General features: G+C 32.7%; 10 protein-coding genes, 1 long non-coding RNA gene and 4 pseudogenes across 11 annotated transcripts; 5 read left to right on the top strand and 10 right to left on the bottom strand.

Annotated features, from left to right (window-relative positions):
* Window positions 1–16,687: 16,687 nt before the first annotated feature.
* On the top strand, window positions 16,688–17,858 carry LOC132932567 (uncharacterized; annotated as a pseudogene).
* Window positions 17,859–35,011: 17,153 nt separating this feature from the next.
* LOC132936784 (uncharacterized) lies at window positions 35,012–37,834 on the top strand. Its single transcript, XR_009663542.1, has 5 exons — window positions 35,012–35,130; window positions 35,243–35,346; window positions 36,043–36,378; window positions 37,128–37,337; window positions 37,438–37,834. It is a non-coding gene; the product is annotated as an uncharacterized LOC132936784 (long non-coding RNA).
* Window positions 37,835–42,375: 4,541 nt separating this feature from the next.
* Window positions 42,376–42,876, top strand: LOC132932566 (uncharacterized). The gene is made up of 2 exons (XM_060998950.1): window positions 42,376–42,534; window positions 42,652–42,876. Exons 1-2 carry the CDS (start codon window positions 42,376–42,378, stop codon window positions 42,874–42,876), a joined length of 384 nt encoding a protein of 127 aa, XP_060854933.1.
* A 677-nt stretch (window positions 42,877–43,553) lies between these two features.
* On the bottom strand, window positions 43,554–44,300 carry LOC132932564 (uncharacterized). Its single transcript, XM_060998949.1, has 2 exons — window positions 44,117–44,300; window positions 43,554–43,921 (listed from the first exon to the last, which is right to left on the bottom strand). The coding sequence occupies exons 1-2, from the start codon at window positions 44,298–44,300 to the stop codon at window positions 43,554–43,556; spliced, it is 552 nt and encodes a 183-aa protein (XP_060854932.1).
* Window positions 44,301–56,115: 11,815 nt separating this feature from the next.
* LOC132934460 (uncharacterized) lies at window positions 56,116–58,525 on the bottom strand (annotated as a pseudogene).
* Window positions 57,078–57,906, bottom strand: LOC132936667 (uncharacterized). The gene is made up of 2 exons (XM_061003432.1): window positions 57,838–57,906; window positions 57,078–57,785 (listed from the first exon to the last, which is right to left on the bottom strand). Exons 1-2 carry the CDS (start codon window positions 57,904–57,906, stop codon window positions 57,078–57,080), a joined length of 777 nt encoding a protein of 258 aa, XP_060859415.1.
* A 348-nt stretch (window positions 58,526–58,873) lies between the features above and the next one.
* Window positions 58,874–59,654, top strand: LOC132932563 (uncharacterized; annotated as a pseudogene).
* A 16,652-nt stretch (window positions 59,655–76,306) lies between these two features.
* Window positions 76,307–78,593, bottom strand: LOC132932562 (zinc finger MYM-type protein 1-like). The gene is made up of 5 exons (XM_060998948.1): window positions 78,566–78,593; window positions 77,332–77,513; window positions 77,148–77,268; window positions 76,844–77,081; window positions 76,307–76,775 (listed from the first exon to the last, which is right to left on the bottom strand). The coding sequence occupies exons 1-5, from the start codon at window positions 78,591–78,593 to the stop codon at window positions 76,307–76,309; spliced, it is 1,038 nt and encodes a 345-aa protein (XP_060854931.1).
* A 1,368-nt stretch (window positions 78,594–79,961) lies between these two features.
* On the bottom strand, window positions 79,962–83,009 carry LOC132932561 (uncharacterized). Its single transcript, XM_060998947.1, has 4 exons — window positions 82,772–83,009; window positions 82,107–82,198; window positions 80,212–80,298; window positions 79,962–80,138 (listed from the first exon to the last, which is right to left on the bottom strand). Exons 1-4 carry the CDS (start codon window positions 83,007–83,009, stop codon window positions 79,962–79,964), a joined length of 594 nt encoding a protein of 197 aa, XP_060854930.1.
* Window positions 83,010–96,317: 13,308 nt separating this feature from the next.
* On the bottom strand, window positions 96,318–97,337 carry LOC132932560 (uncharacterized). Its single transcript, XM_060998946.1, has one exon. The coding sequence runs from the start codon at window positions 97,335–97,337 to the stop codon at window positions 96,318–96,320; it is 1,020 nt and encodes a 339-aa protein (XP_060854929.1).
* A 10,119-nt stretch (window positions 97,338–107,456) lies between these two features.
* LOC132932559 (ATP-dependent DNA helicase PIF1-like) lies at window positions 107,457–108,406 on the bottom strand (annotated as a pseudogene).
* Window positions 108,407–110,028: 1,622 nt separating this feature from the next.
* LOC132934634 (uncharacterized) lies at window positions 110,029–110,382 on the bottom strand. The gene has a single exon (XM_061000962.1). It carries the CDS (start codon window positions 110,380–110,382, stop codon window positions 110,029–110,031), a length of 354 nt encoding a protein of 117 aa, XP_060856945.1.
* A 23,033-nt stretch (window positions 110,383–133,415) lies between these two features.
* LOC132932558 (zinc finger MYM-type protein 1-like) lies at window positions 133,416–135,061 on the bottom strand. Its single transcript, XM_060998945.1, has 2 exons — window positions 135,028–135,061; window positions 133,416–134,653 (listed from the first exon to the last, which is right to left on the bottom strand). The coding sequence occupies exons 1-2, from the start codon at window positions 135,059–135,061 to the stop codon at window positions 133,416–133,418; spliced, it is 1,272 nt and encodes a 423-aa protein (XP_060854928.1).
* A 4,839-nt stretch (window positions 135,062–139,900) lies between these two features.
* Window positions 139,901–143,566, top strand: LOC132937040 (uncharacterized). The gene is made up of 2 exons (XM_061003870.1): window positions 139,901–140,621; window positions 142,081–143,566. The coding sequence occupies exons 1-2, from the start codon at window positions 140,175–140,177 to the stop codon at window positions 142,891–142,893; spliced, it is 1,260 nt and encodes a 419-aa protein (XP_060859853.1). The 5' UTR covers window positions 139,901–140,174; the 3' UTR covers window positions 142,894–143,566.
* Window positions 140,690–143,673, bottom strand: LOC132937041 (uncharacterized). The gene is made up of 2 exons (XM_061003871.1): window positions 143,338–143,673; window positions 140,690–141,721 (listed from the first exon to the last, which is right to left on the bottom strand). Exons 1-2 carry the CDS (start codon window positions 143,671–143,673, stop codon window positions 141,026–141,028), a joined length of 1,032 nt encoding a protein of 343 aa, XP_060859854.1. The 3' UTR covers window positions 140,690–141,025.
* Window positions 143,674–144,179: the final 506 nt, after the last annotated feature.

The raw sequence follows: 144,179 nt of genomic DNA, 5'->3' as shown, positions 1-144,179 counted from the left end.
TTCAGGTTTGTTTTGCCGTCAATGGCCTGAATAATTATAGTCTCAAGAGCTTTGCCCAGCACAGGCAGAAGGCTGATTGGTCTATAAGACTTGACCCTGTCCTTATCGCCATTGCCAGGCTTGGGTATTATGGCCAAGATGGCCGTTTTCCAGTTGTCAGGGAATTTTCCTTCTGAGATGCACTTACTGAATAAGTTGGTGATTGGTGCACTCAATGCTTGCCATGCTTTCCTAATCATGCCCGAGGAAATGCCATCGGCGCCCGGAGCGCTGGTAGAAGGCTTGATCCTCCAGATGGCAGCCTTGACAATGGTTGGCTCAAGCTCCTTTGACTTATCTAACGGGCCATTGTATACCCAGTCGCCCTGTATCGGATCAGAGGGAACAAATGTGTCGAGATAGGGATAGATGAGATTCTCGTTAATCCATTCATGCGCGTCACTAATTAGATGACGCGGCATTTGGCTAAGTATCAGTTTATGGACACCCCGCTAAGGAAGGTTATCAGTCCAATACGTGTGGAGTGACCTGACTTACCCCGAAGCCGGATGAGAATATATGCAGACAAACGGGGTAAGCCGTTCGACATCATTTACCGCCTACCAAAGATAAATGAAAATTACTTTTCAGAGGGAGGTGAGTGGTCTTTAATTGGAATAAGTTCAAGGAACGAGGGTCGAGGAGGCCCTCAGTTGCTGCGGCTTTTCCGGAGCTTTCTACCCGACTCCAGCCCACGCCTGAACTGCCAAATTTCTGCAGTTGAACGTGATCCAATTGAGCTGGGTTCACTTGAGGACTCGCGTGACGAGACCCTCAAGCAGCCCTCTGCTCAAACCAAGCGACCTGAGATCCCGAAAGCGTTGATACTTTTGCGAAACGTGGGCAAGCGTCTCATCAACGAGGCCACAGGCCCGACATCTAGTCAGACCAGCTTTCCCACGGTTGACACGCTTGCGAGTCGGGAGTGCGTTGATTCTAATCCACGCGTAGTCTTTGAAGTCCGACGACGGAATGCCGAACGGACGACGAAGCCACGCGACGGACCCCCGGCTCCTCAGAACATAGCTTCAGTTCTGAGCCGTCAACGCTAGCACACAGGTCCTGCATATGACTCAGCTTGAGACGGTGAGCCTCTAGCACCCGACGAGCGCCTGCTAGTGCGGACTTCCCGTGCAGCCCGAAGTCCTCACGGACCGCCGGTACCCCAGAGTTCTCAAGCCTGACGAGTTTTTTTACACGATTTTTCGGTATGAACCGAACAAAGTCAGGAACACCCAAGCCCCCCGCCGATAATGGCGCGTTCGGGCACGAGGTGGGTAAGTTCAACCAACGCCTGACCGCGCGTCGCGTCTCGTGAGCGAGACACCGTAACCTTCGTCCGCTGGTTACCGCGAACGTCAGTCCGTGAACGAACTTCGGTACGAGGTAATCCCGTGCGATCTGCGCTTTCATCGGTTCCGAAGAGATCCCATTGAGCGCCGTTACGTACGCCGCGATTTCAAATACATCGATCTAACTACCTGCGAACGATACACCTAGATACGCCCAGAGCGATGTAACATCAAGTGTCGGCAACACCGTACCCCCGAGGGAGTAGGTCTCGTCGACGGTCTTGACCTTACGGTCTCTCCCGGAGGGAATCAAGGTAAGCGTTGCACACTTCGCCGGGTTCACCCTGAGACCGGCTATCTCCAACCGCTTGGTGAATGCTTCGCACACCTGTCGTAATCCTGCCGGCGTTTCCGCCATCAGAATCACGTCATCCGCAAAAGCAATTATATTCACTACCGGTTCGACCTAGAGTGCTTCTGGTATAGCTCGCAGACCGTTGTCTACTACCAGATTAAATAAAAGCGGGGACAGAGGGTCCCCCTGCCTAACGCCACATCGTGGCTGGATGCCCTTTGAACACTGGCCGCTTACCTGAATCACTGTCTCCGAACGACGGTACGTTCCGCGAATGTACTCCACGAATCGGGGGTCGAGACCCACGCCTCGCATCGCGGCCGCTATGGACAGGTGGGACACTGTGTCGAACGCCTTCGACAGGTCGAGAGACGCTAAACACAGGTCCTGCACGGATTTCCGGGCGTCCTTCAGTACCGAGTCGAGGAGGTAAAGATTCTCCACCACGCCATCGGCACGTCGGAACGCTCGCTGCCGTGAGTCCACTAGAGACAACTTTTCCAGGCGCTTGGCCAGTATTCTGTGGTAATGTCGGATGGCTACCGACGCGATGGATATCGGCCGGTAGTTGCCCGGACATTTGGAGTCACCCTTCTTAGCCACAAAGTTGGTCCTTGAGCTAACCAGTTGTTCTGGTAACGACCTGGTGGCGTTAAACATGTTGAATATTCCAGCTATCAGGTTACAGGGGAGACGTCGCTATAACCGGGCCGGGAACCCGTCCGGCCCTGGAGCGGTTTATACGCTCGGGAGGCACTCCGTTATCTCCTCTGGAGAGATCGGCTCCAGCACCGTCACAATCCGTTCGGTGTCCTCGCTAGCCTGTGGCTGATGGACCGGGGACTGGGGCTGAGAGTCGTCTTTGCCCTCGATAATTGGCACCCAGTATTTAAAAATGTCTCTGGCCCGAGGCATTGATGCCTTCGGGTCCAATCCCGTAAGAACTCGGTCTGCGACGGTACTTGGATCCTTCCTCCATTCCGTGACGTTCCGCCTGTAACTCGCCGCTTTCAACGCTTTTGTGGTCGCGGGCCTGCGCCTAACGCTATGACCAGCGGCGGGGATGGTTCCCGCCGCGGATCGCCCTCCCGGCATTCGAACTCTACTGGCTCGGGAGTTTTTGCTGTATTCAATATACCACGCCGCTATCGCGTGGTTGGGATCGAGAGACTGCTCGACTAGGCGCTGCGCTGCGGTAAGAAGCTTAAGGGCTCCATGACCGGACACGGTAGATAGCAAGTCCACCGCCTTTTGCGCTCCGCTCTGCGCCACGCTCAAGTGATGTAATGCTATCACTCGGTCATCCGCTGCCTCGACGCCGTCATCGCTGTCATACTGCGTCTCCACCTCGTTGATCTCCGGTGCCACCTCTACCCTTTCAGCTATGGGTGCTACCAGGGTTCCCCGTAATCCTGCTAGAAACGACGCGACATGGTCGCGGTGCTCTTACAGTTTCTTCGCCCTTTGATCGCGTCAGAGGTGCGGCCCTGGTGCTTGAGGCTGAGCTCGCAGTTGATTCCGCTTGGTGGCACACCATCGAAGACCAGCTTGGCTACTAACAAAGCAAACAGTCTCTTTTCCTCATCGGGCCAGCGGGACTTTTTCCGCTCAACCACGATCTGGTCATTGGCTCCTGTCCTGTGGGCACTAATAACGTGAACACCGACACCTATCTTGGTGGAAAACGTTCTTTCGCAGAATTGGCAGACAAACATGGGAGTAGCCGGATCATCGACTCCAGCAATTCCGCTCCAACACGGTTGCCCCCGCTGTTCGGAATCCGGGAGCTATCCTAGGCTCTTTATTAGACATCATTGTGTTGGATTCAGATAGGCTCCGTGGCGCATGGCGGCCCCGCGGAGCCCGGAAGCATCTTGGCCTGTACCGCCTTAGCGGCCCCGCTGCTTATAGCCGGCCTAAGCTTAGACGAGCGGGTACTCGTCAATTACGCGGGCTTCCCCGGGTACGGAGCTTGATTCATGTACTTTCGACCCGAGTTGGCGAGGTTGGCACCGAGCTGGTTCCACTTGAACCAGCACTCACCCCCCAACGGTGGCGCGGCTGGACTCCGAGGCAGTAGGACGACGCTATTGTACGTTTAAGCTGACCTTGTACCGTCGCCTCAAGCTTCTCGGCACCGTGGACAGCTTTAGCACTTTGCCCCACGGTACGCCTCCAGACGTCGCCTCTCACAATTGGGGCCCTAAATTTTAACACACATACCAAAAGCGCTTTATACAAAGTCATCATTAGTATTTCAATTATGTGCTGCATTAGTAAATTTCCAAAATCCAATAATAAAAGAAATTGAGCATCTGTTTGTAAATAATGACAACACATAAAATATAAATTCCAATATTCAGTTTATTTGTTAAAAAAATTATAATATAATGATAATTATTTACTATGTATACAAATATTAATACAAATAAAATTTTTTTAAATTATATTATGTAATTATTTATTATATATATTTTATAAAGGATATAAATTTTATAATCAAAATGTAAGTTTTATTAATCCATTTTTTATAATTATATTATGAAATTAACCCAAGTATATTTTTTTTTTATTATTTTTATAAGGAATTCCTAGAGTATAGGCTATCTATTTCAAGTATATAAAATGTAGTATATAGAAGGATATAAATTTTGTTACTTATAAAAATTAATTGTCTGTTAAAATATAAGGTATGAATTTATTGGTAAAAATTTAATAAAATATCAATATTTGATGACCAATTTGGATCTTTATACATTTTGAAAGCAACTAAAGATTTAGTAGTCCATATAATAAGAATTGCAGATGACATTTTTGTCATGTGCATTTGACCTTGTATTTGGTCATAATATTCATGGTTGGAATTTAAAACGAAATCATTTTTATTTATATCAAAGTTAATGAAGTAATCTTTTGAATCTGAAAGCGCAATTTTTAAGTCTTCATTCTGAAATTTATAAGGACACTTAACTTCAATGCTATAAGAAGAGTTGTCATCGAAAAGCAAACTATCTGGACTGACTCCCAAAAATCCAGATTCATGTAACCAAATGCCAGTTTTAGTCACAATAGAATTGTTAGCCTTCTCAAACTCTTTAATTGCAATACTTTCATGTGTTTTCCCCTATTCAATCGATTTAACTCCATCCTGTTACTCTCAATTTATAGTACGGTACGCAAAACAATATCGCCGGTGTCGGCTAAATATTTTTATATTTAAAGGCAAATGGACATGATTTTTGGTCCTCAAATTATTTAGAGGAAAATGGTTTCTAACCTTTTTTGTGGTTTAAAATGAACAGTGGAGAAAAACGGTATCTTATTTCTGGAAGAAAATAAACCCGTACGAAAATTTTTTAAATTTAAGATAACTATAGGGCCGGGGATTTACATGCATTTGTATGTTTTTTTAATAGTTTAAAAATTAGCTAGATAAGCTACAAGTTTGAATTATAGTCATTATAGATCTGGAATACCTACAAAGTTTTATTTTGCATATCATGTCTTTTTTTTATCTGTAGGTACTGTATATGTCTGTGTTATACAATTTTTCATTGCATATAGATCATTTCAAAATTTATTTATTTGCATATATTGTAATTTTTTTTCTATCTGTACCCATATGTTTTACTATGGTTCGTTTGTTTTTCCGGACTATTCCCGACGAGTCAACAAGGGAAAACTATTTATCCGATGTATATGAATATACCATTGCCGAAATTAGCGATTAGTTTCAAATCAAAAAATATGGATACAAATTGTGTAATATAATACAACTATTATAACTAGGTACACCTATGTCCACGTATTAATTATTAATTAAAATGCATTTTTGTTTGCAAATGTTTTCATATTTGAATGATAGTCTGTGCATAAATGCATGCATATTTCGTACGTTTTTAGTGCATATAATTACGGGCCCTATTGGTAACTAATGAAAGCCCAATTTATATAAACGAAAAATTATATTTGTAGAATATTTTTGTTGATCAGATGATATAGTAGTTATAATACTTATTTATTATACTCGCAAGTCGCAGTTATAAACGAAACTTAAATTGTCTAAAAATATTTTTGACACGATAACATTTTGTTCGAAAATTCAAAATCTTAAAACAACTAATATTACCAAATAATTTGTCAAGAATATTTGATTTATATAAAACTATAATTTCTGTTCAATGTCCAATGTCTGTTCAATGAAAAATATAGGAATCAATTTATATCGACAATGTATCCTAAAACAAATTTTAATTTTTAAAATCTTTATCTTATTATGTATTTTATTACCCTGATTATTGATCTAAGGTCACATTTGGGAAAACCGTTTATACCTAGAAGTATACCATTTAATTTATTTTGATATTACCTATTCGAAACTATAAAAATATGATATTTTTTTCTTATATTATAATACTATATATTTTTAAAATATCTAAAAAAAACATCGAAATATGCACTAAAAGATTCAATATGCTATTAAAATTGTAAAATAAGCCCTTAAAATAGAAAAATGTCAAAATAAAATTTGCGCTAAAAAGTTTCTTTTTTTAAAGCCGCGTACACACTAGCGTAACAAAACGGCGAACTTGTAACATGTAACAGTGTTCGTGTGTCATATGCGTGTAACAAATCGTCGAACTTTTACCATACTTCTGTAACAAACTGCCGATCCGCGGATTGTCGGTATTTTGGCGAAACATCAAAGGGTGATACGCGTTCACGTTACAACATGTATATGACGAGATGACGAACATAACCGTGTAACATCATACGAATAATAATATACTATATTATTTATATTATTATATTATAGTATACCGTATATACTTAAACGAAGTTCGAGAGAGAACTTATTTCGTATCAACAATTAATAAAGGATGCTTCTTATATGCAGCTATGCCTATCGATTGTCAAAATAACTATTTATAACTGGACTTGTCATATGATATTATTATTATAATGTAAATCAATATATTTTTATACAAAATCACAGCGTACATTTTATTTTACCATTTTACAATATACATTTAGTTGCCGATTAACCTCCGAGCACACACTATATAGTCGTTTGATTTCGTTAACTTATACATTTTGTCACGATGGCTCACTGGACAAATGAAAATGTATTAAAACTTATAGAAATATATCGTAGTAAGGAAATTATATGGGATCCTACAAACAAAAATCATTATAATAAGATTTTAAAAAATGACGCTTGGAATGGAATAGCAAGTGAATTTTCCGATCACATTTCAACTGCTATCACGCCGGATGAGTGTAGAAATAAAATGGTGTCGCTACAAGCCGCACATAGAAGAGAAAAAATGAAAATAAGGAAAAGTGTAGGAACCGGTTCCGGTAAGTAAATATTACCTAAACTAAATTATTTAATGGTTAAACATTAAATTTGTTCACTCAGGTACTCATGGTTCGCATTTGAAAGCCTCGAGTTTTTAATGAACAAAGATAATCCTCGTCTGAGAAGATGCACGGTAAATTTAGAAGTTATTATACAGATATAAATAATTTAAAAAATATTGAAATATTTTTATTTCATGTTTATTTTCAGTAAAAATTAGTAAAATAAAAAACCAAACCTATAAAAATAACAAATAATTACATTTTTTTTAAATATTTAGATCATGCATATTCTTCTTGCCAAATAACATTCCCTTCATTAATACAGTATTGCATTACTTCTTCTCGTATTTGCATCGCATTTGTTGTAGATTTACGTGGTACTCTTCTTATTGGTCTGAGGGATGATATTTCTTCATTGTTGGTCTCCCGCCATGTTCCTTTAATAAAGTTTCCATTTACTTCAGAGTCGAATATTCCATTGGGGGTATAAACAGCAGCTGAGGTATTATTGTGTCTTAAAAAATTATGAAGGTGTGCTATTGTCATAACAATTAGTTCTGATTTTTCTGGGTTCAACAACAGTGGCTTTCGGAGAACTCTAAATACAGATGAAATAATACCGAAAACATTTTCCACCACCCGACGGGCTCGAGAAAGTCTATAGTTAAATATTCGTTCTGGCGTGCCTTTAGAAAATAAGCCAGGAAAAGGTTTCATTATGTTGTCTGTTAAAGGAAATGCCCCATCTCCAATAAAAAAAAATGGTATTTCTTTACGTCTGCCGGTAGTGGTTGTAATAATGGTAAATCTAGTGAATTCGATTTTAATTTTTTATTAAGTTGACAATCCTGAAATACACCTCCATCCGAAATTCTTCCTTGGCAACCTGCATCGACGAATATGAAATTATAGTTCGCGTCATGGTCATGAAGTTAGCCCCCCCACTTTGTCCGATCCGTTCCAAACCAACGCCAATATTTAGCAAATTAATTGCAAATAATTGCAAATTGGTTTTTAGAATTTGCAAATCAAAATTGGAATTTTGGCGAATTTTTTTGCAAATTTTGTCAGCCCCCCCACTTCGTCCGATCCGTTCCAAACCAACGCTAATATTTAGCAAATTAATTGCAAATAATTGCAAATTGGTTTTTAGAATTTGCAAATCAAAATTGGAATTTTGGTGAATTTTTTTAAAAATCGATAATAGTCGCATTTTTTTATAAAGTACGAATTTTTTATCAAAAATCGATTTTTTTTTTTATTAATTTTCCTTGAAATACAGATTTTTATTGATTTTTATCCAACACAGTGGCGGATTTTCAAAATTTTTCTGGGGGGGGGGGTCCTAAAAAATAATATGCATTTCAAATGTGTTATTTTTATTTTTATAAAAACAAATGTGTTATATTATATTGTGCTTATGTATATAATATATATACTATATTGTCTATATTCATAAAATTTACAAAATAAAATCTTATCTTCTTTTGGTTTTGCCTAGTTCTGCCAAGACTGCGTCAACTGTTAAGCATTGCTCATCCCTATTAATCGACATCATTGCCAAGCCGTTTAGTCTAGCCTGAAATCAAAATATTTTTTATTGATGTATTTTGCATAATATTTGATTATTTATTCTTACCTCGTTCATAGAATTCCGTAGATATGTTTTGATTCTTTTCAAATTTGAAAAGGAGCGCTCATTTGATGCAGTAGAAACTGGTATAGTAGCAAGGATCTGAAGGAGTTTGAAGACACTTGGGTACATTTCTTTATTGCAAAATGTCATTGCTTGGAGTGCAAAATGTTGTATGATAAAACATTTTTTCGTTTGGGATGTATGAAAAAATCTCGAATTTCGCCAATCAAGCTTAAACAATTCATGATTGGTCGCACACCACATGATTTAGAGACAACAAGGTTTAAAATATGTGCAGAGCAATGAACATACATCGCAGAAGGATATATTTGTCTTATGTGAGATTGAACGCCGTTATAGATTCCCGACATAGAAGCAGCACCGTCATAACCTTGTCCACGAAGAAATTTAAGCTCTACACCGAATTGCTTAAGAGTTTCTAATATTAAATTTGCTAAACCTTTACCTGTTGTATCATGTGCTGGTACAAATTGTAAAAACTCTTCACAAAGCACAAGTTTATTTAAATCAACAAATCTGACACAGAGAGACATTTGTTCCACGCCCGATATATCAGCTGTTTCGTCAGCGAGTATTGAGAAACATTTTGCAAAATTTACACGTGCTACAATATTTTTGAGTAAAACTGAATTACAGGCTTCAATAATAGAATTTTGACTTGTTTTACTCGTATATTTAATTGTACCATCACTTTCTAAACACATTTTCAAATTTAAATCTCCTTGAGCTCTATAACGAAGAATTTCTCTAAAGTTTCCTTCATTATTTTTTAAGTCATTGTCATCAGATTTAGTGATAACTAAACGACCATCATCACGATGCCCTCGTAGAGAAATGTTCTGACGCCCACATAAAATAATAGCTTCAATTATTGGTTTAATTTTGTTTCTATTTTCTGTAATCTGTTTAACTCTCTCGGTATCTAATTGTTGTTCAATAGACATTTTTGGATTTTTTAAAACGTTTGAAAAATTAGTAGCATCAAGAAAACATTTTTGGTGATATTCTAGAGATGAGTGTTTGGTAAATATTTCAACCGCGTGTTTCCAGTTATTAAATTTTTTTACTACAATACTACCTAACAATTGAGAATTGTGTCCACCATGAGATTTCGAAAACGCTACACAAAATTTACAAAATGCACCGTCTTGTATTCCTGAATACGACAACCAAGGAAATCGCAGTAACCATGCATATTGAAATTTAAGATTTCTTACTTTTTGGTCTTTTCCAGAAGTAATTGATGTTATCGGAAATTTATAATTTATTTCTGGTGTCCAAACTTTATTTAATATGTCATAAATTTCATTTTGTGAAAGTATTTTGTTGCAGAATAAACTGATATCATAATTATTATGAGTTAAGGACGAAAACGGAGTTGCTAAATCATAAATAGATTTTTTTGTACTAATATCAGTAACATTAGGTGAAAGTGGTCTTTTAGTTGATACATTTTCTCTTAAGGTACAAGTTTGATTAACATTTGAAGTTTGAATAGGTTTTAAAAAAAAATTTTTAATGGATGTTTGGTTTTTAGACGACATTTTATTGAAAAATAAGTTCGTACTCACTTATGATTTTCTGTAAATCGACTATTGCGTTATTACAGTGTGTCAGTGTTAGTTTCAATTGGCGACGGTCAACTAATCTATACATTTTAATAGTAGGTATAAAATTACAGAAATAGTGTGATAATAATATTGTTCTCTATAGTGGAAAAATACGCAGATAAACTCACTTTCGCTATACAAAAGAATATCGGGAATTAACGTTACGACGGACGATTTTATCAAAACTATTAAAATACGATTGTAAAATATTTTATTATATTATTATTATTTCAGTAGATTCTTGATAACCAACCTACTTATATTTGAAATATATATATATATTATTATGTTATACGGTATACCTACTGCAGGGTCAGACTCTGTGTATGTATTATTTAATTATAAATGTATTATATCAGTGTCTGGGAGGGGTCCAGACCCCATGGACCCCCCCCCCCCCCGTAAATCCGCCACTGATCCAACAGATACATTTTTTCAGACTAGATTTTTTAAATTATGAATTTTCCATCAAACAGATTTGTATTCAATTTATATTTTTTACAAAAACCTAAATTGAATTAAATTCTAAAAAAAAACTGTTAGATAAAAAAGCAATAAAAAAACTAATAAAAATGAAAAATCAATAAAAAAACCATATTTGATAAAAAAAAAATTTGGGTAAAAAATTCACTTTAAAAATATTAATTAAAATATGTTTGATAAAATAATCTTATTGTATAAAAATTCTTAGTAAAATTAAAATCTTAAATGATTAAAAAATATTTAAAACAGAGATTTATCATTTTGAATCATTATAATTATTATATTTAATATATTATATCTTTAGTCACTTTAATTTTTAGTTTTTATTAGCATTGATCATTTTATTAAATACAGATTTTTATTAAACATAGATTCTTTTAACAGATATATATTTTATATCGATTTTTTTATCAAATATAGATTTTTATTAAATATATATTTTTTAATTAAATACTGATTTTTTTTTTTTGAATTTTAATGGTTTTATCAAATATAGATTTTTTATTTAATACACACAGCCCCCCACTTTTCCGATTCGTTTCAAACCAGCGTTAATATAAAATTTAGCAAATTAATTGCAAATAGTTGCAAATTGGTAAAAATATATTTGTATTATTGTTATAATGTTTATGAATGTTTATGAATTTTTTTAAATTTAAAAATAATGATCAAAAAGATTTCTAAAAATAATTAATTAAAATAATGTAGGTTTACTAGGTATAGGTATCTAAAAGTTATAAGAATAATTAATAACAATGATTTATACATAAATAATTAATACATTTAATTCAAAGTAAAATTAAAGTATTGAATTAATTTTAAATAAAAACAATAAATTGAATATACTAATTATGGATTATAAATACAAAATATCAAAACGCTAAAAGTAATTAGTAAAAATTATGTTTATTGAAAATTATTAAAAGTAAAATATTTATAAATAGTGCATAAATAATGTATATTACAGAAGCTCAAGACTGTTTAGTAGCATGGTGTAATAAATAAGAGAAACAAAATACAAATAATAAATCATATAATCATATAATCGTATTCTAAAAACCAATTTGCAATTATTTGCAATTAATTTGCTAAATATTGGAGTTTGTTTGGATCGGATCGCAAGAAGTGTTAGTTTTTGTGTTAGTTTTAGTGTTCGTAAAATTCATAGACATTCATAAACATTATAACAATAATACAAATATATTTTCACCAATTTACAATTAATTTTCTAAATATTGCTGTTGGTTTGGAACGGATCGGACGAAGTGGGGGGGCTGACCAAATTTGCAAAAAGATTCGCCAAAATTCCAATTTTGATTTGCAAATTTTAATGGTCTTATCAAATATAGATTTTGTATTGATTTTTTTTCAAATATACCTAAATCTTTTTATCAAGTACATATTTTTTTATTTAATACAAAATTTTTATTGATTTTTTATTAAATATAGATTTTTTATCAAACGGATTTTTTTAAGATTTTAATTTTACTAAGAATTTTTATACAATAAAATTATTTTATCAAATAAATATTAATTAATATTTTTAAAGTGAATTTTTTACCCAAATTTTTTTTTTTTATCAAATATGGTTTTTTTATTGATTTTACATTTTTTATTAGTTTTTTTTATTGCTTTTTTATCTAACAGATTTTATTTAGAATTTAATTCAATTTAGGTTTTTGTAAAAAATATAAATTGAATACAAATCTGTTTGATGGAAAATTCATAATTTAAAAAATCTAGTCTGAAAAAATGTATCTGTAGGATAAAAATCAATAAAAATCTGTATTTCAAGGAAAATTAATAAAAAAAAAAATCGATTTTTGATAAAAAAATTCGTACTTAATAAAAAAAATGTGACTTTTATCGATTTTTAAAAAAATTCATCGAAATTCCAATTTTGATTTGCAAATTCTAAAAACCAATTTGCAATTATTTGCAATTAATTTGCTAAATATTAGCGTTGGTTTGTAACGGATCGGACGAAATGGGGGGGCTGACAAAATTTGCAAAAAATTTCGCCAAAATTCCAATTTTGATTTGCAAATTATAAAAACCAATTTGCAATTATTTGCAATTAATTTGCTAAATATTGGTGTTGGTTTGGAACGGATCGGACAAAGTGGGGGGCTGACCAAATTTGCAAAAAAATTCGCCAAAATTCCAATTTTGATTTGCAAATTCTAAAAACCAATTTGCAATTATTTGCAATTAATTTGCTAAATATTGGCGTTGGTTTGGAACGGATCGGACAAAGTGGGGGGCTGCATGAAGTTAGCCCCCCCAAATCATTTTTTTAGTTTGCCAGCGTGCACTAAATCTGCATTTTTATTTTATAGCATAAATATTATATGAAAAGTTTAATTAACATAGTAAAAAAATCATCTATATTTATTGAAAACTACTAACCTCGTAGGATAACATAATATGTACCTACTTAATAATAATAATGTAGAACATAAATAAAATGTTGATTACACAAAAATATAAAATAATAATTATTAATTATAAAAAAAAAAGGTGGATAAGTGGATGTCGCATCTGCTGTACAGTAGGTTACAAGTGGGTCACTGTAATGGATGGTGTTAAATTTGAATTCAATGATATAATAATATCATTGTATAAGAAAAACGATTCTGAGCGAAAACGGTCAGTCAGCCTATGATTTTACCAAGTATATTTGATGATATTATTGTGAATAAAGTAATTTATATATAACTTATTTACGTGGAACCTTGTTTTAAATTTTCAATCTTTAGCCATAAAAGTTAAAAATTTATAAATTTTTAAATTTTAACCACAAAATAATTAATAAATTATAAATTTGATAAATGTTGTCAAAATTTGAACTTTAAATGCTAATAAAAAAAAATTGTGCCTATGTATTTTAAATATTTTTCAACTGCTATTAGAACGATATATAAGGAGCCTCATATTACATTTTCACGCTTTTTTACCAAACAAATAAAAATTTATTGATATTTATAGAAAAAAAAACTAAAAAAAATGGAAATTGACATTGTCCGTAAACAGCTCAAAATAAGTCAAAATATTTGGAACATATTATGGTATATAGGAAATGCTAATATAAACATTCAGTCAAAATTTCATGTCCCTACGGTCATTTGTTTTAGAGTTACACCGATCGAAAACAGATTTTGCGTAAAAATTCCCGTTTTTCCTTAATTTTTCTTTTGTTTTTCACGTCGCTTTTGAAAACTATTGTGAAATTTTTACTTTTGACCCCCCAAAGTACCAACTAGATTCACTTTCCTATCAGAAAAGTTACTATTGAAGAAAATCCAAGCACTTTTACTGTCCTAAAAGGTGATGACAGACACAAAAATAAAAAAAAAAATAAAAAAAAAACACACATCATTGTAAAATCAATACATTCATCGCTTCGCTCAGAATCTAAAATTGTGCGTTTATGTATTTTCAATATTTTTCAACTGCTATTTAAGCAATTTATCAAGAGTCTTGTATTAAATTTTCACACTTTTTTACCCAACAAAATGTGAATGATTCGCCAGTTGCTAGAAATCTCAGGGTTACTGCTAGCCTTTCCTGCACTGAAATCGGTTTTCTTAAAATTGTTTCACTTTTAACAATTTTAGGCCCAATCAAATTTATAAGAAAATCAAAATCTGTTGATGTCATTCTCATAACATTTTGAAATTGTCCATTTATTTCTTGTGTCCTAAAATCTTGTAATAAAGTGTTTCCTCCTGTCTCTTCACGTCGAGTATATAAATGCGTTAGCCACCATCGTCTTCGTTTTTTACTCTTTTTCTTCAGAGCGAGATGAATATAAATGTACGCAACAGCAGCTATTTGGAGCGACATGATTAGTGTCTGTACTCAAACACTGTATAAGTAACACTGACGTTTTTAATGGAAAAATTGAAATGTTACATGTTACAGGTACATGTTTCAACTTTAATTTCTGTTGTAACATTTTGTCAAACTGTTACATGTTACATGTTCGACGTTTTGTTACGCTAGTGTGTACGCGCCTTAAGGTATCCGGCCAAAATAGCGAAACAATTACCGCGAATGTAAAAATCGCGAATTAATAATAGCGAAAAGAGAAACATCTGTCTGCCGGGTTGCTTAATTACACAGTGTAAAAATCAAACATATTTCTTACAATAAAAAATGGATAAAAATTGTTTATAAATGAGATTAATAAATTTAAAAAAGTAAAGCATACAATAAAATATGGAGTGATCATGGAATATAAATGAAAAATCATTATATTTAGTGTTTATTTGTCTCTTATATATTTTTTGAATACACTCATTATAATTATAATATCGTTAAGTTCTAATAATAAGTATTTATAGTAGTAATAATAATAATTTTAAATAAAATAATTATATTTAATTTAAATATAATTATATTTAGACATTCAGTGACAAATTATATGCTATACCTTTTATGAAGTTCTTATTCTCATTAGTATTATAATTTGTAACTAATTCATGGATTCTTTTATTACAGTCCTTGTACTTTTTTTTCTGTAGTTGTTCTCCAGCAATATACTGCTCTCGTTTCAATTCTTCTATATTTTGAACTTTCTTAATTCCATCAATGAATTTCCATTTATTATGGTGGCCTACTCCTAAATAATATGTATTCTATTACTAAAGATACTAATTATTAATAAAATGATACGAACCAATAACAGATGTAAATCCTCTGTGCCACCCTTCAACAGCGTTGTTGGAAGACCATTTTTGGCTGAATAAAGACAATTCCAAATATCAATAGGATGTCTTGGTTGTCGTCGAGTTTTTCGTCTTCCTGTTATTTTTCCTACCCAGGTATCCTCGAAATAATCCAAGAATGGCATTAACAGGTCTTCATTTTCAACATAAAATTGTGTTTCTAAAATTTCTTCGTATGCATTAATAACGTTATCTGGTGGAACATAGGCCAAAGCAGCTAACATACGAATATGATATTTTGAATTTGTCGCCACATACATTTAGAAAAATGAAAAAAACAACCTCGTTGTTCAGCATGTGGAAAAACAGTTTTGAATGCATTGATTGAGGCATGTTCAAAGTCCATTATAACCGATGTAGGATTTAAAGATGGTTTTATTTCTAATAAATATTTAAGAAAACGTGTATATGTTAATTAGATTTATCGGTTAATAATGCATAAATGGTAGGACTAACTGTTTGGTCACCTTGTTGAATAAGTACATATATAGTGAACAACTGATAAAAAAGTGAAGGTACAGTTTTAAAAGTTCCATCGACTAACCAATTAGTTGATTGATCCATTAATTTTAAATTATTTTCGGTCGAAAATATTAAAATTCGATCTTGTGATGCTCCACTGTCAAATATTAAAAATTGTTCTCCTTTCATCGTTTTAGTATACTCATAGGCAATTTTAAGGTCACTCACTGTTTTCGGAATAGGTGGTGCGCATTGGTTACGTGTCCGAACTCTTCGTATGGTGTGTTTTAAATGATGAACTGAAGGCATTGCACCGGCTACTCCAGGTACTATTTGAACAGTACTGATTATATCATGTGGAGTATTTTGTGTATGAACAGCAGCTTCTTTTATCTTATTCACAGCCATTTTGTATTGATCATTATAGTATGGCTGTCCATCTGTTATCATAATTACGTTATCACTTATTGATGGTACAAACATTTTGATTTGTATTATTGTATGGTACGGGCGAGTGTAGTTTTTAATTTTTACGTTGTTGTTTAAGGTTTTGATTGTGCCTACTGTTTGTGCAGTTTATGGTTGTACAAATAAAACGACCAATACAAATGTATCCTTTTACCGTTCCCCCCCCCCTTCCCCCAAAAAAAAGTGCAGCAACAGATCTTCAAAAACTACTTGAGGACCAACGAAATATGTGGCTGAAATCCCTTCACAGACTTGATTTGGAGAATAAGCAGGTTGATGCTATGCGTATATGTTCTTTTCATTTTAAAAGTGGTAAGGGTTTGTACAATTTATAAGGTAAATGTATTTTTGTAATACTTGTTATTTAGGTAAACCAGCTTGCTATACCAATAACAAACAACCTGACTGGTGTCCATCAATAAACATGGGCTACAATACTAATAAGGGTAATTAATCATTTTATGTTTTATATTAGGAAGTATGAGTTTTATATTTTTAATAGAAATATAATCATGCCCCATTCGATAGTTTACAATAAACAGTTCAATAACAAAAAATTATTATTTTTTTTTTAGGTTTGTAAAGCTTTGTCTAATGAAAGTTTGATTTTATTTAAAACTTATATAGGTGCTGCGACTACACCAGATATCAATCGATACCATAGGGCTACTAAACGAATAGCACTGACACCAACCATTTTGTTTCCAAATGACTTGGAAGATGATACTGTTGTCACTGTTCCTAATTTTAGTGATGTAGAAAATATGGATATAAGCATGGAAACAGGGACGTCAGCTTCAACAACTATGACCATGGCAAATATACAAACACTAGAACAAGAAGTAGTTAGGAAAGATTTTGTAATCAACAAACTTACTTCAGAAGTAAATTAGGTATTTAAATTTAAGTGAAGAGACATTTAATGGTCGTCCTAAAATGTTAGCATTTTATACTGGCCTAGAGAGTATGGATCTTTTTTTATTAATTTTAGAGGAAATTAAACCTGCACTAACTTCTAGTAACCAAAGGTTAACTGAATTTCAAAAACTATTGTTATGTTTTATGAAATTAAGGTTAAACATGCCATTTGTTGATTTAGGCTACAGGTTTAATATCACTTGTAGTACTGCTTCAATTATTTTTCGTAAGGTTATATTTCTTTTAGAACATGCATTTAAAAAACTAATTAACTGGCCAGACAGAGAAGCATTATGTTATCTAATGCCACGCTCATTTTTTAATGCATTTGGTAACTCAGTTGCGGTTATCATTGATTGCTTTGAAATCGGAATTGAAAAACCTAGTAATTTAAGAGCTAAAGCACAAACTTGGTCTTCTTACAAAAACAAAATTACTGTTAAGTATTTGATTGCTATTACACCTCAAGGAGTAGTATAATTTATATCAGAAGGATGGGGTGGTAGGGTAAGTGACAAACATATAACTGAAAACTGTATGTTTTTGAAAAATTTATTGCCAGGGGATGTAGTACTTGCAAATAGAGGATTCACTGTTAGTGAGAGTATAGGTTTTCATTTTGATACTTTGAAAATACCTGCCTTTACAAGGGGTCTTCCTCAGTTATACCCATGTTCCATTGAAGAAACAAGGAAAATAACATCTGTTAGAATACATGTAAAGCGTATAATAGGACTTACTAGATCTAAGTATAAAATTCTTAATGGCCCTGTGCAAATTACAACTCTCAAACACCAAGATGACAACTCATGTTTGTTAGATTCAATAGTTTCAGTTTGTTGTGCTCTCATTAATATGTGCAGTTCGATTGTACCATTAGATTAAAAAATTAAAAAAAATGGTGATCAATAATATATAAATTATAAAACTGATTTCACTAATTCTATTTTTGTTGTGTTTATTATTATCAAGAAAAAGTTCTTATGAAAGACAATTTTAGAAAAACCCACCGAAAAAGTAGAAAAACTGGATGGCAAACATTTTTAAGTTTTGAACACCATATACTGAATAATAAATAACGAATTGAACAATAAAGTGAATAATAATGTAATATAATTTTAATATTTCTATTTTATTTATTATTTACAGTTTGTACATTTCCAGTTTTTAGTTGTAGGCTTGCGTTTGATTCTAATGCAAGTATAATGATACCACAAGTTTGCGCATCCTTCTTTAGTACACATAATCGTTTTCCCTCCTGTATCATTTTTGCATGTACAGTATTGATATGGACAATTTTTAATTACCACACTTTATTTTAGCTTACTTTTCTCAATGGATTGATTATTAGTATAAAACCGACCAAGCAATTGAGGCAGAATAATTTGATAAAAATACCATTTTGATTTGCTTGTAATTTCATTGCATATTTCAAAATCAATATTAACACATTCTATATAATAATTATTAGGTGACCATATAATGAAATCTCCATACTTAAAATCACCTAAAAACATTTGTATTTGTATCTGATAATGGTATTGATGTGTTTTCTTAAGTTTCCCATTTAATATACAGTCAAGGTTTTCTATTTTTTTATTTTGTGTTAGACTATATGGACATTTTATTTCCAAGACACCAGTTCCACAACAGTCACAATTTACTATACCATCCGGACTTGCACCAATGAATGGAAAACATGGATTTATAATAAGTCCACTAATTACAACAGAAAAATGTATATGGTCGTTTTTTAACTTTTCACTATAAAAAGCTTTAGTTTCATTTTCATGTGTGGTTCCCCATACAGTGGCTTGATTTTTAAGTGTTTTCTAATGGGTAACATATTGTCCTAAGAAGACTTATACTTGAGTTGCATGTTTTTGTGAAACAGACTTCTTTAACTTTTGAAGCAGTTATACGGCCACTTCTTTAATAAAACCATTTTTTACACTCTGCCTGTTGTCTAATTATAAGTTTAAAATTCTCACATTCATCTTTGGTCAAAGAAAATTCTAGTTTAGAGCCTAGGATTACAAGATCTTCCTTACTTAGTAAAGTATATTCATCTTTATACATTCCCACATAACTTCTAGGAAATAAGTCAGTTTTAAATTTTAAATTAAAGGGTGGTATAACCTTTAAAATTGCAGCATTGCTATTAACTTTCTCCAGTTTAGTTAAAAATGAATTTAAATGATGTGCATCATTAATAGACGTCATGCAGGATGGATAAAGCGCTCCTAGCGGACTATGAGTGAACTTTTATCGGGTCACCAACACTTCAAGTACATTGTACAATGTACATAAACCATAGTAGCATATTGTAGTATAACACACATGAATTCAGTGAAAAATGGCTCAGTCAAAATCAAAAAACATGTGTTGTGTAGTGAACTGTTCCAACACATATAAAACTTCAAAACACCTCAAATTCTTTTCATTTCCCAATAGACAGTATGAACAGGAATTGAAAAAAAAATGGATTAGAGCTGTAAACTTTTTAGAGTAAGTTACCAAATTTTTAGATAATAAGATAATAACTCATTAAACAAAATACAATTGTCATAACTCACTTACTCATTCTTAAGTAGGTACAAAAATATAATCTATTTAAGCAACTAGGTATAGATAATAATTCATATTATTTATAATTTAAGATTTATACAATGTCTAATGTTTGTATAAAATCTAAAATTAAATTTGAATGATGAGAAATGACAAATATGTGTTGTGTATGAGGGTATCTACTCACAAATATATTCATTAAAATTATTCTTAATTTAACAAGGAAAATGGAAAATTATGGATGCCGACTACTCGAAGTTTGATATGTTCAGATCATTTTGTAGGAAACATACGATCTAAAGATCCACAAAGTCCATCTTATATTCCATCAATTTTTCCAAAAATGTACAATAAACCTAAACCCAATACTGATCAACAAATTAATAGATACAACCGTTCTAGAAATTGGTCAGAATTAAGAAATAGTAAAGCTATGAACGATTCTACCATCAACACACTTGAGGGTCTAGGACATTTCGCCGCGAGACCGATTCGCCGCCGCACCGTTTCGCCGCGGACTTTTTCGCCGCCGGACATTTCGCCGCGGACCGTTTCGCCGCAACCGAATCGCCGCTGGACATTTCGCCGCGACCGTTTCGCCGCCGGACCATTCGCCGCGACCGTTTCGCCGCGAAGGGTTAACCTCCCCACGAAATATCAATAATACCAATGATGTACCCAGAAGCGTCATTTGGGGGGGGGGGGCTTAAATTTGCACCAACTTTTTTTTAAAACGCCTTCTTTAGCCTGCCAACAATAAATAAAAGCGCCGATATACCCAAGTGTTTTATATTACATATATTTTATATTTTTTCAGTATTAAAAAAAAAAAAATGTATTGTACTAATTTTTAATTTCCAAGAATGTTTGATGTGGCTTTCTGGTCCATCAATATTATAATTGATAAAATTATAACACAAATATTGTGAAGAAGGGTATTCATAAAATATATTTATGGTTTTATTAAGCTAGGTAGCTATATTATATTTTTTGAGTATGCAGGGAGAAAAAAATGTGTAGGTTGGGTTCGGTTAGGTATTTTATTATAAAGGTGTTTTATACCCATACATTTATTTACCGAGTGTAGAACACTGTACACTGTTATCTACAATATAAAATAAATACATTAAAAGTACCTACACAGTGCACATAGTTTTTCAAAAATAGTAACAATGGTGTGATATTTTCATACTAATATAAGTGACATATTAAATTAATTATACAAAAATTCTAGTTTTTGCCCCCCCTCCAAAAAAAAAAAAAAAATGTTTATGTGGCCTGGTAATGATTTGAATGGCCTGCCAACATTTTGGCACCAACAAAAAAAAAGTTGAAATGACGCCCCTGGATGTACCTACCTATTACCTATCATTTAATATAGGTATAGCAATAGGTATTAGGTACAAAGATTATACAATTTTTTCAAACCTCACCACCCCAATATTTCATGCGTTTATCCCCGATTATCACATTTTTGATTTTGAAACATAAATTTCGATATGTTTCTCAATTCAAATCATATATATTTAATCACCCCTCCTACTGGAATTCGCAGCTTTAATTTCAGTTTGTGCATAAATGCGCAGCCCATAGGCATGCTCACGGGGGTGGAGCCATTCGCTTTCAGTTCTTGCACTCTGTTGGGCCGGGGGCAAACGCTTTTATTTTAGAATCCATAGTAAATAATAGTGTAACAAAGTCCCACAAAACAATACTTTTTAGAAAGAAAAAATAACAACATATTTTGTAGGCTTAATGGCACGTGACAAGAATTATGAAATTATTATCTAGATTTATTATTTTTAATAAACATGCAAATGATAAATGTACCTACAATTAATACAATAATGCCTGACTGTTTAATGTAATTATTATATAGTTCGTAATATTTAGTCTATATTGCTTTGTTTGGCACTACAGATATTTGATAACCTCTTATGTACTTCGCACGGGCCACGTTCAAATCCAAAATTGAACTTTATTCATATTTGTTACATAATACATAGGTACCATGTAAGAAAAGGCACTATATTAACTATTTAAATAAGTAAGATTAAAAAAAAGTTTGTTTCAAAATAAAAATTATACAATTATTAGAAAATTATTTTATCGTGAATTGAGCTAACCCATTATATATGCTACAAAGTCAAATTAGAGGATTCAGCCGTATTAACTATTAACATATTAGAACAATTAATTAGGTCAGGATTGGTAGGTATACTCTGGAATTCTCAAAATAACATTGTTAAATCATTGATTGTTATTATTTAATATGGGTAATATTTACGTAATACAACTCGCATAACAGTGTACCTATAATAGGTACCTGCATCATATAACATAGGTAAGTGATAAGTGTATCTATGATTTATTTGGTGACCCATTCACCATTGACCATTGTATCAAATATCTAATATACATTATACAATGTTCATAATATATCACTCTGTAATGATTTTTATCTGTCTCAACAATGGAAAACAACTCAAAACATAAAAAAACGTAAAAAAATGTAAAAGTTAGTGACTAACAATAAAATAATCACATGGAAATATCGAACTATTATAATATAACAGGAACCAGTGTTTTTTTCACTTACAAAAATTTTAAGTATAATATATTATTATTCGTATAGCATAGGCGCAAATAGCCCAATATTTTGATGGGACACTAAAACCCCATGATCTTCCTATATTATTTTCTAAAAATTATATATGCTTATAGTACTAAGTACGGAACTTTGAATTGTGAGATTAAGTCCTCTCCCCCCCCCCCCTATTTGTGCCAATGATTTGTAGCTTATAAGTTATAGTCGTTATAGGTACCAATATCATGTACCTACCTACCATAATATTAAATATTGTTATTAATATTTTTAGATTTATAAATCTATTTGCTTGTAGCGGATATACATCAGACAATATAATAAATTATATACATCCTTCAAACAGAATATTAGCATATTCTAATTATTAATCATGCAGCCACGCCTAATTATTTTGTTACCATAAAAAAATTATATTTATTAACATTTATGTGAATAATTTTTGATAATGTTCAACAATTTTAACACAGTTTACTGTGTACAACTTTTTATTTTTCCCATGCAGAAGGGTGCTTAACATTTTCAAGTACCTACCTAGCTCAATTGGTCATTGGAAATCACAAATTACATTAATATTATTTTAATGTAGGTAAGTATACTATATTTTAATTTTCATTTTGTTTTTTATTTTTTATTTAAGAAGATTTACCTAATAAGATGTAATAATAATATATTATAATAGATTATTTTAATTTTGTATTCACAATTTAGATGCTGCAGTTGGTCCCAAATATTCTAATATTGTTTTGCGTTTTTAAAGAATATTTTATAATCACAATTGTATAATTTAATAAGTGTTTTTTTTAAAAAATACTTTTGTGTCTGCTATTACCTTTAAGAACAGTAAAAACGCATAGATTTCTTCAACAGTATCTTTTCTGATATGAAAGTAAATCTACTAGGTGCCTACTCGGGGGGTCAATAGTAAAGTAAGTTTTCAAAAGCGCCAGGAAAAACAAAATAAAAAGCAAGGAAAAACGGGAATTTTTATGCAAAATATGTTTTTCACAAAATTGAATTTGGTTTTTGGTGTACCTAACTCTAAAACAAATGATCGTAAATACATGACATTTTTTACTCAATGTTCATAAATTTTAAAATGTATTTGAAATTAAAAATGTATAAAATATTCTACTTTCATAGCCAAGAATTGGAAATGTAGGTAGAACAAGGGTTAAGTAGGTTATTCTTGAACAAAAAATCTCAAAAATCTCAAAAATATAAAAGCACAGTTTTTATTATAGTCATTTTATGTTCAAATTTGGTGGAGGAAATTACATATTAAATAACCAAGAATAACGATTTTAGCCATTTTGTATTGTAATATTACAATATATTGATTTAATATACCATACCTAATTTACGCTCAAAAATTCAAGTTGATGCCGTTAGCTTAAAAATTAGAGTGAATCCACCTATTATCAAACTTGATGGTAAGAACATTATCTGTGTTTTGTTGGAAGTATTTTTCGTTAATTTAGTTTTTAAGTGAGTTATGAGCGTTTTTAATTTACATTTATTATACACTCTATAACTCACTTAAAAACTGAATTATCGTAAAAAACTTCCAACAAAACATAGATAATGTTCTTACCATCGAATTTTATAATAGCTCGATTCACTCTAGCTAACGGCATAAAACTTGAATTTCTGTGCGTAAATTTGGTATGTTACTCGGAGAAAACACATGCGGGTGTGGCGTCCTCTTAATAATAACTAATAAGTAATACAAATATAAATATAATATAAAATATCCACACTGACAAACCGTCACCGCTCAGAATCGTTTTTCGTATACAATGATATTATATCATTGAATTCAAATTTAACACAATCCATTACAGTGACCCACTTGTAACCTACAGTACAGCAGAGCACCTTTTTTTCTTTTGTTTTTCCTTGCTCTTTTGAAAACTATTGAGAAACCTCCCGTTGTCAAGAATTCACCAACTAGATTCACTTTCTCATCGAACGAGATACTGTTGAAAAAAATCAAAGCAATGTTACTGCCCCAAATGGTGATGATAGACACAAACAATTTTTAAAAAAAAAAACCAAACATCATTGTAATATCAATACTGTAGTAAACCTGCGTTTCTACGAATATATTAAGTACCTTTCCGCGGTAGGACAACAACAACAAGGAGATTAACTTTCAACTATTCGATTCCAAGAATCGCGTACATGTACGTACCTAGAGTTTTACGACGTAATTAAAACTTCGACATCAAATATCTGCAAAACAAACCTACAATAATTTAAGTGCCAATAAAGAAGAGTGCCAATCGTACATTCGGGTTGTTTTGCAATAACAACGTCCAGCTCCGGTTCCCTTTCAGATATCCACCTCCTGGGCTCTACCGTGTACATTTTTTTATACATATAGATTTTATATAAATATAAGATAGAGTCTATAGCAAATTAGGATTTAGTACAGAGTCTGCACCACGCAGTCACTAACTTCTCGGGCAGATGCTTTTCGCTCTGTCCTCAAATTTATCTAATTTCTTTATAAATGTTTAATTATTATTATCTTGTCTTAACAATAAAGTACTATAAATAACTTATACAACTTGTCTCTCTCCAACCTTCTCTCCTACATTAACCATCAACGTCGACGAACTCAAAATATAAGCGAGCAGTGAGGGATCACTACACGTCTTTTGGTGTCAGGTGTGGGGTCACCTGAAGGAAGAATTTTGGTATCCAACCCAGAATCGAGTACATCAGCGGACCTCGAGTTCAACTACGTTGCTGAAACCTAGGAAGGAAGGAACGACCAAGCCAAGCCACCAACTACACTCAACATAGCCAAGCGGAGCATCAACGACGAGCCAGCAGAGCCGCCAGCACGCAGAGCAGACAGGACCAGACAAAAATCGCAATGAATTCTACATTGTAAGTTGTTATTTAAGCAAATTATTTAGTATATGTCTGAGAGTCCAAATAGGTGTTGGGAAGTAGTTAAATATAACCCGCGAACTTTACATACTACCATAATGAGTGTAACATTAGGAATAGACACCGCCTTGCGCGGCATACCTAATTTTAACGGGGGAACTGAGGCAGATTTGTCCTCATATATAACAGAATGTAACTATGTAATGGACAATATCCATGACAATATTAAACCGGTAGTATTCCAAAATATTTTAGCTAAATTAAAGGGAGACGCATATCAGGCTACACGTTACCGCAACTTCACAGACTGGACAGAGCTTAAAAACCACCTTCGTAACGTTTTTGGGGCACCACATTCAATTAATTATTTACAGTCCCAACTTAGTAACATTAGGCAACGTACCGACGAAGACGTACGTAGCTTCGCCGGACGAACCGAAAAATGCTATCACGAATTGGTAGGAGCGTTAACATTAGGACTAGAGCCAGCCTCAGCCGCCGCGGTAGCCGCATCCCATAAAACAGGAGCACTTACTGCGTTCGTTAACGGAGCAAAACCAGCAATCAGGTCATTTTTAAGGGCGCGTGACGTAGATTCTCTCGAAAAAGCAATTACTATCGCGATTGAGGAGGAACAAGACCTCCAACACATTAACCGTCGTTTTAACGCAGATAAAAATTATGTAAAAAACAATGCAAACCATAAAAAAAACATTAAATGCAATAAATGTAGTAAATTAGGACATTACGCAAATGAATGCCGCAGTAACACCGGTACTTCGTCCAACACATTTTTTAGAAATCCCATAAATAACCGCGATGACAAAACTAGTATAGTCAAACGCGAATATCAGGGTCAAGTTCGATTTTGCGCGTACTGTAAAAAAACTAACCACAACATTAAAGATTGTAGGAAGCGCATGTATAACGAAAGTAAAAAAACAAGTAGTAAGGACGGTGAAGGTCCTAGCACCAGCCGTACCGTAGCCGAAATTAATCAGAATCACGTACGAGTGGTAGCGGACTTTCAAGAGGAACACATAATATGTGGGTCTCACAATTTCGAACCGCATAACATTAAATTATTAATTGACTCCGGGGCAGAAATGAATCTTATTAAGATTTCTGCACTCAACGGGCAGGTAGTCGTAAATGAACACGAAAAACGCACAATTAAAGGTATAAACGAAATACCTATATTTACAATAGGAACTATAGTGACGACGATGCAAATTAACGCAGTAGACGTTCTCATAAAATTCGACGTCGTTTTTGGCGACTTTCCAATAACAGAATCAGGTATTATAGGACGTAACTTCTTGAAACAAAACAAGGTCATTATGGACTATAGTCGAAATTTATTGACCATACCCGAACAAACCAGTTCGAGGGAAATTATATTACCGCCTCGTAGCAACTGCGTACTATTAATTAAAAACGATGAGCACATCACGCATAAAAATATAACTATTAAAAAACAAGACGTGAACGAAAACGTTATTATAGCTAACAGCATTAGCCCAGTCAATAGTGACACAATTATAAGTAACATAATAAATATTTCAGAGGAACCTTTTGTCATTGACGAGTTAACCACTCAACATATCGAGTGGGAACCATACCTTGAAACAGCTTTAACAGCTTCTTTTGTAGACACGAAAATTAACAATCGCATAACCATATTAAAAAACGAAATTAACACGGACAATTTAAATCACGAAGAGCGCGAACGCATTCTAGAATTATGTTGTAGTTACGCGGACTTATTTTATTTACCGGGGGACTATTTGAGTGCCACCGACGTCGTGACACACGAAATTAATACACCGCGTTGCACTAAACCAATTAATATACGACCATATCGTTTACCTTGGGCTTACCAGGAAGAGATTGAAAAACAAATTAAAGAAATGAAACGAAATAATATTATACGCGATTCCAAATCACCTTTTAACTTTCCACTCGTAGTAGTCAAAAAGAAAAATTTAGACGCGACAGGGAAACCGAAATTACGAGTTTGCGTAGATTTCCGTAAACTTAATGAAGTAACGGAAAATGAAGCCTATGGACTTCCAAATATACTTGAAATACTAGAATCCCTAGGGTCATCCAAATACTTTACTACCCTAGATTTAGCAAATGGATATCATCAGTTACATGTGAATCCAGCCGATACCCACAAAACCGCCTTTTCTACAAAATCCGGTCATTACGAATATTTACGTATGCCATTTGGGCTGAGTTCAGCCCCAGCAACATTTACACGCGCTATGAAATCTGTTCTTATGGGTCTTGAGGAAATGTGCACCGCATATTTAGATGATATAGTGGTACACGGTTCCAGTTTAAATGACCATCAGAAAAAACTAGAACAGGTATTCAATAGGTTACGCGTACATAAACTAAAATTACAACCCCAAAAGTGCTCTTTCTTACGGAAAGAGGTCACATATTTGGGACATGTTATTAACGAAAACGGGGTATCGCCGGATCCTAGTAAATTAAAATGCATTCGGGAATACCCAAAACCGAAAAACGCAAAGGACATTAAATCATTTCTAGGACTTCTTAATTATTACAGACGTTTTGTCGATAACTTTGCAAAAACGGCGAAACCGCTAACTTACTTACTTAAAAAAGACGTACCATTTAACTGGACCGATAACTGTGAACATAGCTTTGAGGAACTAAAGAAAGCTTTAATGAACCCTCCATTACTAGTCTATCCGGATTGGGAAAAAGGGGAGTTTAACTTGATGACCGACGCGAGTCAATATGCAATAGGGGCCGTTTTATCACAGGGGGCAGTACCCAAAGACCAACCGATCGCATACGCAAGTAGGACATTAAATAAAGCCGAATGTAACTATAGCGTAGTTCAAAAAGAGTTATTGGCCATCGTATGGGCCGTGAAATATTTTAGACCATATCTATATGGACGTCATTTCAATATTATTACCGATCATCGACCTCTTACATACCTGTTTGGTATTAAGGACGCGTCGTCGCAACTTATGCGCTGGCGTTTACAGCTCGCGGATTACGATTACACTATTACGTATAGGGCAGGGCCCGAACACTCGAACGCCGATTGTTTATCACGTATCCGAGTAGTACAAACGAATACGACTAGCGCCGATACAGAGTTCAACGAATTCCGTGCCGCTGAGAGTAAGCCAATATTCAATTCTAAAATTCTCGAAATCGAAGGCGACGTTAACAAGGTCACGGAAAGCGAAACTATTATAGTAACGATTCCCGAAGATAAAATAATTACACATCCAGTCGTGCGCGAGATCATAAAAAAAGTTGATTTTAACGAAATACATTTTACCGACGAAAACCGGTTCTATACGCACACCAATGGATCAAAATTAATTATATTCTATGGTATCACCAAAACACATACAACACCGCTTGAAGCGGAATCCATTTATCTAGCGTTACAAAATATACGCGACTATTGTATGACAAATCGAATTAAATCTTTTTCCACGGTCAAATTAAATGGACCTACCTCATTAACAAATTTCTTGAGAATTCGTACGATGTTTCGGTACGTATTTCGACATATCGACATCGTAATAAAAATATATACAGGTGAACGTTTTACCGACGAGGAAAAACAACAAATTATTTATGAGCATCATAACTCACCTCTAGGCGGACACTCCGGTGTATCGCGTACTCTCAAACGATTAAAACTTAATCATGACTGGCATAACATTAAGAAAGACGTTAAACGTTATATTAAACACTGTGAACTATGTCAGAAAAATAAATCCCATGTTAAAACAAAGCAACCTATGATGATTACTAGTACAGTAGTCAAACCTTTCGAACGAATCTGTCTCGATATCGTAGGGCCACTACCCAAAACCGTGATGGGGAACTTATATATTTTAACACTACAAGACGAGTTATCGCGTTATGCACTCGCTATTGCACTATCATCCACTGACGCTCCAACCGTAGCACAAGCTTTCGTCGAATGTTTCGTATGCACATACGGAATTCCAAAATCAATTTTAACCGATTGCGGGACCAATTTTTTATCCGACATTTTTAAAAGCATGTGTAAGCTGTTGGACATTAAAAAGATTCAGACGACTGCATGGCACCCACAAGGAAACGGTTTTTTAGAACGGTCACATAAAACACTAAAAGCGTACTTACGCAGCTTTGTAGACAAGGACAGTAATTGGGATAAACTTTTATGTTACGCAACTTTCTGTTATAACACGACGGTTCACACGTCGACTAACTTTACACCATATGAATTAGTATTCGGAACAAAACCCACAGTTCCATCAGCTTTTCATAGAGAACCCGAAGCACAATATAATTACGATAATTACGTTTTCGACCTTAAAAGAATTATGCAAGAAACGCATAAAATAGCTCGGGAAAATCTTATTAAAAAGAAAGAAACAAATAAAACATATTACGATAAAACGTCGAACGCCATCGATTTACACGTAGGCGATAAAGTTCTACTTAAAGAACAAAATAAAAAAAATGCTCTTAGTTTCAACTGGTCAGGACCATTCGAGATACTATTAGTACATGATAATGAAAATATAACGATTCAAAAAGGCCGTCGCGAATACCGTATTCATAAAAATAACGTTAAACGCTATTATGACGACGACGATACTGAATAAATATATAACTAGTATCATAACACTATAATTTTTTTTTATTAATTCTTATTTTATTTTTTTTATTTTTATCATTATAGTAATTCTTATTAGTAGTTTCTAAGAAATGGAACGGGTATATTAAATACTATTAAGCTGAATTTTATTTTAAAATTATATTTTAACTAATAAGCTGAAACGGTTTTCAGACTTGTACTACTTATCATACCATTCACGTCAGGAACTTTTCGATACGCTGACGAACCATTAAAACAACATTCTGGTCTATACTACGAAAACAGGGGACCTTTGAAACTCATAACATCTCAATGGGATCTTACTGCATACATTAATCTTACTAAATATAACGAAGAATTCGAATACATAAACGAAGTAATAGATAAAACGAACGAATTATGTGTTGCATACATGCACGACCCAGTTACCAATAACTTTAATTGTAACAACTTACTTAAAACAGCCACCGCTATAGTTGACAATTTACACAATAAAAAGACACAAGTCTTAGATTCTATTGGTCACATAATAACTAAACGTAATGCTTTAACTAAACTCGTTACAAAAGCAGCTAAATTAATATACGGAATATGCAATTTAGAATGCATACAAAAATTTAATTTTAATATAGCAAAAAGCCAAAGCACTTCGCAATCTAAACTAATAAAAGAACAAATTAAAGTAGTACAACTACAGAATAATATAGTGTCACACAACATTATATCTTCGGTACCTTTAACATTAATGGTGAACGAAACGACAAACATTACAAGGGAACAACAAATAAAAAATTATTTGACAAAACATTTTATACACGTTAATTTATTAATTACAAAACAGATAGAAGAAACAAACACACTATTAGAGGTAATACAACAAGCTAAAATGGGAATTATTCATCCAAGTTTAATATCTCCAAAAGAGTTATTAGAACACGTTAAAGACGTTAAAGTATCATTACCTGGGGGCACCGATTTACCAACTGATTTAGACATACAAAATATTTACGAATTGATAAAGCTCTCAGACATTACTATATACTATGCAAATGACAACTTAGTGTTTATAATTTCTTTACCTTTAATTTATCAAAATGATTTTAGTTTGTATAATTTAATACCTGTGCCAGTGTGCACCGGAAACGATTGTTTTTATATAAAACCTAGTAATAAGTATCTAGCTATAAGTAAAACGAAAGAACACTATGCTCTTTATGACGAATTGTATTACACACATTGTAAACACGCTAGAGACTTCCTTTTGTGTCCTGAGGGTAATCCTTTACATCCACGTGCTAGTAGACCAGCATGCGAAGTACAATTACTCCAAGATCCTATAAAAGTTCCAACAAACTGCGAAATCATGCACGTACAAATGGGTACATCCATCTTTCACAAAAAACGATTCAAAAACGAGTGGATCTACGTCACTAACTACGATTTAGTATTCATCACCTGCGACGAAGATAAAGAATCCACCAGCCATACACTAAAAGGTGTAGGTATCTTAAAACTAAACGAAACTTGTAAAGGGTACGCCGCTAGAGACGTACTCTTACCAGGAAAAGTCGATTACAAATCAGAATATATGGATTTCAACCCAAAATCAGCTTTAGAACCCATAAGGGATATGCCGTTCACCGACAACGACAACTTAATGGAAAACTACCATGTTAAAACAAATAACATGGAGGACCTACATAAAGTGTCAGGTTCGAACAAGCAATTAGAAAAACAACAAAAAGTCGACAATAAAATCGACGAGCTACAAGACACACAGGAACGTAACGATTATATACTATATGTAATAACAAGTAGTATTTTTATGGCAGTAATCATATTAATAATAAATATGGTTAAAACAAAAACAGTAACAAACCACACGGAAGTAGCACAGTCACAGGAAGAAACAGAGGAACTTAATGCAAACCCAGTGATGTCATTAAGAGGAGTCGACATGGTCGAGTTTCCACTCGCGCCAAGAAACAGCCCTACCGGCTACCCAACACTGCGAACATTCTTGAATTAGTGGAAGTCGGGGACTTCCATCTTCGAGGGGAGGAATGTAGTAAACCTGCGTTTCTACGAATATATTAAGTACCTTTCCGCGGTAGGACAACAACAACAAGGAGATTAACTTTCAACTATTCGATTCCAAGAATCGCGTACATGTACGTACCTAGAGTTTTACGACGTAATTAAAACTTCGACATCAAATATCTGCAAAACAAACCTACAATAATTTAAGTGCCAATAAAGAAGAGTGCCAATCGTACATTCGGGTTGTTTTGCAATAACAACGTCCAGCTCCGGTTCCCTTTCAGATATCCACCTCCTGGGCTCTACCGTGTACATTTTTTTATACATATAGATTTTATATAAATATAAGATAGAGTCTATAGCAAATTAGGATTTAGTACAGAGTCTGCACCACGCAGTCACTAACTTCTCGGGCAGATGCTTTTCGCTCTGTCCTCAAATTTATCTAATTTCTTTATAAATGTTTAATTATTATTATCTTGTCTTAACAATAAAGTACTATAAATAACTTATACAACTTGTCTCTCTCCAACCTTCTCTCCTACATTAACCATCAACGTCGACGAACTCAAAATATAAGCGAGCAGTGAGGGATCACTACAATACCTACGCTCCGCTCAGAATCTAAAATTTAAGTTTTTTAATGTTTGTTATATGGACATTCAAATGACAGAACAAGTTCTGTTGATGACGGTTTAGTTATCCACGAAATATAATCCGTGTAATTACGTGAAGTGGAGAAACCGCGGTTCCATAAGGTACGTGAAATGGATGCAAACGTTGTTGTTCATTTCGTGAAACGTACAATAACACGATGCGCAACATATACATTTATTTAATATACAATTAAACAATTTAAAACAAATAAATTATGTACTGACTACTTATGACTCATTGTGTCCATCGAGATATAAATATATAAAATTAGCAAGAATTCGGATACAGGATTTACCCCACTGGGTGTATATTATAGTGTATGTCTATATGTCCTGTCGCGGCTGTCGGTATCATCAAAGGATCTTAAAGGTACCTTAATTATTATAAATAGATCACTGCGATATATTTTATTTTATTTAATGAAATAATTTCAACCTCTGAAGCCTATTGTGTTAGACCACTTGTGTTCAAGCTGTGGACTTATACGCATCTCCTGTTTTAAGCCAACGTTTCCATTTAAACAAGGCAATTTTATTTAAATTTACGTTTCGCATTGAAAATGGACGTTATTGTCACTAATAGGTCGAAAGACGTTTATGCCCATGAAGGATTTCAATATATATTCGATAGGATGAGCGCAGACAATATCACAAAATATTATAGATGTCGCAGAAGGGATATTAATTGTAAAGGACGAATTCACGTAAATAACCGACATGTTTTAGTTAAGGGAACCCACGGTGGTCATGACGAATCTCCTGTGGATGTAGAGGTAAGTTAAATTATAATCAATATTGAAAGGATAGACGTTTTATTTAATAGTTAAATTGTAATGTTGTATGCTTGATTAATTAACAGTAAATATTCATTGTCATTAAATAATTAAATACTACATTTTTTAATTTTTTTACATGTGCACGTAATGCAATTAAAAAAATTGTAAACATTTTGTTTTGTAATGATTAAAAAAATTTATATTTTCAGACTTGGGTAGTATTCCGATTACAGTATTCGGAATACTTTTTAAATACTTTTTTTTGAAAGTATTCTATACGGTATTTTGAATACTTTTTACGATTATTCTGAGTACAGTATTCGGAATACTTATCTTCTTATATATGTATACTCTAACATTTTCAAGTACCTACCTAGCTCAATTGGTCATTGGAAATCACAAATTACATTAATATTATTTTAATGTAGGTAAGTATACTATATTTTAATTTTCATTTTGTTTTTTATTTTTTATTTAAGAAGATTTACCTAATAAGATGTAATAATAATATATTATAATAGATTATTTTAATTTTGTATTCATAATTTAGATACTGTTGATCCCAAACATACAAATAATTTTGATAATTATTGGAATAATTTTTTGCTTTTTAATGAATATTTTACTATCACAATTGTATAATATAATAAGTATTTTTTTTTTAAATTTTTTTTGTGTCCTTAAAGGTAATAGCCTTTAAGGACAGTAAAAATGCATAGATTTTCTTCAACAGGACCTTTTCTGATAGGAATGTGAATCCAAGGCTTATAGATAATAATTATCTATAAACCTTGGAGTGAACTACTTGGTACTTGGGGGGTCAAAGGTAAAGTAAGTTTTCAAAAGCACCAGGAAAAACAAAATAAAAAGTAAAGAATAACGGGAATTTTTACGCAAAATCTGTTTTTCACAAAATTGAATTTGGTTTTTGGTGTAACTCTAAAACAAATGATCGTAAATACATGACATTTTTTACTCAATGTATTATATGTCTATGTAATAGATGGAACCTTAGTATAAGCAAATACTATATACGACAATACGGTACACTTACTACTGTAAAACCTGGCGATCCGTCTCATCAATTCCCCCGAGATTGCTATTAAATTGCCTAAAATTACTCCTTAAATATGATATTTATAGGTATAAACTTATTTATTTTTAAGGGGTAAATTACGGCAATCACAACTACAATCTCGGGGGGAACTGATAAGAACTGGACGCCAGTTTTTACCATAGCTGTCCCGTATAGTCGTATATAGTATTTGGTATTAGGTCTATGCTACAACCACGGTTATTATCCATAATTTATAATTGTGCCCATATCTTTGTTATCTATTCAACAGACTACCAGTATAATTGTTCTATGCTACCAGTAATCATATCAGTAATCAAATCAGTATCAGTAATCTCTTATCTCGTAGTCGTTAAAAAATTTCAAATTCGAAAATAAATACTGAGCAGTAAGTAGTTGTAATGTTATATCAAATACTATATACGATCGTATATAGTATTTGGTTATATGCACAATGCATATTATCGCTTCCAGGTATTGTATGAAAAATAACTAATTACTAATTTATTTATCTGTCATTCTATGGTCGCTGGTGGGTACTGGCGTCTGGCTGGGTAGTTAATGTTCTTACTTTTCATTTTTATAGTTGGTACTGATTACTGTTGTCTCATGTCTGTTACTACTCAGCACGCATCATCTATCTACTACCTACCTATTGATTGACGTTTTTAACTTTTCAACTTAAATAACGTGAGTATAACTTGTAAAATTGACTTATATGTTTAAATAGTTTAATATTAGTGAATCGCACGTGAAATTTAACTTTTATGACGAATAGGTAAGTGAATTAACTCAAAATTCAAGCCACATGATGTTACTTATTAATACCAATATACCATAGACATAAATAGAATATTAATTTTGAGTCATTCTAATGACCTTTTAAGCTCTCCGTACTCACCTTTAAAATTAGATTGGAACTCATAATTATTAGGTATGATAAGTAAAATATTTGATATTTCTATAATTTGTAATCGGATATTCATAATTTATGACCATGTACCATATAGTAATATACTAAAATATTATTACCTATTTACTTATGTAGTTATGTGTTGTTAAGATCTTTAAAAGAGGCTAACTTCTGATAAGTTTTTGATTGTAAGGTCTAAGGTTAGGTTAATTCATAATATCGCCTATTAGTTATTCCCACTGAATATTAAAATAGGTATCTAATATGTTTGTGACTACACTACATTAATAGGTATTTATTAAATAAGAAATTTAATATTTAGACAAATTGTTTAATGTAGATATATGTATCAACCTCATGAATCTAAATTCTCTGCAATAAAGGATATCCAATTTAGTCTATAAAATAAGTATGTTTTTATCCTTGGTTATTATTTAACTTAAATTAGGTTTGTGAATTATTATTTTTTGCAGAAATTGTGAAACAGTGAATATTATCATTTTTTATTAATGGTCCATTACAAAATTATGGGCTAAACCTCTCAAATACTCAATAATATTACGGTCCCTGAAATGTTGAACTAAATTTAAAATGCGGTCTGATGCTTCGACATATTTTTTTTTTAATGGTGGTGGTTCATGGCCTCCAACAAGAAACTCATAATACAGATCTCTTTCTGCCTGAACTTTTTTCAATTCAATTATAAACTGCCAGATCGTCGGATGATTCATGCTGAGCTGTGCTTGCAGTCGCCGATGAGAAGCTTCTGCTACGTTGTTTGTTTTCTATTTTAAACAAAACCAATTCAAGTAAATCAGCTATTTTAAAAGTATAAAAAAAATTGGTTTAATATTACTACATAAATGGAATTTTATTATTCTTATTGACTAAAATCTGTAAATTTTATAAATTGGACACTTTTAAAAAATATTATTTAACATTTGATTATAGTTGGGTCACTGACACACTATTATATTTATTTATTTTAAATTAAAAGTTAAATAATGATAATATAGCAATAGATAGAACAATTTAAATAAAATAAAATAATAAAATATTATATTAAGTATGCATAAGATTGTATATTTATTATATTATATTGTGATTGTGATTGTAATTGTGTGCCTCCCATGATACATTATTAATTAATGAAACAATCTATACTTAAACCAAAAAAGATGCTAATTTCTTAAGATTTTATATCATTTATATCTTACACAACCTATAATTGTGTATAAATTATATTATATTATATGAGTTTGAAATTTGAATATCCCATATAAATTGTATAACAAAATGAATGAGTGTATAATACAGTGCAAATGCTACACCAATACTATACATTTTGTATTGATTAATTATTGAGCTCAATTTTTTATAAAAATGTATTATAATAATTAATTAATTCCATAGTACTTTTATTTTAACATGTGTTAATTTCTTTTCCTAACTTGATCTTAATAAATAATTGTTTAATAATTACTACTATAATTTATTACTGTTGTATAGAAACATAAGATTATTTTTAAAAATGTTTTATGTCTTACCATTTGTTCAGTTAAGACTCTATTGTACAAGTTCCATGTCTCAATCGGAAATGCTGGTACCCTCCTCAAGCCTTCTCTTCTCAATATTCCGATATAATACATTTCCAGCCAATCTAAAATTGGTTGTAATGTAGGCTCTACCCGTTCCAACTCTTCACTTAATATTTCAAAGCTTTCAACAACGTTTATGGGAGGAACAAACGCCAAGGCAGTTATCATACGTGCGTATAAATTAAAATCTGCGTTATTTCTATAAGAACTAAAAAAAAAATACATAATTATAATTTGTACATAGTTTACATTTAAAATTTTATATTTCAGCTTACGCCATCAATCCCGCAGTTCCAATTTGTTTCTTCAAATTCTGAAGAAGATGGAAAAAACACCCACGAATTTCTACTTCAGGAAATTCGTTCCTAAACGCGTTGTGGATCGCTAGTTCAAAGTCCACAGAGACACTTCCTACGTTGATGCCTGGCGATAAATTTTTTATTTGTACAAGCAAATTATTGTATGTTGCTTGACTTTTATTGGGCAATATGGCATAAACACATGGATGTACACCTCCATTTCGACATCCTAATATTACGAACACTTGAGAAAATAGTATGGGAGCTATTTTGAAAGTCCCATCTACAAACCATTGTTCAGATGTTGATAATATCTAAAATGAATCCAAAAATTAGAAATTCTTAAAAATGAATTGGTTTTATTATTAAGACGGAGATAATACTATCAAAATGATTTAAGAACATACTTCTAAACCTTTTTGACGACCGAATAAAAGAATTCTATTATTCTCAGGGCCAGTATCACATAATAAAAAATTCTCAAATACTCCTGGTTCGACTTCATACTCCTTAAAACTGTCAGGGATATCTAATTCAAATAATGTTAAAGGGGCAACAGGAATTTGTGGCCCATTTTGACGTCTTACCCGTCGCACAGTTTTTTTTAGTGTGTTTATAGATGATAAGGCTCCTTTACCAGCAACAGATAACCCATATAAACAAATTAATACATTATAGTTTAAGTCATAATACATACAAATATGCAATATACATGCAAATATATTTATAATATTTATATTAAATTAATTTTACTTAAAAAATTTAATTATAAAATATTAATAACTAATAAGTACCTATCCTAATGACATAAAAAGAATAATATTCAATAATTATTCAATAATTAATTGCATTGTACATTCAACTAAAGTAAATTAATAAAATCTGAATTAACTATTGTATTCATATTTGACATAATAATATTGGCTCCAATGAAAAGTGTTTTTTATACTATGTTTTAGTGAATAAACTAATGTTTTGTAAGACGTAAGAAATATGTTATAATATTTATTTTACCTATACACTGGTTAATTGCTACGGCCGAGGCTTCCAATGTATCAGCAGCTCTTCTTTTTATCCTACATATTGTCGAAGCCATCTAATTAAAATATAGATTAGATTAATTGAACATTTTTTTAGTAAACAATCCTATCCTCTAAAAACATTTATGTTATAGAAAATAAAATACAGACTTGGGTAAAATACTTTTAAAATACTTAAAAAAAGTATTCAGAATATGTATTCGAATACTTTATGATAATAACATTCCTAAGTATTTGGAATATTTCACAAAAAGTATTCCAAATATTTTTCGAATACTTTTTTTTAGTGGATTTAGATTTCAATAGCAAAAATATTATTTTTTCAATTCTATGTTTATGAATGAACACTATTATAATCTCGATAATATACACCTATCTGGCTATTTATGAGTTATAATTTATAAATTATATTCAAATTAATATAGTTAATAAGTAATAATTAGTAATATATTAGACTATTAGAGTATACATATATAAGAAGATAAGTATTCCGAATACTGTACTCAGAATAATCGTAAAAAGTATTCAAAATACCGTATAGAATACTTTCAAAAAAAAGTATTTAAAAAGTATTCCGAATACTGTAATCGGAATACTACCCAAGTCTGAAAATATAAATTTTTTTAATCATTACAAAACAAAATGTTTACAATTTTTTTAATTGCATTACGTGCACATGTAAAAAAATTAAAAAATGTAGTATTTAATTATTTAATGACAATGAATATTTACTGTTAATTAATCAAGCATACAACATTACAATTTAACTATTAAATAAAACGTCTATCCTTTCAATATTGATTATAATTTAACTTACCTCTACATCCACAGGAGATTCGTCATGACCACCGTGGGTTCCCTTAACTAAAACATGTCGGTTATTTACGTGAATTCGTCCTTTACAATTAATATCCCTTCTGCGACATCTATAATATTTTGTGATATTGTCTGCGCTCATCCTATCGAATATATATTGAAATCCTTCATGGGCATAAACGTCTTTCGACCTATTAGTGACAATAACGTCCATTTTCAATGCGAAACGTAAATTTAAATAAAATTGCCTTGTTTAAATGGAAACGTTGGCTTAAAACAGGAGATGCGTATAAGTCCACAGCTTGAACACAAGTGGTCTAACACAATAGGCTTCAGAGGTTGAAATTATTTCATTAAATAAAATAAAATATATCGCAGTGATCTATTTATAATAATTAAGGTACCTTTAAGATCCTTTGATGATACCGACAGCCGCGACAGGACATATAGACATACACTATAATATACACCCAGTGGGGTAAATCCTGTATCCGAATTCTTGCTAATTTTATATATTTATATCTCGATGGACACAATGAGTCATAAGTAGTCAGTACATAATTTATTTGTTTTAAATTGTTTAATTGTATATTAAATAAATGTATATGTTGCGCATCGTGTTATTGTACGTTTCACGAAATGAACAACAACGTTTGCATCCATTTCACGTACCTTATGGAACCGCGGTTTCTCCACTTCACGTAATTACACGGATTATATTTCGTGGATAACTAAACCGTCATCAACAGAACTTGTTCTGTCATTTGAATGTCCATATAACAAACATTAAAAAACTGCATACAAAATAAAAACAATGTAAACACACAAGTTTCAGTTCCCAAAAGTTTTGATAATATTTTTTCTAAACCATGTTTACTTGACAAAATGTGTGGGTCGGATTCAAATGAAATCTCATATTTATCACGTGAATCATTTAAAGGGTTTGAATCAATAACAAATGAAAAACGCCTAATAAGTTTAACTGGGACTTCATTTTGTGTATTTAATCTTTTACTTTCTTTTTTAAAACCTACTTTAAACATAAATTCTGTTAAAAAAGAGAATAGATTACTTATTTTCTTAATAAAAATAAAACTGGGTATTAGCTATTCAGCAATCAGTGTGTTATTTGGAATCGATCCTTCTACAGTTTCAAGAATATTTACTGAATGTCTTAATTTTTGAAGTTCAAAGACTAAAGACTTTATTTTTTGGCCCGATAAATATTCAGTAAAACAATGTTTACCTGAAGCTTTTAAAATAAATTATCCAGATTGCAGATGTATTATTGATTGTACTGAAGTTAAGGTCGAGCAACCAAATACTGTAGAACAACGGGTTTATTTATATTCAAGATATAAAAGTAATTATACAATAAAATTTCTTGTGGCAATCAACCCAAATGGTATGATTTGTTTTGTTTCAAAATGTTATGGTGGTAGGTCAAGTGACTCATATATTACAAACGATTCAGGATTTTTAAAAAAAATTAGAACCCGGTGATCAGGTACTTGCTGACAAAGGGTTTCCTGGCATACAAACTGAAATTGAAAATAGTAACAGTATTTTAATTATGCCCCCAATATTGCATAATGGCCGTTTTTCCGAGACAGAAATACTGGAAACATATAGTATAGCTAGTGTTCGTATACACATTGAAAGAATCTTTGCACGAATGAAAATGTATGGTATCCTTAATAAATTAAAAATTAACCTTCTTCCCCATGTTGATGATATTGTACATATATGTTGCGTTTTAACCAATCTGCAATTACCTATAATTAAGTCTTAAGGTGTATTTTTTTTGTTTAATAGTTAAAAATAAGTTATGATTTGTGTACCTACCTAATTAATACTAACTGTATTAACACTGTATACTGTATATTAATAATTATTATGCCTAAAAATGTAACTTTATATAAATATAATAAATATTATATAAAAAAATATTAAAATTATTATAAACTAACATTGATTTATAAAATAAACTTTATTTCACAAATATGCATTACATTTTTATTTATAAAAATTATCAATTAGTATTGCACATTATAACAATTGCCTGGAAGCTAATTCTGGCAAGTAATAATTAAAAAAAAATGTTTCTATTTTTTTTACAGTATTTGATAAAAATAATTCATCTCTTTGTATAGTCAATGCCACTGGTTCAATATTATTATAAGTAAAAAATTCACATGTTAATAAACCAGTACAGTACATTAATACACTTAGCATATCATACGATCAACCAGAATAAATATTCAAATGCATACTAATCCGCGCTCTAATGATAATCAAAGCCCATATCATATACACAGAAAATGATATTTGTCAAATATTTTTTTGACCAGATAATAGTGTAATACTCAATATTATACTCGCAGTTATAAACGAAACTTATATTTTCCAAAAATATGTTTGACACATTAACATTTTGTTCGAAAATTCAAAATCTTAAAATAAGTAATGTAACCAAATAATTTGTTCAGAATATTTGATTTATATACAACTATAATGTCTGTCCATTAAAAAATAATTTTAGTCAAAAAATATAGCGGTCGTGTTTTGTGGAAAAAAAATATAATATAAACAGAACTACTACTCTTATTGAAATTCTATTAAAAACAAATTGGGCTTATCAATTTCTTGATTATTCATTTTTAATTTTTTTTATCTTTTAAATTATCAGTATTTTTAAAACGATATTTATTTTTTTAGTTATTGATGTTTTGACACTGCGTGTTTGAACTCATAAACGAAAAAGCGTACCTACTTACATACTTTATACCATATTGTATCGGTATTATATATTTTGACAGTCGACATTGTTTCGGGTTTTTCTTCACGCTTTTTCATTACGTACTTTCCACACGCGTCACTGGTGCATTATTCAAAAGGTATGATACTTATGATACTATATTAGTTGATGTTGATTATATTATATTATATTTATTATATATTATAATTTGTAAGTATTATATTAGTATTAGTATTTATATTATATTGATTATATTAGGTAGTATAATACTATATTTCTTATAACATAGGACATAATGAATACAGAACAAATTACTGGATGGTTAGAAGAGAATATAAATGAAGATGTAGATTTGTTAAAGTTTGATGACGGGAATGAATCAGATAAAAGTAACAATGAATTCGTTGAGAACACTAATCATAACTCAAATTCTGAGGAATCTGATGAGGAATGTGTAGAAAATTTAAATTTATGGTTATCGGGTCCACAATACTTGAGCAAAGATAAAAAATCTTATTGGAATATGCATACCTCCTAAAAATACCCGCACAAGGTCACATAATATAATTAGACAGCTGCCGGGTGTAAAAAAAATGCTCAAAATGATAAAACTATAGAAGATGCGTGGACATTATTTTTTCCTGATAATATACTAGAACAAATTGTCAAATACACTAATAAACGATTAGATAAGTTTAGATCTAGCTACGCTAGAGAAAGAGATGTTCTTCCAACTAATTTGATTGAAATAAAGTCAGTTATTGGCCTTTTATATCTTGCTGGCATTACGTTTTGATGACTCTGATACACGTGAAGATCGAAAAAAACTTGATAAATTGGCACCGATCAGGGAAATGTTTGATGGATTTATTGATAGGTCTAAAAATTACTACAATTTTAATTCAAATGTAACTATAGATGAAATGTTAGAAAGTTTTCGTGGCCGTTGTTCTTTTCGTCAATATATGCCGAACAAGCCTGCGAAAGATGGTTAAAAGTGCACGCGTTAGTCGATTCTAAAACATACTATGTTTACAATTTGGAAATATACGCAGGTCAACAACCAGAAGGTCCGTATAAAGTAGATAATAGTGCAAGCGTGGTAATCAAAAGATTAATTGGTACACTTCATTTCCTCTGGCAAATAACCAACTAAAAATTCATAATTTGACAATGGTCGGGACTGTGAGGAAAAATAAAAGGGAAATACAGTCGACTCTCGATAATTCGAAATTGACGGGACTGTTGAATAACTTCGAATTACCGAGAGTTCGAATTGTTGAGTAGTTCGAAATAACAAGGGCAAAAAAAATTCGAATTATAGAGTTAAGAAAAAAATTTTGTTTTTTATTATTGTACATACATACATACATATTAATTATTTTAGTAAATTAGGTGATATGACATACATATTAGAGTTATTTATTGTTAATTTTAACAATTTTAATTATTTATTATTATTATAAAAAATTATTATTTTTTAAAGAAATCTGTAATGGTTTTCTGCTTTATTGAATTTAGTTTCATTTTTTCAATAGTATTTTCTTTAGTAAATAAAGCATCAAAAACCTCAACAGTGACTTCTGACTGGAGCGAAAAATGTCGTAATTTTTCCAAGGATGAACTGGCTTCTTTTAAAGTCACAAGAGGTAGAGGACTTGTGTCATCTTCATTGTCTTCATCAATGCTTAATGTATTTTCCAAAATTTCGGCGTCAGAGAGGACTCCCCATACAGCAACATCTTCATCTACATTGACATAATCAGTGAAAGATACATTTTCTTGAGTTGGCAGGGAATTCCATTGTATCGATTCAATATTCAACTGGTCGTTTTCTGTTTCTTAAATTTCTATGGTAAATCCCGATTTTTTAAAACACTTGAGTATCGTAGAAGGAGCCACTTTTTTCCATGCCTTATCAACAAATATCATAGCAGTCAATACACTAATGTTTGGCGTTTGTTCACTTTCAATGCATTCCAAAACATTCTTTACAACTTCTTGACGGTAAAAAGTTTTACAATTCTTAATTATACCTTGGTCGAGTGGTTGCAACTTCGATGTGGTGTTAGGAGGAAAAAATTGAAGTTCTATATTAATTAAAGGTGGGGGGTTATTATGAACTGTACAGTTGTCTAAAAACAGCAGAATTTTTCGTTCCTGTTTTTTCATGTCTTCATTGAGTGAAAACAACCATTCATTAAATAATTCTGTCGTCATCCATGCCTTTTTATTTGAACGATAAGTTATAGGAAATTAACGTATGCCCTTAAAACACCTTGGTTTGGCAGCTTTTCCTATGAGGAGTGGAGTTAACTTTTCGGAGCCGTCCATGTTTAGGTACTGCTAATAAAATCGTTAACCTGTCTTTACTATGTTTCCCGCCGTGGCATTTTTCTTCTTTAAAAGTAAAAGTTTTATCTGGTAAACATTTAAAAAATAGAGCGGTTTCATCTGTGTTGAATACGTTTTGTGGCTCGTAATTTTTTAACAAAGTTGAAAGTTTACGATGCCACTCTGAACACACGTTATCGTCAACACTAGAACTTTCTCCACAAATTTTTTTGAAAAAAATACCGTTTCTTTTCTTAAAATTCGTTAACCATCCATCACTAGCTGAGAAAAACGGGATGCCCAACTCTTTGGCGAATGATTTTTCTTTTTCTTTGAGTAAGAGGCCACTTACAGGCACATTTTGCCCTCTGCATTACCTAACCCATTGTACTAAACACTCTTCTAGTCGTGGATGCTCACCTTTACTGTTTCGTTTCCGACCACCGCTTGATGACGCAGTGATGATTTTATTTTTGTCCTTCAAAATCGTAGACAGTGTACTTAAAGGAATGTCAAATGTCTTAGCCACTTCGGTTTTTTTGTCACCTCTTTCAACCGCTTCATTCAATTGTTTTTTTTCCGAAATCGTCAAAGATTTGTATTTTTTAGAATAGTGCGTCACATGAACTTGACTTTACAACCGACCAAACGAAACTAAAATAAAACTACATTCGGCTGACGGCTATCGACGACTCGACGAGTTAAATTACGATTAGAGACGATTAAGAAATAAAACGAGAAGGTTCTTACAATAATATTCTATAGTTATCGACAATAATAATCTAAATTTTTCAGTTCGTCGTTAGACTCCGTACAGTCAACACGTTGCTTATCGCGTTTCACGAGTACCGATTTTAATAGCTTCCGATAGCAGTATACTATACACGCACCATATCGCAGGTAATATGCTCGTTATTAATACTACTAGCTAAGATACAATACACCCAGCGGGCGCAAGCCCACAACACTATAAAATGTTTACAAAACTACCAGCTTTAAAAAGCCCCTCCATTCGTCAACCACCTTATCCAAAAGATGCACAAAAACAAAAAAATAAAACGTCACCAACCACACCCAAAAGCTTACCCATATTAAATTCATTAAAAAGCACATCAAATCCTAAACCGCTACATCAAATGTCACCAAAAAATTCACCCAACGTCAACACTTCAACCAGTTCTATCTACACGGATATCAACAAACAATCATTCGCCTCAACTGTAGCAAACAGCTTAATACCCAAAAAAGACCAAGCTTTATTAATCGATATAGACGACAACATCCCACCCAAAGATTACATCATTGCAATCGGCAAATTAGTCCAACCGTCTAATATTCTATTTGCGTCCCGTATATCTAAAGGTCGCTTATGTATATTCCTATCAAGCAGCTCATTAGTAAATAATCTAATTGATAATAACCCATTTATCACAATACTACACCAACGATTCAAATTACGAAAATTTTTCAATCCGAATAAAAGAATAATATTATCTAACGTATATCCTAATATACCACCTGACATAATCGCAAACGAATTTATCAAATTAAATATACCTCTTTATAGCCCTATAACACCGCTAAGGGCCGGAATTCAAGTTGAAGACTTCACGCATATTTTAAGTTTTCGTCGACAAACTTTTATCCAACATGACGATCTTATCAAACTCCCACCTTCCATACTTATAAATTACGAAGACACCAACTACAGGATCTTTTTATCAGATGACTCTCTAACCTGCTACTTGTGTAAGGCCCAAGGTCACATTGCGTCTCATTGCTCAAACCAGATTAATTCACACAACATAATGTCACAGGTAAACAACGATCAACCCATTGCAAACACACCGTCTAAATTAGACGTCTCGTCAAACACATATAATACCCCTATAGTACCTACCTCCACATCGAACACCGACACATCTCCCCTTGAAACACCCAATATCACTTCTGAGCCTACACCGCCATCAAATCTTCCACCAACATCATCGATGACATCAAAACCAACACTTCAAAATTTAGATGCGATTCAAAACTCTGACGTTATCCTAATGGAAATTGATCAACCAACACGCAATAAAAGATCTCTCCCCGACTCATTTCTAACTCACTCTCCACCTCCATCTCCATTAGAACCAAATAAAAACTCAAAAGCAATGCCTGCTCCACAAAACCCAGTGGCCCCCCAAAACGAAATCATCGAAAAAAAAAAGAAAAAGAACAAAAAATCAAAATCAGCAGCACTAACAACATTTTTAGAAAATATCGATGCTTATCTAGAACCAGCAAAAAAACTCTTCACCGATCAAAACAATTTTAAAATCGATTTTATTACCTTTAAACACATTTTTGAAAATAATCAAGGCCACTTCGAACCATCTACAATTTATAATGAATACAATATATCAAAAGAAGATTTATTGGACATTATTATGTCTATCAAACCAACCCTACAAAATGGTAGCATCAAAAACAGATTAACCCGCTTCACAAAAACGTTAAAAGCAGAACCCTATGATTCTGACGAATCAGAAGCTTAATTCATATTTCAATACATAATCAATGACACATATCAATCCTTCACAAGACCGCAAATCTAACATTATAAAAATAAAACCTACAATGCAGCACAACAATACAAAATATAACATACTACAATTGAACCTAAATGGTTTCTACAAAAGAATCAGTAATCTACAAAGTATAATAAACAAATACTGCCCTGAAATCATTTGTTTACAAGAAACAAATTTTACAAACTATAAAAAAAACACACTAAAAGGATATACAAATTATACCAAAATAAGAACTAACGCAATCAGAGCCAGCGGAGGTATCTCAACATTTATAAAAGACTCATATTCTTCCGAAGAAATACTAATAGATACTCCACTTGAATCCGTAACTATTTCTGTTCAACTCAAACAAAAGATTACAATCTGCAACCTTTACCTCCCTAACCAATCTCTTTTCACCGAAGCAGACTTAAAAAACATCATTCAACAACTCCCTCCGCCGTTCTGTGGTATCACCCGTATTAGACAATACGCGGTAAACCAACTATCGCCTTACCCTCGTATTCTCTAGTTAATGACACTCTCTAAAGTTAATTAGAATGGCACTGTTAACTCCTTGAGGTACGATGGTAGGCGCTTGTCAATTCTTAGTTCGTTCCTATCTAGTTGAAATGACTCAAAGATTACATATACCTTGGCACTATTCAGTTTAATAAAACTTCATTGACACATAGTACGTATATCCCGGCGCTGTTCCTAAGGTAAGAACGTAAGAATGACTAAAATAATGTTTAACTCGGGTTTTCAGGTCGGAAACACTTTTATTGTATTTAAAACAAACATAAATAAAACACTTAGCAAATTCAGATCGCCTAGCCCGTACTACGATCGGCGTTTCACACGCACGTCGTAGCTACGTCCTCGCCGAATCACTCAGCGACAACCGGGCCGTGCCTGCGCGTACGGCGGTGTTATATAGAAAATATTATTGTCGCCTCAGCACATTATTGCTTCACTGGCCTGACCTATGTCAATAATTTACAATTTGAAATATTCCCACCTATATTACATATATATAAAATAATATTATTTTGACGACTGTCTGCAATATACGACAGTTCATTCTCCTAGGTGACTTCAACAGCCACAACAAATTATGGGGCTGCATAACTACAAACACTAGAGGGAAAATAATCGAATCGGTCATAGATTCTGAAAACCTAATTACACTGAACAACGGTAAACCAACTCATTTTGGCACAGTATCCGGTACGCAATCAGCTATTGACTTATCTTTCACAATACTTTCTTTAGCTCCTCACCTTACATGGGACACATTATCTCATCCATATGGAAGCGACCACTTGCCCATAATCACGAAATTAACGTACAGAAATACAGAAGACATTCAAGTAGGCAAACCAAAATGGAAACTAAACACCGCTGACTGGAATCTATTCACATCCCTCTTAGAACAAAAAATAGATTCAATTGAATTTGAAAAACCAAAAATTAACAATTTAAATGAAGTTACACAAAATTTCACAAATATTATTCTAGAAATAGCCAACTTAACAATAGGACAAACTCAGGTATGGCGAAACTCACATAAACAACATAAAAAATGAAGCAAAATCTAAACTCAATATAATAAAAACACTAAGTAACCTCGAATGGGGTGCAGAAAGCAAAACATTACAGACAATACACAACTCAATAATCCTCTCAGCACTAGAATATGGCTCAATACTATATGCAGGAGCATCTGCGGTTACAATCAAAACTTTAGATCCTATTCACAATACAGCCCTAAGATTGTCAATTGGTGCTTTCAAAAGCAGCCCTGTTCTCAGCATCATAAACATCACAGGCTCTAAATCACTTGAAAAAAGGAGAATAAAACATACATTGGAAGACTCTTCAAAAACATTAATAGCAACAAAAAATCCCTTCAGCACTATATTAAGAAACTCAATCAACCAATTCCAAAATAACGATATAAACAATCTTGGCACTCGTACAGCCACCTATGCCTCAGACCTCAATATTACTTTTACAAACCAAATTAATCCTCAAGTCTCTGAACAACCACCATGGATTACCTCAAATCTTCTCATCTATCTCAACCTAACTGAACACAAAAAAAAAGAAACCGATTCCTACATTTACAAATCAAACTTCTTCGATTTAAAAAACAGTCTTCCACCACATCAAGAAATATATATTGACGCATCCAACAACACGGAAGGAACTGCTATCGCAATAATCCAGCCAAACTCCCAAACAGCATTTCAAATCCCATCATACAACTCAATCTATACAGCAGAATATCTAGCTCTTTTAAAAGCCACAGAATTAGCTGCCTCCTCGGATATCCAATCTTCAACCATATACACAGACTATCTCAGCGCCCTCACAAACTTAGCAAATACACAAAAAAACAACCCAATAGGCAACCTAATATTAAACATTATATTCTTATCCAAAAAAGACATCAGATTTCTATGGGTACCTGGACACAACAACATACCTGGTAACGAAATTGCAGACGAAATAGCCAAAAGGGCAACGAAAGAACCAACTGATTTCTGGAATATAACAACACATTTAGATACAAAACTCTTTATAAACACTAACCTTGACCAAACCTGCCTTCAAGAATGGAAATCAGTAAGAAACAACAAGCTAAGAGAAATAAAATCATCCACCCTCCCTTGGTTGCCTGACACATCACTCCCGCGTAGACATCAAATCGTACTCAATAGATTACGAATTGGCCATACACGTTACACTCATGAACATCTAATGAGCAAAAAGGATATGCACCTCATGCAACACCGTGACCACTGTCAAACACCTTCTAACAGAATGCCTCCTCACAAAAGACACCAGAGACAAACTCATGCTCCCAAGCAACCTTTGTGAAATACTAGCACCAAATACGGAAAGAACATCTTCACTCCTAGAACTTCTCAAAGAAACAAACCTTCTGCAAAAAATATAACACAAATTCTAACATACCACATACAATTCACATTTTTATATATTATTAGTATCATATTAATTATCTTATATACGTTTTTTTTTTCTCTTCTGTATGCTCTAGTATCATTAAGTAAACTATAATTAAACTGTAACATGTATATCTTAAACGCCAATAACCCTGGCAGTTGAGGCGTATTTCTAAATAAAAAAAAAAAAAAAATCTAAATTTCTACACGATTGTATAGTATTTATTAATAAAAAGATTATAAGAATACAGATAAAATACATTTGGTGAATATACTTCGAATTTCCGAGCATTAAACAAATGATACTTCGAATTGTCAAGTGTTAGTGGCCAGTTTTCCAAAATTTAATTTCAAATTACCAAGTGTACTTAAATGCATTGTTTTTGTTTGAATTACCACGTGGTTTTCAAGGAACCGAGTATTTACTTCGAATTACCGAAGGTTTCGAATTATCGAAGGTTTGAATTATCTAGAGTCGACTGTACCTCCATTATTTACTCAAAAACTAAAAGAAAGACCCATCAACTCAAGTATTTTTGGCTTTCAAGAAAATATGACTTTATTGTCTTATAAACCGAAACAAAAGAAGATAGTGTTGTTATTATCAACCATGCATCATAGTGATGAAATTGACCAAGATTCTGGGGAAAATTGTAAACCTGAAATCATAAATCATTATAATTCTACAAAGGGCGGAGTTGATACTGTGGATTTTATGAAAGGAAATTATTCCACAGCCAGAAATAGTTATCGATGGCCAATGACAATTGTTTTTCGTTGTTGAACGTTGGTGGCATAAATAGCCAAATAATATATACAAATAATACACGACATATTTTACCAAGAAAAAAATACCTCGCTAATTTAGCAAAAGTATTAGTTCTGCCAGAAATGAAAAAAAGAGTACAAACTCAAAATATTCCGATTTCAATAAAAAATAGAATACATGAAATTACTGGCACAAAACAAGAAAAATTTGAAAAACAAGGTAAGGTACCAGGAAGCTGTGGTTATTGTGATTGGTGAAAAAATAGAAAAACTAAAACTGTATGTGGAATATGTGAAACATATATTTGCAAAGAACATAGTGGACAAACAGTATGTGTTAATTGTCAAAATTCAAATGAGGATCATTCAGAATAATATCAAAACCGTATCGTATTCAAACATATTCATTCAATCAAATTATTTTTCATTTATTTTCATTTTAATCTTAAGTATAATAGTTCCATTAATACCAATTTTTATTGTAAAATATAATAAATAAATAAATAAAGTATAATTTTTGTAAATCATTAATAAATGCATTTGTATGTAAAATTTTAAAAAAAAATATGAGATATAACTGAACGGTCAGGAAGACCTTGTGCGACCACATGCGTTACATACAATGATGCGACTCATGCTCCTCATGAATCTGCCTCCCGAGAGAACATGCCGGTTTTGCCCATCCCTCTACATCACCTTGCTGTCGAAACTGGTTCCCCTATGACAGGGTGTCGCGTGGGGAACTAGTTTTGATCGGTGCGTGGCATGATCTCTTGTGGGACAGAGTAGATATAGTATATTATTTAAGATGTTACGAACCATAATATTTAAGGTCGAACCACTCGAACCGAACATTAAAATAGTAAAATTGGTTATTATTTAATATTTAATATTTATTTATCATTTAGCCACCATGCCACAGAATTATTGACTAAATATTTTAGATTAGTGATACGGCCCAGGGCTAGGAACTTTATGCATTTGCATCTTTCTCAGGAAGCTGCATATTTCAAATCTGATTCGATAAAAATTCGTTTCATGAACCATACAGTTGAAATACAACAACTTATGTTGCATATTTTTGCATATTTTACTAAATTTATATGATTATGCATATTTAAAGATTTTGAGTACCTATATAAATGCATTTTATGGTAAACATTTTTAAGAAATCTACAACAAGTTTTTGATACTTGACTATTGTAAATTAAATAATTTAAAAATAAATAGCCGCCGTACACGGTTTCCTAGTCTATATTTTGAATTATACTATACCGAGTAATAGTTGAAATATTGTGTAAATGTTTATAAATATTATAAATTATAATCGTCTTATTTAATTAAAATGTTTTCAAGAATAAAATATTTATTTTTACCAATAGCTGTCATTATTGCCGTCGGCGACGCTCGCCCGTATGGTTTATAGTGTTTTTACTAAGAAATAAGAATTGGCCTTTAATGACCGTAATGATTAATAATGGTTTTAAATTTATATTGAAGTCGCTCGTTAGATAAAATTAAACAAAATACCCATATACCAATGGGCAATGATATTGACATATTGTATGTTCGTACTATAATATGCTTTAAGCTTATAAAAAGCATTTAGTATTAAGTATTAACCTTTTCAAGCTACCTGTTACAAGTAATAATTATCATGCATTAAGAAAATTAGGCAATCTAAAACTTGTGTTTGGTAAGTAGGTATCTACCTAGTTACTATACTTATAGTTATTAAACTAAAATTATGTACCTATAGGTACCTAAATAAATTTAAAAACAAGTCATTAATTTCAATTTATTAAAAAATGTAATTCTTTATTAATATTATTAAAACTTTAAATCACTAAAACTATAGTAATTAATAAAACAAATTTATAATTTAGTGACCAAGCATAAGAATATTTAGTAATTTATTGTAACTTATTGTAATATTATGATCTATAGAACTAGGATAGGCACTTATCTGTATCTTTCATAAAGATAGAAAAAATACATACAAACATATCAATTAAAATGTAACTATACTCTTTATTGTTAAGTAAAAAAAAACAATAATAATAATAATAATAATAAAATACATACAAAAAAAGGTGGATAAGTGGATGTCGCTCTGCTGTACAGTAGGTTACAAGTGGGTCACTGTAATGGATAGTTTTAAATTTGAATTCAATGATATAATATCATTGTATAAGAAAAACGATTCTGAGCGAAAACGGTCAGTCAGCCTATGATATTAACAAGTATATTTGATGATATTATTGTGAATAAAGTAATTTATATATAAGCTATTTACGTGGAGCCTTGTTTTAAATTTTCAATCCTTAGCCATAAAAGTTAAACAATTTATACATTTTTAACTACAAAATAATTAATAAATTATAAATTTGATAAATGTTGTAAAAATTTGAACTTTAAATGCTTATAAAAAAAAATTGTGCCTATGTATTTTTAATATTTTTCAACTGCTATTAGAACGATATATCAGGAGCCTTATATTAAATTTTCAGGTTTTTTTACCCAACAAATAAAAATTTATTGATATTTATAGAAAAAAAAATTGAAAACTGACAATGTCCGTAAACAGCTCAAAAAGAGTCAAAATATTTTCAACATTTTATGGTGTATACAAAATGCTAATATTACCATTCAGTGAAATTTTCAAGTATCTACAGTCATTCGTTTTTTAATTGCAATAAAATAAGAAAATTGTTACATGAGAAATCGAGTGAATATCAAATGTTGTAAAAATATAAATTTCAGACGCTCATAAAAATTTAATTTAAGTTTCTTGTGGACATTTTTTTTTTGATAAAGGTACACAAACTTATGAGTAATCTTATATTACATTTTAAAATCTTAGATTTAAAAAGAAAAATTTTTATGAATTCTCAAGTCAAAATAATTTGCTAATTTTCGTGATTTTTCCGTATTTTGTCAAAATTTGAACTTTAAATGCTTATAAATAAAAACTGTGACTAAGGATTTTTAATTTTTTTCATCTGCCTTTGAAACAATAACCTAGGAGCCTTCTATTAAATTTTCAATCTTTTTTACTCAACAGATAAAATTTTATTGATATTTATAGAAAAAAAAACTAAAAAAATTTTCAAAATTGTATGGTGTATAGAAAATGCTAATATAAATATTCAGTCAAAATTTCATGTCCCTAAGGTCATTTGTTTTAGAGTTACACCAAAAACCAAAATCGATTTTCTCTAAAACAGATTTTGCGTAAAAATTCCCGTTTTTCCTTAATTTTTCTTTTGTTTTTCAATTTTAACTTATGACCCCCCAAAGTCCCAACTAGATTCACTTTCCTATCAGCAAAGTTACTGTTGAAGAAAATCTAAGCACTTTTACTGTCCTAAAAGGTGATGACAGACACAAAAAAAAAAATAAAAAAAAAACACATCATTGTAAAATCAATACATTCATCGCTTCGCTCAGAATCTAAAATTATATGGTATGTAACAATGCAATAGCTACTGACTTGTGAACATCAATTGGGAATGAAAAACATTTAAACATTATAGAATCCACATCTATTGATATTAGTGGAGGTTTTGGAATAATATCATGAGCATAAAATATTTTTATGATATCTGATGACATTGGATGGTGGAACATTGGAGATAGGTTATACTTAAGAACTTTAAATTTAATTGTACCATTTATAAATTTAAGTATGTGTACTACTTTTATTAAACCATGATCTTTTACATAAATAAAATTATCTTTTAAGTTTTAATTCTTATAAGAAAATTTTCAAAAATAATTTCTTTATAATAGGTTTTATATACAGACTTATTAACTGAAGGGTCATAATTAATTTCATTTTTGAGAATGGGGTAGTTAAGTTTAACAGAAGTAGATTCAATATTTATTTTTTCTATTACACGGTTATAAATATTTACAAATTACATTGAATACCAAAGAAATTTAGATATAGGTATTTAAAATATTACAGGAAATGTTTGATTCATAATTTTATTATACTTAGGTATATTTTACAGTGCACTCGACTATTGCCTGTTTCCGTGATAATATAAAAATAAATTCAATCAAAAGGCGGCAGAGATAATAAAATAACATTGTATTGTATATTAATATAATTATTATTTATAATATTATACATCTAAAAATAGTAAAAATCCAAAATTAGGTGTATATACGACATACGTATATACATAAATTATATATATAATATTGTATATATATAAATTATTATAACAATTGATACATAACCTTTGTAACATCTATGTTATGTTACATACCATCAGTCATTATAACTTCACAAAAATTACTTCTATTACTTCTAAAATTACATAATGGTAATCTCATACACCACTACGAAAAGAAGTTTCATAGCAGTATCGAAATTTAATTTTTTTCTCTTACTTCTATTTGAAGGCACATAGATATTACAATGTACCGTCACTTTTGAGACTAAAAACAGACGTCTCATAGATGGTAACTTCATCTTTATGCACACAGGGACTGTTGATAAAATTGTAGCTAAATTCGATACTGTCACTGCAATACCACGTAAATAACATTTCACAAATTGTTCAGGAGAGACATAAAACTAATTAATTTGTGTGCAAGAAATAATTTTTCAATTTTTTTTTCTTATATTGATATTAGGAGCTTAGTATAGTTTAAAAATAATGAAAATTATATTTTGTAATATCATTTAATTTAATTAATAGTACTTACGTGGTTTTTCAGCAATATAATGAAGATACGAGGTATTGAAGGATTTAGATACGTGTTGTTTAAATACAAATGTTGTAGATACGTGTAATTTATATTTATTTAAATTAATATAATACCTTATTTAATAATATTATTATAATATTAATTAATACGTCTTTTTAATATATCAAAACTGTATTAAAGCAAGCACGTACTCAGGATCATTTTTTTTTTGGAAAGGGGTTGAACCCCTAAAATCCCCCTGGATACCGGCTTGTATTATAGTATCAAATAATAACCAGCTATAAATACATTTTAAATTTTGAAATAAATGAACAACCTGTTTTATTTCACAAATCAATATAAAAAATAAACAATAAAATATATTAATTAAAATCAAAAACTTGAACAAGGTGTGTAGTATAAATAATAATAATATAAAAAATACAACAGTTAACTAAAATAAAAATATCTTGTTAAAACATAATCATTAAAAAAAAAAAAACATAATATCTGATTTTTACCACATTATAAATTATTATAATTCCTTATTCAATATCTTAATTAATACTGAACACCAATAAAACTGCATTATAGTATAAATAATAGTATACAAAATTGAAAATATAACAATTCACTAAAATAAAATAATAAAAAATCTTGTTAAAACATAATAATAATAATTATAACAAAAAAAAAACATAATAACTAAATTTTATCACATTTTCTTTCTTTATAAGTCTTTAAGTGAGGTATATTGTCATAATAATCATGGACATCAGTTGGTAGAACAGGTTTTAATTTTTGGAGATCATTCCACTTGGACAGAGTAATAGGAATTCTGCTATTATACAAACAAGGTGTGTTGATGGACAGATCTATAGTTTTTTTTGTTCGATGGTACTGGGGTAATTCTGTATATTCATGTTCAAAATTTATTTTGTAATATATTTTTTTGGTTATGGGATCATATTTAAGAGCTCTTATATTTCAAACTTCAGGGTCACCCTTTGATCGCCCAGGTCGGATAGACTTATAATAATTCAATTGTTTGTAGTCATAGAAATCTGAATAGTTAACAGAGTGGGATTCATAAGGTGATGGATTTTTCCTTGCTAGTTTTGTTAGTTTCATGTAGTCAGATGGCATATAGATTTCTTTGTTTTTTATTGTACGTTCGATTGAACTATGTACACTGTCACATGGCATTTGTGTATGTCATTTGACAAGGAACTTTTGTTCTATAATAACATTATTTTCTATAGAAAATTTAAGTAACGCATTGGACAATACCGTGTTGCGGTTTTGATACCCACAACCGTCCGAGTATATAATAATGTCTTTTTTTATTTTGAGTCTCATCTATGCATTATTTTTTAATATGATTCAATATAATTGATGTAAATACCGATGCTTCGAGTTCCCCTTGACTTTCATCCCACCAATAATTAGAACAAGGGTTGTTAGGTTCTAAATTATAGACTGTAAAATTGTGTACTTTAAGTTTCATGCTGTAATACAATGCACTAGCATTCAGCGCAGGGCTTAGTTTCACAGCTTGTAAATCCATTGTCAAGACTATTTTTTTGAAAGCAACTGCATCAAGCGTATCAACTTTAAGCTCTTCTCAGGCTTGATTTTTTTGAGCAATATGTAGCTCATAGTTTTCTTTATTTACTTTTTTTTGTTTTATAACTTGAGCAGGTATCACATAAATCTTTTCTAGGTTGGTATATGGAAAATTTTTTTTGTGTCATAAATCTGGAGAAAAAACTTCTACTTAATGGTTTCATATTCTCTTCTTTACATTTCAATAAATATACATCATAAACTTCTTGTTTGCTATTAAACGGACCCTCAAGGTATAGTCTCTCAGACTTCTTTCGACAATAATGACTGGGCATTTTCGGCAAAGACCCAAACCAAGATATGAGATGATTATGTCGTACAGACACTGATACTCGTGGTATAGGTTCTTCAATAATTGAAGAGTTTATCCAATTCCTCACCATCCATTCATTCAAACAGAGCGTATTCAAAAACATTTTTTTACAGACTGGTAATGATATGTCTTCTTTTTTTATGTAATAAGTGTAGGAACAATCCCTTCGACTTTTCTCACTTTCGGTCATTATACGTTTTGTTTCTGTCTTGGTAATCATATTTACACAAAAAGTTTTCTTTTCTGCCCAGGATGTACAATTTTTCCAAAAATGGTTAAACAGCTCACTCCTCTCAGATTCAGAAAAATTGTCGCAGTATCTGTTTTTTGATTTATTGCAAAATGTTGAAGCACATGTTGGTTTCATTTTCCTTTCATCCTTATTTACATCTTGAGATACTTTCTTGCCTTGCCTCTGTATGCCTTTCCTAGCAATCTATTTTGTTGCATAACTTCCCTATTCCAATTTTTTTTTTGTGATATCATACCTCTTTTACGCACTCTTTTGTCAGTGATTGAATCTGAAGTTTCAATTTCAATTTCTTTTGAATAGTCATGATCATAATTAATAAATTCATCATTATCAGTTTCAAAATTAGTTATACAGTCAGTTTTGTCATAAATACTGTCATCAACTTGATTTTCAGTGGTTGGTGAAGTATTATTAGGAACATTTAAATTATTTTCATTAGAAATATTACCTGGTACATCAATGGAAGTTACAACTTCTACATCCTCATAAGTTAATTCAATATTATCCTTTAAGCAATCTTCATAATTATTAAATTCAGAATTATCAGTTTCAAAATTAATTATACAGTCAGTCTTGTTATAAATACTGTCATCAACTTGATTTTCAGTAGTTGCTGCAGTATTATTAGGAACATTTAAATTATTTTCATTATAAATATTATCTGGTTCATTTGTAGAAGTTACAACATTCTCATAAATGAATTCAATATCCTTTAAGGAATCTTCTGTTAAAACTTCATATTTTGTTTTTGAAATAGATGAATTAGCTATTAAATTAGTTTCATATTTTGGTTTCCTATTAGAGAAATTGGTAATATTTGTCTTACTTTTTTTTTTATATGTAATGTTGTTCATAGCATCATCTTTATTACTAGCTTCATTAGCAAGCTCCAATAGGTGTTTAATTCGTCTTTTTGATGTCATGATGTATAATGCTAAAAAAACATAAATAATAATAATCATACAGTGTACCTAATTATTATAACTATCATCATAAAACTGTAATTTTATTTGAGTAGATAATAATATAATTGAAACTAACTAATTTCATACAATGTTTTATTGAAATAAATTAACTATAACTTAATATTTATAATTACCTGAATAGTAAGACGTTCAATATTATTAGGGCTGAACCGTCTTAGACTAGCAGTCTAGCTCCACCAGCGTTTATGTTGAATAATATTATGGTATAATATTATGTTCATTATGGTAGATACGTGTTATCACAAAACCTTTAATTTGAGCGGAAAAAAACAATATAATGGACTCATGGTACATAATAAAAGTGATAGAGAAAATTATAATCTATACAGTGATACCAAAATGTCATTTTCAAAAAAAAATGTTATTTACGTGGTATTGCAGTGACAGTATCGTAATGTAAAAAAAATATTTAAAAAAGCACCATCACGCATACAAATTTTCAAAAATTACGCACCGGATATCCCTTTACCTCCAGAACCAATCATAACCCGATGGGGTACCTGGATCAATGCCGTACTTTATTATTGTAAATACTACGAAAAAATTCGTGATGTTGTAAATATGTTGGACTCCGATGATGCTTTAAGTATTAAAGTTTCAAAAAAAAATTTGGTAAAAGAACACGTTCAAAATAATTTAGTGTATATTACTTCAAATTTTAAAGTTCTTTCTGAATCAATTTTGAAACCGCAGACTAAAAACATGCCTTTAGCTGAATCGTTGAGTATCGTGGACAATTTTCAAACACAATTAAAATCCGTTCAAGGTGAACCAGGAAAAAAAGTCTATGAAAGAATGGAAAATGTTTTGTCTAAAAATATTGGTTTAAAAACATTAAAACAAATCTCGTCAATACTTAGTGGATCTATCTCCACCATGGATGGTCTTCCCAAAGATCTGACAACAAATTACCTTATTTTCTACAAGTACGCACCAATTACGTCAGTGGATGTCGAAAGATCATTTTCTGTTTACAAAAACCTTCTGAGCCACAACAGACGATCATTTAAACTCGAAAACATAAAAAAAGCATCTTATCATTCAGTGTAATTCAGTGAATACCTAACATGATTTAATAATCACTGTATTTGATAAATTCTATTTTTTTTAAATTTAGGACTCTGGTAATAGATTCAGTATTACAGCTTCAATATTATCAAAAGAAAAATATAAATAAAATATTTATGATTCAAAAATAATTTTTTTTTCTATATAATTATGCTTTTAAATACATTTTTTTTAAAATAATAAATGCATATTATACCGCATATTTTGGTTTTTTTTAGTGCATACGTATGCACATATTTCATTGTTTTTTAGCGCATAAAGTTCCTAGCCCTGGGCCACTGATACCTAATAGAAACCTTATAGAACTGACTTTTATTTTTATTTCTCTGGTTCAATTATCGAACATTTCGTAACATCTCTATATATTATATTAATTTTAATAATGCTTTTTTAAGGTTGCAAATATTTTTATTAAGATATTAACACATCTCAATTAGTCAACTGCTATATTCATAGAACTTCCAAGTCCAAAAGACTTTTCACAATTTGTTTTAATTATATTAATGTTTTTTTCATATCTAGTATTATGTTCATATATCTGATATTCCAATTCCTTTCCAAGAAATAGGGGTTATTATAAATTACTTATTACCTACCTACTTGAAAGTTGAAACATTTTATCAAATTAGCAGTTGTTCAATAAAATTCTTCCATTGTCACCAATATTTCAATAATTTAAGTTAGGTACTAAGACATCGAGCCAAGGCAGTAGCGGTGGAAGGGAGGTCCCTACCCCATTATTTTTAAAAGTAGAACAAGTGTTTTTATATTTTGAACGTACAAATGATGTGTCCAGTATCCATTATAAAAAAATGTTGGACCCCCACCCCATATTTTTTTTCAGTTACGGCCTTGCACCGAGTAATTCCTTTCTGTAATACTTACGTAACATATTTTGAACAAACGGCTTTCAAATGTGTATTTTAAACTATATAAAAAAAAATTAAATAAGTTAAAAAACACTAACTTCTATTCTAACTTAAGTTACTATTTTTACCAAACTAACTTAACTACCTCGCTAAGTTAGAAATTTGCAAATTTAAAAAACTAATTTATATTCTAACTTAGTTAGTTTTTGTATCAACATAACATAACTTTAACTAGTTGAAAAAAATGAATAACTTGCCCAGCTTTGCTAAAAAACTCATAGAAAGTTATAGGTTACTATTGGTCATTGGTTTCTTTCTACTTTTTTAATTTATCAATTAGTTACAATATAATATGATAATCATCTTGAAACAAAATTAAATAATAGCAACTACATTATTTGTTTCCATAACATATTAGTTACCTATATAGTATTTCTTTATTAAAATTAAATACAGTGAAACCTCTACTAACGGACACCTCCCAATAGCGGAAACCTCCCAATAGCGGACGTTTTTTGGGAAACGGGGACATTTTCACTACTTTTCAATAGGAAAACCTCCGAATAGCGGACTCTCCGAATAACGACATTATTTTATTAGGGGATTTTTAAAACAATGGTAAATCCCTAATCATTATTTGAAAATACAATCTGTAATATGCCTATCTGTAATACGTATTCACATTCGTATGCACTCTTGTAATAATGTAACATAATTACGATAACAAACTCGTTATGGGACGATACGATTATGACAAATTCGGTTATCGGTGAAGCGATTATGTGTTATGACAAAATTATGTCAGTTAGTGACGGTTTTCGACGCGATGACTACGTTAAAACGAAAGCGGTTGTCGCTTCGCGAAAAAATTGGCATTTTAGATTACCGTAAAAACAACGGAAACATAGGAATTCGTGCACTCGCAGAAAAGTTTCAAGTTGGAAAAACACAGATCGCGGATATTGTTTCTAACACAGAAGAAATGTATAAAGCGTGGGTTGAAAATGGAAATGAAGAATGAAAATTAACGAAACTAAGAAAATGTGAAGGCAGTGTGATTGATAAAGAACTTTTGGTCTGGTTTAGCAAAACTCGAGAAAAAAATTTACCAGTTTCCGGACCAACAATACAAGAAAAGGCTAAACAACTTGCTGAAGTTCACGGATTAAACGACTTTAAAGCTTCAAAAATCTAAAAATGTAATAATAAATAATAAATAATAATTTTTGATTTTGATTGTAAAAATATACTTTAAATAATAATATGTAATTTGTAAAAATATAAAAATGTAATAACTTACAATAAATAATAAGTAAAAACATTACATATATGTACATACATAGTACATTATTATACAAATAAATTTCAAAAATGTATCCCTTCTGAATAACGGACACCTCCGAATAACGGACAAAATGTTGGTGACCAAGAGTGTCCGCTATTCAGAGGTTTCACTGTACATGTATAATAATTATTTATGTATAATTTTAAAAATGTATAGTTCAATAAACTTAGGCTAGCAAATTGTTAGTTGTTGCTGTAACACTGTATACGCATATGTTTTCTGTTAACTGTGTTCCGTTGTTTGTGGAAAATATTTATTAAAATCAAGGAGCATAGGTAAAACTATATACAGGGCCGTATTTAGAGGGGGGCAATGGGGACATCTGCCCCGGGCGGCCAAATATTGACTTATTTAGGGGGGCGGCCGGGCACCGCTGTAGCCTGGTGTAATATTGTATCAATAAATATTTTTTTGGAAAGAATTTGTACTATGATTTGTACCATCATTTTATGGCGTTATATGGCAATTAATATTATTTTAACATAGGTAACCACGGTCCGCGATTGCAGATAGACAACACAACCATGACATAACCACAGTTATTATAATCTATCATCATATCTATTATCAAAATTATTTTCAGCTATTCTCATAGATATGGCTACTCTTGACAGTTAAAATATTATTTTTTAAATTGACTGATAATACCTATCTGATTTAACCGATGTTATATTTTTTTGAAAGTTATTAATCTTAAAAATGCCCGTCTTCTATAACTATGTAAGTATCTATTATTAAGTAACATTCATAAATTATCATAAATGAGTTTATTGAGTTGCATGAAAGTAAAAAAAAAATTATTAAAATAGTATCTACATACTATTGAACATAAAAAAGGTAGGTACATGATATTTATGCTTACTATATATTACAAACAGCTCGAGCATGCTTATGCATTATAACCTGCAATGCAAATTGTATAAATTAGACTAAAGTATAACTTTTGTATTGTAGATAAGTGGCGTTAGGTATATCATGTATTGATTTATTATGATTAATATTTAACAGATCATTGCCAGTTAGTTATTGCTTTGCTTGCTACTTGCTAGTGTCTAGTTCGCTCAATTTAGTTGGAAAAAATGCTGCAAGTTGCTGCCATGATGCAAATGAATTTTTTAGACGCCTACAAAACCTTTATACATTTTTCTCTATTTCTACACACCGTTGGAAAATTCTAAATTTATCATTCAAAAGTCTTTCCGAAACTCGGTGGTCAGCAAGAGACGAGCGTGTAAGTCTCTAAACAAAAATTGGTGTTCGGTTTTAACCCTTTGTCGACCGACGGTACTTATAAGTCCACCGAAATAAAACGTGTATGAAATATCATAAAACGTTATTTTTGTGTTTCTAATGGGTCGGTACTCACGAGTACCATCTACCGATTAAATAAATATTATTTTAAAAGCGGTCGTACTATTATTAAACATTTTATCGGCGATTAATTTCGGGGACTGCAGCATTCAACACATATACATGACTTGGTATTTTTCCTTTCTATTTATATGTACATATTTTATCATTTTATCATAAGAAATATTTTGTTTATGTTTAGATATATGTCTAGATGGATTATCTGTTTCTGTTATTGCGATTTCATTATCGATATAATGAAATATTTATAAATAAGAATATGGACTTGTAAGTACCATTGGTCTTTCACGGTAAATATTTAGTCAGTTGTCGACTAGTAATCGTCGCCGTCGTTCGTAAATGTTTGATTACTGTCTGTGAAATCGTTTTTTTTACGTACTATACACATTTTTGTATTAAAAGTTCGAATTATTTAACCATAGGTAATAATATTATTTTTAAAATGACAAATAATAACGATGATTTGTTACTTCAGTGGTTAAATGAAGAGATTCCGTTAGATAATAATGAGATTACCGACGAAGAATTATCGGACGACGAAGACAATATTACGAAAGGTAAAGATTTTTTTTCTGTGGTCGATAATAATCCATTTGAAGAAAATATAGTGACAAATGAATTAGAAATTGAAAATGAAGATAGTTTTGAATTTATTCTGGATAATACTGATATTAATTTTTCAAATATAATTGAGCCAGTAGAACCTGTAGTTATAGCTGTGCCGACTTCTACTCAAACTGTCAATCTCCACGACATTTCTGGCTCTTCTAATAATATCAAATCTCCCCCTTCCAAAAAGCTTAAAAACACTTCAAAAAAAAAAAAAGAAGATATCTCACAAATTCGCCGTAAATGGAAAAAGATAACTGTCAAAACATTAGAACCCGATTATTCACTTCCCGATGGACCCGTTGATGGCAAATTCAAGGGGGAAACTGCTACGTCAATATTTTTGGAATTTATCGATGGTTTTATTGATCAACTTGTGTATCAAACAAATTTATATAGTATTCAAAGAGGACGTCCTTTGAATGTAAAACGTTTTGAAATTCTGAACTTCATAGGTATAAATTTTTTAATGGGGTACAACAAACTGCCAAGTTGGAAACATTATTGGGCAACATCTGATGATTTAAATGTTCCCTGTGTGTCAAATACAATGAGCCGTAATCGATTTGATAATATTTTATCAAATCTTCATGTTCAAGACAACTCATTGATCCCAACAAATAATAAAGATAAACTGTTAAAACTTAGGCCTTTGATAAATTACTGTAATGAAATATTTTCTACATCTTACCATGGAACGAGAGAACTAAGTATTGATGAATCGATGATTATTTTTAAAGGTCGTAACTGTATGAAACAATATAATCCTCAAAAACCTATCAAACGCGGATATAAAATATGGTGTTTATCTGACCAAAGGGGATATATAAAAAACTTTAGTATATATCAAGGCAAAGATGAGCAATTATCTGATGAATTTGAGTCATTTGGTTTGGGTGAGCGTGTTGTATTGAATTTGACAAAAAACGAGTGGAATAAAAATAAAAAATTTTTTTTCGACAATTATTTTACTTCATTGCCATTGCTAGAAAAATTAAAAGCGGAAAATTCACTAGCATGTGGGACAATCCGATCAAACCGTAAAGATGTCCCGGAATTATCTGAAGATAAAAAAGCGCCTAGAGGTTCATCAGATTATCGCATTACAAACACTGGTATTGGTGTTTACAAATGGAAAGATACCAAGTATGTTATGTTAGCATCAAATTATCATGGTTCAGAAATAACAACTGTAACAAGAAAGGATAATTGTGGTCGAAAAAAAGATATTCTATGTCCACAAGTTGTACGTGATTATAATTGTTATATGGGTGGTGTAGATCATGCTGATCAACTTAGAACAACTTACGGTGTTAACAGAAAATCAAAAAAGTGGTGGCACCGAATATTTTGGGGTTTATTAGACATTATGTTTGTAAATTCGTATGTGGTATACAAGCAAATACATGGAAGTATTACTTTATTGGATTTTCGTCGTTCAGTCACACAAGGACTTTTGACTTTACGAGAACTTCCTAAATCAAATAAAAGACAATCAACTTCAACACCAAAAAATAAAGGTCCGGCAATAAAGAAGAGGAGAGGAAAAGAATGGTCAGTGTCAAAAGATGTGCGTTTAACCAATCGAGGAATTCATTGGCCAAAATTTGTTGCTAATCGAGGACGTTGTGAAGTTTGTGCTATGAACGGAACTCAATCAAGGCCATATTCAAAATGCTCCCATTGCAATGTATTTTTATGCTGTAACGATAAAAAAAATTGTTTTGCGGACTATCATGATATAGATTGTTCATAACTAGTATAACTAATATGCATATAAAATTATTATAATGTGTTCATAAGCATAATGTAAAATAACTATTTTTTTTTTTAATTATAACATTTTTATTTGACTGATATGGAGTTATGATTTTCTTTTTATTTAACCAACATATAAATCAACACCTATTAATTTCCACGATAAAAAAAACTTTTGGTAACAAAATAATTCATATATAGCATTGACCTAATAATATAACATTTTTTAGACTAAAATACTTAATTTACACTTAGGAGCTATTGAGGTTTTTAATTTATATGTAAGTATTCTAAAAAAAACGTTTATGCTTATTTTTACTAAGAGTAATATTTTTAGAAATAAGAGAAGAACATTTTTTTTTTCTAAAGTCGTAAATAAATTTTGGTATATTCAACATGTTAAAAATTATATGGCAAAATTACTGTTGGTACTTTGAAGTACCAATTAAAAAAATCCTAGATGACCGATGGTACTTCCAAGTACCATGATCCTAACTCAAATTTGAGTAAAAAAAAAAAAAAAAAAACAAAAAAAAATGTCTTATATAGGTCAAATATAACATGTTTATGCAAAAAAAACTTTAAAAAATATTTTAATTCGATGCTTGGTCAACAAAGGGTTAAGTGCGTTAACTACAATAACTGAAGATAAAAGTGAAAATGTTTCAACTTGCTTTGAAGCAAAAGGTTTATTGAAAAGTATAAAAACCTTAAAAACATCATTTATGTCCATATTTTGGGGAGATATATTAGAACGGTTTAATGCATGTAGTAAGAAACTACAGTCAATTCAAATTGATTTGGGTATTGTGGTAGAAATTTACCAGTCGTTGATAGGTTTTGTACATGATATTCGGTGTGATGACATGTTTAATGATTACAAAACTCGAGCAATTGAGAAATGTGGCATTTCAAGTTTGAATACAAATAATAAACGTAAAAAAAAACGTAAAAGGTTTTTTGATGAAGGCAACGGTGAGGAACAAGTCTTTGATGATGAATATGAAAATTTTAAAGTAAACACTTATTTTATGATATTAGACCAGATTAAATCTGATTTAGAAAAAATAAAAATTGCCTATGACAATTTAACTTCAAAGTATAATTTTTTTTATCACTTGTCAGAACTAACACCTGCTGAAGTTAAAAAAAATTCTGAGTCACTGCAAAGTTTATACAAAAGTGATTTAGGATCCTCATTTCCTATAGAATGCGTTCATTTTCAAAGTCATGTTAAAAGCTTAAAAAAACAAAAATGTGTTTTTCCAAAAACAATTTTAGAAATTAGTATTTATATAAGAAATAACAACCTTGTAGAAGTCTATCCATACATAGACATTGCATTGAGAATGATACTCTGTACTCCAGCTACAAATTGTTCAGCTGAACGGTCTTTCTCTACACTAAAGAGAGTTAAGAGCTATTTAAGATCAACAATGAAAGAAGAAAGACTAAATGCATTAGCTGTTCTCAACATTGAATCAGAACTCACAAGAGAATTAGACTACAAAGATATTATAGAAGATTTTCCCAATAAGCAATCTAGAAAAAAATTATTGTAATAATCTATTTATAAATAATCATTGTGGGCCCCCCAGCCACCAAATTTTTTTTTTTTTTGCCTCCCAAATAATATACCTAACGTTATATTATAAAAGAGTCATCTGAGAATCATTTATGATTCATTCGTTATAGAAACTGGAACCATTTGAGTTTTTAATATTGTAGGGCGTTAAAATAAAATGATGGCCAAAGAAAACACAAAAATAATATTAAATCATTTAACCAGTGTATAATAAAATTCACGACATTCTTACATTACATTCGACTTATACGATATGCGGTCGGGTATCGATAACGAATGTTAACGATTAACGTCTAATAGTCGACGACCGTATCGTTCCGCGTACACAAATATATATATATATAATAAACAAAAGATAAAGATATAAAATAGCGTGTGCGTGTTACTAGCAGATACAGACAAAAAAAAACATTGAAATAACAAATATTTGTAGTAATACATGTGATACAGATAATAATATAAAAAAAAAAAAAAACAAATGACAATGACAATTTTCTCTGATCAGATTTATTTAACCCATTTTTTGATACGATCTGGTCCTATAATACCTTCGTACGGGCGTCGCGTGACCTGAAAACCTTCAATGTCACTCACGACATATCTATCCCGATCTAACACTTTTTTAATAACGTACAGTCCTCGAAATTTTGGGATTAGTTTTTTATTTCGTCCGACTGTTACGTCCGTGTTGGTTACCATTACATAATCGTTCTCTTTATAAATAGTTGCCTGTTTATGTTTCGCATCATAATATATCTTATTCGCTTCCTGAGATTTAATAATACGATTCGCTGCCTCCGTCCTCATACTCTCGAAATTAATTACATCCTCAGACACTATGTTATCCAATATTCTACGTATTTCATCATTGACTTCGCCTATTTGATTTATTCCAAATAATAGCATACTTGGACTTTATCCCGTGGACCTGTGTACCGTGTTATTAATGGCGAATTCGGCCTTGTATAAAACTCGATCCCATTTATTTATAGAATCTGTTAGCTTAGGTACGATGGATTTTTTTACGATTTCGACCTGACCGTTTGCCCTGGGGGTGCCCGAGGCTACTAATATCAACTTTACTGATTCACTTTCAACAAATTCCGAAAAAGTTTGTGACGTGAAAGACGTACCCCGATCACTTATTATTCGATGTGGTTTGGAATATGTTCGAAAATAATCACGTAAGTGTTTAATCACTTCGTCAGATTTCGTAGTACGGCACAAATAAAGGCGGATGAATTTTGTGAAGACGTCAATGACAACAAAAATATACTTATTTCTGGAGCCTGTTTTTGCTAATAGACCCAAATGATCGATGTGTATGGTTACGAATGGTTTGTCCCCCTTTGGAATATTAAAAAGTAAACCTTCCTTTTTACCACTGGGAATTGAAAACTCAATACACTTCAAACAATTGGACGGTTTTTATGAGAAGGGGCACAAGTCATTTTTTGTTGGTTTTCAGGAGATGCATAAAACATTCCAAAATTTTTATTTTCTACTTAATCTAAATTTCTTTTTTGTTTATGTTTTATTTATAATTGTCCACGTTTTTTCAACTTCCTTTCATTATAGAAATTACATTATTATTCAGTTATTAATGACTTGTGACCAATTGCACATACAATATTGACTTGTGACCTTTCTCATATACTGACTTGTGCCCTATTGCACATTTAATAAAAAAAAGATATTGACTTGTGTCCTTTTTCATACACTTCAAAATAAAATACTAATTAATATAATACTGCTTACTGATTAATATAAATTAATATTCTCAAAAGTAATAAAATAGACATACAATTATTAATGAAGTATAATTTTATTATTTAAATAATAATGATAACAAAGTAAGTTTTAATAATATTGCACACCTTCTTTGGTGACTAGATACTGATTAAAAAAATATTAAAAATCAATACAAATATTTAATAATATTGTACACCTTCTTTGGTGACTAGATACTGATTAAAAAATAATAAAAATCAATAAAAATATTTAATAATATTGCACACCTTCTTTGGTGACTAGATACTGATTAAAAAATAATAAAAAATCATTAAAAATATTTAATAATATTGCACACCTTCGTTGGTGACTATATACTGTTTAAAAAAATAATAAAAATCAATAAAAATATTTAATAATATTGCACACTATTTTTGGTGACTAAGTATACTGATTAAAAATTAATAAACATCAGTCAGTTTAAATATATAATAATAATAATATTAAACACCATAACAATAAAATATAGCTGTAAGGGTAACTCCATTTAAACGTTACTCATCATCGGATAGTACTGGGTCATTTAAATTTTTCTTTGTTTTTAAATTTTTATAAAACTCATGGAACACATCTGGAATCAGTGGTAGTAGTGATATAAGATCTTTTTTTTTTCAACTGTAATTGGTAGTTCTTCGTCATAGGCCAAAGGTAAGCTACTTACATCACTATTTTTACGGGTCAAATCTAGTTCAAAAAATTCAGCTTCATCTTTTAGTGATGTCTTGTAAAGAACTGTATTCTTTTGGTCTTTAACGTAACTCATCCATTTCACATCACGGAATACAAATTTTTCTCCATTTGTATTTTTTTTTTTTTTGGTACTTGGTTTTTAACAAACTGTTAAAATCATAAAAATTGCTTTGCTTCATATCAATTACATCAAACTTTTCTCTTCCCACCCAGCGAATCATTTGAGTCCAATCATAAGGGTGGTTTATGGGTAAAGGGTATCGTTTGCGTCCTTTTTCAATACGTGCATGATCCTAGTCACACTCCATTCGTGTGTGACCCGGAACTAAAAATTTGTGATCAATTATAGTGACAATATCTTGATGCTCCATAAACCAAAGAACCATTGCCATCATAATACTGTTCTTGTTTTGGCCAGAGCAACAGTCACTATACATGACTACATGGTTAATTTCTGTTGAGAGACATTTTAAATAATTAATAACACAAGAACCAATATCATTCCCTCCCCTCTTTGCAATAGGTTCACTCCATATGAAACATGATGCTGTTGAAGTATTTATATTATGAACAGTTAAATTATATGTCCATAACTGGCGCTTGTAAAATGCAACCGAAGACTCTAAAAGTGGAGTTGGGAGGCACTGCTGGAGATCAAATGATAAAACGCATTTATTGTTAGTAGATGTAGAAGAATCAATTCTTTTTGAAGAATATGCTTCTTCGGCATCATCCTGATGGTTTTTTTTTTCAATGTTTAATTCGTTTCTTTTTTCACATGAACATTTTGATAGTTGCATTTTGATCCTGTCACATTGAGCACAGGTATCTTTTTTTGGATTTTTCACTTTCAACCCTGATAGTTTAAAATGTTTTTCATAAATGCTTCTCCAAACAGGAGTTGGGACAGTTTTTGTATATTCGTTGTAAGCAGCTTGGAGTGTAAAATAAGGAGGTAGATACTTTTTACTGGTAACTTTTCGACAATAATGACTTTCATATGTTGGGAGTTTCTTAATATGATCTTTTACAGCTTGTATGTCCTCAGGGGTTCTTTTATTTTTTGGCTCTGTGTGACCCCTTCTATCAAGTGTCACATTATTAGCAATAGATTCCAATTTTTTATTGCAAACATTGCGCAGAAATTTAGTAGTTTCGCCAAAATTTTTTAAAAAGCAGCCCTTGCAAACCTGAACTAAGAGTTTATTATTATTAGGAATAAAATAATTCATAGTTATATTCCTGTTATTTTGTTTTTCCGGTGTCAATCTATGTTTCCGGTTTACTTTTGTGTTGTGAAAAGTTACTAATCCAGAAATATATGAAGTTCTTCTATTGTGGTTTTTCATTGACCAATATGTAGCAAATAATTTCTCACGTAATTCATCGTCAATTTTTGAATTACATTTTGCTCTACAGTTTGGTAGTTCTTTTGAGCATCTACTTTCAACAGTTTTACCTTTATTAGTGCAATATTTGTTACCAGAATTCCTGTTTGTCTTTATGTAATTTCGATACTGAACAGTCTCACCTTTTATGCTAACTCTGGCTTTCCTGCCAATAACCGGATTAGCCTCTTGTTCATTGTTAGTCAACAATAAAGTGTCTTCTGGGGTGCCAGGAATTTCATTGTTAACCAACAATAATGTATCTTCTGGAGTGCCAGGAATATCATTGTTGATCTGCAGTAAGGACGTATCTTCTGGGGTGCCAGGAATAATACTTATATCGTCCGAATGATTAGAATACTATTCCAACCGGTCTTCACTACTCACAGCCTAAAGTTGAGATTGAATGAAAATTATTATTTGAATAGACAAAAAATACTATTTTAAATAAAAATATAAGCTCTACTGAAATTAAAAAAATGTATTCTTCATAACATTATTGCTATAAAAGTTACAATTTTAATAATTATTAAAATTAATAAAATAAGTTAATCACCTTGGACACAAATGCATGTAATTTCTCATGATTGTTATACTCATATACTAGCTTTTCAGGCTCATTTAGTGAACAATTATTATTATACATATATTCATCTTCAGTTATAACTTCAAAATTATTTCCATTCAAATGTATAATGTTATCTTTTGGTTCCTGAGTTGACTATTTGAACAAGTTTTATAAAAATAATTAGGTACCTAACTACCAAATTCTATAAATTGAACATAATTGTTTTATTTTATAAAGTACTTACTAATTTATTATATACTTCTAACTCATTATTATTTGTATGATTCTGTGAGACATTCACCCATTCCTGTAGAATTCAATTAATTATTTAACTTATAAAATTACATATTCTTAATTCACAATGAATATTATACATTAAAGTAAAATAATAATTAATATTTTATTTCTATGTGTCAATATTAATAGCTATAAGATAGTCAACTATTAGTTGGTTTGTTTATATTTTAATTATCCCCACTGAAGAAACCCATGCGAAAGAGCATGAATTTTTACACTATTATAGATGAAATATAAATAAGTATAATATACTTAAGACTAGTTTAAAACATACCTAATCTATTTAAGTTTATAAAAATAATAACTGATATAGTAAGATATAATAAAATACAATAATTTAAACAAAAAGTAAAAAGAAAAAAAATCTAATAATAGGTACTTGATAACTTAAATAATTAATAGAAGCAATACACAATTTTATTTTAGCAAACTTGTAATTCATATAATATAATATAAATAATTCAGTTATCTATGTCTACAATGACAAGTGTTTTTACTTGTATTACATAAATATTTTTTTAACATAATATAGTATTTTTCTCTATATTTAATAAAGAGCCAATTTTATATTTTTAATTTTAATTATAATATAATAATTCTAGGATTTAGATTGTTAATTACTTGGATTTTCTGCTGTGGAAGACCATTAAAATCTAGTTTCCTTTTTGCAGAGTATTTCAGATTAGTTTTTGAAGCTTTAAATTACATTATTATTCTGAATTAGTTATTGGTATAACAGAACTAATATAGATAGATAATAATATAAAGATACTCACTTGTAACACGAGACAATAAATTTAGTGTTCTTTTAGACATTGTGTTAGCTAATAAAAAAGATTATAAACAATATAAACTAATACAATAACATTATATTAAGAGTTAAAATTTAATATAATATGACTTGTGCCCTTTTGAATAAAAAAAAAATCGTTAATTTTGACTTGTGTCGTATCGCATTTTAAAATACTGTGATAACAAATCCTCGTGCGACCACGACAGTGCTACCATTCGATTGGGCGTAAAATTTCACACAAAATTAACGAAAAAAAAAAATGTCAAAAAATGACTTGTGCCCGTTCTCATAAAAACTGTCCAATTATCGATATAATGTCGCACTTTGGCCTTCATACCAGGAAACCAGTATATACGTGAAATGTTTTCAATTACTTTCGATAATCCTACATGGGCCATGTCGTCGTGGCACGATCGTATAAAATTTGTTACCATAGATTCCAGAACATAGAACCTAACATGCTTATTTTCTTTCCGATAAACTAAACCATTACGTAGTTCGTACAACTTATCATCAGCGTTCTGTAATTTATCTCTAATTTTGACAATATTTTCGTCGGTATTTTTGTCTCGAAAAATGAGTTGAATAAATCGATTAAATACTCGTGGGGAATTTGTTAAACCAAATGGCATTTTTAAGTACTCGTACTGTCCCAATGGAGTAACAAAAGACGTATATTGGACAGATTTTTCATTCATACGTACATAGTGGAAACCGTTCTTTAAATCTAAAGAAGTAAATATTTTTTTTTTTTTTTAATCGATCTAACTGATCGTCAATGAGTGGGGTCGGAAAATTATCCTTAATCGTAATTTTATTTAGCTCTCTGTAATCTACACATAACCTATAACCACCTGATTTCTTACGGACCAACACTATCGGACTACTGTACGGGCTATTGCTTTCTCTGATAATACCTTCAGTTAACAATTCATCAATAATAACTCGTAAATCGCGTTGTTCACTGTAAGACAGACGTCTAGGGCAAAACGTAATTGGTTGTTCGTGTTTTAAAATTATTTTCATATCAAAATCAAAATCCTCGTTACGTAACTCCTATTTGAAGACTAATCGACATCATATAATTCACTAAATATATTCCTCAGTTCTGAATTTAATTTGGGGTTCACATTCAACGCTGTATTATCGTTACTTTTATCGACACAATCATCGTAATCGGTACACAATATTTCTTTAAAATTAATATTGGTTTCGTCCGAATTCCCCGTGTCTAATTTTACTATGTCTATCGTATTATTCTTAAATTCAATTTTAAATCCTTTTTTGCTTAAAAAGTCCCTTCCCAAAATTGCATTCGCTTTCATGGTATAATTAGACACAACATAAAATTTTAAATACATTTCAAAATTATTAATTATTACGTTCGTTTAGAATATACCGAGTATATCCAACCTCGCGCCGTTCATACCACAAAAATGTTTTTTACTCACCGTTTGCGTGGTATATAATATAGTTGGAACTAACTCACTCTTGATTATACTGATTGGACTTCCTGTGTCAACCACAGCGTTGACATTGACGCAGTAAGATTCTGACTCTTCCACTGGAACGTTGTACCTCGTGCGGCGCTGGACACTCATCAGGCGAGTCCTACGCTCGTACAACATCAATGCTCATCAATCCGGCTGACTTTTCCCTTTTTCCGTCATCATTACCTCGCATGAGTACTGGACAAAATCCTCGTTGGTGTGCCGTCGACCCACATTCGTAACACGCTCCCTTTTCACGTTTAGGTTTTGGGCACTGCAGTGACAAATGAGTTTTTGAGCCACAATTGAAACAATATGCACGCGGCGGTGCTGCACCTTTTCCTCCTACGGCCACTTTTACGTCCTCTTTTTTAATTGTCACAGCATTGGTTGGACTCGACGTCACCGATTTTTGTAACATGACTTCTTTAGTACTTGATATTTGCCGAAATCGTACAGAGCGGGACGTATCGAGCAATTCATATTCTACCATGTCACTTAATAAATCGTCTTCGTCCACGTGGTTTCGACCAAACAAGTACATACTCAACTCTTTCGAGTATAAACCTTCTAGTATTTGAATTTTACTTTCGTAAAATGACATACCAATTTGTCGACATAAAAATACCTTTTCGTGGTAGTACTCACGTACGTTCTCGTTGGGTAACTGGACGCGCCGCGACATTTGTTTCCAACGGTCGCCCATCATAACTACGCCGACAAAAGTTTTATGAAACTGTCTTTCAAAATCTGACCAGTGTTCTATCTCTCGGGACGCAAACCAGTGTCGAGCCACACCTTCTAAGTTGGCCCGCACAGATTGGAGTTTGAAATTATCCGGCCAACGATGTAAATTCGCTACGCCGTTTACAGTTTGAATCCAATCGAGAGCTTGCGAGCCCGTACCCAGACCGTTGAATATCGGAATAGACTTGTTCAGGTCAGGAGCAATCGTTATATCATTCGTTGGTCGATTGCTGTTTTGTTGAACTTTAAACAATTCCATTAACATACTGTTTTGTCTTACGAGTGTGTCGACCAAGGTTTGCATCTACCGGATTCACGGGAAAACCTGGCGACGCTGATGAAGATGACGTAGATTCATGGTTTTTATTCATCTCTTCCGTTTTATCGTTCCCTTGAGGTGGATTAACTACTTCCGGCTTATTCTTTGCATTCAATTTATTTTTGTCATTCGTTTCGTTCATTTTGGTACCTTCATTGTTTACTCGCATTCCGTGTTAACACAGGCATTCGTACATCATCCACTCATTCATTCATATCCCACTTCTGAAACTGTAGGGCGTTAAAATAAAATGATTGCCAAAGAAAACACAAAAATAATATTAAATCATTTAACCAGTGTATAATAAAATTCACGACATTCTTACATTACATTCGACTTATACGATACGCGGTCGGGTATCAACTACGGTTGGGACTACTACCTGTCGATAACGAATGTTAACGATTAACGTCTAATAGTCGACGACCGTCGACAGGTCGTTCCGCGTACACAAATACATGTATATAATAAACAAAAGATAAATATATAAAATAGCGTGTGCGTGTTTGGTCGGTCAGACGACGACCAAAACGTGCGCAGCTGTACAATATTATTTAATAAAAATAAAAATTAAAGAAATCACAATATTTACTATTTAGGTTGGTTCTTTATACATTATTGTACTTTTTGTCATTGTAGTTCTTAATTGTATAATATGTGTTAAGTAAAAATTATAATCGAGTGTACAAAATGACAATTTTCAAAAAATTGTCATAATTTTGAATATTTTCACCATTTTCAACTTCACTGTATATACGTTTCGTTTTCATGTTCAAAGGTCCAACAACATCATCGTAAATAGTTGTGAAATGACGAAGCTCAGTAACTAATTTTAAGTGGTCTATTGATGCAAGTTCAGATAATTTTTTCAGTGCAGTACCTGGTAAGCCTTCTTTAACATCCTCAAAATGTTTGGGGAGTAAATATTGCATATCTGTAATTAATATTTTATTATGAGAAAATCTTTCTGTGAAATCATTCTGCAATCGGTCTATTATGCATCTAAACACTTCAACACGATATTTATCTTTCACATTAAGTGGAGTTTCATCTCTACACAGTTCATCGGCAATTCGTTTTTTGATCTAATACGAGGTTGAGGTAATTCACACTCAACAATTACATTTTCAGACAGTTTAAGATCCTCTAAACTATTATTCATTTGTTCTGAAAACTGTTCTGCTTCATTAAAAATATCTTCAAAATTTATTGTAGAAATATGTTTAATCGTTTTTTCAACCATTTCCCAGGCAGACAGTAAATTCAAGTTGGATGATTGTAAATATGTTGAAGTAAGACCAACTGTGGAAAATATGTTTAAAAAAAGGTGAGCAGTTAATATGATTTGGAATTCGCATAGTTTATCCCTCAAAGATATGGCTTCTGAAGAGGTTTTTGAATCAAATGTACCACAGGTCATTATAACATAATCCAGAGCACTGATAACTGTAGCATATAAATTGTCATCTCCTTTAAATTTCCATTTTAAAGCCTTTTCTCTAGACCACCAACGAGTATTACCAATTTTTTGGAGTTTCTTTAACTTAAGATGACCTAAGTGCTATACTGTTCTTGTTTTTTCTTCCATATATCCATACGTTTATATGATTCTGAAAAGAATGTTGACAGCCGATTAAGCAGTCCAGACAAATTTATAGCAGCTATATTTGAACATGTGTCACAAATACATAAATTTAATGTATGAGCATAACACCAAACATATACACTTTTTGGATTTTCTTTTTGTATGTGCGCACGGAGACCATTAGATTCACCACGCATGTTGGCTGCTCCATCAAATGATTCTCCAATTATTTATTTAAAGTCAATACCATGATCATTAAAACATTTTTTAAGAATTTCAAAATAACCCTTTCCAGAAGAATCGTTAACCTTTAAAACTGAAAACAACCGTTCCTTAATTTCACTATTTACCACATATCTAAGAAAAAGCGCTTGATCTTCCGCTCCAATGTCTTGAGTACTATCAACCTGAAAATATAAGAAATTAATGTATAACATGTATAGTGAAAAGACTATAAGTTTATATTTTACTTGAATGCTAAACTGCTTGTCAGCCAATTCAGTTCTAATAATTTTTCTCATACACAAAAGTATTGCATCAATCACCTTGTTTACTGTAGTTTTGGATAGTAAAGTTACTAAGTTTCCTCTTCCTTTGAATATTTTTGACTGACTATCCAGTTTTGTTTTACGCTTTTTGCTTTGGTCAATCGCTAATTTCAAGTATTCGTTTAAAATTGAATCACGACTAGCGGTAAATTTTAGTAGTTCAAGAAAATTCCCATGGTTCAGACTAGGGTAGTTTATATCTAATGTATACAATGCTTCTGATTGAAACTACGTTGAATTCCCCTTGAAACTACTATTACCCTAAATAGTATTTTGCTCTCGATAACTCGATATAAAATGAATCGTTTTTCGTTATCTCGAATAAATTGCTTCACAAAAGCCGGTTTTCAACTACTATTTCTGATGATAAATGGAATTTTGTAGCTGATCATCTTAATTTAGATGACAGAAGTTTTTCATGTGGAAATAGACAACAAGTAATATTAAGCAAAATTTAATGACAGATATTTAAAAAAAAAATAATATATTCAGTCATTTCAATTATTTCAGTATTTTAAGTATTCAAACTATGTATTTTAGGCATTCATATTATTTATTATTCATATACATATCGTATTTCATTTATTTTAAATTTTTTAATAATACTCGATATCTCTAACTTTTTTCTATCCCCCTTGAGATTTTGCATAACGAGAGTTTACTGTATTATTTTATTTATTAGTTGTTAGTAGTTACTGTTATTAGATGTTATTTTTATATGTATATTGTTAATACGTTTGTACTATTTAACTATTAGGCACAAGCCTGTTTATTATAACAAATAAATAAAAAAAAATAGATAAATATTATGCACACAGATGCAACAGAAACATAATATTACATAAAACATTAATAATTTCTAGATACTAAAAATTGTAATAGTTTGACAAACCTTAACAACGGTGGAACTGGTGGAAGCAGAACAATTTATATCTTCTCTGTTTTTAACCTGAACAGATATATTTTCCTAAAAAAAATTTAAAAATATAGTTTAATATAGTTCATAATATAATAATAATAATTTATTAAGGTGGGTACACACCGGAGCATTTAGCCGTAATGTAACAGAGTTCGTGCTCACCTGAATGTTACAATGTTACAATGTTACAACGTTACACGATCAGTGTGTACGATAGAGTCGAGCGCTACCGTGTACCTATTTGGTTGTTCGCCGGTCTATCCATCAGTTATTCACAGTTTGTTCTCGAGTTAGTTCACATCGTGTACAATGTCTTCTGTGAGAAATTTACAAGTCGCTAGCGCATCATTTATTTTAATTCATTCTATTTTAAAAAAACGAAAAAATAAAAAAAAAGTGAAAGAAGATGGTGGCAAACAAATTTAATGAAGTCTAGGGACATATGCAGTGGATCATATTTATTAAATTGTCTTCAGGAACAGGAAATAAGTGGACAGTACAGAAACTTCATTAGAATGTCGTCAATTGATTTTGAATATCTAATAAATTTGATCGGTGAAAAAATCTCCAAAAAAGATACGAATTTCCGAAAAGCCATTCCTGTGAAAGAAAGATTAGCTGTTACGCTACGATTTTTGGCAACTGGTGATTCCTATCAAAGTTTGCAGTACCTGTTTAAAATGTCAAAACAAGTTATTGGACAGATTGTTCCCGAAGTATGCCAAGCAATTGTGGAAGCTTTAAAAGAAAATATACAACTATGCATGTTCTATGAACATTTTGAATTATATACACTTTTTAAAGTTTCGAACATAATTTAAAAACAAATCAAATATAAATAAATTATTCCTGTTTAATAATACAAATAAAAATGATAATACAAGTCCTTTTTTTGCTTATTAATAATAATAATTATTATAATGATAGTAAAATAATAACAAAGAAATAAAATAACAAATGTCAAATACTTATAAAAACAAATAACAATAATATTGATGACTCAAGTCCCTTTTTTGCTTAATATTAATAATAATAATAGGTAATTGTTATTATTATAATGATGGTTTAATAATAAAATATTAAAACAAATACCTAATAATAATAATAATATTGATAATTCGTCCTTCTTATAAAAATATAATAACAATTGTAATTTTAATAATATATAAAAATAATAATATTGACGATTTAAGTCCCTTTTTCTGTTTTTTAACTATTAATTATAATATTAATAAATTTAAAAAAAATAATAATAACAAATGTTAATAAATGTATTTTACACTTATTATAATAAAAAAAAAAAACAATTACATTTTAATCTAACTGCTTAAAATTTTGTTTAATTTTAATTAAGATCATAGGCATTAAGAGTGGGGGAAGTGTTAGTATTATAAGCAGGAGGCGGAGGGCTAGGATTGTATGTAGAAGACGAAGGACTAGGACTGTAAGTAGGAGGTATAGAGTCAGGATTGTATGTAGAAGACGAGGAACTAGGATTGTAAGTAGAAGGTATAGGGCTAGGATTGTAGTTAGAAGACGAAGGACTAGGAATATAAGTAGAAGGTATAGGGCTAGGATTGTAGTTAGAAAGTGACATATGAAGAGGATGGATTTGATTTATATTATTAGCAGGTTAGTTATATTCATAAAACCCCTGGCAAGCTTTAAAAATGATGTTACCGAACTCATGTTGAACAGCATTTCTTGTTTGTGGGGAAAAACTTTGTAGCTTAGTTTCTATGTATTTTCCATACGCACTACATTCCGTTTCTTCTACCGGTTTTGCCGCAGCAGTTAAAATTGAAAATGCCTGGTCAAGCATAATATCATCATCTGTTTTTTTCTTTTTTTTTTGGATGAGATGATGGAGTATTGAAAATCACTGAATCATTTAGGTTTTCAGTGGATTGTAACACATCGACTTCGGGTTCTTTATTCTGATTTTCAATTTCAACTTGTTCTTCGACGACCTTAAGTATACAAAAAAAATTAATTGAATATAAATATTGATTTTATACATATATATCTACTCAGCTGTACAGTGGGTTACAATTGAGTTACTGTAATGGATTGTGTTAAATTTCAATCTAATGATATAATACAATTTTATAAGAAAAACGATTCTGAGCGAAGACGGTCAGTCAGTCTATAATATCTTACTAAGTTTGATGATATTATTGTGAATAATAGTATTTATTAGTATTTAATACAGTTGGTTAAATTCATTTTCCCCAAAAAAATTACATTTGAAAATGTCATTGCGTGTTTATAAAATATAACAATATACTCTAAAAGTTTCATATACCAACAAATAATATTTTTAAATTACAACAAAATAACTAAAATCATTATTCTTGGTTTTAATATGAAATTTTGTCCAAATTTGAATTTAAAATAACAGTAAAAATAACTGCATTTATATATTTTTTAGATTTTTTGGTTACAGTATGAACTATTTATGAAAATCTTTGTTTTAAATTTTCAGCCATTAGTTATAAATACTGAACATTTTATAATTTTTTATTTACAATGATTAATAAATTTCGAGGTTTTGATAAATTTTGTCGAAATTCAAACTTTAAATGCTTATAAAAAAAAAATTGTGACTGCTGATTTTTAATATTTTTCATCTTACTTTGAAACAATATATTAGGAGCCTTCTATTCAATTTTCAAGAATTTTTACCCAACAAATAAACTAATATTTGAACTTCAAACGCAGTGATAATAAATAAAATTTAAACAATAAAAAATTTGAAAAATAAAATTCGAGTACCCATAATTAATATTTTCTTCTAAATTGTGATAATTTTTATACAAATATAATATATTATTATTTAAAAATTTAGATACCTACGACATCTGAAGGCTGGTTAGCTATTTCAGGAGGTTACGAAGATCGTTGGAATTTTCCCCATTGTTTAGGAGCAATGGACGGAAAACATGTAGTCCTACAAGCTCCATTTAATAGTGGAAGTGAGTATTTTAATTACAAAGGAAATTTTAGCATTGTATTATTTGCACTCGTTGATTCCAACTATAACTTCATTTACGTAAATGCCGGATGTCAGGGTAGAATTTCGGATGGCAGAGTTTTCAAAAATTGTGAGTTATATAAAAAAATGGAAAATAACTCGTTGAATATACCAGCCCCAATACCATTACCGGGAAGAGAAATACCACTGCCATATTTTGTACTTGGTGATGAGGCATTTCCACTGAATGAACATGTCATGAAAGTGTTTTCGGGTTTACATCCCAAAGGTTCTGTTAAAAGAAATTTCAACTATCGCTTATGCAGGGCCTGCCGTGTTGTCGGAATTTCATCTTCGGTGTTTCGTGTAATACGTAAGCCTATTGGAACCCGAAAAAGCAGAGGTTATAGTGATGGCTGTAACACACCTCCATAACTTTTTACGGAAAAGTATGAATTCCGTGAACATTTATACCCCGAGTGGCACATTTGACAGAGAAGTTGGTGGACAGATAACTGAAGGAAATTGGAGATCAGAAAACAACAACATGACGTCTTTATTACCAATCCGGAATATGCCTCGTAGATCGGCGTTGGATGTAAAAGAACTTCGAAACGAAATTGCAAATTATTTTGTAAATGAAGGGGTGGTTTCGTGGCAAAGTGACTACGCATAATTTTATTTTATTTTTTTACTAGTACCTACATATAGTGTGTTTTATTAATTTTTATTTATAATTATTATACATATTGATTATACATTTAATAAACATAATACATTCATACATTTATAGTTTTTACTTACAGTATCTAATGTAGGTCGTGGATTGTCCTTATCCATAATAAAGGCAAAATGTTTGAATGCGAACCATGTGCTCTCATAAACTTCGTCTGTTCCTTGTATAAAAATATAATAAAAATATATTATAAATTGCAACTCTATGTAGCTACCCAGAAGAGTTGTCAAATTTATCGAACTTTTTATGTTAATTGTATTTTAAATTAATTATATATTGTTGAATTATAAATGTAAATAATTTGCACGGAGGTAACTACTACAAAGTCAATGTCACAAATTATGAATGAACACGTGCGATTGCGGCGTCCGAATCGCCCGTGTGTTATTAAAAACTAAAATTAATGGAAAATACATTGGGAAAGTATTTTTAATACTAGTTGAGGAACGTTCAAAATTAAACATGCGCGTTCGAACGCGACCAAACGTGCGTCTCATTGCCGTGTGTGAATAAGCCCATATAAAAGTACATTTTTAATTTTAAATACTGTTAAACAATAAAGTTTGATAACGTGTTAATTGTTATTAACATCAAAGTTTCAAAACATTTTAATTTTAAGCAACGATTAACACAAAATGTTATAACGTTTTGATTCTAAATAACGAAAACGAAATATTTTTTCAAATTCAAGCCCTGATTATTTTAATATTTATAAAAATTGTTTTATAATTACCTGTGCCAGTTCTCTGACTATTTTTCATCTTCATTTTTTCTCGTCGAAATGATGCATTAAGGCTGGTTATTTTTTTCCTACATTCATCTGGTGTAATTTTCATTTCTTTGGCCAAATCATCCCACGCATCGGATTTCGCAAATTTGTTGTAATACTTTGGGTCCTTTGGGAACCATAGTACCGGTTTATTTTTGTAGCATTCAATGAGATCTAACACTTTTTCGTTAGTCCAATTCATTTCAAATTAATTGATTTAAATAAAACACTTATTGGTAAAATTTAATTGAGTCAAGTAAAAGTACTGATATGAGGATCAGCGATCAGGGCGATTCGATGCGAGCAACTAGTTTACCGTACACACTAGCGTCGCGTCGTAATGTAACATTCCTTTGATGTTCGTCAAAATACCGACACTCTGGTGGATCGACGGCGTCGCGAGCCGAGCACGTACGAATGTTACAGTAACACCGTACACACTTGAGCATTACAGTTACATTACAGCTAAATGCTCTGGCCTACCCACCTTTAAACATTTTGATAGTTTGACAAACCTTAACAACGGTGGAACTGGTGGAAGCAGAACAATTTATATCTTCACTGTTTTTAACCTGAACAGATATATTTTCCTAAAAAAAATTTAAAAATATAGTTTAATATAGTTCATAATATAATAATAATAATTTATTAAACATTTTGATAGTTTGACAAACCTTAACAACGGTGGAACTGGTGGAAGCGGAACAATTTATATCTTCACTGTTTTCAACCGGAACAGATATATTTTATATAACGGGGGGGGGGGTCTAAGGAGTCCGGACCCTCCTCCCCCCAAATGATTCGTATTTCATACATGTTAAATGTTGTGTTTTTACATGATTAAGAAAAAAAAAATTTTATCATACAATATGACAATACGATTTTGTAAAAAAAAAAACAAAGATTAAGATATCAACATTTTCTATTATTATCATGGCTTTTGTTATCAGTTTGGTACCAAACATGGTTGAAATAGAGAATGGTAAACAAGCCGACCCCGCGTAGCGTATCCCGCCTATGTTCCGGTAACCGTTTTCATAATACGGGTAACTAGTGATGGGCAAATTCCTGGGAATATAATAAGTTTTTAAATATTGATCATAATTTTCAGTTTTAAATTAAACTTATGGCTGTAAATGATCCAAATTACAGTTCTTTACTGATATTATTTTAGTTTGGATTTTTATTATTTAAAAAAATGTTACTGAGTAACCATAATTTCATTTTTTAATTAAAATGTGTACAATGATCACAAAATTAACTATCCAACTTTTATTTTAGGTTAAAAAATAAAAATAAACATACTGAAATACTGAATAACTTTTACTTATACATGTAATGAACAATATATATTTATATATTACATTAGGTACTTCAGTATCATTATTTTTTTTTTTTTTTTTTTTTAAATTCATTTATTATAATAAATTATACATAGCTCAAAAAGAGCAAATTTACAATAATATAATAATAAGATGAATCTATCTACCACCTGTAAGCAAGCTTGTGGTGATGGTAGAGAGTTACAAAATCTAGTAATTAATACAATAATTGATAAAAATATAAATAAATAAACAAATACATGAATTTTAATATACATTAACAGTAAACACTAGTCTAAATGAGTTTCTAACCAGTTGAAAATTAATTTTTTGAGATTCGACTTTTTAAGATTCCTGGAGTTATCGTATATACTTATTTTAATATTAATTGGCAGTGAGTTGAAATATGTGGGACTAAGATAATTAACAAATTTTTGCCCAAAAGATTTTTTAGTATAAGGTATCTTAGCATTGTATGCTCTATTTCCTCTTTTTTCATTAATGTTAACGACGTCCACCCATTGATAATAGTTTTTAACTATGAAAAATATAGCTATTTTTTTGTAAAGTTTTTCTAGTGATAGAACATTGAATAGTTTAAAGTTTTCTATTGTTGATCCTTCTAGGCTTATCTTACTCAGACAGATCCTAATTATTAATCTTTGTTGTATTATTAGTGGCTGTAGTGCGTTTTTGGCTGTACCTCCCCAGACCAACAGGCCGTATTGTAATATTGCTTGATATAAGGCAAGATAAATTATTCTTAAAGTATGAACTGGTAAAAAATTCCTTAATTTATAAAATTTGAAAGACACTGTTCGTAGTCGTGACACAATATTACTCACGTGTAGATTCCATCTCAAGTTATTATCGATTATTAATCCTAGATATCTAGTGCACGACACTCTGAAAATACTTTGACAAATTAACTCACCACAAGGTTCATTTCCACAATTGTGTATTTTTAAATGATCAAAATTATTTTCATCCTTATGAATAAAGAAATTAATAAAATTTGTTTTCTTATAATTAATTGTAAGTTTTCTTTGATTCAAGTAACCTAATACTTTTTTGAAACTGAGTGTAGCTTTTGTTCGAACGTTATCCCAAGTATCACCAGAAAAAAGTAAACAAGTATCATCTGCATACGTTACGACTTGTCCATTGATATCAAGATCACATATACTATTTATATATAATATAAACAAAGTAGGACCCAAAACACTCCCTTGAGGTACTCCACAAGTAATTAACATTTCATCCCCTAAAATGCCATTGATTTTTACTTTTTGTTTTCTTTTGTCTAGATAACTCTTGAACCATTTAAAACTTGATTTTTTTATACCAAAATTAGGAAGTAAATTGATAAGTTCAGCATGATCCACCGTGTCAAAAGCTTTAGCCAGGTCCAGAAAAATTCCTGTTGCTTTTTTACTGTTATCAAGTGCATTATATATAAATTATGTCGCATTATATAACGCATTTTCAGTACCTAATTTAGGTCTGAAACCGAACTGGTTTTTAGACAGAATATTGTTTTTTTCTAAAAATTGTATTAACCTACTTTTTATTACCTTTTCAAGTATTTTGGCGAAATTACTGATCATTGAGATAGGTCTATAGTTACTAATACTTGTTCGATCACCACTTTTATATAATGGTTTTATAATGGCTAGTTTAAATATATCTGGAAATGTACCTTCCGATATGCTTAAGTTATAAATATGGGTTAATGGTACTGAGATATTTTTTGCTATGAGTTTTAGTGTTTTAACTGATATGCCATCATGTCCAGCTGCTGTCTTATCTTTTAAATTGTTGATAATTAATAAAACTTCGTCGACACTGACTTTTTCATTAAAAATTGTATCAAAAGATTCAGTTGTATTTGGTTCATCATAATGAAAATTCGATTTATTTATCAAGCCTCCAAGGTTACTCCCAATGGTTGTAAAATACTTATTAAAAATATTGGAAACCCTAATTGGGTTTAAAGATGAATTGATATTTTCATTACCAAAAAATATTGAATGTATTTCCTCATAATTTTTAATTTTGCAATTTGTATTAGCTACATCATTAATCAGTTTAAATGTTAATTTTGGGCTATATGAAACCTCTTTGAATTTATTTATGTAATGATTGTTTTTAGCTAATCTTAAAATTATTGAAAATTTATTTTTATAAAGTATGTAGTGTGCACGTAATTTGTGATTACTTGGGTGTTTATGAACTTTTAAGGATAGTTTTTGTTTATTACGTAGAGAGCAAAGCAAGCCAGGTGTCATCCATTCTTTTAGACATTTGTTTTTTGAATTGGCTGTTTTAGTTATTGAGGTCATACTTATAGCACTATCAACCATATTAATAAAAACATTGTAGCATTCATTAACATTGTTATTAATATACACTTTATTCCAATTGTATTTTTTTAATATTTCATTCAGATCGCAGTAATTTATTGTCTTATATACGTTATTACTTTTTTGTTGATTCTGGTTATGTATTTGAATACCTATAACTGTTGAGAAGTGGTCCGTAATACTAGTTTGAATCACACCAGCCTCAATTTTACCGTTAACGTTAATGTTATTATTACTTTTGACAAAAATATGGTCTAAACAAGAATGTTTGCTACCTAGCGGTGTTCTAGTAAACACATTAATAAATGATTCGTATCCATATTGTGATATCTTATCAAGATATTCGTTATTAGTGAAATTCGGACCCACAATGTTTATATTCATATCACCAATTATAATTTGATAGCCTTTATTATTTATTTCGTCTTTTAGAATGTTATCTAAGATGGGCAAAAATTCATTGATGTCACTTGAGGGGGACCTGTATACACATAAAATGGTAAATGGAGTATTATTTATTACAAAATTTAGTTTCATAAGATTAGCCACAGTATGTTTGTATTCAACTGATTCTATACATAATTGTGTTCTGGTAAATACAATTATACCATCATTTTGGTTTCTTTTAATACTCGAGAAAGACAGTCTATGTCCAGGAATCTTAAAATTACAGTATTCTACATTATGCCAGGTTTCAGTTAATATTATTACATCTAATTTACAGCAGTTAGTATCACTGTTAAGAAACAATAAAAATTCATTAAAATTCATTATTAATAAAAATAAAAAGAAACAGTACTCTTAAATCTTAATTAATACTTTTAAAATAACAATATTATGAACTTATGATCAAAATTAGAAAACAATTAATAAAGTATCCAAATTACTACTTTGTATTTAATTAGGTTTTAAAAATAAACATAACTACTAAATAACTTTTTACTAATAAATGTAACAAATAAAATAAAAATATAACTAGACTTCAGTCTCTTTGTTTAAATCACTTTAAAATAATAGCAAAACAGTACCCTTAATTAATACTTTTATAATTATAATATTATTAGTATTAAATGCATGGTCATTTTAGTGGCATTTTTACAAGAATATTGAAATTTGCAATAACAGCATTCAAATATCTTTTTGCCTTTTACAGTTTTTTCTAGGTAATATGACCAACAATTTCAACAAAAAATTTGATAAGCAACAAACAAATAACGAACTTTATATAGGTACTAACACAATATACACTAGATTTAAACACAACAAATTGTAACACAAATGTTAAGAAGTTTGTGAAGTGTGAAACAAAAAATTAACTTACAGTACTATGGTAACAGAAATTAAAAGTATAAAACTATGTAAATTATTCTATAATCAATTATAATCTAATATATTGCTTATCAATATTATGTTGGTCAACAAAGCAGTTTAGCCAATTAATGTGAACAAAACATACTAATTAATACTGTTACTCTAGTACAGAGTAATACAGTAGTATAGACTGTCATTCTATTCCCACTCAATTTTTTTTTTTTTTTTTAAGGATATTTCTCGAGAGGCTGGGGAATATTCCTAGTGGCACATCACTACGGGTAACCATGGGTCTAACATTATGTTTGAGTTTGCAACCGTTTTCATGTTTTTCGGAGGTTAGACTTCAGATGGACGAACGGTTTCTCTTATTTATGGTTATGCATTACGCGATCTACGAAACCGTTGGAAACTCTGCTACTCGGCTACTCGCACGTGTTATTTAATTTTTTTTCTGTGTTTTGTTAAATTTCATTGTGGCTTAAATTGTTTAACACGAACTTTCTGTTTTAATTTAAATAAAATGAACAACAAACCAAAAATAACGTCTTTTTTCACTGCGATTCGGTGTCGGTCTGCAGAGTCCACTTGTAGTAGTGAGGCCTCTAGCGGGACTTTGAATGTGTAAAGGTCTGTCAACGAAGACGATGAGCAAAGTTTGAATAAGAAATTAAATTCTCAGGTATGTTACAATTAGGTATTTACTGTTTGAAACCTGAATTTATTCTTAGCTTGTTTATATAATTGAAATCTATAGTCGTTAAGCTTGCTTTCTTCATAGACCATAGTTATACATTTTGCTAAATGCTTATACTTATATTTTTTAACATGTGAAATGTGGATGGACTATGGTATTTACACTGTTGGCTGGCTTATGAAATTTGCTTGACGGTATTTGACATTTACATATAATATATAGAATAAAAAATGTGAACAACAACGATAAAGTTATAACTCCGCAAATGACATTTGTTTGTTTGCAAATCGTTCCTTAACTGATAAAGAAAAAATTGAAAAAATTTTTTTCTTACTTTTTTAAGCGTAATAATATTACAAACTACAAATACAGCATTCTCGCTTGAAACGCTTCTAGTATTTGACTTAATTGGTCGGCAGAGTCCTACCCCCACCTCCACGTGGTGCCGACTGGAAACGGAATTCCGGTTCCGGCAAACGGGGGAGGCACAGAAGGCAAACTGTATAAAACCGAACACCGGCGGGTCAACACGAGCGACCAGAGAGGGCCAACATCGCCCTCCAACTACCGACAACAACACAGACCGAAGGCTCGATGCATAGACGACCGGGAAGGTTAGACGGGGACCCAGGGGCTAGTAAACTCAGCGCCCCAGTATCATCATCCGAAACTGCCCCACAGCGGCAGGCGTGCCCCGGGGCATTAGTAGGACGCCCACAACACGATTCGTCACCGTCCGGGTGATCGCGATTGATCAGAAAGGCCGCTAGTCCGAACGCCTCAAGAAACCGCCGACCGCTCGACGCACCGAGCAGCACGAACGAACGAACGAACGGAGGAAACAGAAGGAAAACTGAACAAACCAAAACACCGGCAGGCATCAGATCAGAGCGGGCAAACATCGCCACCACCCGACAACAACAGCCGAAGACGGACTCTGAAAGACGAGCGGAAAGCCGCTCCACACCGGCGCACACGCACCCCCAATCACCTCATCCGAAACGGTCCCACAGCGGCAGGCGTGCCCCGGGGCATTAGTAGGACGCCCACAGCACGGTTGGTCACCGTCCGGGTGATCGCGATTGAGAGTGAGAGGGGCCGGGCCCAGCGTCAGGAGGCGCCGCAGACCGCAAGGCTCGCAGAAAGACGAGACAACAGGAAAACTGGCAAACCATCACCGGGGAGACGCAAACTCCAGTACAATGGAAGGAGAACCGCGAGGCACGAGACTCGAGGCCGACTGGCTAACAAGCCGGGCCGGGAAGACCATGAACGTGACTTCAAGACTGGCGGGCAGCAAAGCCGGGTCGAGAAGTCAACAAATGCAACCAGCGGGCCTTAAGCCAACAATGTTATTTTATTAATAAAATGTAAAAATTAGTTTCAATGTGCGCCCATTAAGGGACAAAACAAAAGGTGTGAATATTAAATTGTATAAAATGTCACATTTATTTAATTTCAATAAACGATGGCGGCGTCGCGGAAGTAATGCGAAAGCAGTTCCCGCGACGCCGTCGGTTCAAACAGGAAAAAAAAAAAGAAAAGTATTTGACTTCATTAACTACTTACAAAGAATTGTAATAAAGCAAGTTATAGGCATAATAGGTACAATATTGTAGCTGTAGGAACGGTTTTTTGAAATGAGTAGACACTTTTAATATACACAACACATTTATTCAACGACGACACGTTTATTCATATACTATAATATGGTTATCACAGACAGATATTGTAATACGTGTGACGACGACCACGGTCCACGGTCCGGCAAAAGCTGCTCCCGTCGCGGTTGTCGGTCGCGTTCTCGCTGACGTCGATAGAGACGCCGCAGTCGTTGCGATAACGACCGCAACATACTCCCCCCTGAGTCCATGAGACGCGCCCGAGCAACCTAGTCCACGGGGAGGATGACCGGGTCCCCGGGCGTCACCTCCGTGGCCTGAATCCACCGCTCCACCGCGGCCAGCTGCTGCTCCTGGGTGCCTGGCTGCTGGGCCAGCTGCTGCTCTGCTGGCTTTGTGGCTGGCGGCTGCACCACGGACTGCTGGGATTGCGGCTGTACCATGGGCTACTCGTCTGTCTGGTCGGCTTGCGGCTGCACCGCTGGCCGCCTGAACCGGCCACGCCCATCCCGGACGTCGTGGCGCTGGTGAGCCGGCGCTGCTCGGCGAGATGGCACTCGCCCGGGTGGTCCTGCCCTAGACCTGTAGGTGCTCGAGTGGACCGGCGAACCCCCGCTCGAACAAAGCCCATGCAGTCGGGCTTGCTCGTATCCGGCCGAACGACGCGGTGGCCGCGCGTTCAGCTGACCAACCACTCACCATGTCCTCCGGTCCATCCCCAAAGGGCCTCCTGGCTTCCCGCAACAACTGCGCGGCCATCGCCCGAGCTTTTCCACACGCGTGGCAATCATGCCGCGGGATGGGCGGTGGTTGCGGTTTGGTGGCGGATGATTTGGTCGTTCTGCCATCTGAAACAAGTATGATTAGTTAGTGTTCTCTGACGGTCCTACAGCTCGCTTCATCGCTGAGACATGTAACTTAGTAGGGCGTTTACCCTCCGTCAAGAACACTCCGGTTCCTAGTGGTTTACCCAACTTAACCGGACCTAACCATTTCGGGGCGAACCCCGCATGATAAACGATTCCCCGCACTTGACTGCGGATGCGCTTTGTAGTATACACAATCCCCTACTGACAGATTGCTTCTTGTTGAATGTAAACAACACAACCTGTATTATGTAGATTATAAGCAAATTATTCATACTGTAGTACAGCAGACGCTGAATAGGCATTTTATATTTCTATAGCATATTCGTTCTATGTAGTAGCCTGTAGGACGATCAGTCGTTGATTTATATTACGCCTCGGAGCACTATAGTTATTCATATCAATATACAAATTATTATATTATGACATATATCCGATCTTATTTTTATTTACCTTTAGCTTCTGTATATCACCTATACTTCAACACTTCTTCCCGGGGATTCTGGGGGTATATGGGTACTGTGGGCTTTGGGGCCGGAAACCACCGGGTAACCCCATCTACCACAGCAGTATCGTCCGGTTCCACCGGAGAATCTTCGATTTCTACCGGAGGATTCCACACTGCTCCGGACAACTCCGGATCATTTTTGCCCGCGTCCGGTGATCCTTCGGCCAGCTCGAGTTACCAATCTCCGAGGGCCTTGATCATTTTGGCCGGTGACTGTTCGATGTTTCGGTTTTCTCTGTTTCTTACGGAGTACAACACGTGTGGCAGGTAGACATCCCACAGATGATGAGGCTTATCAACAAGTAAGGTTCGGAACCCTTTCTTCAACTCTTGATTTTGCCTTTCTACCTGGTTGGCACGTGGGTGGTATATTGGAGTCGTCCATCCTTCCACTCCACACCTTTTTAGTGCGTCTCCCAATGCCTTGGACACGATCTGCGGGCCATTATCTGACAATAATGCCCTAGGGTACCCGAACCGTGGGAACAACTCCCGTTCGAATGTATCCACAATCGATTTGGTCGTCGCCTTTCCTAGGGGGTACGCCTCTACCTAGCGACTGTAACAATCAGTTACTACCAAAATCGTTGTCTTACCCCGCTGCGTTCGTGGGTATGGACCCATAAAATCGATGCTCAGCACCTCCCAAGGTTGCCGTGGGACTCGGGTGCATATCCGATCTTCTGGTTTGCGATTCAGTGGTTTTACACATGCACAGACGTCGCACGCCCGCACGTAATTACGCACTGCTTCTCGCATACCGGCCCAAAAGAAACGACTCTTTATGCTTCGGTACGTTTCTTTCCACCCTGGGTGATTCGCTGTATTGTGGTCGTGAAACCTTTGTAGCAGAATCTGGGCCTCGTCAACCGGGACGACCACCCCCTCTTCTCCATGTGCGATGGATCCAGGGTGGCGGTGCAACACCTTGTACCGTATGACGTACAACTTCCGAAACCGACCGAACCTTGCACCGACTCCGGAGAGTTTAGCAACTATCTCTCGTATGTTCTGGTCGTTTTGTTGCCACTCTCGGACAACTTGAAATGTGACGTTTCCGTCCTCCCTCTTCGGCTGGATCGCTCTACACTGGGTGACAACCACACCGGATCCTCCGGACATGCCGGACAGATCACCGAAGACTCCGGAAGTTTATCCGGACACTCCGGGCCGAATCACTGGGGGATCGTGGATGTTGTTCTCTTACGATTCTTCGTCCACTGTATTCGGTCCCACCGGACAACGGGGTAGCGCGTCGGCTGCTTCATTTTCTACTCCGGGTGCGTGCTGGATTTCAAAATCGAAAGCCTCGAGTTGTAGCGCCCATCGCGTTAGTTTGCTGTTGGTACAGCGAGCTTGCTGTAACCATCGGAGTGCCGCGTTATCGGTAAATAACATAAACTTACCAGACTCAAGATACGGCCTGAACCTGTCAACCGCCCAAACTATAGCTAGACATTCATGTTCAACTGCCGAGTATCTTCCCTGTGCTGGATAGAGTTTTTTGCTGGCGTAGGAAATGATTTTCCTGTCACCACTCTCCCCCCGCTGAAAGAGAACGGCACCAACTCCGACTTCGCTTGCGTCGGTCTGTAGATTGAATGGCTTACCCGGAAGGGGAGGGCAGAGCCGTGGTGCGGACACCAGAGACTCCTTCAACTTCCGGAATGCCTCTTGCTCAATTTCTGACCAACGCCATTTGGTCCCTTTGGCCAACAGACTCGTGAGTGGTGCTGTGATCTCGGCGTAGTGTGGCACGAACTGACTGTTCCAACCACAAACGCCTAACACCCGTAACACGTCTTTAGACTTCTTTGGAACCGGTAATTTTTGAATCGCCGTCAGTTTTTCCGGCTCCCGGTCTATTCCTTCACCGTCCACGACGTGACCTAGGAATTTGATCTGTGTCACCCCAAATGTACATTCTTTTGGCTGGCACGTCAGACCGTAAGACTGGAGTCGCTCCAAGACTCTCTGCAAGTGGTTTAGATGTTCATCGGGGCTCTCAGAGTATACCACAATATCATCCAAATAAACCAACACAAATTTACCAACTAACCCACGGAAGACTTCGCTTACCAAGCGACAGAATGTGGCGGGGGCGTTTTTAAGTCCAAAGGGCATTACTCTGAACTGGAATAATCCTCTTTGGGTCCTAAACGCCGTGAGTGGACATGTCTCTGGTGAGAGACCCACCTGCCAGTATCCTGATTTCAAATCCATGGTGCTGTAAATCTTCGCTCCACCCATTCCTCGGACCATGTCATGGAGATCCGGCATCGGGTGAGCGTCCGACTCCGTCTACATGTTCAGACGGCGATAGTCAACGCAAAATCTACGTGAACCATCCCTTTTCTTCACGAGTACCACCGGTGCAGCCCATGGAGATATACTAGGTTCAACAAAACCCTGTTCCTCCATGTCTCGCAACATTTCGGCAATCACCTCGTTTTTCTCTCGGGAGTACCCGTAAGCGTTTAGAGCCACTGGATTTGGATCCTTGAGACGGATCTGGTGCTCTATCACCCGAGTTCTGCCTACTTCTCCGGAGAAAACCTCCGGATATTGGCATAGGACTTCTTTGACCCGTATACCGTACTCTCCTTCGGGTAAACCTGCGGTTGTTAAGTCCACTCCTACGGTGACCGGAGTTACTGGATTTCTCCAACTTACAGAAACACGTATTTCTTTCCCCAGGTGGATTATGCAACCACTGTAGTCCCAAGCTACTTGTTGCTCCACGAGGAAATCATGGCCCAGAAAGACATCTCCAATGAGATTAGAAAATATGCTTTTAATTAAATAAGGAGTAAAGATGATAATATCTATACCCCTTGAATAATAATATTTATTTAGCTACTTGCTGAGGCATATCTATTTTCTATAATTTAAAATGAGCCGTTAGCTAATCAAGCGTTGTCATTTCATTTGTTTCCCTTTTTTCATAAAGTTCTACAATATATTATAATTTTTTAAAACTTCTTAGTTATTTTTCAAAAATAGGCTCATACAATAATTTAATGTACGGTTACTTCAGTTGCCTTTGATTATTGAGACTAAGGATTTCATGTATGTAACAATGTAGGTTGTAACCTTTCACAATATCATTTGAGTGAAGTGAATGTATAAAGAAAATCAGATAGTATGTGTGTAACTCAGTTGATCATTTTATGCAGACTACCTTTTTCCAAATTATGTTTACAGTTTTATCGGTAAGTAAAATGTTTAACTCAAGTATTAAGTAGGCATTAGAAAATATATGTATTATATAATAATAATAAATTTTCTTTTTATTTTAGTTGAATGCAATAGACAACAATGAAGTATAAGTACCTATATTAACATAAATAGGTACCTACTAAAATAAATTAAAATAACAACACAATAATAAATTATAGATAAGTATTGATATTTTAATAAATGTTCAAAATGATTACCATCCATATCCAAACAAAGAGATAACCGTTTATATAGTCACTTCACTAGTTGTAGTTTTTTTTAATACTCATGAAGGTATTTTATTATATATTTCAACAATCCTATTTTTCAAATCATTGATATTATTCTACTCCTCTTTATAAACTTCGCCTTTTAAAAATCCCCAAAAATAAAAATCGAGAACATTCATATCTGGAGAACGTGGTGGCCAAAGAATTGTTGAGCCTTGAGTTCCTATCCATTTACCACTAAAAATATCATCTAATAAAGCACGTACAGCTAACATACTATGAGCTGGTGCACCATCATGTTGCCAAATCATATTAAGGCGTTGATCCAATGAAATATCTAATGATTGGAGTTAATCTAATGGTAGTTCGTTTTTTAAAAAATTAAGATAACTGTTTCCATTAAATTATTTTCAAAAAAATACGGACCTATCAATCTATCATTAATTATGCCACACCATACATTTATACCCCATCTAATTTGTTTATTACATTCTTTAATCCAGTGAGGATTTGTATCGCTCCAATAGTGAGTATTGTGGTGGTTTACGGTTCCATTATTATGGAATCTTGCCTCATCAGTCCATAAAATCTTTTCCAAAATAGTGGAATCATCTTCTAGCTGAACCATCATATGAGCAACAAAAGTAAAACGACGTTCATAATCTATTGGCTGGAGTTGCTGAACACGAGTCGATAAGTAAGCATGATATTGATACTTTTTTGAAATTCTTTGAACAGCAGAATATGATAAATTTAAATATTCTAAAAAAATATAATATTCCGTCAATCGAGGTGACTTGGAACGATTTTGACATACTTCTTGTTATTCGGAACTTAAAAAAAATCGCACTGAACTACATAAAATACATAAATGTGTGCATACGTCTCATGAATAGGATAAGACCTTTCATTTAGTTTTTTGACCAAAACTGAACTTAAAAAAAAATAAAAACTACGTGTTCCAAGTCACCTCAATTTTTGGGTGACTTGGAACAGCTATGAAAATTGTATGTGAAATTCAATTCAAGAACGTTAAAGGTGACTTGGAACAAAATTTTTATTTTAAAAATTAACACAAGAACATGCTTAATAAATATTAAAAAGAAACAAGTTAACTTTACCTTTTTTTAACAGTAAACTCAATATTTAAATAATAAAATATCAATAACATGATAAAAACAAAATAAAAACTCTTTCTAAATAGATCTTCAACAGGCAATCTTTTTAATACTTTTTCTCTGTCAATGGGATATATTCCTGTTGCTTCAAACCCTGCTTTTATATTGCTAATTTGTGAAACTGAAAGCTTTTCCAACGTTTTTTTAAGTAATTTAGGAAAAATCTCTTTTGGAATTTTACCTCTCCTAGTTCTTTAATAAGCTTTTAAAACTTTTCGCCATGCAATTTTAACTGGCCTAAAGCAAGACACGTCTAAAGGTTGTGTCAAATGAGTGCTATTGGGTGGTAAAAATATAAATTTTATATCATTTTCTTTACATAACTGGATAATTTTCATTGACATATGACTTGCTAGGTTATCCCCAATAACTACTTTATTACCTTCCAACCGTCGAAAATGGGGTATAACAACAGTTATGAACCAATCTTCAAAAATACTTTGGTCGAACCTCCCAGATGGCGTTCGATTATACCTGCATTTTTCTGGACCTCCAAGAGTCCATGAATCCCATAACTGTGTGGATTTATATACAACATAAAGGGGTAACATTGACCCAGCAGCATCAACAGAAAACATCACTGAGGTTGCTGACTTTGTTGAGTCCATTATATTGTCAGCATGCTTCGAGGTTTTTCTTACCAGGACTTTAATTCGACCAGGATCATCAACAAAATTTGTTTCGTCGTAATTAATGATATTTTGTGGAGGTATACCTGAGAGAGAAATTTCCAAATTATTATAATATTCATTAATTACTGTTCTTGACACTGCAGCTCGTGAACGTTTTATATTTTCACCAAGTCGTATCTTTAGAGCTTTACTGTGTCTTTGAATAAAATTTTTATACCAAACTTCACCAGGTAAATTGTTTTTAAATGGTTTAAGATTTTTGCCAGCACGATCCAAGTATGATTTTACTAAATTTTTCACATCATCTTTTTCAAACGGAAAACCCCAATCAGAGGCGTACAATATAGCATCTACAATACATTTTTCTTCTAAGGGAGTTAATACATTTTGTCCACCATGTTTATTAACGTTTTTTTTATTTATTTTTCTACTCAAAGTAGAAATGGATATACCATATTTCTGATATGCTTCTCTGTATGAAAGTTTTTTTTGTCTTACCTCATCGAGGGCCTGTTGAAGTGTTTCGTCACTGTAATTTATATATGTCCGGCTACCCGGTATACGCTTGTATTTGTTTGGCATTTTTGGTATTCCAAGTCACCCTCAATTTTCTTCTGTAAAATAAAACTTAAGTTATAAATTTGGCAAAAAATGTTTAAGGACTTTTAACTACAAAACTCTGCTTTTGAAGTGTCCTTTAATGTATAAAAAATATACAAACCTTTAAATTTGACTTCAATCACAAACATTTGAAGCACTTTTGAGAGCAATGATAAAATCGCTGTTATCATAAGAAATGTTTGGTTATTTTTTTTGGTGGTAATGATAAGAACAAGCACATGGTTGATGATAACATTTATTATCACAAATATTGTACATTTAATTTGAATGGAGGCAGAATTAAATTATATAATTTTGTTTCATAGATAACCTTATATGTTTAAAAAAAAAACCGAAGTGTTTCATTTCACCTCGCAGTTCCAAGTCACCTCGATTGGCGGTTATTGAAAATGTATATTATATTATTGTTTATTAAAATGTATTTATTTTTTAGGTTTACTTGCTACAACTCTTAATGATATATGCGGACTTTCAATTAATTTGCATAATACTTCCAATGAATTATTATCAGTTGTCACAGTATTTCGTCTTTTTTTTTTGTCATAAATGTACCATTCATACTGAGTTGTTTATTAATTCTATAAAACATTGAATGACCTGGACACTGGCGATCAGCATAACGCTGCTGATACAACCTATAAATGCATATTATACTTATTTTTCTCATTATACTGTATTTAATTTTATAAGAAGTACATAATTTGTATGTAAAATATAAGTGTGAAAATCATATTGAAGTTTTTTTTAAATTAACTTGGAAAATGAGTTGCCTATCTATTTGTATGTTGTAGTTTTTAGATTTTGTTTTTATATTACCTGATTTTTTTATTCTTAAATTGTATAGTATAATAAAATATTGTTAATATCCATATTTTTCTGTAAACATTTACATTATAATGTAAGATTGAACACTTAGGTGATTCAAGTTAATAAAAATAAATAAAAAATATATGTTTAAGTTTATTTAATGAATAAATATACATATGTAATATTGTTTACCTTGCAGCAGCTCTGGAAATTTTCCCAGATCCTATGAAACAATGCAACATATTAGTTTTTTCAATATAAGTATACATATTAATATGATATGTATACTTAATTTGCATTAATGGATATGAAATCAATATAAAATAAAATAAAAGTCGACAAAAAATATAACATTAGATAAATTAGTTTTATTAAAACATATTGTAGTCAATGTACAGATAAAGATTCAAAAGTTAAACAGTAACAACAAAGTTAAAAGTACTTTAAAATGATAAAAGTTTGGGATAAACCCTCACGATACTGATATTGATTGATGTTAGGAAATACCAAAGATAATCGTAAATGGGTATAGGGTAGTGATGAATACACTCAAGTAGGTAAGTAGGTACCTTGCGATAAGTCACAGTTATGATCCAATTGGCAATTACTTATTAATTATTATAATATGGCACTATGACAATCAGTTATTGTAACGAGTATGTGCTATAGGTACATTGTACAAAGATTATCACTATTATACCTTGGATTCGATTTTAATACATTTAGCTTCTGGTCTTTATAATGGATAATATGTATTATTATTACCAATGCGGCCATAAACTAAATGAGTGTTATAAAATACATTTTGGGGCAAAACTTAAGCTTACAGTACAGTGTACTTGATAAATTGATTTGAAAAGTGTAATATCTTTTACCTTGCTATAAAAATCCTAGGGTAACTCTACTGTCTAAGTGGTATTTACACACAAGCACCACCCAAAACCATCCAACTTTGAGAGGCTATATCTCGTCAACGGATTAACGAAAAATGAAAATTTAAATGTGATAAGTCATTAAAAAAATAGCCTTATTATTTTAAGTATAGATTGTCATTTGAAAATCAAAAGTTGATAGTGGTTTACCCAATAAATATAGGGGTGAAAAATAAAAAAAAATATATAGTTCTAGAACAGCATGGATATAAAATTTTGAAAAAAAAAAAAAATTGAAAAAAGTAAATGGTTTTGAGAAATATTGAGTGTTTTACGTTAAATGAATCACCCTGTATACCAAAAAACTAGTATATGGGGCACTAATGGGACTTTTATTCTTAACCCTTTCAGTCACACATTAAAAAAAATTTCAAACATCAATTTTTTTTTGGAAATGGTTATTTATTTTACTTATCATATTACATAAAAAAATAATAAAAAAAAAATAATTTTAGTCTTTGTACTTAAAAAATGATGGTTAATACGTCAAACCACTGTGACAGTCGACACACGCATAAATTAATTATTATTTAGCATGAAATGCTTTAAAACAATTTTTATATGGTGTCATACACAAACCAACTCCACATGATGAACATTCCCATGTTGTTCTTCGGGGATTTTCTTTTGTACTACAATGATGACATCTTCTGGAAGTACATGTAGATGGTATATGCCCAGCATTTGAATATCTTTTTTCAATTGGTATTTTTGATTTGAACATATTAATAGGTTTGGGTGGTGTTTTTTACCCTTTTTTTTGTTCTACCCTAAACCTACCCAAGTTTTTATTTGTTTTCAGATTTTTATAGAATTCATGATACACTTCAGGAATAAAAATTAACATTGACATAAGATCTTTTTTCTTTTCTTCAGTTATACCCAACGGATTTGTATATGCTATTGGTATGTCCATGGGTACTTCTTTGTTTTTTGATAAGTTTAACTTCAAAAATGGTGGCCTCATTTGTAAGTTGTAACTGATCATTTTCCGCTGATAGTATGGATAGTGAGCCCAAAATAACACTTCTTTCAAATGCATCATCATTATTCTATTAAAAAATATACATAATTAATTAATTTTATAAATATCACTAACTATATTATGCACTATTCATGCAAAACAAAATACCTGATCTACAGGCATTACTACTACATCATTAACATATTCCAAAATATTATGTTCATAAAATGGCATCGGTTTGCTTCCTTCTAATAGCTGGGGTGTGCCCAAAATAACACTTTCTTCAAATTCATGAACATTATTCTATTTGAAAAAAAAAAGTTAATTAATCTTATAATAACCTATATGTATATGCTTGCAAAATAAATTACCTGTTCTATAGGCAAAACAGCTTCATAATTTATATTTTTCACAATATTAAGATCATCGTTGGAAATTTCATTTACATAATTAGCATTATCCAAAATATTGTAATCATCATTGGAAATTTCAATCACATAATTGGTATCATCCAAAGTTATATTGCCAATTTGTGTTCCATATGATGGTTGAGATTCATTGACCCATTGCTAAGAAACAAGAATCAAAATATTAACATACTACACAGGTACATTAAATTGCAAATTCTTTACAATTTTAACTAAATAATGAATAATATGTACAAAGAATATAATATTCAATTTCTGATCTAAAAGATTTTTTTGATTTTTAGTTTAGTACATAAGTGTTTAAAATATGCAACTTAATTAAAATGTTGCATGTATATTTAATATTAAATAGTAAATATTAATTAACTACAATATAATTAAAGTTAGATATCTATAATAAATTAAGATATGTAACTATTTTAATTTTAGTAATGTAGGTAAGTATTATAATCATAGTATAATACCTAAAAATTATAATAACTTACTATGTATAGGTAATACTAGAACTCAATATAATAATTTATTGTATTTCAAATTTCAATACTCGGGTCAAGTATTAATGTTTTGAAATTAAAATATGATTACTAATTATTACTGAATAATAACTACCATTTAATGATATACTGCAATATTATACCTACTGCAATAAATGCGTTGATAGGTTGATAACAATATAAATCTCTAGTTAACCTATTATGAGTATGAAATTAATGTTCACTTACTCTTACATAATCCATATTATATTGATCATTATATTTTTCACATGTAGTCTTATGAAAAAGTTTGGTCAAATTTCTACAGTAGGATGGCTTAGTGTATGCTGCACTAGGCTCAATGGCATCTGTAGAGAAGTTGATACAAAATATTGAATTTTTTATAATGGTAACTGAATGTAATAAGTAACAACGTTTAAAATAATAATTTTTTATTTAAGTAGGTACTTACTGTTACAAGCCAACTTTAATAATTGTTGAGTTCTTTTTGACATTTTTATACTATTAAAATACCTACCTATAGGTTCCATCAATATTATAATCATTATTATAAGCTGTACAAAAAAAACTATAAATAATATTATTAATAGTATTATAATTCAGTGACTTGACTTGTTTCTCACTAAATCGTTTAATTATTTTTGACTTGACATTTTTCTCACAAAATCATTTAACTGTTATTGAGTTGACACGTTTCGCACACAAATATAACACAATAACAAGTCACCGTATGTTAACAACAGTGTTACCAATCGATGCAGCGTAAAATTTCCTACAATTTTGATATATAATATAAAAATAACCAAAAAGTTACTTGACACGTTTCTCACAAAGTCCGTCCATATAATTATATCAAAAAAAAAAAAAATTTAAAAACCTGCATGTTTAAGTGTTAAGCAAGTCAGTCAGCACCGTCTAAGACGAAATCAAAATGAGCAATCCGTCTTCTGCGGATAGAATGGTAGGTATGTGCCGTCACATGACCGGTGCTTTTTCTTATGTAAAAAGTGTAAAGTCGAAACCGTGTTGGAGTGTCTAGAAAGTCAGTCATATCAAGTCAAAATCTATTAACTTTAAAGTTCGTCAGCTAGGTTGGCTATCCGACTTAGTCGACTTAGTCGGATAGCGAGCAATGTGCTGCAGAAAATAAGTCTAGTATGTCTAGCTGCTATAAGTGAAGAGAAAAAATAGTATTTTCCATGAACCCAATCACACAACATTCGAAATAACTTACGAAAAATAAGTATGATTATTAGTATAATTAGTATGATATAATAACAATGACAATTTAAAGAAAATAATATGTGTTGAATTCCTAATAATTTAAATAACATATAGGTACATAATAAACAATATACAGTCATATAATGTAAAATTAACATGTATATTATTATATTATTTATGAAATATAAAGTGAATAAAAATGCAAAAAAGCCAATTGACGGGCGGCCGTGCTTTAGAATACACGGTACAGTCGTTGCCGCCCGAAGAGAGCTACGACGGTTTCGAACCCGGACCTACCTGTCATACTATGTTTGGGGAACCTACGCCTAACCTATCGAGCCACAGTTTGTGATGCCAACTGCGGTCAAAACTTCAACAGTTAAGCTGTGTGTCTACGGAGCGACGTAAACCAATATATTCGATATACATCGATGTAATCGTATATAATTCTATGTATCATAATCCTACACACTGTTTAAACTTTAATTGTGATTTTATTCACTTATATGACCGTTATTATGTATGCTTGAATAATACATTTATTTGTGTTTAATAATATATTTAATTGTGTTTAAGTTAAGAAATATACCAGCTACGTTATTAAGGACCAAATAATACGTCTACAATCACATAATGCAATATTAATTGAATCAAAAACAAAACAAAAAAAACAGTATATATTTATTGTGCACTTGTGCGTTGGAACGAAGACCGACTGACATTTCGTGAACGCGAATTTTTAAGTGTACAAACCGCATATTCACGGGGTTCAAAAGAAATAAACTTAAATCAATTAAGGCAATTGAAAAGACGAAACGAAAAGCAATAATAACGACCTACGCTGACGTCGATTGGCTATGGACCAATATCGCGTACAAACCACGCGGCTTTTAAAAGAAACGAACTATATGTGAAAATGTCTAAAAGTCAAAAAACAGCGTAAAAAGCGTAACATTTTTCGAAAACGTTTAAAAACCGACCGCCGCCGTCGCGGCGAAGGTACGCGATTGATGGCGCTATAGGGAATCGACGGGATCGGTCCGGCGGACTGGGGAAACGGAGCGGTGTTTAATTTTTTCCGCCATGAGATCCTCCATGAATTCCCTATAGATCAGTTGTTTTTCTTGTGATTTTATAGTATTAGACTAGCTCTCCGAGTGTCGCTGGGGGAGACCCCCAGACCCCCAGGAGTTGGTTATGAGTGTTTTCGATGTCGGAAGCCGCAGTGGTCTTGTGGTCTGGTCATCAACCGAAGCCGACGCGGTGTACGGGTGATACAGAGGTCTAGTGATAGGGATCTGTGAAAAAATTCAGTGATAAGGATTTTAGATTTTGATAAGGATGGTGGATTAGTGATAAGGATTTTGGATTACTGGTAAGGATAAGGAGCCACCGTCTTTTTTTGAGTGTCTAGCAGGTCAGTCACCTCGAATGAAGTTCGCCGTAGTAATAAGGGTAGGCTATCCGACTTTGTCGGATAGCGGACAATGTGCGACGGCTGGGTCACGTCGTCAGGTAAGCAATCCGACTGCGTCGAATCGCGGACAGCGTTCATTACTGTCACCGAGAACGGAAAAATTAATTACGTGAAAAAATATTCAAAACATTTCGGGCTTCTATGCGAGTGATATAACCTCCGACTTTTCAGGGTGTCTAGCGACCTGCTGAGTCAACTCAGTGGTCCGAGTAGGCAATCCGACTTCGTCGGATAGCAGACAATATGCGACGGCCGGGTCACGTCGTCAGGTATGCAATCCGACTGCGTCGAATCGCGGACATTAAAACGCGAAATTAAGTAATAAATTACGTGAAAAAAATTGTAAAACATTTCGGGCGTCCATGCAAGTCATATAGCCGTCGTATTTTTTTGAGTGTCTAGCAGGTCAGTCACCTCGAATGACGTTCGCCGTAGTAATAAGGGTAGGCTATCCGACAATGTGCGACGACTGGGTTACGTCGACAGGTATGCAATCCGACTGCGTCGAATCGCGGACAGCGTTCATTACTGTCTCCGAAAACAGAAAATTAAGTAATAATGTACGTGAAAAAAAATTCAAAACATTTCGGGCTTCTATGCAAATCTTATAGTAACCGTCTTTTTAGGGTGTCTAGCAGGTCAGTCACCTCAGTGGGCCGGATAATTATATATATGCAGTATAATGTTATACTATGTATACTATGTATATATGTAAATAAACTTTAGGTATATAATAAGCAAACCCATATAATGTTACCAATTACAATAACCAATACGATCTACAAAAACATTAAACATTTCCATGCGTAATATATATTGGAAATATTATGTGAATTTCCAGCGGCCACGTTAATAATTTCTGTCGTCATAAGCTTAGTAGTAGAGTAGAGCAATATAGAAGCGAAACTCGATCAGCGGATCGGGGTTCTGTTTCCCATACGAACCTCCGAAAAACACGGAAACGTTTCCGCGCACCAACATGATGTTTGATCCAAGGTCTCCCGTATCGTGTAATCGGGGGATACGTAACGCGGGGTCGGCTTGTTAAAAGTCGCGCCTACAACTTACTGTAAGTCATTCGCTGATAGCGAGAGGATCGACGATAAACGGTCGGTGATAAGGCCTACCACTTTGGCGGTATTCTGTCAAAGGCGGGAATGTTTGAAAACCATGTTTGCGTGTGTATTAATGAATTTGAGTGATGATCCTGTGGCATTATTATGACTATATGAAAATTTTTTGCAAAAATGAAAAAAAGAACGATGGTCAAAAGTGTAAGGTGTAATGCTGTGTTCGAAAATATAAAATATCGATATAATATGTCAATTCAATAAATCAGCCGTGCGATATCGTCACCCGCATGGGTTACCTGCCTTGACTCTTGTTATTGTCGCCGCTCTAAGACTGCACCGACGACCCGACGTCCGACTATAACCGTTATTAAACATCCGACAGCCGTGAATAACAGAAAACACGTGAGTATACAATTTAGTATTAATTTAATTTGTTGCTTTTTAAAACGTTGACCGCAGATCGTAGGTATTAATCAATCAATATAATGTAACACATGCTTTCCGTTCAACGAATTTAATATTTTATCATACCATCGACTTAATAATACCGACAGATCACTTATTGTTTGTTTTACTATACACTTTCATTATTGCTTTTTATTTGTCAACTTCAGAATGAGTAACAAAGTCTAAAACATTAACGGCAATTGCCAAGCGTACATCAGGGCCTTGTTTTTTTAACACGTTCAACGCGGATCGTATATAATAATTTATTAATTTAAATAATAAAATAATAATATAAATTTGCGAAGAAAATCGAGCCTTAGTTTTGTCTGCAACACATGCTTTCTGTGAAACTAAATATTTTTTCTATTTTTTGTTTTTGTTTTTAACACGGTCACCGCCGATCGTATTTATCAATTAATTCGAACGCTGGCTTAGTTTTAGTGTGCACCATATTATGCATTTCGTTAGACAAATTGAATATTTTATAATGCCACAAACATAATAATGCAGACCAATCAATTGTTCTTTTCAACTGTCTTATTAAATTTAGAATGAGCGTCTTCAATATAAGCCACAGCTGCACAGTTTATGTGAACCACGGGCAAGACCGCGCTCAGCGTAAGTATAAATTTGTATAAGATCATTGGTTAATATATTATATATTATCTACCCGTTTCAGAATGTTATAACTGTTATGTATATTATGTATATAATTGTAATTTATATTGTAGCCAAGCCCAGAGGTGGCCCGTTGAAAGGGGGCGGTGGTGGTGGTGATGGCGATGGCGGTGGTGGTGGAGGTCGCGACCGAAGTAAGCATACATTTGTATAAGACTATTGGTTAATATATATATATTGTATACAATAATTAGAAACGATTAAAATGATATCTACCCGTTTCAGAATGCTATAACTGTGGTAAACAGGGACATTTGTCCCGGGATTGCGGTGAGTGTTTACTTTACATATTCCTTAATAACAGTCTTAATATTATGTATATAATTGTAATTTATATTGTAGCCAAGTCCAGAGGTGGCCCGTCCAAAAGGGGCGGTGGCGGTGTCAGGGGTCGTGATGGTGGTAGGCGGCGGCCGTCGTCAAGCGTAAGGATATATTAGTATATTTAAAAAGACATTCAAGTTTTCGAAATCAAAAAATCTAATTAAACAAATTATTTTCAAACGACATTAACATATTACATAGGTATTATATAATTTCTTGCACTTCTAATGCATATAAAACATAATTTTGTCTATTTATTGGCAATTTTAATTGACCTATAATAATATTACTAATTTAATACCTACAGATATACAAAAACAACTATTATATTAGGTACGTGATAATAATGGGTGATATTATATACAATTTACAACAATTTTGACCAAAGGAATAATTTTTTATCGACATTTATAGAAAATAATAATTTTCTTTATATATTATATTATATAAAAACATTTTTATAAAAATGTATAACTATACAAAATAATTTGTAAATTTTTGAATTTTTGTCAACATCCTAATTTCAAACGCACATAAAAAAATATTTAGCTTAGATTTTCGATTTGTTTTTAATTTTCAAATGTTTGAACACAGTGATAATTTTTTTAACAGCTTTTATAAAAAAAAAACTAAAAATATCTTATGTTTGTAATATAAATATCAAAAACAGTCAAAATATTTTGAAAATTGTATCATTATAATGATATAATAAATTTTAATAAAAACATTTCATGAACAGCTAATTATTTTTTTTTTGTGAATAAATACAATTTTATTTTAACACTATAATTGGAACTTATATAATGATGATAACAATGGTGTTCTCAGGAATTTTCAAGAGGGGGGGATAATAATTACTAGGAACATATATTATAAGGGGGCTTAAAAACGGGTACGTGAGAAACGGACAGCAGGTAGTGGGAGGGTTGTTAAGCCACGAGACCCCTCCCCACGTATGAGCACGCTCGCATTATCAGAATATCTAAAATAATATCTCAGTCAGTATGATAAAAAAATATTTCTAAAATAAGTTACTTAAATATTTCAGATATGAACTATTAGAAAATATTTCTAAGATAAATTACTGAAAACATTTTAGAGGATACTATGAGAAACTATTTCTAAAATAAATTACTTAAAATATTTTCATTGAAGCTATTAGAAAAGATTTTTAAAATAAATTAGTAAGAATATTTTCGTGTTGATGACGAGAGAATATTTTGAAAATATAATCATAACCTAAATGCTGTGTGGGACAGTTGCCCGTGCGTGAACACAGGCGACGTCAGTAACAAACCTACACGGTCGAACGTCTGACCCTGCGACTTGTTGATGGTCATGGCGAACGACAATCTCACCGGGAATTGAAGGCGCCGCAGTAAGATGGGCAGGTCGTCCTCACCGCTGGACGTGAGCGGTATCTTGGGCACGACGATGTCGTCGTCCTGTGCTTCACCGCCCAAAATCCTAGCCTTGAAATTGTGACGCCGCAGTTCGGTGACCACCAACCTCGTACCGTTGCACAGTCGTCTCCTCGGATCGAGATTTCTGAGCAACATCACGATGCACCCCACCTTCAACGTCAGCCGGTACGGCGGCAGGCCGTCCGGTTCCAAGCTGTTGAGGAACTCCGTGGGAAAATTGGCCACTTCGTCGGGATCGTCCGCCATCATGGTGTCGACGGCAGTGTAGCTCATCTGAGCACCGTCGACGCGCTCCAGCACGTCCCTGTTGACACCTCTACAGTCTTCGTTGGTGGGACACACAACGATTCTCCGAGCGAATTCGTCGACGTTGGCCAACGACATTTGCTGCGGGTACACGAAATCGATCAAATCATCAACGTCGCATACCATTTGCCGCGGGATTTGCACGGTGTTCGGAACGCCGTCGACCGCGGGCAGTTGGCCGTTGCCGAGCTCAAGCAACCAAGTCGCAAAGTCCGCGTCGTGGTCCGCACGCATGTTCTGGACCAGATTGAAGCGCTCCATATGACGCGCCAAAGACCGTTTTCCTTGATCGACGACATGACGATCTCGGCTCTCGTCCCTCTCCGGACCACGGGCAATATCTGCCTGAAGTCGCCGGCGAACAGCATGGTTTTACCGCCGAACGGTAATTCCGATGCCATGACGTCCCTGAGCAGGCGGTCCACCACCGTCAGTTGCAGTCCCGGCGACATTGGGGCTTCGTCCCAGACGATGAGCGCCGCGTTGCGTATCTTTTGCGCTCGCTCGGACTGCATGGTGACGCTGGACGTCGAGTCTTCGGTCAGCGTGCCGAAAGGCAGTCCGAACGTCGAGTGTACGGTCATGCCGCCGTCCATGAGCGACGCGGCGATACCGGTGAACGCCACGCACAACACCTCCCGCTGCGGAGGTCGGTGCCGAAGCGCCCATATCAGGCATCCGTACAGCGTCGTTTTTCCGGTACCCCCGGGTCCGTCGACGAAGAAAGTTTTCGCCACCTCGCGTTGGTCGTCGACGGCCGCCATCACGCGGTCGTACACCGTTCGCTGTTCGGCGTTCAAGGCGTCTACTTGTGGGGCCCACCGTGCCGGTTAGTTATAAAAGTATACAATTTAATCTATAATTTACAGAGTTGGTATTAGTATATTAGTAGTATATTAGGTGATCAAGGTGATAACAGTGTTATGAAGTTTACAATTTGAGACAGTATATTATGTGATCACGGTTAAACTTAGATCAGGTTATAAACCAAAATTTATATCTATTAGGTATGTTAGTTAATTGGTGTACTTAATGTCAATGATGTTTAGTTCTGTATGCAATGTAATGTGTATAAACAACTTGAATGGAAAAGCATAAAATAACAAATTTAATGTAATAATAATAATACCTAAAGAACACACATTAAATGTTAAGTATATAATATAGCTAGTATACAATAGTAAAAAAACTAAAAGTTATCGGTAAACGATTACAACTACCCTAAAAACCTAAAAAATAGTGAGTTAAATAATTCATACACACTGGACACACTGCTAAAAATGACACATGCATAAAATATTGTTATATGCTAATAATGATGGAATGGTAATAAAAATCTATCAATAATAATGTAGACCACCTATAGAACTCTCTGTAGAAGTACATAATATAAGGTACAACCTACATATTAATTAATATATAATATTATAAAAATCTTAAGACACTATTAAATCATTTATTAATTAACTATTTATTTAATTTATGTTTAATACTGTATGCAATAAAATGTTTATTATACACAGCTTGAATGAAGACACATGAAAAAAAGGATTAAATGTAATATAAAATTATAAAAATCTTAGACACTATTGATGGGAATTATTAAAAATTAATAAATGATTTATTAGTTAACTATTTATTCAATTGATGTTTATTACTGTATAATAATAATAATAGTTTATAAATGTAGAAGTTCCTAAAGTTTTGCTCAACTGAATATTCTTATTAAAATGTAGAAATGTTTTCATAAAAAAGTAAAGTTCTTTAATCATTAAAATTTTAGTTTTTAGCCAATGTCAAACCAAAGTAATTTTATTATTTCAAACTAAAACGTGTACATATTTAAAATTAAAAACAAAACAAGAGTAATACAATGGAATAAAAACAAATGTAATTAAGTAACAGAATTTTTAAATTTAAGATTTTTATGTGAATTTTAAAAATTGTCCAATTTAATATTTAAAATTCCTGAACATAAAAAGTAGTAAACACACTAAATAAACATATACAATATACTATTATAATCATTATACCTAAATTTAGAAATATGTAAATTATAAAATTAAGTTAAGACTCACTTGGCAATCTCATCCTGGTCCTGAACTTCCAACGTCACACGGTCGTGTCCCTTGTATATATACTTGTAGATATACATGACACTCTTTATGGACGTGCATATCTCGACGTTGATGTGCGCGTCATACTTGGCCAGAAGGTAAGGGTTGTATGGCACTACACACTCGTTACCAACCTCACGACCTCTCACAAGTACCACCCGGCCGTCATCCGGTCGGCGGTACTTTGGATATCCGCCGTCCGCAACGTACACAGTCTCCTCTGCGTACGCTTTCGGGAAATCTTTGGAGCATTTGTTGTCCACCATGCACGGACACTGTGGATTGACTGTTCCACACGGCCCGTGGATCATGTGAGACTTGACGCAGTCGTGTAGGCGCATGTCGATTGCGGGGTCCGGCAAGAAGGCGCAAACCACGTCGTCCACGTCCTTGGCCGTGCGGAACTTACAGTCCTCCGCCAGGATTATCAGTATATGCGCATGGGGCAGACCACGTTTCTGAAACTTGATAGTGTTCACGTAAGCGCCGACATTACCAAACACACGATTCACAGTTATGTCAACTATTAGCTCCTGTAGCTTCCTGTTGAAAACTCTGGCCACCAGGTCCGGCCTGTCGCTTGCCGTGCTGTGGGCAGCCAGGTTTTCAGTGATCTCTGGCCAGCTGGGATTGCACGTAAACGTTATGAACAGGTCGGGTTTCCCTTTGGTACGCACTATGGTGATGGCGTCTTGATAATTCATCTTGTTGAATCGGTCGCTACCCGTGAACGTCGACGGCCATATGACCCTACGCCCGACCGCCATGGGATCGACGTGGAGCTGTTGGTTCACATGGTCCATGAGCCCTTGATACGCTTCGGCGAGGAGATCCCTCTGGTGCAAATGTATGTAGTTCAGATTGTTCGACTCCATTCGAACATACTGGTCGCACACATACATCTGCAACAAGAACCGACCTTGATGTAATAAACTAAACAGTTCATGCCTTTGGTCGTTATTTCCCTGATATCTAACAGCCAAACGGTAGGACGCAAACTCTCTGATACTGTTGCGATTGCGGACATTGTTTCGTCGGTTGCCCGCTTGCAACATCACGTTATGCCAACCGGCCTCGCCGTACGGGAAAAACAGCGGATACAACATCGGATCCGAGTGACACGACCCTTGTGAAATGTAACGAATGGTATATATTATTTAAAGTGAATTGCTAAATCAACGATTTGTAGTAGCTGGAGGTTAGAGGATGGAGTTGTGATTGTGTTGTGAGTATATAACCGCAAAAGAAAGGTTATTAAAATATTAACTCTGATCTCTTTGTATTCCAAGGATTTATAGTGTATATTTGTAAGTGATGTCTGTTATGAAGTCCAAACAAATCATGAAATTAAGCACCGAATTAATGTGACTATATTATGTTTGATTATTGATAAATTATATAGTACACTACATACGAATCATAACACGACTTATTGTCATACTATCACTACAAGATGAATATTATATGGTTTGAATTTAATATTGTTAATTTAACTTTATCTAATATTTTATGTATACATAGGTCCCCTAGCTCGAATAGCAATACCTGATCTATTATGATTAAATTATGTCCTGAATAGAATTCCTGGCCTGTCTATCTAACATTCTAATCACTGATAAATCTTTGAACGACACTTATCATCGGAGATGCGAACAATAATATAATTATCCTTCAAAAAATAGGAGACCGCTGCAGGATTTGTCAAAATATAAGTAAAGCTTATTAAAATAATTTTACCTCAGATTGTAAAAGTAATAGAATTTAATAGATTCATTCAGAACCTTAATTTAAAAAAGTAAAAACTAAGTAAAATGTACTATTAATTCTGAAAAAAACTGTTTTTGTTGCGTTTTCTATTTATAATTGTACTCAGTTTTCTAAGCACAAACTAATAATATAAAATGATAGTCATAAAACTGACAGTGCATATTATTTTAAAGTTAAGAGATAAAAGTCAGATAATTAGGTTTAATATTAAGACTGCAATTTGAGATGGAACATATTAATATGCGCTTACGAACTATTATTACTTGACACTATATCAATCTATTTTACAATATGGGATAACTATATGGGGTGGTACCTCTGAAAACACACTAAAACCACCAATTTTATTTGATATACATAAATAAACGTGAATCTATAAGATACAACCTAAATATCAATTATTCAAAAAACAGTATTGGTCAGATATTTCTAGACTATTTAGGACCAACTTATTTCAATAATCTAGAAATTAATTTTAAGAGGTATCTAAGGTAACTAATTTGTTATCTCAATTACATAGTTTATAAGTTTCTCATTTTTGTTATAATTGTATCGAGTCTTTTTATAATTATATCATATTATTTTATTATTTTTTTGTTAAAAATTGTTATAATGTTTGATTTAAAACTGTTTGAATAAATAAATAAATAGTAAATTGTATATGCTGTGTAATCTCTCTAGCTAAATAGCTTGTTCAGTATCCTTATATTATTTTATTGATGATACACGTGATAAGTACTATATGTTGATCCCCGCTGTATTTAATGTATAATGATGTAATTTAGTAAAGTATTACTGCACAAGTGAACGGGTTAAGGTCGGTTTTGACCTAACGAATTAGTTATTAAGTAATTATATTTCAAAATAATGTCCAAAATGTAGTGTATACTTAATGTAAATTTAAAATCGCAGTGTCAGCTTTACTGTACAACAAAAACTATGATTCTATTTGATGGTGTTGATATTAATGTGCAATAAATATAGTGAATATAAGTGAACAATTTGAGACAGCTGTGTAAAAAATTGTGTTTTTAGTAAATAATTATTAACTAACCCGCTGGTATGGTTTGCATCCTGTGTTGCGGGTTGATTGGATTCGTATCGTAGATGACCAGATTAATGTCTCTTGGCGGACGACCCCCTTCACCTACGAACACGGCCGCAACTTCGTTTGCGGTAGGCAGGTTGTTTCGCCCGTCGTCCCGGGCCGCATCTCGGACAAAATGCATCGTCACTGGCCTAGGTCGCACACCTGCGGGATCGGCGTCGGCTAGGTCTCTTTCTGCCAGCCACACCTCACGCATGTTCCTGGAACAAATATAGACATGTATATTTTTATACTTAGACAGACTCCATTTAACTGCATTTAACTCTATAATTGTATAATTAACATAATACATAATAATAAATATATATATATTATAAATGTGTGTGAAGTGTAGTAAGCTTAGTAGACTTAGCTAGAGTAGTATCAAACTGTAGCCACTGTGAAATACCGCCCACATGGGTAAATTGAAATAATAAACACATTTTAATGCACAAAAGTTCATGTAGTAGGTAACATTTAAAATAAAGTGAGATAATTGTAACTCAAACTACAGGAGATTAAACCTAGGTCAGTAATAAGTAGTGAGTAGTAGTAGTAATAATATTAAGAACAGTGTGAGGAAACGTTTAAGTATTTTGTTTATTGGTTGTAAACACCCATAATAAAAGTGAAAATACAGTGAGTTAACTGGAAATTACACTACCCATTGCGTATGAGTAGATAATATACAGTTTAACATGACATTTTGAAATGAAAAAAGTCCAACTGAACAACATTATATAGGTTGTTTTAGTTACCTAATGAATCACAATAAGATTGACCCAGTGTTTAATATGCAATAAAACAACAATGTTGTTCGTAATTGTTTAAAGAATAAAAGCAATAACAAAAAAAGATTATAATTTTATACAGAATGCAAGTAGGCTATTGGATTTGGTTTGCAGTCTAGTAAAGTATCAAACTGTAGCCACTGTGAAATACCTACCACATGGGTGTATATAAATAATAAACACATTTTAATGCACACCTTAGTAAAAGTTGATGTATTAGGTAATATTTAAAACTAAGTGAGATAATTGTAACTCACACTACCTACAATTGTGTATGAGTGGACAATGACTTACATTTTAAAAACGTATTGTACTCTTTAACAGTAAGTGTCATATGCAATAAGTGCATTTATATTAAATCACATGATAAGTTGAATATAAGGTTTATGTTACACTAATAGAAGCATACATGATATGATTCAAATTATTTTTTAAAGAGTCTTCAATGTGATAAAATTAAGTACACCTATCAAATAATACACAGGGTGCACAGTGTACATATTTTATTTTAAACAAAGTTAGTCATACAAATAAAGTCAAGAAAGTATTGAAATAATCTTACTGTATAACAGTAAGTGTTAAAGTGAAATTGCATGATAATTTAAGGTTTATGATACACCCATAAAAGTATACATGTTATAGTAAGTCTAAGTCTAAGAGTACCACATGTGAAATGATAAAATACCTATCTAGTACCCAACTTACAAATAAAGGAGAGTAAACCTAGGTCAGTAGTAAGTAGTGAGTGGTGGTAATATTAAGAAGTGTGTGAAGTATGTTGTTTATTGGTTGTGAACACCCAAAATAAAAGTTGAAATACAGTGAGTTAACTGTAACTTACACTACCCATTGTGTATGAGTAGATAATATACAGTTTAACATGACATTTTGATAGAAAAAAGTCCAATTGAACAACATTATATAATATAATTTAACACAGAATGTTAACCAACAACAATAAAAGTACCTATTGTATTTGGTTTGCAGTCTAGTAAAGCATCAAACTGTAGCCGCTGTGAAATAATAAACACATGTGATATTTTAATGCACACCGTAGTAAAAGTTGATGAATTAAATAACGTTTGAAACAAAGTGAGATAATTGTAACTCACACTACCTACAATTGTGTATGAGATGGCAGTTTAACGTGACCTTTTACCACACATTAGTAGTAATATTACACTGTAGTGTATAGGGTGTACAGTGTACATATTTTATTTTAATCAAAGTTAAAGAAAGTATTGAAATAATCTTAACATTGCTAACAGATGTGACACATGTTCTTAAATGATAAAATACATATCCAGTAATGAGTCAAGTAATACTTTGTGTAGTAGTTGTATTAAGAAAATGTAAATTCATGTAAGAAAACGTCAAGCACTCTGTTTAGGTTAAGTCAATATACCCGTAATAATTTTAGTTAATGTATTAAAATAAGCTTTACCCAGTGTTTAATATCCAATTACAATGTTGAACAGCAGTAACGCAATTGAATAACGAAGTATACAAGTAGGTAGTGTTTAAGACACTATCTGAAAAACACTATATTAAGTCAATCCCATATTGTAAATGATCAAAATGTATATCAATGTGATATTATCATGACCTTTGTTACAGAACCGTAGTACATACCTATTTATTATGTTTAGTAGTATACTTGTATGTTGCTACAAAATAGTTGAATGTCATTGAGTTAAGTTATTAAATCAAGTTTGAAATACACAGTACATTAAACTTATGGGAGTACACGGCAGTAATAGTGACAAAGTGTCGAGGTCCACCATAATAAAATTTATACTCACCAAAGACGGCAGTGCTGTGTGCAACAGACGGCGGCGATGTGCATTTCCTACAGGGTAGTCATAACCCGGAATAAAGTGCCTTGAACACACCTTGGAGGTGTGGTTCACAGCAAAACCCTGGGCCACCACAAATGCCACCCACTCAAGACGACGACGCACGTCGGTTGGAAATCTAAAGGTGACATATTATTGATTTTATTACATTGATATTCATTGACGTGTTTTGTGAAATCGTAAATACCCGTGTATTGAAACGCCGTTGATGTCGTCCACGATTCCGCATAGAATGCAGCGTTTGACCATATTGAATAGCCTAAAGACATCACGAACAGGTTATAGTAAATGTATCAGATTTATTTATATAAGTAAAAAGTAAAATATACTAAATAGTAAATAATATGAAAAACTCGTTCAAAAAAAAAAAATCGTTGTAATCGAATATAACGACGGTATCAGTCTGTTATCAGTGTTGATGTATTTTTAGAATTAATAGGTATACACCTTACATTGTAATGTAGGGGAGACCGGGTACAAATGTAACACGGGTCAATTGTAACATCGTTGATTTTCTCCTCTAGGTTAGATTTTAAAATATGGCAAAAATACGACAGTTGTCCCACTGTAATAGCAACTAGTTCCCCTTCATCAATACGGCAATATCATATTGTCCTTATCAGAAAAATAATAAAATACGTTTATCAACTCAGTTTGTAAATAAAATATTTTGTCGTATTTTTTTATTTAAACGTTGTTATTTATTTATAATATCTAGTTACTGTTATATTTATATAAGGAAAGAAGTGTTCTTTAACTTGATTGTCTTGTCTGGTCTGTGCGTAGTAAGTATTTTTTTTTATATTTACTTTCTTACATAAATATTGATTGGGGACAATTGTAACAGTTAAGCGGGGGACAAATGTAACATTTTATTATTGTTTATTAAATTTATATTTGTAAGAAGCAGTTATTCATTATTCTTTGTTATAGGTAATAGCCATGCCACGAATAAGACAAAGAACAACAAATAGAGGCAATAATAGTGAAGCCATAAAGAGAGCTGCAGAAATCTGTATTAAAGAAAATAAATCTGAACGATCAGTTGCAAATCAATTTGAAATTTGTCATGTAAGTTTAAATCGCTACATAAAAAAATTGAAAGCTCACCGTGATACTGGTGGTCCTCTACCTGAATGTGGTTATCGCCCTCACACCCGAATATTTACCAATTTACAAGAATCAATGTTAACAAATTACTTAAAAAATTGTGCTGACATGTACTTTGGATTGAGCCCCAAAGATGTAAAAAAACTTGTTTATGAATTTGCAATTAAATTAGATTTAAAAATACCACCTAGTTGGACCAAATATGAATTTGCAGGTGATGATTGGTTTTCTAGTTTCTTAAAACGCAACAATACATTATCCATAAGAAAACCAGAGGCTACTAGTTTAGCTAGGGCAATGAACTTCAACCCAGTTAATGTTAAAAAATTTATGGATAAATATGATTCAGTTCTTATGAAATATAAATTTGAAGCACATCAGATATATAACTTAGATGAAACTGGGATAACTACTGTGCAAAATCCTGGTAAAATAGTAGCACAAAAAGGAAAAAAACAAGTAGGAGCAATTACATCATCTGAACGTGGAACATTGGTTACAATGTGCTTAGCAGTAAGTGCTCTAGGAAATACTATACCACCTATGTTTGTCTTCCCTAGAGTGAATTATAAAGATCATTTTATTAGAGGAGGGCCACCAGGGTGTGTAGGCACATCAAATAAATCAGGGTGGATGCAAGGAGACCAATTCTTAGAATTCATGCAACATTTTGTCAACCATGTAAGACCCACACAAGAAAAAAAGGTGCTGATACTATTAGATAACCACGAATCACATTTATATTTACCAGTTATAGATTTTTGTAGAGATAATGGTGTGGTGTTGCTTTCATTCCCCCCTCATTGCTCCCACAAACTTCAACCTTTAGACAGGTCAGTGTTTGGTCCATTCAAAAAATTTATTAACCAAGAAATGGATTCTTGGATAAAGAGCAACCCTGGTAAAAGGTTTACTATATATGATTTGCCTTCTGTTACTTCTAATGCCCTTGTAAACGCAGCTACACCAAAAAATATTATAAATGGTTTTTCTGTGTCTGGTGTATGGCCATTCAATAGAAATGTGTTTAATGACGATGAATATGCACCATCAACTGTTACAAACATTGTATTAGATAGTACAGATAATATGCAACCTAATGAAACATCTGATAACACAGAAACAGTTATAACAAACATAATAACTGAAACATTAAGTCAACAACCAATAACTATATCACCTGAAAGTATTAGACCTTATCCTAAAGCCCAATTAGCACAAAAAATGGCAAAAAAAGGTGGGAGAAAAAAAGGAACAACTAAAATACTAACAGACACACCAGAAAAGAATGAAATTGAACAAAATGCTAACAAAAAAAATAAAATTGCTAAACGCAAACTATTATATACAGAGGCTAGAAAAAATAAACAAACATCCAAAGCCACAAAAAAAAAGAAAAATAAGATAGTTGATGAAAGTGATGAAGATGATGATGCTTTTTGTACGGTTTGTTCAGAACTTTATTCAAAAAGTAAAAGTGGAGAATCATGGATTCAATGTCATAGGTGCAAACTTTGGTCTCATGAAGCTTGTACTAAAAACAACTTAACTGTATTTTATATCTGTGATAATTGTGAGGCTGATGATATTTAACTATTAATATTGTAACAATGTGACTGATATTGTTTTAATAAATTATTTTTAAGTTATAATCTTTTAATAAACTTTATATTATTTTATTATTTTATTAAGTAAGTTTTACTACTATTTTTAAATTTTTATATTTTGTTATAAAGGCTCAAACTATAAAAATATTATAACTTGTTCGTTATTATTATATTCGGTATGTTCTACCACTGTTTTTTGATTTTATTATTTTGTTATAAAGGCTCAAAATAAAAAAATATTATAACTTGTTCTTTATTATTATATAAAGTATGTTCTACCACTGTTTTTTAATTGTTATGTTTAGTAATAAAGGCTTATACTATTAAAAATCTAATTTTGATTAATATATTATATATGTGTTACATTTGTCCCCTAGTACTGTTACAATTGACCCAGAACCGGGTACAATTGTAACATTTTTTTTTTTTTTTTTAAATCAGATTATACAGATTCACCTGTGGAAGTTAATGTTCAATTTATACATATTTCTTAAGATTACAAGTTACTGAATCAGTTGAGTGCAAGATCAATGCTAAAAAGTTTAAATTTTCTCATAAAAAAATAATAGTATGGAAAATGTTACAATTGTACCCGGGCTCCCCTACGTAAGAGAAAATAGGAAAATGTGAAAAATGACATACCCAGCTCGTCGTAGCACACCTAACTGTTTGCGTAAAAATATGCTAAAGCGACTAAAAACATGTCATGAAAAAAAATAGTCGCCGAAACGGCCAACGGGCTTACGTCGATCAGAGCAACTGATAATTGTCAATACGAATGCGGCTATAAAAAAGTTAAAAAAGTACAATGAAACTGCGGTATCAAAAACAAAAAAAGCGACGTGGTCAAAATAACGGAAAACGATGTGTGTGTAGGTAGTTAAACGGCACGCGCTACCGCGAATACACGTGTGTGCGGAAAAGGTAATCTGAATATTATAGTGCCTATCTTGACTTGTACTCACCGGTATGAAAAGCGCCCAAAACAAAGCACACCAAAACACGGAGAAAAGCTCTAAACAACAAACTCTATCACTTTATAGTTACTTTTCTGTGTTCGTAAATGTGCGTTGCGAGAGCGCCGGTCACGAGATGACGTTGGATAACACGGACGCGCACCGCGTCGCTAAAGTTGTCCCCCCCACACCACCACACCACCGAGGACGAATGCGTATAATCATAATCTACTGGTCATACTGTAACAACTACGTGGTATTGCAGTGATATATTGCATACACACACACACACACATACCCACAAACACACAATATACACATACTTATGCATATTAATTACGCAAAACAACCACAACAAATATTATAGTGTGTATATTCACGGACAACATTGTTGAAAACACATACTGCTCGTAGGTAGCTATTGAATCAACTCGACCAACTATCTCGCTTTAAGCTGTAATATAAAAAAAAATTGTATTAATGACCTAAGCAATAAATACCGAAAAATACCTACCTATGTGAATTAATAAATCCACACTTCTAAATATATAATAATATAGTCCATCAATTACCAACTGACTTCCCAGTTAATCGATATATATATATGTATAATATGTCATAATATAACGTATAGTCAATTATAATATAATAATAATTGTATATAAAGTCAACAGCACATATTATTGTGTAATAGCTTAAAAATACAAACTACCTACATACTGTATAGGTACATTTATAATATGTTGTCGTATTATACATCTGAGTTAATTTTACACGTAAATACACAGGCACACTAATGATTATCAATTATCATTCTTAATTACTATTCCATAATTACAAATTACCTTTCGTTGAGTGTGATAGCAAAAGATAAATTACGAAAAAAAATTCCAAATTAACACGGCCGCCGCAAATTATCTTCAATCCGGGCGTCCGGCATCGAAACCACGACCCCCGGGTCATCCGCACCGACGCCTTAACTACCTACCTACCTACTGAGTTGATGACTGGCGTCGAATCTATGACTGTTAAGCCGTTTCAACGTCCCGGCGAATTACGAACGCGGTCCCAGCGTCCGCAGAGGGCTTTTGAGCCAGCGATCCCACCGCTTTGGGCAGCGGACGACCGGCTCCGCCACCCTCGGACGTCGAAATCAAACCCTCCGACGCACGTATTTATGCCTGTATATAGTATTACCCACTCGACGGCGGCGATATGGGCACTCGGCTCTCGGCGTCGTCCCGCGGCCTCGGAACTCGTCCCGGAGGAAGTACGGCCTATAGATTTAGCGGGGAACGCGAATAAGGGGCAAACGGGGAGGGCAGACCCCTCGAAAAGGGCTAAAACTCGAATATTTTAAAAAAAAGGCAAAAAACGCGCGCAACGGCGGCGGACGTAAAGCGCGTCGTTTCGGCCGCGGAGGGCAAAAAGGTACTCAAAATCTGACGGGGAACGCGAATAAGTCATCAACGGGGAGGTCCGACGTCTTCAATAGGCGTAAAACTCGAATTTTGAAAAAAAAACGTAAAATGTTGGTTAAATACGAATATCACGATAAGGCGGAAGCGATGGCGAAAGTTAAATACCGAAAAAAAAAAACGCGAAAAAAAGAATTCCGAAATAACACGGCCGCCGCAAATTATTTTCAATCCCGGCGTCCGGCATCGAAACCAAGACCCCCGGGTCATCCGCACCGACGCCTTACCTACCTACCTACCTACCGAGTTAAAGACTGGTGTCGAATCTATGACTCTTAAGCCGTTTCGCCGTCCCGGCGAATTACGAACGCGGATTCGACGTCCGCAGAGGGCTTTCGCGCCGGCGATCCCACGGCTTCGGGCAGCGGACGACCGGCTCCGCCACCCTCGGACGTCGAAAACACGATATTCGCGAAAAATATCGGACCCTCTGACGCACGTATTTATGCCTGTATACAGTGCCGCAACTAGGCTTTGTGGGGCCCTAGTGCAAATTTTATTGTGGGGCCCTTTTAATGGGATTTTGTCATAACTTAATTTTATTACTGTAATAAATTATATTTATAATTTTTCTAAAAAATATTTTTACTTTGATTAGAGAAAATTCTTTATAGAGTACCTAGTCAATTTTTTTTGTTTTCTAAATATTCTTGTTCTTATTGTTTTTTAAACATTAAACCTTCATTATAAAAGAGTATGCAATAAATTACTTACTTTTGTAATTTCAACTTAATTTTTAAGCATTTACACTGTAACGACTAATGAATGTCATAAATTGTTATCATAAAAATATTAAGTATGTACCTAAATAAAATATTATAAAACGTCTTAGAAGATGTGTCTAAATACACACAATCACAATATAAGCTAAATATTAAATACTAAATATGAACAACCTTGCTTACAGAAAAAACATATTTATAGATTGGTAAAATGACTACATAAATTATGTAAAAATGCTTAGTTTTATATATTTTTATGTCAGTCAATGACAAATCAGGAATACTATTATATCATTCACAATCACTTAATCAGAACTATATAAAAAATGCACCTTTAAATAGATCCACTAAATTAGCTAATGATATCCAGATTAATTTTTTTAAACTTTCACACTATTGAGTATTTCTGTAATTATATTACTAGATATTATCAGTATTCACATTTTTGTTTCTATTTCTCAAATTATTGTAATATAATTATTTCTTAATTGTTTCTCCTTTTGATTTATACATGTACTCATTATAATTATTTTTAATCTCAATGATTATTACACATATTATACAATATTGAGCTCTAGCCCGTTTAATTAACAATAAATAAATAAATAAGTAGAGAGTTATAAGTACAACTTACTTAAAAGTTCGTAATATATTATACTTATCGGATAAAATGTACAATGTAAATGATATTATATCAGTAGAAAAGGAAGGTACACATATTAGTAAACATAAAAGTATAAAACAATATAATACACAAAAAACCAAAATTTACTTGAAAATATTATTCATTTTAAATTACGAATAAATAAATTATTATTATTTTAAAAAGTTCTTTTTTCGAGCTTTTTTGTTGGCAAAATTGTCAATTACTTGATTTATATTCAAATCTTTAGTTCTGTTATGTTCAATATTTAGTATACTGATATTTGTAAGTCTTTCCTGTGCCATAGAGTTCCTCAAATAATTTTTTATAATTTTGAGCTTGGAAAAAGAACGCTCTGCTGATGCTACTGTGACGGGTAATGATGTAAAAATTACACAAGCAGTTAAAACATCTTTGTACAGAGATCCTAAATCATTTTCTAAAATGCATTTTGCTAGTTCTTTAATAGTTTTGATTTTTGAGAGTGAATCAGTTAATATTTCTTTTATTGATAATACTTGTCTTGTGAAATCTGAACTTATATCTTTTTCATAAAATATAATAAAGTCATATGTTGCCTTAACAAGTTTTTCTTCATTGAATTGTAACATATTTTGTGGTTGTAAAAAATTAAACTTATTAACAACCTCTTGTAAACCTATAAAACGATATTTAAGTTGTACTAAAGCTGTATCAATTACACTTTTTTTAATACTATTTTAGCAACATCATCGCCTAAGGCCAAAGTTGCCCATCTAGGAGCCCTACTGCTAAAAAATAAAAACAAATCTTGAACAATGTTAAAAAAATTTAACATTTTTGGTGTACTTTTTGCCATATCTGATAACACAAGATTCAAATTGTGAGCAGCACAATGTACAAATGATGCATTAGGAATTATATCTGTAATTCTTTTTTGAACACCTGAGAAACAACCGCTCATTACAGAGGCACCATCATAACCTTGGCCCCTGCATTTACTAATATCCAAGTTGTGAGTATTTAAAACTGCTTTAATTAAATTAACATGTCCTTCAGCATCATGTTTATCTAAGGGATAAAATCCTAAAAATGATTCTTTGATTTCTAACTTAGATTCTTTATAATCAACAATTGTGTACCGAAAAATAAAACTAACTTGGTCAATCTTGGTTATATCTTGCGTAGAATCAATTATGATAGAGAAAATGTTAAATGTTGCCAGTCGTCTATTCCGTTTATCCAATTTGATTTGAAATAAGAATGTTTTCTATCTGCAAACAACCAACATGATTCACAATATACTTTGTCAAGTATAATAGAATAACAGAGCCAGCCTCGGGGTATTTTTTGGCCAGACAAATTTGTAGTAAAATAATATTCAACGGAAAATTTTCTGCTTTTGCTGTCTTTACTGTCTTCAAAATACGTGGTACTAAGCGGAAATTTGATATTTGGTTTGCAAGGACCGAACGAAATTATTTGTCTTTTTAAATTGGAATTTTTAATAATATCAGGAAACTTTCCACGATCAGTCGGAAATTCATAATTCAAATCCAAAGAAAAATCATCAGAAATACCTATAATGGTAAATTAAATTTAAAGACTAAAATATTATTGTTGCCTAATCACAAATTTTAAATTAATTGAGAAAAATCTATTTGACATCGTAATTTTCAACATTTAAAAAATAATATAAAATTAATTCTTGATATAAATCAGTAGATACTGAAATTGATCAGACTAAGGAGTACGATTAAATGTTCTTAGTATTAGCATTTGATCAACTTAAAATTTAATAAAAATAGTTCTTAATTTATAAATATAAATAGTGGTGGGCAAAATAGGTAGTACCTTTAGGCATTAAAAATATAAAACAGATTACAGTTAGTTTAATTAACAATTAGCAAGATACGAAATCAAATATTATGTTATAAATAAAACTAAAAACATACCTAAGTTATTAAAGTCCTCATTACTTTCAATAGAACTGTGTGATTGGATTTTGCTGTTTTCTAAAAGAATGAATAGAAATAGTTATATCAAATAACTTTAAAATTCTTAGTTACAAACAATTTTTTAATACATATTTTTGTGATAAATGAAATATTATACAAACAACTAAGTTAGGTAGGTATCTATACATAATAACTTAATTTTTTTTTTATTATTTGAGAACCTACCTAAATTACAAGTTTTGTAAGAGTAACACTTCAATTTTCAATAATTAAATAAATAAAAACTTTGAAAATAAATTCTAAACTTACCAAAATTTGATTCCATATTAGATGCCTCAACAGTATTTTCTTTCAATGAGTTTATAATTTTAAAAGTTGAAGATAATTCACTACCTAAAAATGATCAACAATTAAATAAGCTATTGATAAAAATTTAATTTAATTTTCAAACCCACAAAATTAAGTAAATTTTAAGTTGGTAAGTTAAGTAAGTGTAAATCTACATGTGTAACTTATTATGTTAAAGGTATATTAAAAAATAAATTATTTTAATTTTAATTTTTTAATATACTCATTAAAACAGCTTTATTATTATTATTAAAACACAGCTTTTAAAAGTTAAATATTGAGTAAAATTGCACTATAGATACTACAATAATTAATTTATAATTGGTATATTATGATAAAATTTACTCAATTTGGAATTTTCTACATTAATTAAATCACATTTCCTTCTTTAATAATTTCAGAAAAAAAAAACTTACCACTATTCATTTCAATGTTATTTTCATTAACATTATCTTTTTGCATATGTAAATTATTTTCCAAAACATTTTCACTCAACAAATCTAAAATCGCTGTTTCTGAACTCTGGTCTGTCAATGCTTCATTTTCTAAAATAATAAATCATTACGGTAATTCGTAACAAGAAAAAATGGCCAAGGGCACATGGCAAGTAATAATTACCAGAAATATTTGTTTTTCGTAGAAATTTTTTCATAGAACCTCTAATGAGATTCAGATTTTCAATCTTTAGTTCTTTTGCTTTACGTTTTTTACAGCCACTATCGTAAGTTCTTTTTGAAGACATAACAAAATATACAAATAATAAGCTTTACGGAAAAAGAAATAAAAACTTCAAATAAAATAAAACAAAAATCTTCAAGACTGAAGACAGCAAACTGCAAGAGTGCAATATATAAAGGAGAGATCAGTTTGTCACGATTTTGATACGAACAATTTCTCATGAGTCATGTGATAACTGATATTAATCAAAAATATTAGTCAATAGTCATAACTCATAAGCTATAATAATATGTGCATCGTGCATGTATCAATTTTGCAGTCGAACCAGGCGGCAGGCGCATCTATAAATAAAACAACGTACGGGAAAATTCCACTAATGATAAGGCACAACCAACTGAGCAATTATATATATATAGTGTCAGTGTGCATAGTAATCTATTAATAGTGTGACCATAATTATTTTATCCTAAAGGGGGACACTTAAAAAAAGAGGTACATAAAATGTAAATATATAATAATAGCAAATACATAATAAACATTACATTTAATTTAATTTAAAATTATTTTAATTTACAAACATAATTACAGTTTTAATACTTATCCTTAGATACAATTTTTTTTAGTAAGAAACTATTTTTTTTTAACAAATCATAAAATTCCAAACAAGTGTAATCAAAGTTTAACTTGGTTATTAATAATGCTTTTAATGTAGACACGTTCAACTGGGTTTTTTCCTTGGTCCAAATTTTTGTTATGTGACTGAAAACACGTTCAGTTGATGCATTAGAACCCGGCAGACATAACACATATTCTACTATTATTATCATTTTATCACATTGTATGTCTTTTTCTTTAAAATATTTGAAAATACAAACCCAGCGTTGATCTGTGGGTTTTTTTTCTAAGTTCCATTCATCAATTTTTTCTTGTGTAACATACTGTAATGTAAGCATAAATTGATCAAATAATGCAGTATCATTATTGGGATTGAAAAATCCTTTATTTGAAATGAACTCAGCAACCTTTTCTATTTCAGACCAATTTGGAACTTTTTTAAGGGTAATACATTCCATTATTTCTAGTTCTTCAAAATGATAAGTCCAAGATGTTAAATATTGCTCGGAAGTACTATAAAAATTTTCAATTACAGTTAGAATGTCAGATTCTTGTACTAATCCGTCATGTTCTAGTTGCCTAATATGTGTTCTTACAGACAATGGAATGAATTTATTTTGTTTTTTATGCATCAAGTTGTTTTTAAGTTGTTTTATCTCATTAAATACTTCAACTGCAAGTATGTTTTGGCCTTCTATGTTCAAAACATGTTGATGGAATGTGGCAGCTTGACTGTGAATAAAGTTTAACCATAGTTCTGCACACGGATTGCTAAAAAATGTTTTTAATATTAGAGGTACTTTATCTTGACTCAAAAAGTAAGATTTTAAAGCAGGAAATAGTTTTAAAATTCTTTCTACTGAAGGCATAAGCGAAAGCCACCTTGTTTTACTATAGCCAAGAATAGCTTTATACTCAATTTCTACAAACATACAAAAATCTTTCAATTCTTCCACTCTAACAGTGTAAATGTAAAAAAAAGAATAGATTTTTACTATTATACATTCTATATCAATAGGAAGACAGTCAGCAGCGGTTTGTATAGCATTGTGGATAATATGGGCAGCACAACCAACTCCAATCAATTGTTTTCCCAGCTTTCCTTGTAATTTATGGAACACATTATTAGTGCCACGTCTTGAAACACCACCAAAATTACAGTTGGTGTTGTCCCCACAAAATGCAGCTACTTTATTTCTAATATTATTATCATCTATTGTTTTTACAATATAATTTATAATAATATCAGAAGTTTCACCAGGCTGAGACTCGACATTTAATATTTTTATCTGAATTCCATATAGGGGGTCAAACAATCTAACAAGCAAAGGAAACAACTTAATATTTCCATGGTTTGAAGCATCAGTTAAAATACTTATGCAATTTGCGTTTTTAAGCTGATTAGTTAGAATATCAATTGCATATGGAGCAAAAACATTGGTTACTATTTTTTCACACTTTGTTCTGGCACAATGAAATTTAAGTTCAAAACAAGCCTGTGTGAGTTTAGAAAAGCAGTCATGCGAACGAAAGCTCTGATTTTCAGAAACTGTATGGTATGCCCAAGCACCTTCTGCAGCTGCTATTTCCAAATCTCTTGAACTTGGTGCGCTACTTTTATAATATGTCGTTAATGGCTTACTTGATGAAACGGCTAAATCTGTTGATTTATGTTTAATTGATTGAATATGTCGTTCAATATCATATCCACCTCCGTGTGAAATATTGAAAGTCCGTTTACATTTTCCACATAGTAGTTCGGAATCAGATCCATTGATTTCTTTTAGGAAACTGTATTTATTTCGAAGTTCAGGCGTGAATCGACACAAACGTTTAGGTTTGCCCATTTTGGTTAAATATGATTTATGAATTTACACATTTATGTTATCCATGATAACACCCTGCTCATATCATTGATTATAGAATGACATTTAATATAATATTATTCTGTGCCGCAAAGCAGTGCCGCCAAATTTATAGTAAATAATAATTCTAATCAGTGACACAAGAATATAATATTATTATCAATTCATGATTGCAAGTCTGATACAAGATACAACGTCCTGTAGAGTGTTAGTGTAGAATCATGATAAAATATTTTATTATGTACACTGTCTGTATTTTTTTTATACTATACAGTCTATACATCAATTTTCATAAATGCGGGACAAAAGTGGGATATTTAGATATGCGGGACGCACCTCTGAAAAACGGGACAATCCCCCCTAATGGGGGACGTCTGGTCACACTATCTATTAATTTTATTATATTATTATAACGTACAAATATACAATATCCAGTGACCCCCAGTATACTCGGTTATCGGTATTCCCAATGATAATTGATACACTAATATTATTATTACATAATATTATAATATTTTATTCTTGTAGTTTTATTACCTACTCTATGGATTGATTGTTGATTTAATTTCCACACATAAATATAATTATCAAACAAACATTTTGTGTTTTTGCCGTTTTTGGGGGCCCCACTTAAGTGGAAAGGAGACCTATTTGGGGGTGCTACGCACCCCCAGTCCCCCCGCTAGTTGCGGCACTGCCTGTATATAGTAATACCTACTCGACGGCGGCGATATCGGCACTCGACTCTCGGCGCCGTCCCGCGGCCCCGGGAATCGTACCGGTGAAAGTACGGCCGCGCGCGGCCTACAAATTTAGCGGGGAACGCGAATAAGGGGCAAACGGGAAAGGCTGACGCCTCGAAAAGGGCTAAAACTCGAATTCTTGAAAACAAAGGCAAAAAACGCGCGCGACGGCGGCGGACGGTTTGCACGTAATCGCCACCGCGGCGGGCCCGCCGGGAAAAAAGTACGGCCGCGCGCGGTATGTAAATTTAGCGGGGAACGCGAATAAGGTCCGAACGGGGCCGCCCGGGAAGTCCCGGGGGGATAAAACTCGAAAATCTGCAAAAATGTTGAAAAAAATCGCGAAAAGTGATAAGAAGGAGTGATAACGCCGGGAACCCGTTTTCCCACCAAAATTCACTAAGTCAGTTCGGAAATTCGCCACAGGCTGCGCCCTCGGGTTTCTGTTTTATACTATAAGACTAGCTCTCCGAGCGTCGCTGGGGGAGACCCCCAGACCCCCCGTGGTTGGTGAGGAGTGTTGTCGATGTCGGATGCCGCAGTGGTCTTGTGGTCTGGTCGTCAACCAAAGCCGACGCGGTGTATGGGTGATACAGAGGTCTAGTGATAGGGATCTGTGAAAAAATTAAGTGATAAGGATTTTAGATTTTGATAAGAAAAGTGGATTTATGATAAGGATGGTGGATTAGTGATAAGGATTTTGGATTTCTGATAAGGATTCTGGGTTAATGATAAGAATAGTGGATTGTGAATGGTGGACAATGTGCGACAACTGGGTAACTTCGTCAGGTATGCAATCCGACTGCGTCGAATCGCGGACAGCGTTCATTACTGTCACCGAGAACGGAAAAATTAATTACTTGAAAAAAAATTCAAAACATTTCGGGCTTCTATGCAAATTATATAGCAATCGTCTTTTAAGGGTGTCTAGCAGGTCATTCACCTCAGTGGTCCGAGTAGGCAATCCGACTTCGTCGGATAGCAGACAATATGCGACGGCCGGGTCACGTCGTCAGGTATGCAATCCGACTGCGTCGAATCGCGGACAGCGTCCATTACTGTCGCCGAAAACGCGAAATTAGGTAATAAGTTTCGTGAAAAAAATTCAAAACACTTCGGGCTTCTATGCAAATCATATAGCAATCGTCTTTTAAGGGTGTCTAGCAGGTCAGTCACCTCAGAGGTGTGGGTAGGCAATCCGACTTCGTCAGACAGCAGACAATATGCGTCGGCCGGGTCACGTCATCAGGTATGCAATCCGACTGCGTCGAATAGCGGACAGCGTTCATAACTGTCGCCAAAAATGCAAAATTAAGTAATAAATTACGTGAAAAAAAATTATGCAAAATTCAAAACATTTCGGGCTTCTATGCAAATCATATAGTAACTGTCTTTTTAGGGTGTCTAGCAGGTCAGTCACCTCAGTGGTCCGAGTAGGCAATCCGACTTCGTCGGATAGCGGACAATGTGCGACGGCTGAGTAACTTCGTCAGGTATGCAATCCGACTGCGTCGAATCGCGGACAACGTTCATAACTGTCACCGAAAACGGAAAAATTAATTACGTGAAAAAAAATTCAAAACATTTCGGGCTTCTATGGAAATCATATAGCAATCGTCTTTTAAGGGTGTCTAGCAGGTCAGTCACCTCGGTGGTCCGAGTGGGCAATCCGACTTCGTCGGATAGCGGACAATGTGCCACGGCTGGGTAACTTCGTCAGGTATGCAATCCGACTGCGTCGAATCGCGGACAACGTTCATAACTGTCACCAAAAACGGAAAAATTAATTACGTGAAAAAAAATTCAAAACATTTCGGGCTTCTATGCAAATCATATAGCAATCGTCTTTTAAGGGTGTCTAGCAGGTCAGTCACCTCAGTGGTCCGAGTAGGCAATCCGACTTCGTCGGATAGCGGACAATGTGCGACGGCTGGGTAACTTCGTCAGGTATGCAATCCGACTGCGTCGAATCGCGGACAACGTTCATAACTGTTCATAACTCCCCTAACCTACCCACAGAGTTGAAAACTGGCGTCGAATCTATGACTCTTAGGCCGTTTCGCCGTCCCGGCGAATCGCGAACGCGGTCCCGGCGTCCGCGGAGGGCTTTTGAGCCGGCGATCCCACCGCTTCGGGCGGCGGACGACAGGCTCCGCCACCCTCGGACGTCGAAAACGCGAAAAAATCGGACCCTCCGACGCACGTATTTATGCCTGTATATAGTAATACCTACTCGACGGCGGCGATATCGGCACTCCACTCTCGGCGTCGTCCCGGACGAAGTCCGGCCGCCCGCGGCCTAGAAATTCAGCGGGGAACGCGAATATCACGTCGGCGGGGAGGTGAGACTTTCGAGAGAGCGGTGAGACGCGACTTTAGTCGAAAAACTCGGAAAACTCGGTAAGACGGCGACGACGCCGCGCTTTTCGCTATCGTTCTCTACGCCGCGGCGCTCTAAGATATTCAAGTACGGCCGCGCGTGGCATATAAATGTAACGGGGAACGCGAATAAGTCGCGAACGGGAGGTGAGACGTTTCCAAAACAGTTAAAACTCGACTTTTCGAAAAAATTATCGAAAAACGCAGGCGACGGCGGCACTCCTATCGCACGTCGTCTCGGCCGCGGCGGGACGGGCCGAGACAAAGTACGGCCGCGCGCAGCCTCACAATTTAACGGGGAACGCGAATAAGGTCCGAACGGGGCCGTCCGAGGTGCGCGAAGGCGTTAAAACACGAATTTTGAAGACATTCCCGACGGCCGGCATCGAAACCACGACCCCCGGGTCATCCGCATCGACGCCTTACCTACCTACCTACCTACTAAGATGATAACTGGTGTCGAATCTATGACTCTTAAGCCGTTTCAACGTCCCGGCGAATTACGAATGCAGTCCCAGCGTCCGCAGAGGGCTTTTGAGCCAGCGATCCCACGGCTTCGGGCAGCGGACGACCGGCTCCGCCACTCTCGGACGTCGAAAACGCGATATTCGCGAAAAAAATATAACCCTCCGACGCATGTATTTATGCCTGTATATAGTAATACCTACTCGACGGCGGCGATATCGGCACTCGACACTCGGCGCCGTACCGCGGCCCCGGGAATCGTACCGGACGAAGTACGGCCGCGTGCAACCTGTAAATTTAACGGGGAACGCGAATATCGCGTCGACGGGGAGGTGAGACTTTTGAGAGAGCGGTGAGACGCGACTTTAGTCGAAAAAGTCGGAAAAATCGGTAAGACGGCGACGACGCCGCGCTTTCCGCTATCGTTCTCTACGCCGCGGCGCTCTAAAATATTCAAGTACGGCCGCGTGCGACCTATAAATGTAACGGGGAACGCGAATAAGGGGCAAACGGGTAAGGCGGACGCTGGGAAAGGGCTAAAACTCGAATTCTTGAAAACAAAGGCAAAAAACGCGCGCGACGGCGGCGGACGGTTTGCACGTAATCGCCACCGCGGCGGGCCCGCCGGGAAAAAAGTACGGCCGCGCGCGGTACGTAAATTTAGCGGGGAACGCGAATAAGGTCCGAACGGGGCCGCCCGGAGACCCCCGGGGGGGTAAATACGAAAATTTGCAAAAATTTTCAAAAAAATCGCGAAAAGTGATAAGAAGGAGCAGTGCCGGATCTAAGACATTTGGCGCCCGGGGCTAATAAAAATGTAGCGCCCTTACATAGTATTAGCTACAGGGGTCAGGGTTTGCGGGTTGTCAACACAATTAAAAAAATTTTTAAACAGGTACAAATCAAAAGTATATTTTTATATAACAAATATTTTTTATTTAAATCGTTGTCTTAACATATTATATTATAATATTATAGATCATAGTCAATATTATAGTTAACAACCATTAAAAAATATAAAAACAAAAACCTAAATAAAATTTCTCTTGATTATTTTAATTAAGTAAAAAAATTATAATCTGAAAATTTAAAAATTAACTTTTCTAGCTTTTTTTGCAGCGAAATCATTAATTATATCTTCATAATTGATTTGTCTTGCAATTTTATTTTCTATGGATAAAATAGATAAGTTATTAAGTCTTGCTTGCTCCGTAGTAGATCTTAAATATGTTTTTATTAATTTCAATTTGCTGAAGCTTCGTTCACACGAAGCTGAAGTAACTGGCATTGTAAGATATATTTGGTAAGCAACGGATATATTTGGATATGCATCTTGAAGTTTATTTTTATAAATAAAATTCAACATTTCAAAAAATGTTGCTCTTTTTAAATCGTCATCTATGTTGTAAACATGCTCTTTAAAGCTCTCTAGTTCTGAAATGAATTCAATTTTGTTGAGGTCGTTTTCATATTTATTGCATAAATCGACTCCCGCTCTTTTCAAGTTTTCCATAGGCCAAGAATAAATTATTGTTGGATCTAAAAATGAAAAATCTTGAGCAATATTTTCCATTGATTTAAATCTTTGACGTAGTCCTTATTAAGATATTGTCAATAACATTTTTAATCATTATTAAAAATTTATTTTCTTCACTTATGTTACAAAACTCATCTTCTGCAATTTCCCCGGGTAAAAGTTTCTTTTTTCGTAATCTGACTTTTGGAAATTCCGTTTCTATGCCTAATACTTCAGCTTTATTCTTTGAATCCAATAAAGCCTCATTTATACCTTGCTCTCGAAAGTTTTCTAATATTTTAAGGAGACTTTGCAGGTGTTTGACAGCTACATCAATTGTTAATTTTGGTTTTTGTAAAATTATATTAATCCTGTCAATTGCACTGAGAATTTTTTCCCAAACCGTAAGCATACAAATAAAAGAAAAACTTTTAAGTGATCTTATCAAATTATCTGCATCAAATTTTGTTTCTTCTGATAATTTTTCTTGTTTTAGAACGTCAAAGCCTTTAAAAACCATATCCAGTTGAGTATTTAATGATTTTATTGCACGATGTTTAGCTGACCACCTTGTTGTACTATACCCTTTCAATGACAATTTTAAATTATTCATTAGAATATCCCATCTTTGCGTTGAACTTGAAAAGAAATTAAATAATTTCTGTACGATGCCAAAAAATGTTTCTACTTTAGGTATACTTTTTGCACAATTAACACCAATTAAATTTAAGGAGTGAGCTGAGCATGGGATGAATCTTGCAAGTTTATTCATTTCAATAATTCATGCTTGGACTCCTTTAATTTTTCCACTCATATTTGACCCGTTATCAAACGATTGTCCTCTACAGTCAGATATTCTAAGATTATCTTTTGTCAAACAATCTAATATATCTTCTGTTAATGATTCACCAGTTTTGTTGTACACACGCACAAACTTTAAAAAACTTTCTATGATTTCGCATTCATTCTGGTTGTTTATACAAAGCAAAATAACATAGCGAATAACTTGGGTCATTTGTTCTTGATGTGCAATGTCCGGTGTACAATCGAATAGTATAGAATAATATTTCGCCTCTATTATTTTTGAAAGAATTTCATCTTTAACTCTTTTTGCCATAATCTCTAGAAACTCGTCTTGAATACCATGAGAAAAATAAGAAAGACCACCTTTTTTATGTCTTTCAATATGTTTTGATAATGGTTCATGATAATGTGACACTAGATTAACTAAATTTAAAAACTTTCCACTTCGGTTTGATGTTCCCACACTAGAAATAATTTCATTAGATCCTCGAAATGCACTTCCGTCCATTGCTAGATGCATTATAATGTCTATAATTGCCAATAAAACGGATTTCCAGTGACCTTCTTCTTTTCTTATAGAATTTTGCAATTCTGTATCTATACCCTCGCAGTGATTCAATGCCATTTCCAATGAAGTCCAAGAACACACATTTTTTTTATGTATTGGTGAATTTTCATGTAATGGAATTTTTTCGGTAACTTTTTTCCAATTTGTTAAGCCAGTGTATGCTAATTGTGATATGTTGGATGAGTTTTCTATTTTAGTAAACAATTTACAAGGTACACAAAAAAGTGCATTTTTATATGAAGAATAGCTGAGCCATGTTCTTTTTATTTTTTTTCCATTCATAAGTATCTTATAAAACCAGTCAGACTTAACATTTCTACCGTCTCTTTCCGAATTACTAAAATCATGAATTTCGGAATAATTGTACCTCATTTTCACTAAATATGTTCTTTGTGTATCTGTAATATTTAAAGGCCATGTACCAAGATCAGTAAAATGTATGTTTATGGTGTCTACTTTATCACAATTAGTTCTGTTCCTGTCTATAGCTGAATAATAGTCCTCATCACTAGTCGATACCGTTTTTGTTTCAAATAATTTATTATGTGCAATCTCTGTAGAAATAACTTTATGTTTATTTTTTTCTTTGGGTATAATAATTGTATTTGATATTGATGAACTTGTATCAGAATTTGAAGGAACCACTTCTATAAATTAAAGGTAAATTTAAAAAGGTATTTTTGTGATGGCCTTTGGTTAGTTTATACGATTTAAGCTTAATATATTAGCTGCTACAATATATTTTATAACTAAAATTAGTAAAATCAAAAATACCTACTTAAATCTAAAACGTGAATGATTTATAAGAAATTTAAAAATAAAACAAATAATTATTTAATATTCTATACTAAATTGTATACATTTCTTTACTAAACAATACAAATTTATTTATTTATTGTTGCAATAAAATAAAAATTCAATTTTATTAAGTTGTTTTAAATATCTCAACCTTGATTAAATTCATTATATTTAACTATAGGTAAATATATAATTTATTTTAACAGGTTTAAAAATTGCTTACCGTTGGTTTCTGTTTCTGTAATATTCTTATCCATATCTGAATCATGGTCCACATCATTAGTTGATACCGTTTTTGTTTCAATTAATTTATTATGTAGAATCTCTGTAGAAACAACGTTATGTTTATTTTAATTTTATTTAGATGTTTAAAACATGTTTTAAATAACCTTGATTAAACTCATTACATTTAAGTATTTCACTATAAATATATAATTTATTTTGACAGCTGTAAAAATTGCTTACCGTTGGTTTCTGTTTTTGAAAAGAAATTGACGATCTTAGGTAGTTTTTGTACATTTTTTTCAAGTTCCAGTTTTTTTTTTCTATTTTCAGCCCCACTAAGCTTTTTTTTTGAATTCATTATCTTTTTGTTGGTTAAGAAATGTTAAAATAAAAAAAACTGTAGAGTTGAAATGAATCTGACAACAGTGACAACAACTTTACTGTCGACTATTCGACATGAATAAATGAACAATAAAAATAATATTATCGTACATTCTAACATTGTAAATACCTATTATAAAACCCATGTATTTATCGTCGATCGGCAGTTTGGGTTTTCTCCGAAACTGACTGATAATGACTAGGTAACTATAAATATAAAATATGTCAACACCGCGCCGGAGTGCCGGACCAAAATATAAACAAAAGATAAACGTATTCGAATATCTAATATTATTTATTCTGTTTAAATATATAGTATTATAATTTATACATATTTTATGAGATATTTTTAGCTTATTTTTTTATTTTTCATAATCTTAAGAGCGCCCTGATACCAACAGCGCCCGGGGCAAGAGTACCCACTTGCCCCCCCCTAGATCCGGCACTGAGAAGGAGTGATAACGCATCGACGGCTCCGCCGCCGCCGGGAGACCCGTTTTCCCTCCATAATTCACTAAGTCAGTTCGGAAATTCGCCACAGGCCGCGCCACACGGGTCTTCGTTTTATACTATAAGACTAGCTCTCCGAGTGTCGCTGGGGGAGACCCCCAGACCCCCCGTGGTTGGTGAGGAGTGTTGTCGATGTCGGATGCCGCAGTGGTCTTGTGGTCTGGTCGTCAACCGATGTCGGTTATGAGTGTTATGATAAGAACGGTGGATATTGATAAGAAAAGTGGATAAGTGATAAGGATTTTGGATTGCTGATAAGGATGTTGGATTAATGAAAAGAATGGTGGATTTGTGAGAAGGATAGTGGATTAGTTAACCGGAGAGCTGTAAGTTTTTTACTGCCTTCAAAAACGCCAAATCAAGTAATAGAATTCAAATATTTCGGATAATCATATAGCCACCTCGATTTATTTGGGGTCTAGCGGGTCAGTCACCTACCTCGACGTTGGACTTATATGTCTCGGCAACAGGTATGCAACGTTCAAAACGTGAAAAAAATTGTAAGACATTTCGGGGGTCCATGAAAATCATATAGCCGCCGTTTTTATGGGTGTCTAGCAGGTCAGTCACCTCGAATGACGTTCACCGTAGTAATAAGGGTAGGCAATCCGACTGCGTTGAATCGCGGACAACGTTCATAACTGTCACCGAAAACGGAAAATTAAGTAATAAAATTCAAAACATTTCGGGCTTCTATGCAAATCATATAGTAACCGTCTTTTTAGGGTATCTAGCGACCTGCTGAGTCAACTCGGTGGTCCGAGTGGGCAATCTGACTTCGTCGGAAAGCAGATAATATGCGACGGTCGGGTCACGTCGTCAGGTATGCAATCCGACTGCGTCGGATAGCGGACAGCGTTCTTTACCGTGAAAAAAATTTTAAACCATTTCGGGGGTCCATGAAAATCATATAGTCTCAGTCTTTTTATGGGTGTCTAGCAGGTCAGTCACCTCGAATGACGTTCACTGTAGTAATAAGGGTAGGCATCCGACAATCTGCGACGGCTGGGTTACGTCGTCAGGTATGCAATCCGACTGCGTCGAATCGCGGACAACGTTCATTACTGCCACCGAAAACGGAAAAAAAAATTCAAAACATTTCGGGATTCTATGCAAATCATATAGTAACCGTCTTTTTAGGGTGTCTAGCAGGTCAGTAACCTCAGTGGTGCGGGTAGGCAATCCGACTTCGTCGGATAGCGGACAATGTGCGACGGCCGGGTCACGTCGTCAGGTATGCAATCCGACTGCGTCGAATCGCGGACAACGTTCATTACTGTCACCGAAAATGGAAAAAATAATTACGTGAAAAAAAATTCAAAACATTTTGGGATTCTATGCAAATCATATAGCCATCGTCTTTTTAGGGTGTCTAGCAGGTCAGTCAACTCAGTGGTCCGAGTAGGCAATCCGACTTCGTCGGATAGCAGACAATATGCGACGGCCGGGTCACGTCGTCAGGTATGCAATCCGACCGTGTCGGATAGCGGACAACGTTCATAACTGTCGCCGAAAACACAAAATTAAGTAATAAATTCAAAACATTTCGGGCGCATATATTCAAGCCTGTATAAGATAGTAATAGCGACACTACGGCGGCGTCCTGCGGCCTGTAAATTTAGCTGGGAACGCGAATATCGCGTCGACGGGGAGGTGAGACGTTTCCAAAACGGTTAAAACTCGACTTTTCGAAAAAATTATCGAAAAACGCGGGCGACGGCGGAACTCCTATCGCACGTCGTCTTGCTCAAAATTTAACGGGGAACGCGAATAAGGTCCGAACGGGGCCGTCCGAGGTGCACGAAGGCGTTAAACCACGAATTTTGAAGAAATTTTGAAAAAATTCGTCAAAAGTGATAATAGGCGGAAGTGATAGCGAAAGGTAAATAACGAAAAAAAAAACGCAAGAAAAAAATTCCGAATTAACACGGCCGCCGCAAATTATCTTCAATCCCGGCGACCGGCATCGAAACCACGACCCCGGGTCATCCGCACATACGCCTAAACCTACCTACCTACCTATCGAGTTGAAAACTGAAGTCAAATCTATGACTCTTAAACCGTAATGCGCAAAAAAATATATCCCTCCGACGCATATATTAAAGCCTGTATATAGTAATAACGACTTGACGCCGCTAAATTAATTATTGTTGTTAATCAATTACTTATTTAAAAACAATATTTACTAAACGTATCTATACATAAGCAATATCAAACAGTATAGGCATATCATTATACAATTTAACTACCAGATTTTACTGAAATATATGAAAATCTATTTGTTTATTAATATTGTATTATATGGTATCTGCAGCATTATAATTTTTAATTTCCTCAACCAATCAAGTCACCTAAAAACTGTAATGAATTAAGTGGGTACTATATAGTTATATTGTACTATTGTCTATTCAAGTAAAGAACCATATAATGCAGCCCTTGTTAAATAATATAGGGGGGTCGCTCAATAAATGTGTAGATAATAAAATAGTATTAATTAAATATTAATTATTAAATAGTTTAATGGTATAGTCATATCATAATACAATTTAACTGCCAGAATTTAATTAAATACATAATATGTTATTTTTTGTCTATTAATATACATAATTTGACTCACCTAAAAACTGAAATATTTTATTATATATTTAATATTTAACCACATAATCGTTTGACATGGGCTCAAAACCTATCCATATAGTATAGTCATATCATAATACATTACCTCAACCAATTAACTCACTTGAACTGTAATATATTGAGCACAACATACTATACGTTAGTTATGTTACTATTGTCTATTCAAGTAATTAATTTATTATGTATTAAATAGTTTTTCATATAATATTCATAATTGAACCTACCTATTTAAGTTGTTTCAAATAGTATATAGTCATATAATCATACAATTTAATTTCCAGACCTTAATTAAATACATACATTTTTACTTCCTATGTTTATTTATATTGTATTATTTAAAATCTGTAGCATCGTTAGTATTTTACACCAAATTTGACTCACCTAAAAACTGTAGTACCCACTACATAGTATATTATATTTTTAATATTTAATATTCGAGCCCATGTCAAACGATATGGGAGTGTTGCTTTATAAACGTAGATAATAAAAGCAATAGCTGTGTATATTTGTTTTTTATTAATTTGATTTTATGCTAAAGATTGAACCTATCAAACGATGCTTAATAAATGTAGCTCACAATTTATCAAATAGTTTAATTGATCACTTAATACTCATAACTAAACCTACCTACATAAGTAATATCGAATAGTATAGCCATATCATTATACAATTTAACTGCCAGAATTTAATTAAATACATGTAGATCTATTAGCTTATAATAATTATTATTGTATTATATAGTATATGCAGCAGCTATGCATCATACATAAAATTTATAATTAGCAAATCATATTACCTCAAAGAATCAACTGCCCTAAAAATTGTAATATATTTAGTACTACCTTCATAGTATAATATTTAACCACATAATCGAGTCCAATGAATATTGCTCAATAAAGGTAGACAATAAAAGCAATAGCTGTGTATATCAATTTGTTATTTACCTTTAAATTAACTGTTTATTAATTTGATTTTATGCTCTTAACGGGGTAAATAAACTCACTTGAACTGTAATATATTTAGCACAACATAGTATACATGTACATTAGTTATGTTACTATTGTCTATTCGAGTAATTAATTTATTATGTATTAAATAGTTGATTTCATATAATACTCATAATTAAACCTACCTATATAAGTTGTTTCAAATAGTATATAGTCATATAATCATACAATTTAATTTCCGGACTTTAATTAAATACATACATTTTTATTTTCTTTATTAATATTGTATTATTTAAAATCTGTATCATCATTTGTATGCTACAACAAATTTGACTCACCAAAAATCTGTAATGAATGAAGTGGGTACTACATAGTTAACATTTAGTTTAGTTATTATAAAGGTGCGTTTACATTAGGCCGCGAACGCGAACGAACGCGAATGATTTCTACCGAACACATTCGTACGCGAATTCGGCATAACTGTTTACATTACTGTGTTCGGAACTGTTCGCCACCGCTCGGGCTTGTTCTCTGGAATTCGTTTTGAACCTTTAATTTGGTTTGAAATATTCAGTGATGAGCACACTACTCTCCAGTGAACTAGTGTACTGTCTGTGTGTTGCTTTTTAAATTATTTAAATTATTTGGTGAATATATTTTGTTATTTAAAATGTCGTCAAGTGAAGATGCCGATGATATATTACTAGCTTGTGCGTGTGCTATTACCACGAAATTATTGGTGAAAAAAAAACAAAGAAAAAGACGTCGTTGGTGGATGCGATCGCTGTATCGGAACAAAAATTTATATAGTGGTAGTATGTTACTTAATGACTTAAAAAATGAAGACGGAGACCATTTTAAAAACTGCTGTAGAATGTCTCCTGAAACTTTCAACAATTTACTCAGTGTTATTGAACCCAAAATAAAAAAAGAAGATACACAGTTTAGGCTATCTATACCAGCAAATGAAAGGCTAGCTTTAACTCTCAGATTCTTAGCCACAGGTGATTCTTTTGCAAGTTTATCGTTACTCTTTAAAGTATCAAAATCATCCATCTCGTCCATAATTCCGGAAGTATGCGCTGCAATAATTGAAGAACTACAAGATTATATTAAGGTAAATATTTGTTGACGTATATTTTTTGCTTATAAGTACATTAGTTTATACTTAATATTTATGTATGATAATGTATAATGAAGTAGGAATTTTCAATTTAGTCATCAAATAATATTTATTATTATAAAACAGATATAAAATGTAGTAGACATAATATTTCATTACATAATCTTGCACTTGGATAATACTGTTAAATTAAATAATTAAAAAAAAAAAGAAACAACTTTTTGATACAATTAATAACTAATTTTTTAAATGTTTATAAACACAAACATTTAAAAAAATATAACCCTAACATTATCATAAACATTTTAATTATTAACCGAATTAATTTTATTCTTTAAAATTTTTGTTATTTTATACCTACATGTGAATAATATTTATTATTTAAAAGTATTTTGTTATTACAAATTATCAGTAAAGTTGTTGGGCATATACTGTGGCTGTGGTGACTGAGACAGAGCAGCGGGCATGGAATGAAGAGGTGGTGAAGACGACGACGACGAAAAGTATGTGTCCAGTGACTGTGGTTGAGTTAAAAACGTAGAATGATGAGTTGGTGAAGGTGTTAAAGCAGAATACGGTGACTGCATAGAAGACGAAGATGTTGAAGCTTGGTATGTTTCTGCAGTTGACTGTGGTGGAATAGAGTATATCGAATGAAGATGTGGCAATGATGTTGCAATTTGTGAACTGCTAGTTTCTTGAGACTGATTAGTTGGTGGTTGGAACTTATAGCTTAATTCAGCGTTAAATATTAGTGTACTTATTTGATGTTGTAATATTCTTTTCGTGCGATCGTCAAACTGTTCCAATTTGCTCGCAATAAATTCTCCAAATAGAGTGTTATCATTCTTTTGTTTTTTTGACTGCCTTCTGTCAGAAATATCTTGCATAATATTTTGTAAATTTTGAATCATAATTTTGTCACTGTCATTTGCATTTTTGCGTTTACTTGCTATTTTTTTGGGGGAAACAAATGTTTTTCTTTGCTCTTGCAGTGGTTGTTGTGATTCTCCTGCAGTTTCCTCCATACATTCACCTATAGTAGTTTCATTATCGATTATAGTTGTATCTTCCAATAATTGACTATGATCTGGCTGTGAATTATAATAAAAAAAATTTAATTTAAACATGAAAAGTGAATTAATTACTTTAAAACTATAAGTTAATTTTCTGGATACATAATAAATTAATAATAGCCCTTAATTAAAAAAAAAGTAGTCCTAGGCTATAAGCCTTTTAGCTTGCCCCTAAATCCGTCACTGGAAGTACCTATATTAATATTTAATAATAGTATATCATAGTATCAGTATGTGTACTTTAAGAAAATGTATTCGTTCCATTTCATTCAATTAATATTACAAAACAATAAAAAAAAATTAAAATTGTATAGTAATTAATTAAACATACGTATAACAATAGATTAAATTTGTTTATTTATTTTAAACTATTCTAGTTACCAACAACCCAAAAAGAGTGGTTAGATGTTGCCAGAAAATATGAAACAACTTGGAACTTTCCACATTGCCTTGGTGCGATTGATGGAAAACATGTGCAATTGCAGGCACCTATTGGAAGTGGTAGTGATTACTTTAATTATAAATCAACATTTAGTATCGTTCTTATGGCGATCGTTGATGCTGATTATAATTTTTTGTACGCAAATATCGGTTGCCAGGGCAGAATTTCGGATGGAGGGGTTTTCCGAAATACGTCGTTTTTTAAAAAACTCGAAGAAAATGATTTGAGACTTCCACCAGAAAAAAATTTAAATGGGAGAGAAAAAGCAGTACCATATGTGTTTGTAGCCGACGAAGCTTTCCCCTTAACAGTAAATATACTTAAACCCTATCCCGGAAGTCATGAAAAAGGATCAATCAAAAGAACATACAACTATCGATTGTCTAGAGCCCGAAGAGTTGTGGAAAACGTTTTTGGCATTTTATCGGCAGTGTTCAGAGTGCTTCGAAAACCAATGCTACTTGAACCAAGCAAAGCAGAGCTTGTAATCACGACATGTGTTTACTTACACAATTATTTACGAAAAAATAAATCATCGAGGGATGCATATTCACCGCCAGATTTTTTTGATCGTGAAGTTGAAGGACATAATACTGTTGGATCTTGGAGACTAGAAACCAATAATACTTTACGTCCATTAGAAAGAGTGGGAAGAAGAGCTTCACGATTGGCAGAGGAAAACAGAAATGAATTTGCAGAGTATTTCTGTGGAAATGGTGCAGTTTCGTGGCAAACAGAATTAGCTTAACATTAATTTGTATTTAAAATTATATAATTATAAAAAAAAAGGTTAACTTTATAAATAGGTACAAATTATGTACAATAATTTATTTTTAACTTTTAGTTCTTAAATCTATTTATATTTATCATAGCTTAAATGAAAAAAAGTTATATAAATAGTTTATATTGTACATGTAAACAGGAAACCAAAAACATTTTTTTTTTAAATAAACGTTATTTTAAAATGTTAAATATTACGTTTATAGAATACATGTTTCAGATCAAAAACTTCTTTATACGGACATGAATATGACTTTTCTTATATTTTTGTAATTTTAATTAACACGACATATTTTGAAAATTGTAGATAATATGAATACAGATCTTCATAAAATTAATACATTATTCGCTACGCATAAAATCTAAAAAAACTATAAGTAGAAAGTAGAAGTTGAAAGTTGAATGTACTTACAGCAATGGTATCTCTAGTGTCTCGTGGCAAAAATTTGTCTTTCAAAAACTGCATCGCTTTAAAAGCATACCATTTGGAACGAAACACTTCATCGGTTCCAGCGCCGGAACGGCTTGTGCTTCCTTCAATGCGACGTTCCCTTCTGTATGATGCTTGTAAGCTATCCATTTTCCTCCTCACTTCATTGACATTTCTATTCATTTCTTTAGCTATTTCAGACCAATAGTCGATTTTTTTTTTTGCCATCTTATATTGGCTATTAGTTGGATCCCATAAAATTGGTCTGGCTTTAAATAAATCAATAAGAAGTAGACACTCTTCATCCGTCCAATCCATTATTTTAATAATATAATATTATAAATATAAAAAAATAATAAAATAAAACTAATTTAATATTATAATTATTAATTAAAAAAAACGGCGGTGCGCGTGGTAACCGTCTCGAGCACGACCGAATTAGAAATGACGGCCGAATATCGTTCGAACTGAACGAGCGTTTTCTTTGATCGTACCGCCATCCAAGCGAGCGTCACCGAACGCGAACAAATCGTTCGGCGCTCATTCGCTCGTGTTCGGCAAACTGTTTACATTGGTTCGTTCGGTAGCATTCGCTTGCGTTCGTTCGCGTTCGCGGCCTAATGTAAACGCACCTTAAGATAATAAAAGCATTAGCTGTGTATATTTGTTATATTTTATTAATTTGATTTTATGCTAATGATTGAACCAATCAAACAATGCTTAATAAATGTAGCTAAACCTACCTACATAAGTAATATCAAATAGTATAGCCATATCTTTATACAATTTAACTGCCAGAATTTAATTAAATACATTAAGATCTA

This window comes from Metopolophium dirhodum, chromosome 1, assembly GCF_019925205.1.
Source record: "Metopolophium dirhodum isolate CAU chromosome 1, ASM1992520v1, whole genome shotgun sequence".
Taxonomy (NCBI): Eukaryota; Metazoa; Arthropoda; class Insecta; order Hemiptera; family Aphididae; genus Metopolophium; species Metopolophium dirhodum.
The sequence above is the reverse complement of the archived record's forward strand: the minus strand, read 5'-3'. Positions and strand labels throughout refer to the sequence as shown.

Bases quoted from the DNA above. Each gene is read 5' to 3' on its own strand.
- LOC132932560 (XM_060998946.1), bottom strand. From the start codon at position 97,337: ATGCCAAACAAATACAAGCGTATACCGGGTAGCCGGACATATATAAAT.
- LOC132934634 (XM_061000962.1), bottom strand. From the start codon at position 110,382: ATGATCCACGGGCCGTGTGGAACAGTCAATCCACAGTGTCCGTGCATG.
- LOC132932566 (XM_060998950.1), top strand. From the start codon at position 42,376: ATGAATACAGAACAAATTACTGGATGGTTAGAAGAGAATATAAATGAA. The intron at 42,535-42,651 runs GTAGAAAATTTA...TAATATAATTAG, and splicing joins AGGAATCTGATGAGGAATGT to ACAGCTGCCGGGTGTAAAAA.
- LOC132936667 (XM_061003432.1), bottom strand. From the start codon at position 57,906: ATGACTATTCAAAAGAAATTGAAATTGAAACTTCAGATTCAATCACTG. The intron at 57,786-57,837 runs GTATGATATCAC...GCAACAAAATAG, and splicing joins CAAAAGAGTGCGTAAAAGAG to ATTGCTAGGAAAGGCATACA.
- LOC132937041 (XM_061003871.1), bottom strand. From the start codon at position 143,673: ATGGATTGGACGGATGAAGAGTGTCTACTTCTTATTGATTTATTTAAA. The intron at 141,722-143,337 runs GTAAGTACATTC...TATAATTCACAG, and splicing joins ACACTAGAGATACCATTGCT to CCAGATCATAGTCAATTATT.
- LOC132937040 (XM_061003870.1), top strand. From the start codon at position 140,175: ATGTCGTCAAGTGAAGATGCCGATGATATATTACTAGCTTGTGCGTGT. The intron at 140,622-142,080 runs GTAAATATTTGT...AAACTATTCTAG, and splicing joins AACTACAAGATTATATTAAG to TTACCAACAACCCAAAAAGA.
- LOC132932564 (XM_060998949.1), bottom strand. From the start codon at position 44,300: ATGACGACAGAATTATTTAATGAATGGTTGTTTTCACTCAATGAAGAC. The intron at 43,922-44,116 runs GTATAATTAAGA...TAGAAATTTAAG, and splicing joins GTTGCAACCACTCGACCAAG to AAACAGAAAACGACCAGTTG.
- LOC132932562 (XM_060998948.1), bottom strand. From the start codon at position 78,593: ATGGATAGACCGGCGAACAACCAAATAG. The intron at 77,269-77,331 runs GTAAAATATAAA...TTATATTTTCAG, and splicing joins ACAAGCAGTTTAGCATTCAA to GTTGATAGTACTCAAGACAT. The intron at 77,082-77,147 runs GTTATTTTGAAA...AAATAATTGGAG, and splicing joins TAACGATTCTTCTGGAAAGG to AATCATTTGATGGAGCAGCC.
- LOC132932558 (XM_060998945.1), bottom strand. From the start codon at position 135,061: ATGGATAAGAATATTACAGAAACAGAAACCAACG. The intron at 134,654-135,027 runs GTAAGCAATTTT...TTTAATTTATAG, and splicing joins TACAGAAACAGAAACCAACG to AAGTGGTTCCTTCAAATTCT.
- LOC132932561 (XM_060998947.1), bottom strand. From the start codon at position 83,009: ATGAATTGGACTAACGAAAAAGTGTTAGATCTCATTGAATGCTACAAA. The intron at 82,199-82,771 runs GTAATTATAAAA...TTTTTATACAAG, and splicing joins TAGTCAGAGAACTGGCACAG to GAACAGACGAAGTTTATGAG. The intron at 80,139-80,211 runs GTGATTTTCAAT...ATGCTTGACCAG, and splicing joins CTGAAAACCTAAATGATTCA to GCATTTTCAATTTTAACTGC.